Source organism: Schistocerca cancellata, chromosome 1 (genome assembly GCF_023864275.1).
Source record: "Schistocerca cancellata isolate TAMUIC-IGC-003103 chromosome 1, iqSchCanc2.1, whole genome shotgun sequence".
Classification (NCBI taxonomy): Eukaryota; Metazoa; Arthropoda; class Insecta; order Orthoptera; family Acrididae; genus Schistocerca; species Schistocerca cancellata.
Genome location: NC_064626.1, coordinates 484,940,296 through 485,084,474, shown reverse-complemented (window position 1 = coordinate 485,084,474; position 144,179 = coordinate 484,940,296). Strand labels below are relative to the sequence as shown.

Genomic DNA, 144,179 nt, shown 5'->3' with positions numbered 1-144,179 from the left:
AGTACTCCATTAGAAACACTGTCGAAATCAGATGAGCTTTTATTTCTGAGAGAATGTAGAATCCTCTTAATTTCAGAAAGAGAAGTTGGTGATACATTCATATGACTGGATTTTATGGAAGCTACAGTTTCAACATACTTCTGTGATTTTGCTCGTGAACTGTTTGTCCCTATGCTTTCTACTATTTTTAAGAAATGTTAATTAAAAGCATTTGCTCATATTGCCTGACATCTGTAGTCACAAGTACTGATTTCTGACATTATATCCATGTTATTTTATTTTTTAATAATCTCTCTTAGTTATTTTGAGTATTTTTCATAGTGTGCAACTTCTGCAGGATCCCTACTTGTTCTTGTCAAAAGATACATTTGCCTTTTCTTTTGACAAGATACTTTAATTCCTCTAGTAATCAATGGATTTTTACCTGGCTGTTTAGTGTCGTATCTGACTAGCTCATGCGGAAAGCTGTTTCCAAATAATGATATGAATTCATCATGTAATAGATTAAATTATATGTTAGCATTTGTTCATTATAAATTACATCTCATGTCATCTCCTGTAAACTATTCTTAAAAACGTTTGTCCTGGAGTCATTAATTATTCCAACTGATATCCACTGAGGTGCATCCGTACTGCAAGGTGCTATGTTACTTATCACAAACCACACAGAGGGGAAGAGCTACCACATAATATTTAATACAATAAATATTGATTAGCAAAAAAGAGATAATTAAATGGTCGTCAGCCCACTAGGGCAATGAATACCCAATACCCTAAGAAAGGTAATGGCTAAGAAAATTAAGGAAATAATCACTGGCATGGAAACAGAAGGTTGTCATGCTTTTCCACACCACAGCATTTCATGAGAAAATACTAAATTTTCAAAGCAAAGTTAAATTAAGACGCTGATTAAATAAATGATGACTGTAACAAACTTTGTTATGTAAAAAATTAGTTTCAGTAACCTCAGCGCACGTAATGCAAAATTTGAAGAAAGGCACCAATTTACTTTTAACTACTGAAAGATTAAACTGAATTTACTTTCAGTAAATGAGCAACTGATTTACTTTTAACTTAAGAACAACAAAATACATACCACGCCAGCAGAAGTCACACACTGAGCTAAATACAGAATAAATGAAATTGCGCACTCTTAGTTTGAGCTGTATCTGTAGTTATTAGTGTTTCCAGTGAAATTTTACGTTATTTTAAGTAAGTGAAGTTAATACTCAAAATTTCAAATTATTTAAGCCTCTACTATGCAGCACAAGAGTGAACAGTTACTGAGCCAGCAAAATGTAGACTGAAACTGGTCATTAGCAAAAAAACAAAACTGGCAGTACACAGTTAATGAGTTTTCAGATCTTTACAACACTCGCAGAGTGCATGGAAAGGGAAGTGACCCTGCTCGGTAATAATGTCTGAGGACAATGACAACACAGGTGCCTTACAAGTTTTAACTATTGCGGGTTATTATCAAGAAAGTTAGTCAGTAAGTTTGTTAAAGAAGTGCCACTCAGTAACGTCTGTGCAATATTAGTTATACTTTGTCAGTTAACAGTTATCTGCCATTTTATCTTAGCATCACGACCATGTAGCTGTTTTTACGGATGGATCGAAACAAGGGGATTTTGTTGGTTGCTCGTGTCCTCAAGATCCGACTGCCTCAAGCGCTCACTATCTTCGATGCAGAATTGTCTGCTATCTTGTGGGCACTGGAGCAGATGAGACGCTCTTCCCGTCCTAAATTTCTTGCCTGCTCCAATTCAATAAGTGTCATTCACTCATTGCAGCATTTGTATGCAGAAGATAAAACAGTCTGGACCATCCACGATGCCCTCCTCCAACTACCACGACTGGGGAAGGAGGTGGCTTTCTGCTGTGTTCCAGGGCACGTCGGCATTGCTGGGAACGAAAGGGCAGATCTCGCAGCCAAGGAGGCGTGTCTCGATCCGCAAGTATTTCAGTGCGCCATCCCCCTGCAGGCACTCACCTCGCTGTTAAGCTCATCAGTCATGCGTCAGTGGGAGGATGAGTGGCTGGAAATGACTGACAATAAGCTCCGTTCAGTCAAGCCCATAACACTTGTGTGGTATACTTCCTTCCAGCCACATGACGGGACGAGGTTCTCCTCACTCTGCCTCGGATAGGCCACAGTCCCATGACGCATGGCTTCCTGCTCTGGCGAAAGGACCCTCCAATGTGTGGTACCTCCATAAATAAATACACTCTTACATCCGTTACATATTAAATATCGTTTCTGTCATAAAGCTTACAGATTGAGAAATAGCAGTATATCACAAGTTATCAACATACATTAAATGGCAAAAAATTTGGGATGGTGCACAAGTTATTTTATCTGCATTTTCAACGTTACATGCTCCCCACATTCCAGAATTTTTTTCCTGAACAGGAACAGAATTAGAGAACGTCTGAAGAAATACAAACGGAAATGCAGTTGCATAAAGACTTTCACTTTTGTTTACACAAATTTTGTTACTCACTCATTAAGCTTCTCATTACTTATCAGAATCATGTGTGGGCATGTAATTACCTTAACAATGCTGTATCATTATAATTCAAAACATCATAGTGTACCATAACATACTTCAAACAAAAACATTACATCTTTCAAAATATCATTACATTGGAAATGGTTCATGTGTTAAGAAAAGCTCATGTGAGTACTGTACAAGAAAACGTAAGTAATACAGTTAAAGTTACACAAAAGAATAAGTAAAAGGATAATAAACAAGATAAAAAATCACTAGTTTTTCATAAATATCACAAACATTAGAAGACTGCATTTCTCATTATGAGAGTTCATGGGTTTCAAACATGCGTCTAGATAAAACTTAAATGTTTACATCAAAGCTGGCTGTGCTGAAGAAAAAACATCACGTTCCACACATTTACAAAGGACTCCGTAGCATTGTTAGAGTTCGCAGCGACTCAGTGAAGACGTGGATGTGTTGCGTGTGCCACAGTGGCACGCTTGTTCTCTCTATGCAGTGGCCTTCCAGGATGTCCGCCTGCCTCGCATTCTTTGAAAACATACTGCCAATTAATCTCAAAGAGTCCTTGTATTTCTATCACAGTGGATAACCCAACATTCTCCATATTCACACGCATATACAGACCAGAAGCTAACACATTGTTTGAGTGCATCGGTATTCACTTACATAATGCACAGTGCAAAAGAATTTTACAACCTATTATTTATAAAATTACAGTATGATAAATATACCAGAGACACGTTTATACATATTGGTCGTGGCTTGGGTTTTTCTTTCATTTCAGTTGCTTTCAGAACATTTACGTTGTAAGCTAAATTTCTTGTTAGACTTTTGCAAATTCGTTGGTAATCATCTGATCCAAAAAATAAATTTTGAATAAATTTTGAAAATTACAATAATTATTAAGTTTTTGCCAGAAATTCTTTCTCAGGTTAATCAATTCTTGATTGATACAATTGCAAGTCAACAACGTTACGTACACCTAACAGCTTTCCAGACATAGGAAGAGCTAAACAGTAACATTAGTGTGAGGTACGAAGACAGTTTTGAGTGGTTCATTATAAATGAATTTAAATTTTGAAATCTCATCATCAGTCTCGCTCGATTTCTCGTTCGCTTTAATGAGAGCAAGGTCATCAACTGCAAATTTACCAAACCACACTTTTACGTCATGACGCAGTATTCGCGACTCTGGTTTCTCCCGTAAATGTTCTTTCTTGACTTCAGTGTCAATACTAACTAGCGCTGGGAAATCAATTATGTCTTCCATCAAACTCTTTGACATATGATCTAGTAGGATTTTCTCCGGAGCGAATCCTGTAGATTCGTACGTCAAAGCATTCATAACCTTTTCAAAATATGCCACACGCCATGTGATTGTGGTGACAACAAGTTCGGCAAAGTCGCCCCGTCTCACGCAAGTACCATTCCGCTGGGTTTCCGGCCGGGCAATAGGCCGAGTTGTTATCACTTCAACCACATTGTTTTCCATTCCTTCATTCCATCGTTTGGAAATAAACTCTGCCCCTTTATCGAACAAAACAGCTTTTGGTTAGCCGATATGCACAAAGTAATCGTTTGCAAGTTGGTTACAAACCGCTTTAGCTGTCGCTTTTCTTACTGGATATAACTAATGAACTTCGAAAAGAATTCCAGCACTACTAATATGCAGGCGAAATTAGCTGAGGTCTTTGACCGGGGGCTACAGTGGTCCGTCAGGTCTTATGCTCCGCATAGGACCACGATTTGTGCTGTTGGTCACTTTCACCTTCTGATACTTATCGCAAGTCTTTATCTTATCTGTTATTCTCTTGAACATGTTGTTAAAATTCACAACTTCAGCGATTTTATCTATACATTTCTTTAGTCTGCAATGACTATAGGCTAAATGATAACAGTCTGATATATCGGTGGTGGACTTGGTGGACTATCACACCTGCCAAGTGTAGCTATCCTCATCTTTGCGTATATACAGGATATTGTTGTACACTTTCTCAACTTTTCTCCCTCTTTTATCTTTTCTTCGTGCTTGGTCTTCACTGTTTTCAAGCATTCGTCCTCGCTTTGATGACGACGCATATTTTTACAAATACTCTTTATCTTCTTTCGTCCTTCTACGTCTTCAAAGTAGTACAATTTCAGTACATCTGCGGATTCGTATTCCACTATTCGCTGGTCTGTTTCAAGTAAACACGACAGAGCATCCGCTATGCAGTTAGCTGTACCTTTTACTTAACATATAATTAAACTGCTGGAGACAAATAGACCATTTTGCCAGTCTTTCGTGCAGTAAACAACAGTCTTTGAGATAAGTGATCGCATTATGGTCCATGTGAATTATCACTTATTACCATGGTGATGGTTACCATTATTGCCATGGTTACTGTTATTATGGTTGATGCTGTTGTGGCAATTGTTTCTATTACCACACCTTTTAAAAATTTCGCGGTTATTCCACCAATTATCTTCATCTTCGACCTTTTCAAAAATTCCGTGATTGTTCTGTCGCTACTGACACTGATTCAGTCCGTCGATCACGCAAATATTCCAATTTGCGGATCCAGTTTTCGCAAAATTCTTTCATTGAGCCCAGCGGGTTTGCATCGTAGGATTTTGACATTACGAAATCGCGCCATACACTCTCCTACTTCTGCTCTGACTAATATTCCTTCACGAACGCATTCTTAAATTCTTGAAAGCTCAAGTTCGCAACCATCGAGGTTTAAGCCCCGTCGCTTAGTCTCGCCCGTTAGCACGTTGATTACAGCATTACTTTTCCTCTTATCCGTCCACGATTCAGTCAACACCCTTTCGCAATTTTAATGAATGTAGCGTGCAATCCACCCTGCATTTCGAGGGGATCGAAACGTTCCTCCTGCGCTAAGATTTCAGTATTATGTGCGTGGCATGAAACATAGTGCTGTTTTTCGTCTAATCTCTTTTCTAGTTCGTTTACTTTTGTAACTACTTGGCAAGTGGTCGACGCTAACGTTTCCACTTCCCTCTTATCTTTATCACACGTAATCACTCTAGTATCTATGTCTGATACTAAAGTTTGCAAGTTCGTAACCTTCGCTATCGTCTTTTCGCGCTAAATCTACGTTTTCGATTACTTTATTTGCAATAATAGGATCAACAGTCTATTGCAGTTTCTGTTCGATCCTCTTTACTACCATCTCAAAACAACTATTTCTGTTTGCTATTTTTGAATGTACCTTTGTCATAACCTGCTTAAGAATACCGATTTCGGTATTCTTTACAGCTATTACTTTCTTGATTTCAACTACTTTTGAGACAATAACTCCAACATTATTGTTAACAGTCTTGATTGCTATTCTTCTGCTCATCCATTTTACTTATTTGTGCATCAGTTTTACTGTTTATTCGCTTCGGATTGAGCTTTTATTGATACGGACTGAGCATTAATTTTACTGAATGCTCAACAAATCGCTTATATTTCGAGATATTACTGGTTTTGAAACTAACTCTGGTTCTTTCTTAATGCTTTCCTTGTATAGTTTTGAAACTAACTCTGGTTCTTTCTTAATGCTTTCGTCGTATCCATCGACAATGTATTCGGTTTTGAATTTTACTCCTAATTCCGTAGCATCTGCAAATGCCACGAATTCCATTTTTGTTAGTTCCTGTGTTTTTACGACTAACACGGGCTACTGAATGTACACAGAGAAGGGCAGCACGAACTAGGACTAACAGGGGCTACTGGACGTAAACAGAGAAGGGCAGCACGAATGGTCGTAAGGCTGTGTAATCTATGGGAAAGTGTCACAGAGGTGCTGAAGAAATTGAACTGGTAGACTCATGAACAAAGATGTAAACTATCCCGAAAAACTCTATTATCAAAGTTTCAAGAACGGGTTTTAAATGATTGCTCTAGGGATGTACTACAAACCCCTACGCATCGCTCACATAGGGATCGTGAGCATAAGATTAAGTAGTGCACGTATAGAGGCATTCAATCAATCAATCTTCCCGCGCTCCATACGTGACTGGAACAGGAAGAAACCCTAATAACTGTTACAATGGGACGTACCCTCGGCCACGTACATCACGGTAATTTGCAGAGTATAGATGTAGATGTAGTGTCTGTGATGCTAGCCGCCAGTTCCTAACAGAGGGTTCCGCTGCCAACGGTCCCTTTTGTTCAATCGAGTGTTTCCCATTAAGTACACTTAGATCAAAAGTTTCATTTATGTTCTTCATGTTTCCTGTTTTACTGATTACCACCAGTTTAGAAATTTTGTGGCTTACTTCCACCACTTACTACTGCCGTGCGTGAGTGACTTTATTCGGAATGAAATGGTTTTATTTGCTGCGAATCTGCACAGTGCAAAGTCCATGTGAAGATCAGTACCAAATTGATATTGCCCTGCCACAATAGCTCGCTTCACCTAGGACGGTGCTTCCGCGCATTGGGGCGGAGCAATAGAGAAGCGTAGAGGGGATGAGGTTTGCGCATGCGTGGCGGCAGAGAGCGGGCAAACCAAGTCCGTGTTGCCGAACTGTGTTGCTGCGGACAACAATTAGGTTCATTTGCCTTCGGTACATCATATTATACGTTCAAATGTAAGAGGGAATACTACATTTTAAAATCGATGTCGGTCATTTGCTTACATGAGGGCGAGTAGTTCTAGGCGCTACAGCCTGGAGCTGCGCGACCGCTACGGTCGCAGGTTCGAATCCTGCCTCGGGCATGGATGTGTGTGATGTCCTTCGGTTAGTTAGGTTTAAGTAGTTCTAAGTTCTAGGAAACTGATGACTTCAGAAGTTAAGTCCCATAGTGCTCAGAGCCATTTGAACCATTTTTTGTACATGAGGGAAATCTTACTTGTGAGTTGTGAGGTTTTGTTTACTGCTCCATAGCAATTGCCTGTGTGACATCGGAAGCCGAGAACAGCTGACACAGCTTTGTGAAGATATCAAGTACAATTTTTCTCAAAACCATAATATCATCAAAAATACACTCCTGGAAATGGAAAAAAGAACACATTGACATCGGTGTGTCAGACCCACCATACTTGCTCCGGACACTGCGAGAGGGCTGTACAAGCAATGATCACACGCACGGCACAGCGGACACACCAGGAACCGAGGTGTTGGCCGTCGAATGGCGCTAGCTGCGCAGCATTTGTGCACCGCCGCCGTCAGTGTCAGCCAGTTTGCCGTGGCATACGGAGCTCCATCGCAGTCTTTAACACTGGTAACATGCCGCGACAGCGTGGACGTGAACCGTATGTGCAGTTGACGCACTTTGAGCGAGGGCGTATAGTGGGCATGCGGGAGGCCGGGTGGACGTACCGCCGAATTGCTCAACACGTGGGGCGTAAGGTCTCCACAGTACATCGATGTTGTCGCCAGTGGTCGGCGGAAGGTGCATGTGCCCGTCGACCTGGGACCGGACCGCAGCGACGCACGGATGCACGCCAAGACCATAGGTTCCTACGCAGTGCCGTAGGGGACCGCACCGCCACTTCCCAGCAAATTAGGGACACTGTTGCTCCTGGGGTATCGGCGAGGACCATTCGCAACCGTCTCCATGAAGCTGGGCTACGGTCCCGCACACCGTTAGGCCGTCTTCCGCTCACGCCCAAACATCGTGCAACCCGCCTCCAGTGGTGTCGCGACAGGCGTGAATGGAGGCACGAATGGAGACGTGTCGTCTTCAGCGATGAGAGTCGCTTCTACCTTGGTGCCAATGATGGTCGTATGCGTGTTTGGCGCCGTGCAGGTGAGCGCCACAATCAGGACTGCATACGACTGAGGCACACAGGGCCAACACCCGGCATCATGGTGTGGGGAGCGATCTCCTACACTGGCCGTACACCACTGGTGATCGTCGAGGGGACACTGAATAGTGCACGGTACATCCAAACCGTCATCGAACCCATCGTTCTACCATTCCTAGACCGGCAAGGGAACTTGCTGTTCCAACAGGACAATGCACGTCCGCATGTATCCCGTGCCACCCAACGTGCTCTAGAAGGTGTAAGTCAACTACCCTGGCCAGCAAGATCTCCGGATCTGTCCCCCATTGAGCATGTTTGGGACTGGATGAAGCGTCGTCTCACGCGGTCTGCACGTCCAGCACGAACGCTGGTCCAACTGAGGCGCCAGGTGGAAATGGCATGGCAAGCCGTTCCACAGGACTACATCCAGCATCTCTACGATCGTCTCCATGGGAGAATAGCAGCCTGCATTGCTGCGAAAGGTGGATATACACTGTACTAGTGCCGACATTGTGCATGCTCTGTTGCCTGTGTCTATGTGCCTGTGGTTCTGTCAGTGTGACCATGTGATGTATCTGACCCCAGGAATGTGTCAATAAAGTTTCCCCTTCCTGGGACAATGAATTCACGGTGTTCTTATTTCAATTTCCAGGAGTGTAGTTGTAATAATGGCCATTTATTGCTATTTGGACAATATTATAAGTAAAAATGTAATACATAACAAAATAAACTTCAAACGCAAACCGAAATCATTATATTTGTTTGACAGCTGCTTCTACTCCATATAATTTTTTAAATGTGTATAATGCGCATATGTGGGTGTGTTTCACTCCAGTTCAATGTAAATCACTATGCATGAAAAAGAATTATTGGTAATAAACACTAGTGCAAAAGACTATCGTAAAAACTGTCAGTATGTTATCATATTTTTCGATGTCAAAAGGCATTGTGAGTTTAAACTAACTCTTTCGACACTTACGTACCACTGAACAAGCTGACAACCATCTACCATAAATAACTCGAAGGAATGCTGTCCGATAACGTCGAAAGCTACCGACATATCGATAGGTAGCCATTCCCTTTCATTTTAAAGCATTTTCAAATTCGTGCCATCAAAATGACGCGCATTTACGTGTCGAAATACAATATCCCCTTCCCAGGTGCTCTTACTTGGTCATTTTTCTGTAACAGCTGAATGATAACTGGCACTGTAATTACAATGACCGACTTCGAACCTGGGATGGCAAGAATCGTCCAGTGAATCACTTCTTGAAAGTAACAGCATTCATTTCCGAATGGTAGTCACTACTGTTTTTCTTACACCTAAATCAGAAGAAGAGACAGCATGCAGAATAAGTATCCAAGAACATTTTTCTAGGGGAACTTCAAAACTGCGAGTACCATCACTTATTTTCCAGCAGGTATTCATGGAATGATTCTGATTTACCCATGTTTCATGAAGGTAATACATTTAGAACTACCTCCTCTTCTTGCATCATGCATCTTAATAACGAGTGTGGTCCGTGCTGATTCTATGTCACTTCTTTCAATTAAAAACTCTCTTCTTAACATATTTTAAACTAATGTATTTTAAAATTCTTTGCATTGACGAAGAGTTACTTTTGAAGCCCATTTGCTCAGACATAACTGTAACAAGTTTTTGTGATGTTGGGTAATTTTTAGTGATGCATGGTATTCCCTTTTTACATACATGTCAAACCCATCTATTTGTGTTACAGGTTTCTTGTAATTTCGATGATTTTCAGGCGACTCGAAAATAAATTTTCCTGAGGTGTCTCCAGCTGTGACGCTTTTGTTTACTGTTCTCTATACAGTTCTCTTGTCGACACGTGCTTCTGCAGTTCGTTCTTGAGTCGTCAAAATGTCAAAAATTGAAGTATCGTTTTCAGATTCACATTTGAAGAAATTAGTAATGCGGGACCTCCCTGACCCCTTGTGAAGCATGTGCATCTACTTGTACATCTACACGACTACTCTGTAATTCACAATTAAGTGCCTGGCAGAGCGTTCATAGAACCATCTTCAATCTATTTCTCTACCGTTCCCCTCTCGGAACAGTGTACAGGAAACAAGAACCCTTTAATCTTTCCGTGTGAGGTATAATTTCTCTTATTTTATTATGATGATCATTCCTCCCTATGTAGGTGGGTGCCAATAAAGTATTTTCACACTCTGAGGAGAAAGCTGGTGACTGAAATTTCATGAGAAAATCTTGCCATAACGAAAAACTTCGTTTTTTGATGATTGCCAGCCCAGTTGCCGAATCAAATCCGTGGCAGTCTCTCCTCTGCTTCGCGAAAATATGAAATGAGCTGCCCTTCCATGAGCTTTTTCGATCAGTCCTATTTGCAGTGGATCCCACACTTGACAGCAATACTCCAGAAGAGGACAGAAAAGCGTAGTGTATGTAGTCTCTTTAGCAGACTTCATGCTAACCACAACTTAATTTGAATTAATACATAAATGTTCACAAAAAAAGGTTTCAAAGCTTAAAAATTGTTTTTCTCTGTAACGGTTTCTCCCCCATGTCTTTATATGATTACATACACATCTTTTTATTTTACATACACAAAACAAATCTCAACAGATCCAACAACAGCAGTAGCAATTGAAAATTCACCACTAGCTGAAAGTTTACCAGCAACAAGAACCCCCCATCAACATCACCTACAAGACTAAAAGTCACACCCACAACAGCAGCAACAACACCATCAACTACAACCACCCCAGCAACGGGAGTAATTCAGCAATTCTAGTGAAAAGAAAGGTGAGGCGACCTTGTCATCTGCAAGACTTTTTATTCCTGATTGGCCTGAAGACCAAATTAGGATAAATAGTGCACTTATGAACAACACCTCCAGTAGCTATCGTGCAGCAAAAGCAGACACCACATCAGCATTAACCACACAAGAAGGACGACCAAAGTGATAGAGAACTGCCGCTTTTCACTATCAGGTCATTTTCTCATAGCCAACGAAGAAAACTGACTCGTACTTCAAGATGGAAAGGAAGATTTCCCACATAATTTAAATTTAGGAGTAAAGGTAAGTGGTCAACAAAGTACAACCAGAACAAAACTAAAATCTCGCCAGGTCACTCTTATTCATTAGAATATATAGTCACTTAGTAATAAAGTAATAGAACTGGAAATCTTGCTATCAAGTAAACTCAAATATATAAATGTACTTTGCCTAACTGAACACCGGCAGAAAGAAAATGAGTTAATTACAGTGAAAATAATGAGTTATGTATCAGCTGCACAAATATGTAGCAATCAGTTTACACATTAATGAAATTGCACTTACATAAAGAAATCAAAAAGAAATCAAATCAACAATTTAAGCAATATTGAGTCCTTAAACACTGAGAAAGATTTTGAAATATCAGGCATACAGATTCCAGCATTCAAGTTCATTTAATATGTTTATGTACACCTCCAGATATCCACTTAAAAAATTCAACACTCGTCTTGATACTTCGCTAATTAAGTAGTACCAAACAGAAAAACAGTTCTTATATATGGAGAGCTAAACATAGACATTAATAAGCCAAGCAACTCAGAATCTGAGTTGATGAACATATTAACAGCCAATGATTTGGAGATTACAATCCACTGCCCTACAAATTAAAAGAATCATTCTAGTACTACTACAGATGAAATAATAATTAGCTCCAAAACATAATATAAATCAGTGGTAATTAAAGCTGGCCTGGCAGACCATCATGTACATGCTATAAGCTTTTGTGTAAACATTAACTCATCTTATAATTCTATGAGGAAGACTACATACATGGGCAGAACTGTCAGTAATGCTGCAGTACAAACATTCCAGAATTATCTCCAACAAGAATCATGGGAGCTAGTGTATAGTACAGAAAATATTTCTGATATGTTTCAGACATTTATGAATGTATTTAAATAATATTTTAATCTAGTTTTTCCACTGAAAGCCAAAACAACCCAAACCACTAAATGCACTAAGTGGATTAATAGTGATGTACGGAAAACTTGTGCTAGAAAATGGCACCTACACAACATTGCAAGAAGTTGCAACACAACTCTGGAGTTTGATAGTTACTTTGAAAAATATAAATCTATCTTAAGTAAAATAATAAAGGAGTAAAGGAATGAGGCAGTGACAAATACATAGAAAATACTTCGAACGGAACCAGAGTGATCTGGCAAGTTGTAAAGAAAGAAAACCAATCTGACAAAAATAGAGGTAATAATATTGTATTAAAGGCTGTCTTGGAAAAAATTAATAAATCAGAGGAAGCGGCTACTTTATAAATGTAACAGAGAAACTACTACAACATACCTATAATAGAAAATAGCATACAGAAACAGGGGAAAAAATCTCAAGCAAATAAATGTAATTATAAATGTAAAAGAAGCACAGCTTACAAGAAAAAGTCTTAAAACGAAACATTCTGCAGGAGTAGACGATATATCTGATTTTATTGGAAAGCAAATTGGGGACATGATTATTGAGTCACTAACTCACCTACATAACCCATCTTCCACTATAGGAAATTTTCCTTCATGTTTCAAAATAGCAAAAATAAAGCCATTGTACAAGAAAGGAAACAAAGATAATATTTCCAACTACAGACCATTGGCACTTTTGCTGTTTTCTCAAAAATGTTAGAAAGGCTCTTCAATAAGTGACTAACAGACATTTTAGAGGATAATGGCATTCTGCCAGAATCTCAACATGGATTTAGAGCAAACCGTTCAACCGAATCAGCAGTTCACTTCTTTCTATTTCAGGTGCTGTTAGCATCTGACAACAAAGAACTTATCGAGGGCAATTTTTAGATTTTTCAAAGGCATTTGGCACCATAAATCATGACAAATTGCTATACAAGTTAGAAAATCTTGGCATCAGATGAACAACTAACAACTAGCTCAGCTCTTATCTTAAGAACAGGGAACAATATGTGGAAATAGATCAAGAAAAAGGATAATGTCGTTAGAAAATGTAATTCCAAGCTACTGACAGTTAATTATGGTGTGCCACAAGGATCAGTAATTGATCCTGTTCTGTTCTTACTATATGTAAATACCATAAACATAAGCAATGACAGCAGTAAAATATTTCAATTTGCTGATGATACAAGTGTTCTAATTACAGGAACTCAGAAAAAATCCTTGTAAAAAGCTTAAGAGAAGCCACTGATGGGCTAACATGTTACTTGGGTAATGATACTTGATAATAAATACTGGAAAAACTGTAGCTATAGATACACACACAGCACAAATGAAAAGTCTGATATCACCCAACCTAGAGCTGTATGGACAGACCATTACCAAAACAAACTGCACCAAATTTCTTGGACCTCATCTACAAGACAGCTTGAAATGTAAAGTACATATTGAGCAAATGAGCAAAAAATCAAGTACTTCTTGTTTTATGTACCAGCTACAACACTCTTCAATGTGTATATTATGCAGTCATACAATCTCACCTCCAGTACAGCATTACGTTCTGGGGAAATTCATTAATTAAAACATTCAAAATTCAAAAAAAAATTATAAGAACAACAGAAAGGGTAGATAATCGAGGATGATGTAGACATCATTGTTTCAAAAAGGATGATCCTGCCCCTTCCTTATATATATATATATATATATATATATTAGTTATTCATTTACTGTGTAAAAGCAGTAATCAAGTATGACTTCAATTTAGATTTGAAATTACCACTGTTCTGTATGTGTTTAATTGTATCTGGTAATGTATTATACAGTTTGGTACTAGGATGGATAAGACTGTTTTGAAATAACTTGGTGCTGGCACTTTTAACATGTACATTCAAGTTTTATCTTGTATCATAGCTGTGTATTGTGTGATTTTGAGTGATGAGTGGTCTATCGGTGTTTAAGTTTTGTTTTAAATACATTATATTTTCAAGTGTATATATATATATATATATATATATATATATATATATATATATATATATATATATATATATATATATATATATTATCTCCTTATATACAACACAACAACAGTTATTTAAGTATTCATCATTAATTAATATATTAATATATGTTATTTTATGTACAAAGGTACAATTATATATAAAATTAATATTAACACAAGAATCCAAATATCTCTTACACATTGTGCAGCTGTAGATGAAAAATGGGTCAATAAATCGAAATCAAATGTATCAATAAATCTATTGTCTATATCAGTGTGTTCAGCAACAAATATTTCCAATTTTTGTGAGAGTTAACGTTTCTTTCATAAATCGGAACACACTGTTTCTGTACCATAGACAATTTTCAATCAGACCCTTGATTTTATGACTAATTTGCATTTCCAACTTATTCCATGAACCACAGACCATGGCGTTGGTGGGGAGGCTTGCGTGCCTCAACGGTACAGATAGCGGTACCGTAGGTGCAACCACAACAGGCAGGGGGGGGGGGGGGATCTGTTAGAGGCCAGACAAACGTGTGGTTCCTGAAGAGCGGCAGCAGCCTTTTCAGTAGTTGCAGGGGCAACAGTCTGGATGATTTACTGATCTGGCCTTGTAACACTAACCAAAATAGCCTTGCTGTTCTGGTACTGCGAACGATTGAAAGCAAGGGGAAACTACAGCCGTAATTTTTCCCGAGGGCGTGCAGCTTTACTGTATGATTAAATGATGATGGCGTCCTCTTGGGTAAAATATTCCAGAGGTAAAATAGTCCCCCACTCGGATCTCCAGGCAGGAACTACTCAGGAGGACGTTGTTATCAGGAGAAAGAAAACTGGCGTTCTACGGATCGGAGCATGGAGTGTCAGATCCCTTAATCAGGCAGTTAGGTTAGAAAATTTAAAAAGGGAAATGGATAGGTTAAAGTTAGATATAGTGGGAATTAGTGAAGTTTGGTGGCAAGAGGAACAAGACTTTTGGTCAGGTGAATACAGGGTTATAAATATAAAATCAAATAGGGGTAAATGCAGGAGTAGGTTTAATAATGAATTTAAAAAATAGGAGTATGGGTAAGCTACTATAAACAGCATAGTGAACGCATTATTGTGGCCAAGATAGACACGAAGCCCACACCTACTACAGTAGTACAAGTTTATATGCCAACTACCTCTGCAGATGACGAAGAAATTGATGAAATGTATGAGGAGATAAAAGAAATTATTCAAATAGTGAGGGGAGACGAAAATTTAATAGTCATGGGAATTCAAGCGTAGGGAAAGGGAGATAAAGAAACATGGTAGGTGAATATGGATTGGGGCTAAGAAATGAAAGAGGAAGCCGTCTGGCGGAATTTTGCGCAGAGCATAACTTAATCATAGCTAACACTTGGCTTAAGAATCATGAAAGAAGGTTGTATACATAGAAGAACCCTGGAGATACTAAAAGGTATCAGATAGATTATTTAATGGCAAGACAGAGATTTAGGAACCAGGTTTTAAATTGTAAGACATTTCCAGGGGCAGATGTGGACTCTGACCACAATCTATTGGTTATCAACTGTAGATTAAAACTGAAGAAACTGCAAAAAGGTGGGAATTTAAGGAGATGGGACCTGGATAAACTGACTAAACCAGAGGATGTACAGAGTTTCAGGGAGAGCATAAGGGAACAACTGACAGGAATGGGGGAAAGAAATACAGTAGAAGAGGAATGGGTAGCTTTGAGGGATGAAATAGTGAAGGCAGCAGAGGATCAAATAGGTAAAAAGACGAGGGCTAGTAGAAACCCTTGGGTAACAGAAGAAATATTGAATTTAATTGATGAAAGGAGAAAATATAAAAATGCAGTAAATGAAAGAGGCAAAAAGGAATACAAGCGTCTCAAAAATTAGGTCGACAGGAAGTGCAAAATGGCTAAGCAGGGATGGCTACAGGACAAATGTAAGGATGTAGAGGCTTACCTCACTAGGGGTAAGATAGATACTGCGTATAGGAAAATTAAAGAGACCTTTGGAGAAAGGAGAACCACTTGCGTGAATATCAAGAGCTTTGATGGAAATCCAGTTCTAAGCAAAGAAGGGAAAGCAGAAAGATGGAAGGAGTATATAGAGGGACTATAGAAGGGCGATGTACTTGACGACAATATTATGGAAATGGAAGAGGATGTAGATGAAGATGAAATGAGATATATGATACTGCGTGACAATATTATGGAAATGGAAGAGTAGGTAGATGAAGATGAAATGGGAGATATGATACTGCGTGAAGAGTTTGACATTGCACTGAAAGACCTGAGTCGAAACAAGGCCCCCGGAGTAGACAACATTCCATTAGAACTACTGATAGCCTTGGGAGAGCCAGTCCTGAATAAACTCCACCATCTGTTGAGCAAGATGTATGAGACAGGCGAAATAACCTCAGACTTCAAGAAGAATATAATTACTCCAATCCCAAAGAAAGCAGGTGTTGACAGATGTGAAAATTACCAAACAATCAGTTTAATAAGTCACAGCTGCAAAATGCTAACGCGAATTCCTTACAGACAAATGGAAAAACTGATAGAAGCCGACCTTGGGGAAGATCGGTTTGGATTCCGTAGAAATGTTGGAACACGTGAGGTAGTACTGACCCTACGACTTATCTTAGAAGAAAGATTAAGGAAAGGCAAACCTACGTTTCTAGCATTTGTAGACTTGGAGAAAGCTTTTGACAATGTTGACTGGAATACTCTCTTTCAAATTCTGAAGGTGGCAGGGGTAAAATACAGGGAGCGAAAGGCTATTTACAATTTGTTCAGAAAGCAGATGGCAGTTATAAGAGTCGAGGGGTATGAAAGGGAAGCAGTGGTTAGGAAGGGAGTGCGACAGGGTTGTAGCCTATCCCTGATGTTATTCAATCTGTATATTGAACAAGCAATAAAGGAAACAAAAGAAAAGTTCGGAGTAGGAATTAAAACCCATGGAGAAGAAATAAAAACTTTGAGGTTCGCCGATGACATTGTAATTATGTCAGAGACAGCAAAGGACTTGGAAGAGCAGTTGAACGGAATGGATAGTGTCTTGAAAGGAGGATATAAGATGAAGATCAACAAAAGCAAAACGAGGATAATGAAATGTAGTCGAATTAAGTTGGGTGATGCTGAGGAAATTAGATTGGGAAATGAGACACTTAAAGTAGTAAAGGAGTTTTGCTATTTGGGGAGCAAAATAACTAATGATGGTCGAAGTAGAGAGGATATAAAATGTAGACTGGCAATGGTAAGGAAAGCGTTTCTGAAGAAGAGAAATTTGTTAACATCGAGATTTAAGTGTCAGGAAGTCGTTTCTGAAAGTATTTGTATGGAGTGTAGCCATGTATGGAAGTGAAACATGGACGATAAATAGTTTGGACAAGAAGAGAATAGAAGCTTTCGAAATGTGTTGCTGCAGAAGAATGCTGAAGATTAGATGGGTAGATCACATAACTAATGAGGAGGTATTGAACATAATGGGGGAGAAGAGGAGTTTGTGGCACAACTTGACAAGACGAAGGGACCGGTTGGTAGGAAATGTTCTGAGGCATCGAGGGATCACAAATTTAGCATTGGAGGGCAGCGTGGAGGGTAAAAATTGTAGAGGGAGACCAAGAGATGAATACACTAAGCAGATTCAGAAGGAGGTAGGCTGCAGTAGGTACTGGGAGATGAAGAAGCTTGCACAGGATAGAGTAGCATGGAGAGCTGCATCAAACCAGTCTCAGGACTGAAGACCACAACAACAACAACAACTTATTCTCGCATTTCTTTATTTATTCAAAGTGAATTTGTCGCCCCCAAACATCAGCCACTCTGGGCGATGGCACAGTTTGCCCCCCCCCCCCCCCCCCTGGTACCTGCACATGTTTACTGATACAGTGCTTCAAAAACTGTCCATCCACCACTGGAAACAATAAGTTGTTTTTCGATTTATATTAGTTTTGTAAAATTATTTTCACAAGGTGGCCGCTCTGTAATACAATATTGTAATCTCACCATTACCAGAATTAACCTAAATTTGGAAAAAATAATCGATGTAGACGCTCAAAGCAGCTGAAGATAAGTCTTAGGGCTAGAAATGCATTGTGCTTTGAAGTAAAATCGTGATTGTGATTGAAGGCGGTTGTTCTTTATTACAAAAGATTCATTTGTGCCTTTGGAGATTGAATGCTACTGTAGTACCCTCCGTGTTAGCTTCCAAGCACTTGCGCAAAGTGCTTGCAGTGTTGTGGAGTGATAGTGACTTGTGGACTTTGATGTTAAAAACAATTTCACAGTAACTGTGTCGGCCTAAGTAGCAGTGAAGCTCGCATTGTGAAAAGCTCAAAATATAGATTCATGTTCTGTTGTGAAACATGTCAGCTCACACTACGGATCGAAACAACAAAAGAAGTACTGCCTACAATGGATCTAGAAGCTACACAGTGCTCAAATGGACAAGGCAAAACCAAAATTGCAGAGGTATGTGGAGATTCCAAACCATATTATAAACATGAAAATATAAATAAATCGACAATTTCACAGAAACTATCCTGCAATCCAGCCAAACAAATGCAAACACTATGTCCTATTCTTCAGGCAAAAAAATACGGAACACTGCGTAAATTTAAGTGAATCAGTAGGAGCAATATTAAAACTAGTGAACAAAGCCACAAAAGACAATGCTGAAATAAAAGAAAAACTCCATAAAATACAATATGCTAAAAATTCTAGGATAGGAAGAGACCAATCAAAATCTGCTTATAACCCAGGAATATCCAGCGAAAATAAACAGAAGAAGCAGTTAATGAGCTCAGAATAGGAACAAATTGCATAGACACTCAGAGAACCCATAACAAATGACGTAATTTCCAGTTTAGAAAAGCACAAATCACAATGAGCCTCTACTGTGAGCCATGCTGAGACTCACGTTTGTGCTGTTTGTAGGTTTCGCCCTCTGTTTGAGGCCAGACGGTATCGTTAAGTTGGCATGGTTGCAGTTGTTTGTCTTCTTCTCGTGTTGACTGGTGCCACTGGGTTTCGCAGGCGTTGCCTGCCCGCTAGTGGCAGCAGCGGCGGTTATCGATATGTAGTAACTGTTCTCCTATCTCTGGGGCAACGTCGTTGTTTTTCTGGGTCGTGTGAGTGGGCTAGTTCGGTTGGGAACTCAGGAGGAGCCAGGTGCATGCAGTGCCAGAAAACGCCGGGACTGCTGGTGGCACGCATGGACTGCCGAATGGAAGGGCTGTGGTCACGAGGGTGCACGACCTCGTCGTAAACCGAATCCAGCAAGCTTTAAGATGAGTGCATTTCAATCCAAGTAGAGAAACCTCGCGGTTCTCCAGTGACTTGGGTACGTGTTGCTGCTCGTAGTGTCACTGAGGCGAAAAGCAACGAGTGGAGTGCTTGGGGCAGACGGATCTGATTAGTTTTCCTTAACTTCTTATTACTATTTACTCCTTTAAACTTGTTACAATTTGTTAAGTTCAACCAGCGGTAATTTTTCTTGCCTGGTGGCCGCTAACGCCCCAGTTACCTGCCCTGGGAGTTAGTGTATGTAATGGCAGTGTACATTTCCTTGCCCAGCTGCTGCTGTCCGGTAAGGTGTGTAGTTTTGACAGCTTTCTTGATTGTAGGCCGGTGGGTGATTCTTCTACTCTGGTGGTAGTGGTTCCTTTCTTGTTCTGGGTGCTCTAAACACAGTATTCTGGGGGCATAATGCAGACTGCCGGCTCCAGCTTTGGCATATTGTTCCATCGTTGCATTTGGTTTATCGGGCTTCAGGTACCTTCAGCAAGATTATCATTAGTCATTCGTTAGACTGCCCTAGTCTGAGTTACCATCTTGTGAAGATCGCGGAAGTGTTTGTTGCTGGACCTTCTCAGAGGTCGATTCCTGGAACACTGTCTGTGGCCCCTTGGTTCTTGTAAGACATGTTTGTTCTAAAAGGAGGTCTGATGGCCAGCAGTTCAGTGTAACGCTCCTTCAGCTCACGCGTTCTGCGGTTGTAATCTGCCTCAGTACCCTTTAAGGGACTTATGTACTGGTCCTTGTGTTTTATTATTGTATTATTTATCACAATACCTTGTAATGCCTACATTAAAGGTTATATATGTCTAGCTAATAGTTCTGGTCGCCTTCTGCAATAAATCTAGCAGTGTAGTGTTCATTGGATGTTAAGGGTTGTGTTACCAAGTTTGCCATCATCTTATTTCATTCATTTGATCAGTTGCTTGTTTTTTATTAATTAACCTTGCTCTTGTATTTGCTGTTTTACAGCAGGTTTCTAAATTTTTTATATTATTTCCGTTCCTGGCATGTAAGGCCTTCAGCCGTGACTGTGGTCACTTGTCTTAAAATTCTAATTTGGTATTTGTATTTTAGCAGTAAGCCTTTAAAACCTGATTTACTGCCATTCCTGGCGTCTGATGCCTTCTGCTGTGTTTGTGGCGACTTGCCTTTAATATTTCAATACCTGTAATTGTAAGTTGCAGCGAGTTTTAAACAATTCTTAATTTATTGCCATTCCTGGTGTGTAAGGCCTTCTGCCCAGATCACAGTGGCTTGCTTTTAAAACATTATCTGCTGTATCTGTATTTAATGGTGATTTGCTAAATTGTAACTCACTGAATACACTATTATTTACACAGTTGTTCATTCCTTCATTAATAATGTGTGGTATTTTTATTTATTGTTGAGTCTGGAATTACTGTTTCAAATAAATTGTAACTGTAAAAGGCAACCAATAGTAACTGATTACAGCCCCATCCACAATCGTAAGTGAATCCTTCCTTCGCTTGACTACCAGGTTTCATACTGCAATACACAAGGAAAAAATACGCAACAAACAAACGCTGCCTACCGAAAATGAAGTTACTGGGGAAACACTGAGTGAGCCTAGAAACTCATGGAGCATCAGCGGAATAATGCAACATAAAACAGACAGTAAAAACGTTGTGGGAAACACAGAGAAATCTCCAGTAAACGAACATTCTTGTGATATCCAGAATGACTGGCGACAAGTTCATCACAAAAAAGGAAAGAAAGTACTCTTCTATGACTCAAACAATCCACCCATGACAACTAATCAAATAAATCCATCTACAGAGTACAAACAGCCTTATGAAACCACACCTCAGAGCTCTAGACAAAATAATCTCGAAATATCCATTCTTCAAATATCTGCTACAGCTAGAAATTTCAATGTTAGAAACAGGTAAACAGGCATAATAGGCACAGGCGAAAAACAAGAAGAACTATATGGAGAAAAAAGGCTTGATTTCACCTGAGCAATGTTAAAAACAGCACAACAACCGAAAATGCAATCAGTTTCCTATGTAAAACCTTCCCTGAGTTCAATAATTTTGAAGTAGAAAAACTAGCTACAAAAGATCTAAACAGCAGTTTCAAAATTGGTGTTGACTGTGAACTAAAGGAAAAAGTAATGAACAATTCTGTATGGCCTAAGAATGTAGTATTATGGCGTTTTTTATTCCAGAGAACATTCAAGGCAGCAGTACGATAGAGCCTACTATTGAAACTGCAGGTCAACAAAACTGGAATCAAAATAATGTACCCATAATTTCAGCTAGTGTAAATGTTCAATGTCTATGAACAAAATGTGATCTGTTATCTATGTTTATAGAAGATGCAAAGCCAGAGATGATATGTGTATGTGAGCACTGGCTCGACAAAGAAGAGGGTGAAAATTACAGATGCATTGAATACCTAGAGATGGTGAGCTCATGGTATCGAGAAACTACCATTCATGGAGGCGTGTCTGAGTATGCCAATAAAAATCTCAACATTATTGATGTGGACCTGAGAAATTACTGCTCAGACGTGGGTTTAGAACTGGCTGGATTAGGACTAGTAAATATAAATATGATTATTGTTTCAGTGTACCGTTCACCAAATGGAAATTTCGAAAACTTTATCACTAACTTGGAAAGTTGTATACATCACATACCACACCTCAAACCAAAAATTGCAATATGTGGCGATCTTAATGTGCACAGAGGTGAAAATGGTACAAAAGAGAAAGCATTCTTGAATTTAGTAAATAGTTGTGGTCTCTTTATAGCAGACTTCCAACTAGAGGTGATGCCTACCTGAACACCATTATTACAAATTTAGATACCTGGAGTTACAAAATAAATGTAGTTGATGCAATGATAGCAGACCACAGTGCATTAGTCATGAAACTACAAACGAAGACTCTGGGTAACCAACAGACAAATACATGGCAATCAAATTATGTGTTTCACAGAAGAGTCGAGCCAGAAGAAAAACGAGACACTTTCAACTGTCAGTATAAACTGGCAGCAATTAATTACAGAGCAAACCCCAATGATGCCTTAAATGTTCTTTTGCAGGCACTACAAACCAAATCTGATGAGATGTTCCCACTGATACCAAAGAAAAGACACACAGGTAAAGCACAAGGAAAACAGAAAATAATAATTGCTAAAACATGGTACACACCTGAACTAGCCAATCTAAAAAACATTGTCCTAATGTGAAATGACTGTGCCAAAGCAGCCACAGATCCAAATAGTAAACAATTGTTATACAGCAATTACTTAGAGGCCAACAGATTTTACAGAAAAAAAGTAGAAGAAGCTAAAGGGAGGGGGAATGATAGATTCATAAGAGAAGCCTATAATCCATGTAAAGCAACCTGGACTCTAGTAAATGAACATAGGAAGAAGCCTACATCCTCTTCTAATGCCTGCAGTCCTGATGACTTCAACGACTAGTTTATCAAAGTTATAGAAAACACTGTTGCTGAAATCCCAGATTCGGTTATAGATCCTGCTGTTTACTTACCAAATAAAACTCGCAGTAAATTTGAAACATGGAAAAAAGTACATGCAAATGACATAGTGAAAATAGTAAAATCTTACACAACTTTGGAGAGTCAAGATATCTACAGGATGTCCAGTACTGTCCAAAAGAAAATTATTGGGGAAGAAGCACACCCATTAGCAACAGCTATAAACAACTGCCTACCTGTGTGAGTTTTCCCAGGTTTCTTGAAACTTGCAATGACAGTATCAGTTTACAAAAAAGGAAACCCAGATAATGTGTCAAGTTTTATGCCAATATCAATCATTCCTATACTAGCAAAAGTGATTGAATCCATCATGAAAGATCAGATCCTAACTTATTTTGAAGAAAACAATATCTTCAAAGATGCACAACATGGGTTCCGGAAGGGAAAGTCCTGTACCACTGCAGCATTAGACTTATTAAGAAAAGTAATTCAGGCATTCGAGGAGAGAGAGTTTGTGGCACTCACACTGGGCGATCTAAGCAAAGCTTTCAGCTGCATTCCCCACAAGATCTTGCTCAAAAAACTAAAATGGTATGGAGTGGGAGGTACAGCCCAAGCTACAGCTTCACAGAAGCCAAAATTGTTTCAATCCAAGGAGCAACATCCCAGGAACAGAAGTTAGAACACAGTGTGCCACAAGGTTTGTCATAGTCCCACTTCTCTTACTCATTTTTGTAAATGATCTAAGTGAATTTGGTGAGACAACACAATTTGCGGACGACAAAGGATAATTCTGCCCAAGCAGTCATGAAGTCTGATGTAAATTACGATAATGCCAAAAAATGGTTCACCACCAACAAGATGAAAGTAAACAAAGAAAAAACCCAGCGTATGGTATGCAGCCTTAGAAAAAAACATGTGCTCTGACCATACAGAATCTGTGAAACTGCTAGGCTTCACAATAGACCACAAACTCTCATGGAGTGGACACATTGTGCATGTATGCAAGAAACTCTCTCGTGTAATATACCTCCTACGAAGATTTAAAAAAGTGATTGCAGACCAGTTTCTGATAACTGTCTACTATGCTTTGTTCCATAGCCCCACTTTGTATGGATTACAGTGATGGGGTCATTCAGCAGGCTGCAACGATGTGCTACTACTGGAAAAGAAGGCAATAAGAATTATTACATCGAGCAGCAGCCAGGAACACTGCAGACCGTTATTCAGAACATTGGCAATAATGACTGTTTATAGCCACTATGTATTATTATGCTTCATCCACATAAGGGAAAACCTAGACACCTACAGCAAGAGGTATAACATCCATAAACATAATACCCACAGCAAAGAAGACATAATTCTACCAACCTGCCGACTGTCCAAGACAAGAGACAGTTTTCCAGTGATCGCTGTGAGGATGTTCAACAAACTACCTGTTGAATTGCAGACCCTGCCGCTGGACAACTTCAAGAAACAAATTGCTGAAGGTCTAGAATAATGCCCACGATACCCAGCAGAATTCTTTGACTGTGAAGAAAGTGAATGGACATAGTGAACATGACATAGACTATATACATTTCATGTATTTGATGTTATTCTGTTGTTCATTATATTTTAAATCACTTGATTGTAACTTTGACGCAGTCTGTCCAGCCATGGCTGGTGAACGATGAAGACCTGGTAATAAATGGTAAATGGTAATAGTGCAGTGTCGTGTGGCACAGCAAGGAATCACGATCGGGTAGTTCCGCACTTGGCCATCGTGAGCGCTTCGATGCCCATGTGATTCGTTTCTCCATGCCCACGGTTACTCTTGGGTTAAATTTATCTCTGTTTTTGTTCTGTTCGACTACTCTCTGACTTCCTGCTACGAAGTTTTTAGCGTACTTTCTGATTAAAACTGCAATTCTGTGAAGAGGCTAACGCTTCAGTAAAGTTATCCTTGATTTACAATGTAGGAAGTAGGCTTATGTATTATAATCAATAACATCTGTCTTCCATTCCTGAGCTTATTCCTCCTAAGTGTAGAATACTTGAAGCAAGAATCGGGCAGCCTGCAAGAATCGTCACTACTCTTGACCTAATGTAAAATCTGGTTCCAACACAACAGTGTTCTTGCTGGTACGGTTTTTGAACAGTGATTGGTTCTGCAAAATGGTTAAAAGATTGCCTAAACAGATTAGTAGTTATTTATATTTACAGCACCATGATTTCTCAGAAACCTAATCATGAACAAAAACAAGTCAGAACTGTTGAGATAAGAGCTTCACTTTCCGATGTATCATCATGATATTATGAGTAGAAACCATCATTTCAGATAAAAACAAAAAATAGTACTTTTAGAACTGCAACATTTGTGATAAGAGCACCTCCAGTTGCCAGGTACCTACGCTTTACTTATAACTTCACGCGAGGTGTTATGCCATCTCGCTTACGTGACGTAACGTTTGTGTAGAATTAGAAACACAGCTCAAAACATACATACATATCAAGTGATCACAGGCCCCGCTGATAACTCTTTTATTAGCGTGATTGACGCCCATAGATGCTTTCTATGGTGACTCTATTTTTGTATCCTGTATTTGTGACATTATAAGAGGGGGTACCGTTTTCTCTTCGCTAACGTAAGTTCTTGAGCTAAAATCCGCACAGCTACTTAAACCACCCACACCAATACTTCAGTTGACGCCATCTGGAGAACCAGTACTAGTACAAATTTCTACAGCGCGTATGGAAACTCCTAGTAGCCTCAGTAGGCGGTGTTTTATAATAATCGATGTGCATTTTTTCGTTGTCCGTCGAAGCAGCAGCGAACTACATAGCATCCAGTGATCATTGATTGCGTCATATGACCATATATATGAGCATCTTTGCCAGTGTGTACATCGCGTTTGTTTGTGCAACGAAGGGTACCATGTGATATGTTTGGTTACGTTGATCGTGTGAAAGTGACACTTGCACATTTGTGGATGTGTTTACGTGGAAGACACACGAATTATGTGTGTACATTGATAAATGTCCATGCCTAAAGCAATGATTAAGATAACTGTGTTTGGAACGACAATTTGTCTCCGGCACTGTAACAGCAAAATCCATTACGAAACTGTGGAGTTACTTCGTAAAATGGCTCTGCAATCCATTAACCGTGATTATAAAACTCTTGGCAGTGTTCGTAAGTCTTTTGTGGACAATGGGCTTTATAATAGAGTGACGATAAACCATAAAAAATTGGAAGCCTATGCTGAGCAAGCAGTCCGTTTATTAATGCAAGACTGTGTGATAGCGGTACCTACTGACACAGTTTACGGTCTAGCAGGTGCTGTTCAGAGTGAAGATGCTGTTGAAAAACTGTACAAAATAAAAGGTCGGGATGCAGCAAAACCAATTGCGATCTGTGTTAGTTCTATCAGCGAAATGGAAAAGTGGGCAGACACAAGCATTCTTCCTCCTGCCCTCTTACAGTGTATTCTTCCAGGACCCTTTACAATCGTCCTCAAAAGATCAAAAACTTTAAATGCTAAATTTAATCCTGGAATCCCGAACGTCGGTATACGCATTCCACAAGACAGATTTATAGTTGAAGTTGTTAAAAAGTTCGGAGAACCTATTGCTCTTACAAGTGCAAATAGCAGTGGAGAACAGAGTGCAATTGAAGTAGAAGAATTCTCTCACTTGTGGCAATATGTAGATGCAGTTTTTGATGCTGGCAAAATTCCACAAGAAATCCGCACTGGCTCTACAGTTGTAGATTTAAGTGAACACGGTAGTTTTAAAATAATCAGAGCAGGTGTATCTTGTGATGCCCTGAGGCATAAGCTATTTCAGTTTAAATTATTGGAACGTAATTAAAACTTTTAGCCGCTGAGAGAAGCAGCTTGCAAGTGCAAAGTGCATTGCAGAAGTATTTATTGTACAAGGTGCAAAAATGGAAACTTTTGGATATTTCTGCCTTTGTGGTGACTTATTTAAGAAACCAAGTGGCATACTTCAATAATTGTGATTCTTCAATTTTTGTAATGTCGAAGTGTATGAATTAGCTTACCTTTTTGATGATAGTGTTATCTACAAATTATTGGATGTTGTATCATGAAGTACTGCAGTGATTTTTCTCCAACTGTTAAAATATCTACTGCGTTTAAAATGAAATGGTGTGAATAACATATCGGTTTCTGTTTATTTCCAGTTGTTTTACACTCCATAATGACTTGGCATTTGTGAATTTAGCAGATGATGTAATTTTAAGTTTAGTTCAATAAGAAATATACCTGTGATACAGTTTATATAAATGTGTAAACCCATTTTTCTTTGATTTCATTCATAAGCATGTAATATTTGAGACTGTAATCTGAAAGTTACTGCCTGCATTTCCATTTTTGTATTTATAGTGGCTTAAATACCAGTCACCCATCAGTTCTTTCAATAGGTGGGGCTGGCACATATTGCTTAACACCGATTATGGAGCTTCCATGATGATTCAATCTAAAGTAAAAGTGTTTCCTCATCCCTTATCTGGTTCCCCTAAAAAGAAAGGAAAACACACCAAATTTTAGAATTTTTCTCTCAATTTTCATCTTCAGGCAATTCAGATTGTAGAAATTCTGGACTAGCACAAAATGAGACTTGCTGTCGCTCTGAAAATAAATTACATTTTTTTCTTTATCATTCAGTCTATGTGAAATTTGGTTGTTATATGCTCTAAATGGTAAGGATTGTAAACAAAATGACCTCATACCTCTAAGTAAACTCACGAAGGCCATAAAAAATAAAAAGGCCTACTATCTATTCTTGTGTATCAATTTGTAAACAAACATGGCTTAGGTTGCAATTTGTGTCACCTGAATGGAAAGGGATTAACCCCATAATTCTCTTTCCAATCCCCAAGGCATGGGCTACCAATGGAAAAACTGAATATTTATATGAGGTTCAGCTGTTACGTATTTACTCCAATGAAAGTCAAAAGTGTCATCAGATCACCGACAAATGCATGTAATTATATATAGACATTCCACACTTGGTCTGCATTTTCAAATGTTCGTCTAATATATCATTCATAGATTCTAGTTTTGTTAATTCTTCCTCATCCTTAGGTCTTCTAACTGGATGCATTACGATCCTAGCCATTTTAAGATCATTTTTCATTGCAATTAATGTAAGTTTGTACAAGTATTGCACATATTTTTCTCCTGAAGGCAAACACAAAAATCATTTAGCCACTTTTGGCAGGTTTTCCTCTGGATATTCATCACTTATATCTTTTGAAAAGCTGTGGACCTGAGAGTAAACACTATTTTCCCTTTTCTTGTCTAACATCATGTAAAGCAAATTCTGCTTGATGTTGTATTTATCTCCATCAGTGAGAGAGAAAAGGTAACAAATTAACTCATCTGATGCCCTCTTATTTGGCACTGAAAACAGATTCTTTTGTAATATCCCCTGTAGCTCTGGTGGTGGAGGATGATTCATGAACAATAATTCAAGGTTCGTTAACAAGAGTTCTGAATATATACTAGGTTTCGCCATCTGTTCGAAATTAAACAAATCTGCTATTAAATACCACGCACTTCATACACCTTACTGTAGATTATAATAATTAAAATTTAATTCTCCGTAACTTCGTTAGATGTCAACTTCGCACAAATCTCAGCACGGGAGTGTGTGCATGAATCTAGCTCACTGCATGAATCTAGCTCACCTCATCCTCAAAGTTGTCCCATATTGAAAATCCCTAAGTGGAAATTCAGATGAAAAGGTTTTTCCTTCAATCTTGTGATGTGTAGTGAGCATTCATGGAGACCATCTTGAGCATGCATTTGAATGCCCAAGCATCTCAAATCATTGTATACTCATTTCCAATGCTCACAATAGCTGAAAAGTCAGTTTTGATGCATCGGTCTGCATGAATAAGGGCATACACATTATTCACTACCAGGGAGCAAAGGTTGTTCCAGAACATTCTGAATGAGGCAGATGATGGAGCTCAGTATCTGCACTTTCAGATACTTAACTCTATCCATCATCCGACAGTACTCATATCAAATGCATCATTACCATATACTGCACAAAAATGTTTATGGGCATCCACCATGGTTTCTTTTTACACAGCCAAGAACTCAATTACTGCACATTGCTTGAAATGACTGTCTTGCAGAGATGCCAATTTGATGGTTCATTGTGTTTCTTCCATCTATTGGAATTGTTTGAGGCTTTGCACACGTGCAAATGAAACATCAAATCTGAAGGTGCTAGAAGGATATTTTCCTATATACATGGGTGTAAAAATAAAAACTGGAACATTATTTGTTGAACGATCCTTGTAATTGAAATTTACAATCAAAATGCCACAGTGTGCCATATACCACTGTATTTATTAGAGAGAGAAGGGGGAGACTTAATTTTGGAACAGTACTGCTTAGAACCAGTGGAAATGTATACATAGGCATATCCTATATTATACAAGTGTTAGATGCGTGCATGGAGGTTACCATTTACAGTAGATTCATTGTAATGGTATCATATGAGCTGATGTCATAAGCCATAGAATGTTAAGTTTACCCTTCGATTAACAGAAACTGTGACCAAAATGAACTTTCTCTCTCTGTGTGTGTGTGTGTGTGTGTGTGTGTGTGTGTGTGTGTGTGTGTGTGTACTTCAAAATTACTAAATTTTGGCTTAATTGCTTCACAAACAGCTTTAATTGTTAATTCCATTACTAGATAGCCACTTGCACTCACATTCATCAGAATAACGTACATACATACACATTTCCACTGGTTCTAAGCAGTAGGTAGGATTCCATACTCAGCCATCACTACTCCTTCCTATCTTTCATAAGACTGGTGGTATATAAGAATGTAATGCACTATTTTGATTGGCTTTCATTTAGAACCCCTCCTAATAATTCTGTAAACTCTTAGATGCATTTGTTTGTTATACTTTGAGATATATATAGATATCACAAAAATAAGATTTTATAGAACGGGCAGTGCTTTATGCAAAACTCAAAGCCATTTTATTTGAATAATGTGTCACATTTTATGTATATGTACGTTCCTATACTCTCTGCTAGCCCATAAGTAGGATTTTATGCAACTGACAACTGTACACAAATCCATATCTGTACTACAAAATGGATATGATGTGGATCATCAGGTGTGTGTACTGTGTGTTGCATAGGTACCCGAAAATGCGATAACTGTCTTGAAGTTGAATGTAAATACAGGAAATAAAAAGTTTGTCTATAAGGAAATACTTTCATAGCACTAAATTGGAAATTACAGGTCAGTTTTTTTTCTGTAATATCGAAAATTCTTTAATGTTCAAATATTCGGAAAAATAATTATTTAGAACCTTTTTGTATTTTAAGTGTTATCATTGTTAATGAAAGCAATTTTGTGTGGAAACCAAAGAAATAGTGTTAACATAAGGTGTATAGTTCGAGTGAAAAACTACAAATAAGTGTATGTCAGTAGACACACACTGCGGTGACAAATGTCATGGAATAGCAATTTGCAAATATACAGGTGGCAGTAGTATTGCTTACACAAGGTATAAAAGGGCAGTGCATTGCCAGAGCTGTCCTTTGTACTCAGGTGATTCATGTGAAAAGGTTTCCAGAGTGACTATGGTCGCACAGCATGAATTAGCAGACTTTAAACTGGAATGGTAGTCGGAAGTAGACACACGGGACATTCCATTTCGGAAGTTGATAGGGAATTCAATATTCTGAGATCCACAGTGTCACGAGTGTGCAAAGAATATCACATTTCAGGCATTACCTCTCACCATAGACAATGCAGTGCCGGATGGCCTTCATTTCCCAACCAGCAGCAGCAGTATTTGTGTAGAGTTGTCAGTCTAACAGACCAGCAACAGTGCATAAATAACCGCAGAAATCAATGCGGCATGTATGACAAACGCATCTGTTAGGACAGTGCGTCAAAATTTGGTGTTCATGGGCTAAGGCAGCAGACAACCGGTGCAAGTGTCTTTGCTAACAGCATGACAATGCTGACAGCGCATCTCCTGGGCTCGTGACCATATTGGTTCGATCCTAGATGACTGGAAAACTGTGGCCTGTTCAGATGAGTCCCGATTTCAATTGATAAGAGCTGATGGTAGGGTTCGAGTGTGGTGCAGACCACACAAAGCGATGGACCCAGGTTGTCAACAAGGCACTGTGCATGGTAGTGGTGGTCCATAATGGTGTGGGCTGTGCTTAAATGGAATGTACTGGGTCCTCTGGTCTAGCTGAGCAGATAATTGAGTGGAAATAGTCATATTCAGCCATTCATGGCCTTCATGTTCCTAAATATGTCACGGGCCACAATTGAATGCAATTTGTTTCAAGAATGTTCTGGACAATTCAAGCGAACAATTTGGCCACCCAGACAACCCTAAATGAATTCTATCAAACATTTATGGGACATAATTGTGCACAAAATCCTGCACGGTGACGCTTTGGCAATTATGAACGACTGTAGAGGCAGTATGGCTTGGTACTGTGCAGGTGACTTCCAACGGCTTGTGAGTCCATGCCATACCAAGTTGCTGCACTATGCCAAGCAAAAGGTGGTGCTACAGATTAGCAGGTATCCCATGACTTGTCACCTTAATGTATTTTCTGATCTATGGACTTTATTTCAGAAGTAAACAACTTACCTTTGAAATTACAGGCACTTAATGATAACTGTTAAAAGGGATACGAAAAATTTAAACTCTGAAAATTAGGGGTAAATGTAAATGTGGAAGTGCCAGAAAATAATACGTTAGAAAATAATGTAGAAGAAAACATTGTTGATATGGACATTCTACTTGATAAGATGAGGACCAGTTTTTAAAAAAAAGTCTCACTGAAGAAACTGACTATCCCACAATAGTGAATTGGTCTCTGCAAGAAATCTGAAATACTTTCAATGTGTGGCAAGTGCTGAATCTGTTTTAAAGAATAGTGTTTGTTAGTAGAACCTAATATGAGGAGTGATGATGCTGAAACTTGAAACAACTGATTTATACTCCAATTAAAATTACATTCTGATTGACATTTCAGATAGTTGAGTGAAGGGGCCAGCCAGTCAGTTGTAGTTGTTTCTATTGTTAATGTGCTCACACTGTTGCCAGATAGATACATGCAGAGCCCTGATTACTGTGGCTGGCTGCATGCCAACAGCACTGCCTCTCCCCCCCGTCTGCCAATCATGAAGTTATTCTAGTCAAAGTATAGTAATGGATTTTTATCAGCATATTGAACAGTCGAGACTTATGCTAGGTGTAAATCATATGGTACTCACAGAGAAACAACAGAAGGAAAGAAAATAGCCTAATTGATTTTGTGCAGTTTGCTTGAAACATACATTTTAAAATTGAGTACCCTGAAGCTAAAGTAATTTTTTCTAAATTTTGTTCACTCTGTTCCAAATTGTGTATAGTAACAGGTGCTAATGGTACCAACAAAGTACAATATGTGATAAAAAGTATCAGGACACCTGGCTGAAAATGATGTACAAGTTGTTCAATCGGGTGCTGGAATGTTTCTTGGGGAATGGCAGCCCATTCTTCACGGAGTGCTGGACTGAGGAGAGGTAGCGATGTCGTTTGGTGAGGCTTGATGTGAAGTCAGAGTTCCAAACATCCAAAAGGTGTTCTATAGTATAAGTCAGGGCTCTGTGCAGGCCAGTTCATTGCAGGGATGTTATTGTTGTGTAACCACTCTGCCACAGGCTGTGATTATGAACAGGTGCTCCATTGTGTTGAAAGATACAATCGCCATCCCCGAATTGTTCAATAGTCGGAAGCAAGAAGGTGCTTTAAACATCAGTGTAGGCCTGTGCTGTGATAGTGCCACGCAAAATAACAAGGGTTTTACTGTTGGCACTACACGCACAGGCAAGTGACGTTCACCGGGCATTCGCCATACACATACCCTGCCATCGAAACACCACATTGCGTATCGTGATTCGTCACTCCACACAACGTTTTTCCACTGTTCAATTGTCCAATGTTTACACTCCTTACACCAAGCGAGGCATTGTTCGGCATTTACCTGCGTGATGTGTGGCTTATGAGCAGCCGCTCAACCATGAAATCCAAGCTTTCTCACTGCCCCCCTAATTGTCATAGTACTTGCAGCGGATCCAGATGCAGTGTGGAGTTCCTGTGTGACGGTCTGGATAGATGTCTGCCTATTACACATTACGACCCTCTTCAACTGTAGGTGGTCTTTATCAGTCAACAAGCGAGGTCAGCCTGTATGCTTTTGTACTGTACTTGTCCCTTCACTATCACATCAGAAACAGTTGACCTAGGGATGCTTAGGAGTGTGGAAATCTTGCTTACAGATGTATGACACCCAACCACCTGACCACTTTCGAAGTCCATGAGTTCTGCAGTGCACACCATTCTGCTCTCCAAGACGTCTGAACACTGAGGTTTTTGTAGGAAAGTTCTGGTAAAATGTAAATACTTTAGGAGTAAAGGAGACAACCCACTGAAAAGCAGAGGTGCCGAGTCATTGGCAGGTACATACACAAAAAGGAAGAAAACTTGCTAGCTTTCAGAGTAATCCTCCTTCAAGTTTAGCTAGAAACCTAGCAAGTTTTCTTCTTTTGTGTGTGTGCCTGTGACCACTCAGTGCTTCTGCTTTTCAGTTAATGGCCTTCTAACTCCTCAAGTATATATTGCAACATTTTAATGAATATGCTCCAAAAGAAAAGCTTATTTTGTTAGGGAGAAAGTATTTGAAAAGTGTGATGAAGATGAAACCACTGAATTTGCTCAGTGGCTTTCAATGGAGAGAACACAAATGTTTTGCACAATTGCTGACTTTATTGAGAGTCTTTCATCTAATTGGAAAAATATGTTCCACACTCTAAGTTGCAAGGTCTCAGTCAAAATATAGTAACGCACTTAAAAGGCTTACCTGATGTAAACATTGCCACAGTATCGATGGGACTCTCCTGGACGAAGTTCACATACCACTGAAAACTGCTTCTTGCACTTGCCCTCAAAAACACAGAGGGTGAAAGACTAGTTCATCTTTTTGTACCATACCGACTGACATGAGTAATGATATCTGTATGGTCTACATAATTCAAAATTTGTGACAGATTTCATGAATGAAATTAGTGTATAGCATTTGTTGCTGGGAGCCCCCTTCTGGGGAGTTTCACCATTTGGTGCAAGTTTTATCTTATGTTGCTTTGACAACCTGCATGTCCAAAAATAAAAAAAATAAAAAAAATTAAAAAAAAAAATAAAAAATGCTATTGTGATGACTGAGCAAGCCAACACAAAAATAAATTTAATATTATAAACTTGTGTCTACATCAAAAAGATTCTAAGGTTAGTGTTAGTTGTGGTTATTCTTTGCAACTAACAGTGGAGAAACAGTGTGGTGGCGTGGGAGAGACAGTTGAAAAAGAGGTTCAAATGGCTCTGAGCACTATGGGGCTTAACGTCTGAGGTCATCAGTCCCCTAGAACTTATAACTACTTAAACCTAACTAACCTAAGGACATCACACACATCCATGCCCGAGGCAGGATTCGAACCTGCAACCGTAGCGGTCACGCGGTTCCAGACTGAAGCGCCTAGAACCGCTCGGCCACACCGAAAAGAGTTTTACAAAGACCTCTACAAAGTCAAATATCATCTGCATCAGACTTGTTTCAGTTTTGTAAAGTTATCATCATCAAAGTTAATTTCTATCTTAATTTTGCAAAATCTATACGACAGACACATTCAGACCTTGCGGAAAATTTTGCAGTACTTCAAACACTGCTAGGTTCCAGTAGTTTCCCGAAGTGTAAGCCATTAATTGATTAGGAAAGTTAGTAGCAAGTAATATGAGTAGTAATGTGGAAATCAACTGTAAATACAATTTAAGAACTAAATTGAAATTCTTTGTGAAAGTTGAATCCCAACTAGATATGTAGCTTGTAAAGACTCCAAGTTGTGGAACATCATTAATATCGCTGAAGTACGTACAACAAAAAATTGTGTTAATGTTCAGTGTATGCAGACTTCAGGATCATTACCGTCTTTCAATTGGCCCAAACAAGAGGATATTTGCCTAGTGACAGTTCTTCACGTGGTTGCCATTATTCAAGCTTAGTCGTAAAACACGCCTGTTGCAATTCATTCCTTGATTTTTAAACACACTACTATTTGTTGAAAGGATAACAATACTGATTATTAAAAAATCTCAAAAGTTAATTTTACATTTATTTGAACACTATTAGACCTTGTAAAATGACCGAGTCAAAACTGATCAAAGATTCTCATAACTAGATAAACTCGCTAATTTTATTTTCTCAAGTGATAGCCCATGGTTAAAGGATTATTTTGGAAACAAATTTGGGGGATATCTTTCCCTATAAATGACATGCAATGTAATGTTGAGTGACATTTTCTACAAAATGAAACAAGAAAAATTTAAACTCAGAATATTTCTCTCTTGGTGAGTTTATTTATGTAATTTTTGTACAATCCTTGCATTTAAGAATACGTAACCCTCGAATTCATATAGTCATTCACACACAGTGTTTCAAATATCCTATCATGAAGGAAACCAGGATGTAGAATGAGTCACATAATACCATGCTGAAGTAACTACTCCAGGCTGCTTCTGTGAAGTATGTTAACAACAAATCATGACTGGTACTAACCTATTCACACATATAATTGAGGGATTACTTTGAGAGTGCTGTATTTCAGAACTGTCCTGTAAAGCCTTGCATCTGCTTTGCATTTAAAACAATGCAAAAACACATCTGCACTGAAAGAAAGGGTATAATTTTCCATGAACATTATGACAATCAAACAAATTTATGTTTTACAGCAATTGCTAAAGCTGTAGTATTTTTCCCCTGTCACCAGCCACATAATGCTGCAATTGGTTTAACAAGTGATTTCTGGAAAAAAAACACTGCAATTATTACCCACCCACTTTACTCCCAAATTAAAATTAAGTTGAAGGGACAAAGATTTGACACAACAGAGGAAATTCATGTGGAATTGCAAGTGATGCTTAACACACCAAATTTAAGAATTTCAGAACGCATTCAGTTCATGGCAGACATGCTTGGTTTGGTGTATGAGACACTACTTTGAAGCTGATGAAGATGAATAAAAATCTTGTATGATTTAATTGTATTTAGTGTTAAGACGACACAAAGTTTTTAGTAGCACCTTGTACATATTTTTAACACATTCCTCAAAGTATTATTGCACTTCACATTACAGCTGTTGTAAAGTACACAATAAATATTTGGATATCCCATCATGAATGTCAATTTGTGCACTCTTGGGAGAACATGTTGTGTTGCTTGTCCAAGTTCCTGTGCACGTTCCCTAATGAGGGTAACACAGCGTCTATGATGTGTCCAACTAGTTCATCCCATATGTTCAACCTTTCATTTGTGCACCTTAGACCTCATCCAAACCCAGAATCAAAAATCTAATACCATGAGGTCTGCCAATCTTGGTGGGCAGTTAATTATACTACCACAACCAAACTCCAGCAATTAGAGTAAGTGTGGTTGAGATGTATGTTTCCTGACTTGTGTGATAAAAAGTGGATAGACCACATCGCACTGGAAGTACATTGCAGACTGTAGAGTCAAAGGAGTGTCCTCAAGGTGTTCAACAAATGAATTTTCCAAAAAATGCCAGTAATTCTGTCTCGCTATTCGCTCTTATAAAATGACCTAACCTATCAATATGTTACCAATCATGCCACATCCAAACACTGATCAAAAAATTAACTTGGAAACTGGTTTCCACTGTAACATGTAGATTTTCCTGCAACAATCGATTATTATTACATGTGTTGTTGATTCCATTCCATGTAAACATAGCACCATCAGTAAAAAGTGTTAATGGAAGCAAATGATGTCTATTATTTAACCAATGACAAAAGTCCTGTGACACTTTTGCCACTGTTAGATTGTGGGCACATCTTGTGACATGGGTACATGTTTTCCACATGTGATGTTTATACTTGTGTTCGTGGGACAGTGATACCCACAGAAAGTAGCCGTGTTTTGGCAGTAGAACAATGCTGCACCATTTCAACAATGTGTTGCTGTTCCTGCACAGATTGTGAACTACATTTTCAGGAGTAAAGTGGGAACTTGGAAGCATACCTGTTCTTCTTGGGAAGGCTACTTGCCCAACCACAAGTACAATGTGCTGAAAACTCTGGTAAACTCTCTTATGATCAGGAATTCAACATGTTGGAAACTGCCAACAGTGTCAAAAAGTGCCAGTGGTAGTCTTCGATATCAGCAGGATAACTACCACCGTAGAAACCGTATCTGCGTATTAATTAGTGTTGATGTGTGGCATTTTAGCCTGTACATGTACAAAGACCGTTAACCAATGCTTCTCTCTAATACATTCTCAATACCTCATACTAATTCACTAACAACACAGCATGGACAACTGCACACTGAACGGACTAAATTAATGACAGGAAGACATCTTGAGCAAACAGCTGAAAGCAATGAGGTATGTTGGGCTAAAATAAAACATCAGAGGCTGGGTGGGTAACACATATCTGGCACACCACTAGCCCAAAGATAAATGTACATTACGTGTGTTTCTGAAACCATTCAGAATAGGCCACATGCCCATATGAATGTTTTTGCTGCATTTGAATGAAGTCCCTGAGTATTCACCATTTCTCCTGGAACACCCTGTATACAATACAAACAGCAAGGGTCTCAACAAACTTCCCTACGGCACTCCTGAAGTTATTTCTACACCTGTTGCCAACATAACCATGTCCTCTACCATGTGGAATACATAATTTATGATATAACGTATATAAAGAATCCTGTTGGTTTCTATAAAACTTGGTGAATATGCTCTTGAACAATTTTTCCTTTTTGAAAAAACTGATAAATTTATGGCAGTATACATTACTTCAAGTACCATGAGGGTTGTTCAAAATGTATATGATTTTTATTTATAAACTCAGTCTTTATTCAGATACAACTGTTTGCCTCTAGCCACCTTCAAAGCAGTTCCCTTCAGCTTCTATACATTTCTCTCTCACTGCAGCTCCTGCTGAAAGCATCCCTGGAAAGCCTCTGTTTAGTATGGTGCACATCTGTTCCATCAAATTTTCCATAAAGTCTTCTCTATTCTGAAATCTGGTCCTTTTCAGAGAGTCTTTTTCAGTACAAGGAAAAGCCGGAAACCACACAGTGCTAGGTCAGGGGAATAGGGAGACTGACAAACCATAGCGATGTTGTGTTTGGCCAAAAATTTCTGAATTAACTGAGAATGATGAGCGGGTGTATTGTAATGAGGAAGGTACCAACTGACTGCTGCCCCCATGTCTGGCCATTTGTGACTCAATGCTTCAAGAAAGCAATGCAGAACCTCTTGATGGTACTTCTTAGTGACATTAGTATCTTCTGGGGTGTACCCATAAATCTAGGACTCATCACTGGTGATAACTGTGTTAAAAAGCTGGGATTATTGTTCACAGTATCCAGCTTGCCCTGTGCGATCTCCGAGCAAAGTTGCTTCTGCTCACTTGTCAGCAGCTGTGGCACAAATTTTGCTGAAATCCTCCTGAGGTGCAACTGTTCCTTTAAAATGGAATGAATGGATCCACTACTAATTTTAACCTCATCTGCAAGTTCTCTGGTTATAATTTGTCCATCCTGCATCACCAGGGTCCTTACACGATCAACAACCACTTCACTTGTGGTTGATGAGAACCTACCTGAAAGTGCCTCACTCTTCACTCATGAGTGGCGATCTCTGAAGCAGTTGCGCCACTCCTTTATCTGTAGCTTAATACAAAATTTGATGCAATAACGTTGTTCCACTCATTTTTTCCACAATACAATGCACACTCTCCAATCCCCTTGTTCGTAAAAAAAAAAAGGCAGATACTTTTTGAACAGCTCTCGTACATACCACTTTGAATTAAAATGTCTACCATGTAAATGCGACTACTATACTACAAACTTTATAAAGACTTACTATACTTTGGAACATTATGGAGGCGGGGAAGAGAAAAGCTGCCAGGCTGCCTAGGTAACATTCCAGAACTCAAAACTGTTAAGTATGTTTTCAAAATTAGATATCCTCTTTGAACAGCATAAGCGAAAAATTTTTTCTTCAGCAAAATGAGCACTTTTCTGAGTCAAAATTAGTTTCACTACAGGGTAAATGTCACTTATTTACACTTGGTATTGTAACCACAAACATTATCATTGTTCATTAATTCCAATAGATCAATGTGACTGTGTAGCAATAGCTAAAATGAATAGCTCTCTAAACGTGTAAATGAGAGCCACAGTTTTGTTTAAATTTCTAACAGAGAAACTACCATAAATTATTATTTAATTAATTATTAGAGGAAACAAATTAGCAAGGTAATTTTTCCCCCGTCACTAAATCGTGCATTCACACCGAGTTAGTGAACCTAGTTCTTTCAGAGTTGCCAGCACAGCTCTGCTGTCAGCGCACCTAAGAGCAATGCAGAGCACCTAGGTTTGATTCCCAATACTGCCAGGAATCTTGCATAGATAACTGAAACATAGTGCAATCACCCTTGTCAGTCCAATTGAGGAGTTATTTGAATGAGTAGCAGTTCCCATGTCATCAGCAATGGCTTGGAAAGCAGTATATTGATCACATATTCCTCCATGCCACATCCAATGATTACCACATGCCAGGCCTCGCCAAACAGTGATCTGTTAGCTCTCTGCCTGTGCTACTGCCTAGTGCTCCAAGTGCAGCGGCTGGTGAGGCTGAAGAGCAAGGAGTGACAGGAAAACGAAGGCTAGAGCCAAACGCCAGTCAGTTCGCCAACAGTACTACTTGCATTAAATTAGATTTATGTTCTGCTTTAGGAGTACTACGGCACCCATGCACTTGACCAAAAAAGAAAAGGGGAATAAGCCACTCATTCAATGCCGAAAGGGAATTGCCTTACTTTTCATATTGTTTATAAAGGCCAAGCAAAGAGATTAACATGCCATCACACTATTATGAGATAGAATGTCGTAACACCAACCCCAAAGATGATATGATGCACTTGTTTTCTGACAAACGACAGTGAATGGAGGCTGTAGTAAGGAAAGTGACCATTAAGGAATAAAACTTAGTTAATTGTATGTAGAGTCATGAAATATCTTTTACTGTTGACATCACAAATTATTTGAATTCTCTAAGTGTCTTCAAGCAAGGGAAGAATCATTTGGTAAGAAGATGTGGAGGAGAAGACTGATACTATCAAACAAAAATTAATCCTGAGGAAAAATCATCTCAAGTTCATGACATGAAACATTCACCATAACTCAAGGCAGTCTTTTGGGGATCAGACATGATTGAATACATTTCAGTAATTGAAACATTTCATCAAAAGTTCTCAAAGAATCTGCATGACAGGATGAATTTCGATGTGTGTGTCAGATCATTTTCACTTTTTACTGTTAATATACCTCATTACTTTCGACTTGATGTGAAAGACAAACTCAGCTCAACGACCTGTTTGTCCAATCCAGGAATTTACAAGACTTTATAAAATGTTGCCACAAGAGCAATATCCCCAACTGCACAGCCAAGCCACTTAAGTTAGTTCAATGTTTGGTCCAACAATGTGTGTTAACTTCTTTTTCTTTTTGTCTTTCTTCCTTGCGAAAAAGACAAAGTCCCACTAATGTTTGGGTTTAACAGATTACAATATCTGTAACTCCACGTGTCTGACTATATCACAAATCATAGTTCCAGAATTATTACAAATTCTAAAATTAAAATGTGTAGTACAAGTTCATAAACATCACACCATAATGTTAAATGCCTGTATGTAATGCTTTTTGTTAATTCTGCTCACAGTATTACCACCATATAATGTATTTATTTATATCAAGTAATAAAAATAACTGCTTTGGCAGCTAAATTAGACATGAGATAAACGCCTGCTTGTAAAAGTACACCGCAATATTCATATCAGCTGCACTGTGTTGTAAAATGCCTTCCTAAGATTCCACCTGTGTAGCCTTCGGCATGTAGCCGTCTTACTCACACTGCTCACAATAGTGCAGTGGTGGGGGAAGGCGAAGAGCTCAGCAGATTCAACTGCACTGATCTGATTGCCAGCCTGCTCCAGGAGTGCATATGCTGGCCAGGCCTACCATAGTCAGAGAACGACACTGCAGACAACCACAGCACATCGCCTTCAGAGCCTTATCATGGGGTTACCTTTTTTTAGTTATTTCACAAGCTGGTGATGTTCTACGTAAGTTAAAAAGTGTAATCACCACTCACGAGTTATGCCTTAAGCCTGTTCTTACTGCTGCCCATTAGGCAGTGCGAAGAGCAACCTGATGGTGGAACATATGATCAGTATGTCCCCATACCCTTCAGTCATTATTGCCCATAAATGAATGGTAATGGTGCTTGTCTACACAACATTAAATAAATGTGATTCAGAATGACATACTGTGAATGGTTTTTGTAAATGGGTAATGTACCATGTTCATTCCCCCCCCATCCACCCCACCCCCATTGAGTTTTTCACTTTCTTCACTCCTAAATGAAGGGCGCAGCTTATATTTGGACCAATGATGTGTTATCCCCTTCTCCCAAGAAACTAAAACCACTGTTTTTTCATGTGGAAACATACAGATTCTTGTTCCTGGGGAAGAAATATACGACAGCCTGTGTGCAGTAATAAAAAAGTGACTGGTGGTTTCTGGCAATCAAATCTTCAACACAGGGAATTTGATCACTTGTATCATTCACCGATAAGTCAACATATGTTTTGAATTAAAAAGTGGAATTGATGTTTAAAAAAAGAATCTCAGCATGTTGGTAAATATGACAGGAGAAAGTCTATAGCATAAGTCTACAGATTATATGGAACTTCTCTTCTGTTTAAACATATTAAGTGCAATTAATTACTAACACCAGATTAATGCAATGTGGAAACTAACAATTCTGACACAGTGCTTTCTCAAACATCAATAATATATCAGAAGCGAAAAATAATATGATGGGTGTGCTCAACATAACTTCTTAATTATCTTTGTGGGACATAGTGCTGAATGTCACGTCTCCCGAATTCTGGTGAATATATTACACAATATCAAAACATAAAAATATGCAATATATTATTTTCAAATGGTCAGGTATAAGACAAATTGAAATAGTATTTTAATATATTCATTTTTTGCAGTAACATTCACTGAATATTTACAAAATATAATCAATTTATTTATTAAAGAAAACAGTCAATATCACAATGAGAGCAAACCTGTAATGACAAGATTAAGATGAAGTCTTAACTGCACAACAGTGCTTTGGGCTCACTGCTCTTTAATTGTGCAGTTGTCATCAAGAATCAAACACTTGTACTTGTCTAAGTGCCCACAACAATCAATAATACAAACACAGGGAACCACAGTGGTGAACATCCACAAAAGGAATGTGAAGTTTACTTGGTAAACAATTGTATACCCGCTGTTGCTGCCAATATATAATTGTATATATACATATACGTTTGTACGTACACACACACACACACACACACACACACACACACACACACACACACACACAGCTCCACTCGCCTTGAACATAACTTCATTTCATTTCTTCTGTTTATAATAAATAAACAAAACATTTCAATCAATAACATTACTAAATTAAAACAAGAACTGATCAAGTAACTTTTTTTTATATTGGGACACTAATGAACACAATGGCCAATAAGCTATCAACAATTGATAAAATGTGTCTGACATCAATTCAACTCATTCCACCTAGAACTGAACATCTTGGCCTGAAGAAACGTGTGAAGAAACCATTTCATTCCACATGACTTCCACCATCTCCACTGTCCCATCATCTGCAACAGTCAGAACCTGCTTTGGCATATTTGATGTGTCATGCACTTCATCACCCTTCCCCACTTCCACTACCTGCACATATACAGCATTATTATCGTCATTCATATTCTGCACTAGCAATGTCTGTTCAACGGCAGAATTTTGTTCGGACATGTTCATAACACATATGGCTGTTGGAGCTGAATTTCCACCATTTCCATTTTGCATATGTTCCCCAGGCACAGAAATTCCATGATTCTGTGTTAAACTTGCAGTGTCCATTCGTAAACTATCACCACCATTCATTGCCACAGTGTTGAGAGTTGTCTCAATTCTTTGCATCTCTGAGACATTACCAACAGAGATCTGTGATGAACCATCTGGCACATGAGGAATATCTTGCAATGTTTGCTGTACAGAATCCAGTTTATGGGCTGACAGCTGGGGTGTACCAGAGGCAGCAGAAGTGACAACTGCTTCTGCTGCTGCTGCAGCAGCAGCACTTCTAGCAGTTATATATTCATTTATTTCAGCAGCTATCATTTGAACTGTTTCTGCATCTGAATCTGATGGACGATTCATATTGTCAGAAAATGGCTTTGTTGCCTGTCTGGAAAAGTTGCTGCTACTTGCTGATACAGGCCTAGAATTCTGTACAACAACTGATGTACCAGAAGTGCTGCTTTGTGGCATTTCCGTCCTTTTCTTGAGAGAACAATTATTTGAACACGACCCTGCTTTGATTTCACCGCCACAGAACTCGCAAAGATCTGGCTGCTTCTTCTTCACATGTTGTCGAATGTGATTTATCATAAAAGAATTTAAGTTTGTGGTATATTTGCACTTGTCACACTGCATCCAAATATCTTTTTTAGGGTCATTCTTCATTCTTTTGCCTGTTAAAGCATCTATAGAATTCTCACGTTCACTTTCTAGTTCAGCTAGAGCCGCTTTTCTTTTACGTGACTGAAAAACAAAAAAAAAAAAACATTGTTAGCACACAATCATAACATCTACAGCTTTCAAACAAATGCCTGCATTTCTTCAGACTAGGAAAAGACACACATCCTCTCCACTAATTTTGACTGGAACTGGAGACAAATGCTATAGTATTAATGTCTCAGCTACATTCTATGTACTAGATGTTCTTGGCACATTAATATTAGTTCAAAAGTAAACACAACTTACATCAAAGAAATGTCCATACGTTACTGGACCATTAAAATAAAAGGAGGAAGACAACTAAAAAACACTGAACACTGGAAACTGTGAGAGGGATGTTTGGTGATCTTAATCAAAATGAGAAATCTGCACTTACCACAAATAGGGAGTATAACAGCTAGAGCCTTAACCATTCCTTTTATGAATATGTATAGACTTTTTACAAATAATTTTGCAGGAATTTGTGGCTGCAAATTGTACTCTTCACTATTTTTAAAAATTGTTACCGAATGCAACAATTTTATTAATGGTATATGATTTGAGAGCAACCCAGAAATGTGCCAATTCATAGCCATGTACCGAGTGAGAAGAGGACAGTGTTAAAAGAGCTAACAGGTTTTTGGTATACTGCTGGTGTTGTACAAAGAGAAGTCGCAACAGCAGAAAATTTTAGTGAAATGCAGGAAAGACTGCTGAGGATCATACGATTACAAAATGAAAGTACACTCACTGGAAACAGGTACTTCCATAAAATACCTAAGAGCATGAGTATTAAGCAATTTGAAGTTGAGTAACCACATAAAATTAATCATGAGTATGGCAGATGCCAGACAGTTTCACTGGAAAAATCCAAAGAAATTTAATTCATCAGCAAAGAAACTAGCTTACAAAACACTTGTTTGGCCAATACAATAATACTGCTTGTCAGTATGAGATCCATACCAAACAGGACTGATAGAGGAAATAGAGGAGATACACAGGAGGACAGTCTGTCCAGGAACCCTTGTAGTGAAACCCATTGTTCCTGTCTGACAAAATGGCTGCTGAAGAGCGGCTACCACTCACTCTGATCGGGGGCTCACCTAACGGGCACTACCCAGCCGAGGCAAGGGCTGCCAGGCAAGGCGGTTTTGCTGAGAGTTCTGATGTGCCAAAAACACGACCAACCACTCCCAGGCATACATGAGGTGATGACAGCTTAGGTACCAGAAGTGTATTGCCTCTGTTGTCAGGGTACTCAGCCAGATCAATACTGGCTTCACTTGCTGGTGACCCAAGTTGGGAGGGAATAGAGGGTTGGGGGCAGAGAAACCCATGCCAGGGGCGCTAGGAGGGGACTTCTTTCCCTAATAGCTCACACTACACAAGCAATTTAGGAAGGGAGGTCAAACCCCAAGGTGGATAAAAAAGGGAGAGTGGAAACATGAGACTCAAGACCGAAGAGGAATGTATTTCGCCTTTTTCTTGCTCTAAGGTATCATCAGTGGGATCTGTAAAGATACAGTTATGTTATTTTTAGATTCTCAAACAGTTCACATCACAACTTTTTATGTAAATAAGTAATTACTTATGGTTTGCTGTGATCTGCATTTCCTCTCATCTAGCTTGGAGGTCACACTACCAAACTTTTTCACACTGTTCACCATGTTTCTCCTCCTTTTTTGTGGTGGACTATAATTCTTTTGCCACTCGATATAGCTATTTCTTCGGACACTGTGCTTTTAACAACATAAATATTGTAACTTCATTACACGTTTCATCCTCTTTGGTTTGTTTACCTACATCTTGCCAACCTCATGAAAGTATAGGTTCAAAACCAACTTCTATTCATGATGTTTGTATCGCTATCGCGCACGCACGCGTTTGTGTGTGTGTGTGTGTGTGTGTGTGTGTGTGTGTGTGTGTGTGTGGGAGAGAGAGAGAGAGAGAGAGAGAGAGAGCGCTGACAAGTGTGAGCGTGGGCAAGGGGTTTGAGTGCAGTGTGTCAAATATAAATGTACTAGCTGTTAATGACTGACAAAGCTTTGGTGACGGCTGATTTGACCTTTCGTTTCAATGCTCTGTGGAGGGGTTCATGGATAAGTGAGTGTAAAGATGTTTGTGGCAAAACAAGCTGGGACATTTTTTACTTCCCCCCTTTTTGTGCCATCTGCCTCCTTAAAATTCATTTTTTCGTGTCTGACTAATTACCATTAACATATGTGAGTATAATCCGTATTTTCATAAAAGAGAAAGGTTGGCCCTCGGGTTTAAAGAATATAACGCCAGATCTAATTTTGTGCTTAGTTTTATGTATGTGATTGATTTTCTAATTTATATCGACTATTCCTAGTTAGTATCTTTTGTTATTGGGTGAAATCAGTAATTGTTTCGTAACTTACTGTTGACTTATATACAAATATAAATTCTGTACTAATTATAAACATTTGGAAGTACAACTAATAGTATTCTTAAAAGAATCTATTTGGCTCTTTTCGAAAACATGTTAGCAAAGCCAGCCCTTAATTAACAACAAAATAATTAACAGTTTTGTCAAAAGTATTGTTTGAGTAACGATATCTGTTAATTTCATCGTTTGAACAAATAATTTGGCCTAACCCTTGTAGTAGAAGAAACTGTTAAAAAGAACAAATTTTTCTATGTATTCAGTTGATTTAATGAGTTAAGTTTTAAACGTAATTTCTGTAAATTAAAACATCAAACAACGTGTAATTTCAGTACCTATTATTGTAAAGATATATAAGGGCCTGGTTCTTGGTCACAAGACAGTCAGTCCACGGCCAAGTTTCAGACAGAAACCTATGTTGGTTAGAACAACAGCAATGCATCAAATTAACTGTGAAATAAGTGTGTAACACAATTAGGCCATGTGTTAAAACATTGGCATTGTGTGTTCCGTACATACCTTTCTGTTCTTGAAGAACTGTGAACTTTGTGGTTAGGTTTTTACTACTCGTAGATGTTCAATAGTAAACTATTGTAGCAGTATGTGGAGGTTTGTCTGCAAACTATTAATGAGACTTATGGAAAGTTAAAACAATAGTGCACTGGGCATATATAACTGTGTAGTATTGCGGGGTTGTGAACAGTGAAAGTAAACTACTGTGGAACGCAACTCTACATCTGTCGGCTACATTATTTAAAGTAGTCAGTGTTGTACTTCCATGCCCCATTTTTCAGCCAGTATCACAACACAGTATGTCAACACTGAGGACAACAAACGAAGAAATAAATTAGGGTGAACCGCCACATGTTGAGCGACATTATGATCATATTAAAACAAAACTGTATTGTTATAGATCCCACTGATAATGTCTTAGAGCAAGGAAAAGGCGAAACGCGTCTGGGAAAAATAAATTAGGTTGCAGCTTCAGAAGGTGGTTTTATTTGCAAAACAAGTATTTCTGTGCTTGTTGCGGAGGATCACCACACAAACAAACTTGTTATTCCCGCCACGCCAGGCATTTCCATGTGGTCTATACCAGAAATTCAGAAGCCTTCATCTGAACATCCATAAAACCATACAACACATAAAATTAAACACATGCAAATGTAACGATCTTGTACCTAAATAAATCAATGTAAAAATTAAACACAGTTCACCCAGTATCTAAAAAGCAGTGTCAGGGTGTATACATGGACAAGGAAAAAAATTTCCCGGATTTATCCCAGATTTCCTAATTGAAAATACACTTTCTCCCGGGTGAAAATACAATTTTTTCCGTGTTAAGTGCCAGTATACTTTTCCTTGGCACTGAAAAACTTATCATTGTTTTGAATGTTTATGGTTTTATACGTTGACGTAGAATTTCACTGCACTTTATAAAACAATACTCGGGGGTGGGGGTGGGGGGGGGGGGGGGTGGAACACGTTTTGGAAAGATCTTTGATGTGCGCTGTACGCTGCATATTTTCATGTTACGAAGATATAAATTCGAATTCCACCAAACACCGCATGTTACTTTCCAAGGCATTGAAATCGAGATTGCGACGCGCTTTTGTAAGCCAGTCATAGCTCATGTCACGTGATCTCGCCAGCTGATGACAGCACAGGACACGTGATGTAGTCAGTCAATAGCAAGATCACTCTTAAGTAGCGCCAACACACAAATTAGAAAATTTGATAGTTTAAATTAATATTCATAGTGTTGCTACAAGAAAAACAGAGGTTTCACATATAATTGTAGTCTCTAATACTATAGTTCAATTCTTTTATCTTGGCGGCTCGCGCATGCCCGCCCAGACGCGGGAGATTGCTGCGTTGCCAGTTGCACACGACGCACGCGCCAATAGAAGCAGCGCCATAGTATAGCATAGTTCGCAAGCTTACGTTTAGGGGGGAGCGCGCAGTTCATGAAGTAAACTGTAAAGCCACCACGGCCGCATTAACCCTTTCACTGCAACAAAGACGTGCTCCCTGCATTCCGCGCTGTGCGCGATTTTGTCACTGCACTGCTCACCTGTGCAGACACATCGTGTTCCGACTGCTTTGACACTTATCAATCAATTCCACAGAAACTATTTGGCCCAAAAATTTGATTTTTACACATCTTCTTGACTGATACCTTCCCCCCCATAAATGACTTAATTTTGTTTCGATGTTCAACGCAGTTATTATGCAGCATTAAATATAGTAAACCATTGCACGAAATTTTGAAGAGTTTGCAGAGGTAAGAGTCCATAGAGTATACTTTCCGTATGGTCGATTTTAGTTGCCACAATGTTGAGAATGAAATGTGGACAAGATACCTAAATTTCATATAAAATTTACTGTATAATAATAGCTCATTTAAGTACCACATAGGTGTCGTATGTAATATTGAGAAATATTCCGTCTTTCGTGACTGTAACAAAAGTTTTATTTACACTGAGCACGTTTGGCTTTATTTTAAAGCATTTCAATCAATCAAAAGGAAGTAGACAAAATACATTAAACAAAACTGTGGACTTACAAAAACATTAGGACTTGAATATACCGTCTATCAGTGAAGTGCTCTGAGCTATGTCAAATATAATTTTTGTGTGTGGCACACACAAACATCATTTATTTGCTAAAACACTGATCTGCCAACACAAACGTTGAATATTGTGTTACCGCAGCACAAAACTACGAAAGGTGACTTGGCAATGGAGGAGACAAAATACTGTCCACTGAAGATGCTTCAAAAGAGAGAAACGCGTCTGGTCTAAATAAGTCCCTTATTACAGTTGCAGAAGAGGAATATATTTCAGTACCATTGGTAAAACTGCGACAGTGGAACAAAAACAAGAAAGAGATCATGAGTACCATTGTGTATGTACCATACCTTTCCTTGATTGAAGTGCTGTAAAATAAAGCCAAACGCGTCCAGTGTAAATAATACTTTTATTACAGTCGCGAAAGACGGAATATTTCTCAATATTACATACGACACCTATGTCGTACTTAAATTAAATGAGATATTGTTATACAGTAAATTTTATATGAAATGGGTATCTTGTCCACATTTCATTCTCAACATTGTGGCAACAAAAATCGACCATACGGAAAGTATACGCTATGGACTTCTACCTCTGCAAACTCTTCAAAATTTCGTGCAATGGTTTACTACATTTAATGCTGCATAATAACTGCGTTGAACATCGAAACAAAATTAAGTCATTTATGGGGGGAAGGTATCAGTCAAGAAGACGTGTAAAAATCAAATTTTTGGGCCAAATAGTTTTTGTGAAATCGAATGATAAGTGTGTCAAAGCAGTGGGAACACCATGTGTCTGCACTGTGATGACAAAATCGCGCACAGCGCGGAATGCGGCGAGCACGTGTCTGCAGCAGTGAAAGGGTTAATGAAGAGACAAAGCACTAGAAATTTCAAAAAATTGCATTCAAACGAATATAATTCATGAAGTAAGGCACTTCGATATTGTTTTTAAATAATGAAAATATTAAGCACTGCACAAGGTCTGAACTCTAACCTTTCGGAACTCTAACCTTTCGCGTAGCATCGCAACACCTTAACCGATATGCTAACGCACCTCGACTCACTACACAACTTCATGAGTGACTACATAACGCTATGATGACTATAACACGTCACGCAAAATACTGACAAACACTGTTGGTATAACTATGAATTACTCACGCTTCGTCAAAGTACAATAGGAAATAAACAATTACCGCTGTTCTTTATTGCGAAAAAGCGGTTCGTGAGAGTGATACGAACACCTTTCCTTGCTATCGCCTGAATTAGAAGTCTTATTGCTTGTTCGTTTAATTAATTAATAGAATATGAAGCAATTGGTATAAAGAATGCATTTTCCAAACTTTCTATAAAAGAATGTCTGCTATCAAGACATTGCTTTTGTTATATTACTTTATTTATGACTGAACGTTTCTAAAACTGAAGACACTCATCCATGCTCTGCACTGCAGTCAAGATGTGGCAACGACGTTCTCTGTTCATTGGCTGACTGTGTTTTGTGACGTCAGATGCGCAGAACGAACCTAAACTCGGCCGCCAACATAAATGACGCGCACTTTAATAAGCTGCAAGAGAAGCTAAGCTTCCACATATAATGTTGATCTTTTTTGCGCGTCTTACACTTTAAGATATATCACACAAATGTGCCAGTAAAATTTTTAATAACGACGTAAGTGTCTGATCTTCTGGGCTCGAAATTCTTCTAGATGGTCGTCCTCAAAGAGTTGAGAGTCAAACGCTCTGTGATTTAAGAAATTCATCATACATTCTCGCATATAGTTCATCTTGTGTAAAAGGAAATTTACTTTGAAAGTAACACTTTTCAAACCGCCATCCGCAATGTTTTCCGTGACCTGTCAGAAACTGATTCGTTTCAGCAGTTGCCAGAGAGTGCCAGATAACAGGCGCCACCGCTCTTGCGCTGCTACGATGACACAGGGAGCCTGTATGTTCATACATGTAAAATATTAAAAGATCTTGCACTATGTCACAAAAGAAACAAGACATCAGAGGACACTTCAAGTTCATCGGAATTTTGTGAACCATACTAAAATGCATAATTGGGCGTAAAGTGCACATTTGTACGCCCAGATTCGGATGTAAATTTTCTTGAGTACCAGTACTACATTATCTCATGTTTGGTTCTTTATTGTGGCATAATGCCATGCGAGCTAGAAGATGGAAAATGTGCACTTGAAATGCAGCAAACAGTTGAATCTAGCCAACAGTGTGAAATTAAACACTCCGTTTCAAATAAATTGACTGCCTCAGCGCAAAAGATTTAACAAAGCGACAAAAATAACTTCATTGTTCTGCAAGGTGATTAATGCTTCACTGTCAGAAAGGTGGAAATAAAACCTGAAAATAGCATATTTTAGCCTACCGTAATTATGCGAACGTATTTTCATTCATTTAATAGCTTCCGGACACAGAAATCCATTTTGTTTTCATCTGATGTGAGAGTAATAAATGAAGAGGAAACAGCAAAATCACTAAATGTATACACAGGTCACGTGGAGACGACCCACCTCCCCACCTGCTCTGTGCATCAGCCCCGGATCTACGACATTTCCGAACCGGAGCAATGCTAGATAGTGGCACCCAGCCACACATCCGTAGCCAGAAGCGGGAGAAGGTACTACCCATACGCTACTCGACGGCGCATGCACAAGAGTCCGCCCACAACTGCTCAAACAAATCTAATGTCAACAGCTGTCACGTCACGCTCATTTGTCGTTATATGAATCATTGTATAGTCTTTCTAAAGCCTTTGACACACTTTGCTGTTGGCAGACGCTTGTATGAGCACCATGTTTTGTTGTTGTATGTGGCGGATTTCCTTTGCGACTTAAGTTGTATTTTCATTTTTTCTTCCTCCTGTTAATGTTTTGTGGCTGCAGTATTATCCTGCAGACGCGGGATACAAAAAATGGCTCAAATGGCTCTGAGCACTATGGGACTTAACTTCTGAAGTCATCAGTCCCCTAGAACTCAGAACTACTTAAACCTAACTAACCTAAGGACATCACACATCCATGCCCGAGGCAGGATTCGAACCCGCGAGATACAGTAATATCCTTTGTTGGAGTATTGGTTCTTACCACTCAAAATCACAAAAATTTAACTGAAAATTAGAACAATGGAACATTCCTGGAATTCTAAAAAATGCCCGGGTTTTTCCCAGTTTTCTCCCGGATGAAAAATTCCCGGGTTTTTCCCGGATATCCCGGTTGTCCCGGGTCGTGTACACCCTGAGTGTATGCTGCTCAGAAAATATGGTTAAAGTATGAAATCAGACCCCTATACTCTAAAAAACAAGCACTAAATTATGAGTTACATAAGACACATTTAAAACTTGCATACACCATTAATAATACGATAGTTTTCTCTCATCTGGTCAATAAGGTCAAAAAGCATACAAAAACTGCTGTACAAAGAATTAAAGCAGTTCATAGAAAAAAGATCAATCAACTCAAAAAAAAAAACTCCGTCACAACACAATACCTTTATAAGCAACCAAGAAAAAAACACACAAAAATTCTACCCAAGATTAGTGAACCTTACAGACATGCAACTGAACAGTAAAGAAAGACAGCTGTTGGAGAAAGGATTAAAATACAATGTAAATTCAGAAATAGATGAATGTTGCATAGAAAATCTAGTTATAGAAGCAGAAAGTGTTTTGACTAGGGAAGATAGGCACAAAAACTACAAAAAACACAGAATCTGCAACACTCCGAAAACTTTGGAGGAAACTTCAAAATGGAAATGTTATCATTCCAAAAGCAGAGAAAGGGAACACAGTTGTACTGACAGACAAAAAAAAAATTATTGGAAAAAAAACATTCATCTCACAAAATAACATTACAAAATTAAAATCAGACCCAATAAACAGATTCCAGACAAAAGTAAAACACACTCTGAAAAATATAGACATTGTACTGAATAACATGAAGAAAAGGAAGTCGAAACAGATTAATCACACTGCACCTGTCCTCTGAAGCCAACCAAAAATCCACAAACCGAATACTGGATTTCAGGAAACCCCACTTACAAGCTGTCAGGATACATATTAAAACTGCTGTATGAAAAATTCAAAGTACAGGAAGACAGAACCATTAAAAACACTACACAGCTCATACAACAAATAAAAGGTATAAAAATCCCAGACACAACAACAATCCTCTCATTTGATATAGAAAACATTTATTCCAACATAAAAGACGTACAATAGCGACCATAGATAAGAACCTGAAAACTTGCAGTCAACTCCTGGATGAACAGACTAAAAAAATACTCACACAAATAAAGCTCATAACAAAACAAAATTACTTCCAATTCAATAATGAATTTTATTTACAAGAAGATGAATTACCAATGGGGTCCCCCGTTTCAGGAGCTTAGCAAATATTTTTGTAAACCACAATGAACAAGTCATTTTCACAAAAATAGTAGCAAAAGAGTACAATAAATTATATTGGTTCAGGTATATGGATTACATCCTTTGCTTAATAGACAAACCACAAACAAAGACTGAAAAACTACATGCTGGCATCAACAAGGTACATAAAAATGTAAAATTTACAGTTGAAAGTGAACAGAATAATCAAATTAACTCTCCGGATATAACAATCAAAAAACAAAATAATAAGCATATGTTTGAAATTTACTATATTCTCACAGCAATGGACATTATCATTTCCAAATCTTCGACCCACCCATACTCACAACAGCAAGCAGGACTTCGACACATGCTCCATAGACTCAACACAGTGCCACTCACCAAAGAAAACTATCAAAAGGAACTAGACATAATGATGCAGATAGCACAAAACAATGGTTACAATAGTAACATTCTCACAAAGCTAAACAACAAAACTAAAAGTAAAATAAAAGCAGAAAGCAACAAACCACAGACAACACCACAACAGAACCAAACACAAACTTGTTGTCCCACAGCAACTACACAGAACAATCAGCAAAATATGAAAGAAAACACAAGATGGTAGACAATGACATACAAACACAAACTCACACATAAAATCACCAACATTTTCAAAAGACAGGGAATAAATATAGCATACACAGCAGATAATTCTATACGAAAATACACCCCAAAGCTGACAAAAAACAGACATACAGCAGAAAGCAGGTATATATCAACTACAGTGTAACACTTACGAAGGCTGATACACATGACAAACATGTATAACTTTTGAAGTCAGATACACATGAGAGCCTGGAAATATGGGACAAACCACTCCACATTTGCAGAACATATAACAGAACATTACCACAAGCCAACCATTAGAGAAAAATACATGAAAATAATTAGAATCAACACCATCTAACCCTGCAAGAAAATTACCACATACAGAAAACCAAAGCAGAAAGGAAAACCCTGTTCAATGATCAAGTATACATGCCAAACAATTCATTGTTTACATTAATAGATAAAATAATAAAATGATGCTCCTGAAGAGGATTAATATCATAATATCACCCAACAGCTTTACACTCACTTCTCCATGAACTCCTCCACAGAGCATTGAAACGAAAGGTCAAATCAGCCGTCACCAAGGCTTTCAATCAGTCATTAACAGCTAGTACATTCATATTTGACACACTGCACTCAAACCCCTTGCCCACGCACACACTCTTCAGCCCTCTCTCTCTCTCTCTCTCTCTCTCTCTCTCTCTCTCTCTCACACACACACACACACACACACACACACACACACACACACACACACACAAACATCAAAAATAGAAGCTGGTCTTGAACATATACTTTGTTATGGTGGCAACATGTAGGTAAACAAACCAAAAAGAAGGAAACACATAATGAAGTTACAATATTTACGTTGTTAAAATCACAGTGTCCGAATAAGTAGCTAAATCAAATGGCAAAAGAATAATAGTACACCACAAAAAAAGGATGAGAAACCTGGGGAACTGTGGGAAAAAATTCAGAATACAAAATTTTGTTCATGTATTGGTGATAAAGTGGTAGTGTAACCTCAAGGTCAGAGGAAAGGAAACAGATCACAGCAAACTGTTCAGTAATTACTTATTTACATAAAAACTCAGAGTGTGAACTGTTTGATAATTAAAAATAACGAAACTGTATCATTATCGATCCCACTGATGAGGCCTTAGAGCTAGGAAAGGGCGAAACGCGTCTGGGAAAAATAAGTCAAGTTGCAGCAAGAAAAGGCGGTTTTATTTACAAAACGAGTTATTTCTGTACTTGCTGCAGAGGTGGTCACATAGACAAACTTGTTACTTTTTGTCTTATATAGGTGTTGCCAACCCCAGCACCATATTCTGCCTGTTTACACATCTCTGTATTTCAATACGCATGCCTATACCAGTTTCTTTGGTGCTTCAGGGTATTACGACATCAGAGAATAACTTCCATGGTACTATATGATGCCGAAAAGGGCGAAAACTGTAGGGAATACTGAGACTAGAATAAATTTCAAAAATAACTTGAGGCTGTAAGATGCAAGTGTTATTCTTAGATGAACAGTTTGACACAAGTGAGAAATTGAGAAATTAATGGTGGGCCACAAACCATTCAGAAGACTGAGGATTGCCTCCCACCAACCACCCCCACCGCCCAAAGAAAGCGAGGGGGGGGGAGGGGGGGGTAGTACACTTCAGAAATTGGAAAGCATGACTGGCTCCACAGTTAACACACCATTGTAGTTCCTCATATGGTGTGTTTTCATGAAGTGGGTGACCACAGTCTCCGCAAACTGGGTTGTCTGTACAAAGGGAAGGCGTGACCAAACTGTTGGCATTTAAAACACATAAGAGGGTAGGAAATAACAACAGTAGACCAAGATTTTAACATTACCATGAAATGAATTCCCCTCAAAACTGATGATTTAAGTTCCATTGTCAACCCTATTGTCTGGCAAGCCTTGACATACACAGTGTACAAAGTGGACCTCTTCTTTCTCCATGTTTTTGTATAATCCCTCACCTATTTGCTGTAGTAAGTGATGATCAAAAATTGAACCTGTGAAATGTTCACAATCTTGTGAACCAGGTACATCACAAAGTATCTCACAAGACAGTAATGCTTGGGGCTGGGTAGGGCTGATGTTTTAATTAAGACAAAACCACTTCGTAATTTACTGAGGGGACATATCTAACCAAATACATTTTTAATATTAACTAAAAAGAAAGCTCAGTAGATAGAGTGTACCCTCCATCAGTTTGGGCACAAACCAGGGACTGAGAGGGACACACCTGTGCAGTTGGTTTGATTTTATTTCCTCCCATGGCACAGTCAAGCAGAAAATGTTCTTGAGGTTATAATGATTTGCACTGAAGGGTTGAGGTCCATTTGAAGAGTTTGCCAGAACCTCTGTGTTTATTTTAGCTGTGCAAGGTATCCACTATGATATCGCCTACTCCGGTTGGGGACTCTCCCCATGGGACTATTGAGCAAGAGCACTCATCATCTTCACCGCTACACCCAACTCAGTAATGTGGAAATTTGTCATTTACAGAAGAAAAATAGCCCATGCAGATTTGTCCCTGACTATGCACAGAAAACATTTACTTTCGGCATATCTCATTCATGCACCAGAATTTCACGAAGATTTACAGTGCCTCACACTTACAATGTGGCGATTAACCTTTCCAGATATAGAAGGTTGCTTTGTAACTGAATACCAGCTTGGAGGTGAAGTGTTCATCCTCAAGTGCTTCCTGCACTGTGAGGCAAAACTTCAGGCACCAGCCATAATTTTTCAGTTTTAATTGCTGTACGAGCTGTAGATAGTACCGTATGATGTGTAACCGCTGTCGCAAGGTCTTTGCTGTAATATTCCAAGCTCGTAGCTTGCATGAGCCCCTGATTTTCTTTTCTCTCTCACTCTCTCTTTTTGACTGCATATGAAACTTGCTCTTACATTCTTCACAGTTGCATCTAACATTCTTGGTAGACAAGTCCTTTTTGTTTACAGGTACAACTAATGTCCATAAACTGTCGATACCAATGCATAGTGCTATGTTTACAAGGCCGCTTTTTTCCATAATTCCTTCTAAATACACATTGCACTGTTGCAACAGATAAACGTCTCACATATTCAATCACACAAAAGCTGTTTTCTTGTTTTGTTGCCATTTTATCTATGCACTACACTCTTAATGCCAACTGGTGGGAATAATGCAAACACTGGTAGTTTACAGTTGTATTCAGGCATGAATCATATTTGTACATGTAATACTTTGGAAAATTTAGAACTGCGAAAATGAATATCATTGATAGTAGCCCTGTAGTCAGAGATGAACTTTAAGTGACAGGAAAGAAAGAAGTACTGCAATGTCTTGGGAGCCCCATGCTTGCCACGCATGTACTCGCAAAGGAGTTGTGAGCCTCTAGGGAGGAAGAGTAAATGACAAATTTCCACATTAATGAGTTGGGTGTAGGGGTGAAGATGATGAGTGCTCTTGCTCAATAGTCCCATGGGGAGAGTCCCCAACCGGAGTAGGCGATATCATAGTGGATACCTTGCACAGCAAAAAGAAAGTAGACAGAAGCTAACTGCAGCCCTGAAGCTCAAATTTATTCCTATTTCCAACCCCAACAAAACAAGCAGATTTCCATCCCAATACACTCAGATAAAATTTCTGAACCAAATTTGATTTGTAAGGGGTAGTTTATAATATTATTTCTAACATACTTGTTCATTTCTTGTTCTGATACATATATTTTGAACTAAAAAATAACCTCTAATTACAGGCAAATACACAACACACATGCCAGGATTCTATTATAGAATCAGATCCCAGAAACAAAACAAAATACAGAAAATATTCTTGATGTGAAGTGCCAGTTTTACAAAAGAAGATTGCAGTATGTCTAGCATGAATGTGAAATAGAAGTACACTACATGCCTGCAGAACATGAAATAAGAATGACAATGCTGAAAACGCCAACAGCCTTGCCACAGTAGTAGCACCATTTCCCGTCAGATCACTCAAGTTAAGCACTGTCAGGCTTGGCTAGCACTTGGATGGGTCACCATCCAGTCTGCTGAGCACTGTCGACAAGCGGGGTACACTCAACCCTTGTGAGGCAAATTTAGGAGCTACTTGGTTGAGAAGTAACAACTCTAGCCACAAAAACTGACAACAGCTGGGAAACCGGTGTGCTAACCACAAACCCATTCAGATCAGCATCCAGTGACACATAAAGGCTGAGGATGACACTGCTGTTGGTCAGAAAGGTTAGGGTCTTCCGAGTCCTGTTCAGATGGAGTTCAGTTCAGTTTAATACTGAAAACAGGTAGAGAACTTTACCAAAAAGAAATGAAAAGAAAACCAGGCTTTCAAACTGAGACTTTTGTTAATTTATCCCAATTATGTGTATGTTTTATGTAAATATATTCAGTAAAGCCACCTTCATTACACTGTGGCTCCTGTTAACTGTATTTTCTGACTGTACTGAAATTTCTTTGTAGACTCTTCTAACAAACACAGTACCATCTGCTTTTAAATTCCTCATCCAATGCACTGACGCCTATGTCGTATTGAACAAGTCAAATGTTGCAGCTATAATAATGTGTGGTATAACTTAAATCCTAAACTCAAACGTCTTAGCATTTTGCATATCAACAAACATTACCAGATGCAAATAAAGTGGAAAGTGGGAAAATTCCCAGATCTGACCTGAGACCGAATCTGATATCCTCTGGACTGTATTGCAGGATGCAACTACTGAGCCACCACCCGATACTGACAGATTTACATATGATTTGCTACCACATTTCATCAATGTGCATGCAATTACCACAGCACTTTTATTATAGTTAAAAATTTAATACACACTGTGTAGTTATTGCTACTCAAGGCTAGAGAACATTTTTGTAACTGGTGTTCAGTTGTTATTGGCTGCTGTCAAACTCAATGTTCTTACCCCTCCATTGCAGAGCTTGTTTTTAGGAAACCAATTTGATGGAGAAAATATCTAAGGTAGTGTCCGACACACATAATACTATATAGCACGTTAAACATAGACTTTTTAATTTAACTTGTATGTACTCAGTATTTGATGTTTGTTGCCATATGGCAACATCATGCTTATATCACAGAATACTTGCAATATTTTTATTTACTTACATGAATAAACTGATTGAAGAAAGATACAAAGATTGAATCACCAAAAACATGCACCACAAATATTTCGATAACAGAAGCCACAGATTGGAATGGGAGGCACGAACCCGCCCATGCAACCCCTAAACAGTTTCAAATTTATATTTATTTTAAGAAGGTACAAATATTTTAATGGGTATATGCCTATTAACAGTACCACAATAAAAGTAGACTAAATTAGAATGTCAGTGGTGTTTTTTATAGGAACCTAGTGCACATAGTTTCTGAGATATCTTAATTTGTTCCATGTTTTCGTACAAATGAATGTGAATTTCACGTAATGTGTATATGCAGCTAATTTTAGGATTTTACTGTCAATAGGCATCATCCCATTTAAAAAATTTGTAGCATTTGTATAAAACTAACCTTTTGACAATGTCTCGAAAATCTTTGTATTGGCTGCAAATACGCACACCCTTGCCTACAATTCAACTGTGTAAAAGCTACACACACACACACACACACACACACACACACACACACACACACATTATATATATTCATGAAATCCTCCCCACTCCACCAAGAGTGTCTTTCCGCCGTCCACCTAACCTTCGTAACCTCTTAGTTCATCCCCATGAAATCCCCAAACCACCTTCCCTACCCTCTGGCTCCTACCCCTGTAACCGCCCCCGGTGTAAAACCTGTCCCATGCACCCTCCCACCACCACCTATTCCAGTCCTGTAACCCGGAAGGTGTACACGATCAAAGGCAGAGCCACGTGTGAAAGCACCCACGTGATTTACCAACTGACCTGCCTACACTGTGAAGTGTTCTATGTGGGAATGACCAGCAACAAACTGTCCATTCGCACGAATGGACACAGGCAGACAGTGTTTGTTGATAATGAGGATCACCCTGTGGCTAAACATGCCTTGGTGCACGGCCAGCACATCTTGGCACAGTGTTACACCGTCCGGGTTATCTGGATACTTCCCACTAACACCAACCTGTCTGAACTCCGGAGATGGGAACTTGCCCTTCAGCATATCCTCTCTTCTCGCTATCCGCCAGGCCTCAATCTCCGCTAATTTCTAATTTCAATCTGCCGCCGCTCATATCTCACCTGTCTTTCAACATCATCTTTGCCTCTGTACTTCCGTCCCGACTGACATCTCTGCCCAAACTCTTTGCCTTTACAAATGTCTGCTTGTGTCTGTGTATATGTGGATGGATATGTGTGTGTGTGCGCGAGTGTATACCTGTCCTTTTTTCCCCCTAAGGTAAGTCTTTCCGCTCCCGGGATTGGAATGACTCCTTACCCTCTCCCTTAAAACCTATATCCTTTTGTCTTTCCTTCTCCTTCCCTCTTTCCTGACGAGGCAACCGTTGGTTGCGAAAGCTAGATTTTTGTGTGTATGTTTGTGGTTGTTTGTGTGTCTATCGACCTGCCAGCGCTTTTGTTTGGTAAGTCTCATCATCTTTCTTTTTAAATATATATATATATATATATACCTAAAAACAAAGATGATGTGACTTACCAAATGAAAGTGCTGGCAGGTCGACAGACACACAAACGAACACAAACATACACACAAAATTCAAGCTTTCGCAACAAACTGTTGCCTCATCAGGAAAGAGGGAAGGAGAGGGAAAGACGAAAGGATGTGGGTTTTAAGGGAGAGGGTAAGGAGTCATTCCAGTCCCGGGAGTGGAAAGACTTACCTTATGGGGAAAAAAGGACGGGTATACACTCGCACACACACACACACACACACACACACACACACACACACACACACACACACACACACACACACATATATATATATATATATATATATATATATATATATATATATATATATATATATCCTTTCACGTCTGAAATATTTGCAGTGTACGTGTTAGGGCGATTCATCCCGTATAAACATGCTCCTAAACAAAATCTTGAATATTTTAATGTGAAAGAACAGTTTATTATTTTTCAAGCATTTCTGTTGTATTCTTGAACAATTTGATACCTCATGTCATCACTGAGAGTGGAATTTCAAGAAATAGTTCTTATTTACAATGAAACATAAATGCACCTTGCATTTCACATTCTTCACTCTCATTATTCCCTTTCTTAATGGAAGTTACTTCCATATCCTTAACAGGCAAGTGTCTTTTGTCATCCAGTCACATGAGTTTTTCAGGCAATACTGCAGTCGGTCCCTCCTTTTACTCTGCAGTACAGGAGCTCTCAATTGAATTACTTCTAGGTCTTCTTTGCTTTCTTGTCTCGTTTTTCCACCGGAACAACAACTTGTATTGAACTCAAGCTATTTGTAGGTGTGCTTTTCCAATGCATTCCAGTTGATAGAGCAAGTCAGCTAATACAAGTCTGCTTTTCCATGGAATTCCACTTGATAGCACATCTCTTGTGTAAAGAAAGCAAGCATTCACTACCATCAGATCAAGCATATGAAAAAATATTCTGAGGTCCCATTTCTTGGAACGCATCTACATCCTGTACAATGTCACACAATCCACAAGATCTACACCTCCAATGAACTGGTTATATTCCACTACCACCCTGGGGAAAGCCACCTTGACTGATTTCCTCAACTTCTTGTAAAATTTTTCTAGTTCAGTTATTGAGTTTGCTCAACAACAAAAAAATCTACTGTACCCCTTCCAGATTTCTTGTCACAGTCAAACATTGCTTCAGACAGTTGGATCGAACAGTACCTACTTAGACTGTAGATTACTGTTTCTGTTAGTTCCATTTGCAGATCAGAATTACAGACTCAGCTGTCAAAGAATATTTTACAATTTCTGTGCTCTGGCATTACACTGGTCAGTCTTATACCAATATTTCCAGTGGTTCCTGCTAGAAATATGTTTGTTTTGGTAACTCCTGACAGTATACAGTTCAAAGTTGTAGACTAAGCCATTAACATCATGCAGTACAATCATTTTGTAGCTCATCTTGGCTATTTTGGACGTACCATTTCACTGAATGATGCCCTTTGAATAATATAATCTTTTCATCTGGAGTGATTTTTTCTGGCTTCAGAAGAACTTTAATACTTAGCGTAACCAATAAGGTTTCTAATTTTCTACATCATTTCATATCCTGTCTCACCTTTGGGCATTATTCTTGTATTGCCAGCAAAATGTATGTTACATTTTATTTGTTGAATGTGATTTACACTCTTTACATCAGCTACAATGGAAACTCTAGTTTCAGAATAGGGTATTTGACTGCTTTCTGCAAATTGTCTTCAATGATTTATGCTCTAACATGCCTTCTCTCCTCTTGAATTTCAGTATTCTTGTATTAAAAAGGAAATGGAATTCAAATATTTTGAACACCCAATAAACCGCTCTGTTCGAGTCGTGTGATGCTTGTGATGTTACTGGGCAGCTTGCTGCTCCTACTGTCATAATACTAATTCTCTCAGTGATATCTTGTTTTGGAATTTACGTTTCGGAAAATGAGTTACAAATGGTGTGTAGCACCATACTGTACAAATACATCTACAAAAACTCCTGAAAAGTTGTTTTCAAGTGTTCCAGAGAATGAGAAGATACATAAAATGTTGTTGCACTATACTGGCAAATTGCCACCACATAAATGCTCAAGTGATAACTTAATTAAAAATATGTTGTATTGTGAAGCTAATGTTAACAGATTCCTGAGATATTCGAGATATGCTTTCCCACTGTTCAACGAAGGATAGTGCCATTCAGCAAAAGTAAACTCCAAGTGAAAATTGTCTTTTTACATAACTACATCTCAATTATTCGGTAGCTCAGTTGTTAGAGCAGTAAACTGTGAAATTTTATTAAGACGGTGTACATAGGTCACTGGTTCAAATCTAACCCAATGGAACACTGTAAATTATTTGTGAAACGACTTGACTACTCTCTCATATGAAAACCAAATGACAATTACAAAACTTCACGTCAACCGGAAACAGAACATTATTGTGTTTTCCTTGCCGTTTACATGCACTACACTTACAATTGCTGCTCACACACGTCACACTTAAAAAATATTTTCTATTTAATACGACCACACACTTTTTACTTCATTTGAAACAATGTTTTTATCTTCATACTGTCTAGGTAGGGTCCTTATTGTTTAAACTTTAGCAGTTTCATCATCTTACATAAACATGAAGTAAGTCTGCTTCAGACACTAAATAATGTTTTTCCTACCATGGATTTATGTCTCAGCACAGCACAAAAGCATTGTAGGCGGAAGTATCAATAACATTATAGAAGGTGGTCATTGGGCAGCAGTTGGTTTTTCTCTTGCATGTCTAGATGCCAATAAGCTGATCCAATGTGTCTACTGCTCCCTTATTTGCATTGTAGTCCAATATAATTTTTGGTTTCTTGTCTTCTCTATTGCTTATTTCCTCACTGCAGTGCACTGTGCTTATCAGGACAAAATTTTTGTTCTCCCTTGGAATGTAAGATACAACCAAGGTATCCTTAGTAAAAAAAAAGAACTTTGAAATGTGAACATATCTTTGGTTCTTGAAAATTTCTTGGGCATTCAGCCAGGTGGCAGTATCCAACAGGTGCAATATTTGGGCAAGCCACTTGCTGCCATCTTCAGCCATTCCTGAAGTCTGATTGATCTCTGATGGATTCTGACTTCATTATACCTTTCCTGCAGCATCTGAACTCACTGCACCAGAATATAAAGTTCACAATGGAGGTAGAAGAAAACAATCAGCTTCCATTTCTAGATGTGCTCGTCAAACGAAGACCAGATGGCACACTGGGACACAGTGTCGACTGTACGCCGACACATACAGATGTGTACCTGCATGCCTACAGTTGTCATGCTCCTTCACAGCGAAAGGGTGTCCTGAGCACAGACCACATGAAATCTTGGACGACAGCCTAAAAGCTGAGTTGTAGCACCTATAGAGCGTATTCTGCATGAACAGTTACAACAACCGCCAGATAAAATGTGCCTTAAGACAGAAGAAGCCAAGCCCGCAGCCTTCCAAGGACAAATCGGTTGACATGGACTTTATACCGTACGCTGGGAACACATCGGCAAATACTCCTAAAATACGATGTCAAGTGCATGTTTTGGCCTACATCCAAAATGAAGACATTATTAGGGTCAGTCAAGGATGACTTAGGACTCCAGACACTGGGAGTTTAGTGCATCCCTTGCCAGTGCGGGAAAGTGTATGTAGGCCAGACAATCCGGACAGACAGGGGAGATGCAATGAACATAAACGCCACACAGACAATGCAAAGCCGACTAAGTTCGCTGTGGCACAGCACTGCATCTCACATGGACATGACATGAACTACAATGGCACAAACGTGTTACAGCTATCAAACATCTTCTAGGGCTACATCCTGAAAGAGGCAGTGGAGAACCAGCTGCATGACGAGCTAATAAATAAAGACAGTGGTTTCCCATTAAGCAAAGCCTGGTATCCAGCCTTGAGTATGATTAAAACGCAATGACAGTCTACAAGGAAATCCACCCCCTACAGGACACCTGAAGAAGAAGATGCATTGTCACCAGGTGGCAGAGTTCCACACACGGCCATGGCCGAGGAAGGCCTGTGGTCCATGATCTGTCTTGAGAGCCCATGCTTCCCCCACCACCAGACACTTCCCCCACCACCAGCTGCAAACCACACAGAAGTGCCCAAGATGGAGGCTGCAGGAAGGGGTGTAAAGAATATATGAAGTTGTCATCCATCAGAGATCAATCAGACTCCAGGAATACCTGAAGATGGCAAGAAGTCGGCTTGTTGAAATATCGCGCCTGTTGGATGACACCACTCAACTGAATGCCCAAGACATTTTCAAGATTTTCGTAGACCGGGAAAACCTCAGATCATACGTATCTTTGGTTGATATATGATTAGGGAGTTGAGGCTTATTTCTTCTCATCATCCCCAGCATGGTACGATATCTTCTGAAAAGTCCTTAGCCTAATGCATATGATGCGAAAAAACTGTCACATGTGACACTTTGTCTTTTTCGCTCATGTGTCTGATCCATGACAACCCTCATACCTTGATTTTTCTTAGGTGCTTGTCCAAGTAATTTTCCTGTGTAATTTTGTCTCTTCAAAACATAAGAAGCAGCACTACCACACAATGCCCATTTTTTACCCATGTTCTGAGGAGCTGCTAAATATATCTTGTCAGAATGGACAATGTCCTCAGAAAGCCGCCAGTCGTTCATCTGCAGATACATTTGTGCCAGAATTGTAAACTTTTGAAAATATTTCCACTCATTTATCCCACAGAACTCTTACAGGTATCAACCTGTCATTTACTCTTCCTGCTCTATGATCAGACTTGTCATCTAAATGTGTTAGATGCAACAGAACAGTTTCAGTGGCATTACAAGAGGAAAGATGGTTCTACCTGTTTCTGGATCCCACAGATTCTTTGTTGATTCACCATATTATTCGTACACACCAGCCAGCAATAACAGGCCAATATTGGCTTCAAGTGTAATTTCATCTAACGCTTCCCAGCTATCCCCATAAACTCTACCCATAATATTAGCTACTTCCACCACAATACTCTGAAAATTATCATTCATCATTACACAAAAAGACAATTTTATATCACTCACTCTGGCGATAGTGCATCTTGTCGGACCCAGAGAGAGTTTTATGATGTTTGCATTAGATGCTCTTCCAGTCTGCAAAAACGGTTCTAAGCTTCATGTCTCTTTTTGTCTTTAGTCTGAATCAGTTGAACAGCTTGCACATTGTCATTTGAGGTATCAATATCTGAAATGTCTTGAGAATCATGTGAAGAATGTGTGTTGTCCATCACTGGTGCGATTTTCTTCTTCAGAAATATTCTGATTGTTGTCAGATACTTTTACTAATGCTACCAATTGCTCATCAGAAAGAATTCGTTTCACCATCATAGCCACACAGAAATTACTATGATAGATACACGAACTGTCTCTGTACACAACAGCTGATAAAATGTAAAGTGCTACAATGATCTGAAAGTCATCAGAGACTTGTATTGTTGCATAACTTCGGACGTTTCGACAATGAAGAATCTGATATTTACTTTGTCATAAAAAATTGTTATGCATATACCTCAGGCATTTTGAAACAAAACTTGACTGACATTTATCCATTCTGTGAGTTATTAAGCCCTTGAGTCATACTGACCCGAGGAACACCAGTGTAACACATTACGTTTTAGCAAGGGGGATAAATATGTATATTTTTTCTGACCCAAAGATATCAGCAGAGATCTGACAGAAAAGTGGGGAACTAGCTGCCGCAATCACCACTCCGTCTCCCCTATGAAAAATTCTGGCATGGGAACATAGAGGGACAGTGACAGTGGAAGAGAGAGGACATAGTGCTGGTGTTTGGAGGGGGGGGGGGGGGGAGGGGGTTAAATGCTAAATATGAAGCTTAACCAAGAAGAGAGACTGGGTAAAAGGATTTAGAAAGTTTTGAGTTAAAAGAGCATAAATACATTCACAGGGCAAAACTTTTGAGGCAGAAGACAGAATGAGGATTAAGGCAGCTGGTTCCCCACTTTCCTGTCAGATTCTTTTAAAGAGGAACATATTCACACATTTTGTGCTCCGACACATGCATTTTGCCCCCGACTAAAATATCCTTTCGCACTACGTGCATGAGAAAGTTTGTCAATGTACCACTCCATATCACTCTTTCCAGCATTTCTTCCTACTGTACCCAAGTTTAGATTTTCCTCAGGCTTTCCTGCCATATGGCAACAAACTGAAAATAGTGATTCTTGATCTATCATTCATTTAAAAGGACGGAGAAACATGATTTTTGCTACCATTAAGCATCATTTTACATACCTTAAAAACTTAATTTCTTCAGGTATGATCCAAGTTGCTGAAATAATTTACTCTTAAAGAGCCTCCCCCCACCCCTTTTCCGCAAATGAACATTGTATCACACTAATCTATTGTACAAACATGCAATCACTTTGATGCATGAGTGTGGGCAAACCACTACAATTGGTCACTGATCACATGGCAATCCACTTGATCGGATTTGATACGTAGCAATACAGTTGGCTTGCTGTGACTCGTGTATTTAATTATTAAGGGTGGTTGTGTAGCTTAGTTGTGTTTCATTTTATCCAGGTTGAGTAAGAACTCTGCGTTATGATGTATAGTTATTCAGGGATCATGAACCAGTGTCTTAAGTGAAAAGTTTAGGCTGGAGTTGCCATTTACAATAAGAAGTAATATGAAATACACCCTCTGATCTTTTAGTAATTAGCATTTTGAAGCTTTTTCGGTAGAATTAGAATTGACGGGAAATTCACAGTAATCAACACAAAACATTTGCAGCATCTGACAATTTTGTACAGTTATTTATGAAACAACTATGTGCATTATTAAAGATTTAACTTCTAAACAGAATGACGTACTGTAATATTACGTGGACATTTTAATTTTATTGTTCAGAACAAATTTGTTATATAGCTATACTCAAGCCCCTTGTAATTTCATATATAACTCTTCCTCATACAATCTATCACAAGTGTTATGGCAATCAGCAGTGCAGTTATTGGAAACATTTCTATACACACACAAAGAGTGCAAAACAAGCTGTGCAAATACTTGCAATCCAACTATAAGGTTAATGACTAAAAAATGAATTCAGGGCTAATAAATGAGAAATGAATTGTATTAGTGCTCTGGGAAGCTGTACGAAAGTCACTTGGCACCAACGAAAATTTTAATGTATTCTGTAAAGTGACACAGACTTCTAAAAATAAAAAAATAAATAAAAAGGTTTAAAATATTACAATTCCTATTCTATCTATTTTTTGCAAAAGCTCATGGGGCTACACACAGTAGTTCATTTTCCACAGCAAAATTTCTCGACGTAGTGCCACTTGTAATACTAGTAGAAATTGCTTGAAAAATCAATTGTGTGTGGTGGTGTCAAAGCAAGTAACCGTTCACTGCATCTACTGCTTACGCATGCATTTACATACAATCGAGCTTCAGCAAAGATTATTGATTAACTACAGTTTCTTACAACATTCTGAAAGTAAACACAGTCCAGCTTGTGCAGCCAGACTGTGTGTTGCGAAATGGCAACAACATGCAATGGAGGGTTAACTTTTCACTGCAAATGTTTTGGATTTACCTTTCATACCCTGTCATTAAGTGCTTATAAAATGCCCTAAAATATTCACATTAATACAAGCAATCCCCAAGGGTTGTAAGATCAATTATTACCTGTACACATTACTTAAATCGTCAATCATTTCCTTAATCCAGCTTTACAGACCAGGAGGGGGAGGAAGAGGAGGATTGAGCTACAGCAGTGGAAGAGTGGAATATTAACATGTTTACCCAACATTTTTTGTTTTAGTAAGAACTTCTTTATTGTTTATTTCCCTTTAACTCATATTTGCGACAACAAAAGAATTGCTTTGTAATATCACTATGTTCTGAACTGAGGTGCGTAGATTAACTTGGCTTGTTTTTAAAATTTAGTCACCAATCAAAGGCCCTCCTTCATGGCAATATAACTAAGACTGACATTTATAGAACACACATGTTTAAGTTCAGCCGGATCTGAAGTAATTTTCTGTATTAGTCGAAAGTCAAGTGCCTTATACAATCGGCCCTAAGTCATTTAGCCTCTCAGAGACACCAAGTTACCATGTGCCATCTGAACTACAGTGAGTGGGACTTTGGCAGAGTGTGCCAAAGAATGGCCGCAGGAAATGGATGATCCTTGCATTTAAGTGCACAGCCTTGCTTGAAAGGGGACCTACTCTCAATATTCCAAGAGTCCACATTCCAACATAATATTAGAAACATACAATACCATCCAATTTGTTTAACAAATAAAGACACCAGGGGCAAAATTAGATAAACCTGATTCCTGGTTGCATCCAGGGCAACATTGGCAATCTTTATTCCCACATTATTCAAGACTGGAACAGGGAAGATGAAAATTATATTTGTGGAATATTTATACTGCTGGGCATTATTATTGCAGTATTATGAATGCAGTATGCAACAAACATCAAATTGGCATGATGTGTACTACACAGTTGGAAGTTTAACTGATCCAAAACAACTGCACAAAGTACTGATGTTACATTTCAAAAAGATAACATAATATCAAGTGTTGCCTGTGCTGTATGATCTACTTCAATGCAGTTCGTGTTCGACTGTTGCCTGGCCAGTTCTGAGAACATCTGGTCATGAGTTGCCAAGAGACTGGCAAGCCACCACTTGCAAGCTATTACAATTGGCATAGAACTGATACAGCACATAATGAAATACTCCACAAAAAGTCATCATCATCATCATCATCATCATCTACAAATTCTACTATACTGTATATGAACAAAAAGTAAAGCTTTGTTACTAAACAAAACACTTTATTGCCATGTTACAAACCTTTTATTTCCGTACAACCTAGGTTTCACACTGCAAGGCCATTTTTCAGTGCACAAATCTAGTGCTTAAGATGCCACCTTTGGAATCTATTGTGTACTGAAAATGGAGTTACAGCCTGAAACCTAGGTCGCACAGAAGTAATTTTGTGAAACATGCAAAAAGCCTGGGGGATGTTTCTAGAATGAAATTTTCACTCTACCGCAGAGTGTGCGCTGATATGAAACTTCCTGGCAGATAAAAACTGTGTGCCGGACCGAGACGCGAACTCGGGACCATTCTAGAAACATCCCCCAGGCTGTGGCTAAGCCATGTCTCCGCAATATCCTTTCCTCCAGGAATGCTAGTTCTGCAAGGTTCGCAGGAGAGGTTCTGTGAAGTTTGGAAGGTAGGAGACGAGGTACTGGCGGAATTAAAGTTGTGAGGACAGGGTGTGAGTCATGCTTGGGTAGCGAAGTTGGTAGAGCACTTGTCCGCGAAAGGCAAAGGTCCCGAGTTCGAGTCTCGGTCCGGCACACAGTTTTAATCTGCCAGGAAGTTTCATATCAGTGCACACTCCACTGTAGAGTGAAAATTTCATTCAAGAATGATAATGTTTTACAGTCATCTTCTGGGGAGGAACATTAAGATATAACACCACCACCCTGCAATGAAGCTGCAGCTGCAATTGCTGTTCCCGAGAGATATGCGCCACTTCTGATGTCTCCACAGCATTTCAGGCTGCTCTGGATATGGTATTCCTCAGAAAGTAATAGACCAACAGTCCAACAAACAACAACTAATTTATCAATGAAAACAATCAATTTCTGAAGAAAAAAATCTACACCAAGTGACAGCAGGAGATAATATACACACACACACACACACACACACACACACACACACACACACACACACACACACACACACACAGAGAGAGAGAGAGAGAGAGAGAGAGAGAGAGAGAGGAGATAATAGACAGACACACACACACACACACACACACACACACACACACACACACACACACACACACACACACGAGTTAAGAAAATTTGCACGTTTTTGGAGCCAGTGGCTCTTTCTTCTGGCACATGAGCTGAAGAGTAACAAAGAGGGATGAAGAAAAAGGACTGGCTAAGTTTAAGAAATGGAGGGTTTTGAAGGGTAGCACAGAACACTGGGTCATGACAGACTTGCCAGATGGGATGAGAAGGAAAGACTGATTAATGATTATTTTTTAATCCTTTAACTTAGAACACAGAGTTATCTCATTATTTTGACAGAAACTTAAAATCCGAGTGCAGTCAGGGCAACTTAAGAGCATGCTTTTGAAAAAATAAAACCCTGCTTATATCCGTTTCAGCACTGATAGTTAAAAGTTGGCTGCTTGGGAGCACCCAGAATTATTTTTGTTGACTGGCTGTCATGTATTGGTTGGGCTGGTTGCCATTAGATGTCATCTTTACTGTGTGCAACTCTGGATGTGCACTTTCAGAATCTCTCCTGGATTATTGTTTAGGCAACACTTTCTGAAAAGGATGGTATAGAGATCCTAAGCTTGACTTTGAAATTAACAACTCAGAAAATGAAGAAGACTGTGAAGTTACTTCATTAGAGACTAAACATAATGACAGTACGTAAGATGAGCAATGTGGTCGTCAAGATAAACGCATCCACAGTTCTCCAGCCAGGCTCCTCCAAGATGTTCATAGGAAACCATTGTGAAATACTTGGTTAGACTACACAGCTGGACAGAAACTAGAAAGTGACTCCAAGTTTCGGGATATTTTAGTCAAAAGCCCACTACACGAGAATACTCAAGTTTTTATTACTGGCAATCTTCAAAATTTTGTAACTCATTATTTTTGACTTAAAAGCTATCTATATGTAATGACATTCATTATATGTTTTTCATTAATAACAAAAAAACATTATTTTTTGGAACATAATTTGGAGGGAGAAAAATCATTAACCCATTAACACCTCACATTTCCATACGGCAACGGTACACTTTTTTTTTAACATATTATGTGCTGGTGCCACATAAGATCTTACAGTATTTAGTAATCTGAGTAAATAATGACCAGTACATCTTAGTTTGAACAATGCTTAAAAGATGAGGATTCAGCAGGTGAGAACTAGCGTGCGTAAGTATGTTATTTCCCATACACGTCACAATTTTGCAATTAATATTTTATATCACTTACCAGTGTTAAATGTATCATTAGAGGCTACTTGCTAATTTATCATCTAGGCTTTTAAGGACTAGTGTAGAAGTCGAACTTCCCAATAACGAAAGAACGGGTACTGATTATGACACAGCCATTTCATTGTCAGGATCTTCACACTTTTGTCAGATCCAGCTTCACATTCTATTCTACTTTCAACCAATGATAGTACTATACCAATCCCTTCATTGTCAAAGAAAGCAAAATGGAGCAATGAAAGAGAAGGAGATCCTTCACAGGGGGAACACAGAGCAGATTTCGACACTGAACACTATACTTCATTTCCTGAAGCTGATTATTCTAACTACAAAAGTATGTCTGTTTTCGAGATTTTGAAAGGTTTACAGCAAAGAGATAATTTAGCATTTAGCTGATGAAACACGACATTATGCATTATCTATTAACTGTTCACATCCAGATATAACAGCTGACAGGATTAAATGCTTCATTAGGATTTTGTTTGTTAATGTACACAATATTCTGCAATCTGAAAGAGATTACTGGGATAGTGATGATGATACCATTAAGGACTGAGTTCGCCCATTTAGGATCAGACAGACATAACTGCATTTTAGCCACTTTTGAGTTGTTAGTACCACAAAGTTCACGGAAACAAGACCTACATTACAGTCAGAGAAGCATAACTATCTTATGTAATTTCCGTTTTAGTTGTCAACATATCTACATTTTACGAGAAATGGTAAGGACCAGACACATGGAATAGCTGATCCGTTTTTAGACCACAGGACACAGCGTTAATTTGTGAAACGGAACAACTATTAAGTTTCTCTGATCCTAACAGAACTGTTAGAAGTTGCTTTTTCCCCCTACTTCTCTTTAGACTCATTGTTGCCGTCTCTCTGTGACTATAATAATAATAATAACAATAATAATAATAATAATAAACCCCGTGGAGGCCCGGGAAAAGAATAGGCCTCCGGTATGTTCTGCCAGTCGTAAAAGGCGACGAAAAGAACAAACCACTAATAGGGCTAACCCCCCTTTTAGTGTGATTACTTGGTTCAGGACAGAACTAAAGAAGCCTCGGACAAGCGCCGTCATGGTCGGGGACGATGCTTGAACCCTATGCCTGCCCACAATGGTAACGACACTGCTAGCCAACTGGAAAATGATTTAAATCCAAATAGAGGTGTTGTGCAGGATATGCTTCCTGCAACCACCCTAGAAGGAAAACAAAGACAGAGGATGAGATGGTCAGATGAAGTTAATCGACACCTCATGTTCTGTTATTACCAAGCAACAAACCTAGGAACCGACACAACTGGATACAGATCACAAGTATACGCAACATTTATTACGAGATACCCAGAATTAAAATTTTTAACAGAACAGCGACTAGCTGATGAGATCCGTGTAATAATAAAAAATAACAGGATACTCCAGTCAGAATTAGAAAACATCAAACAACAAGTACAACAAATACTGGAACAAAATAATGTGCAATCAGAAGAAGAAGAAAATACAGTAATGGACTCAAACATCCCAGACCAAACAAACAAAGACCAACACGCATCAATTAAACAATCAGAGGAAAACGAATTCTTAAGACAGCCACCAGAACAAGCACAAATAGAACACGAAGTGACACACATGTTAGATATAGAAGAGAAATTTCAGCTGACATATATAGAATACAAAGACACAAATACAGACATTAGACCATTCTTGCATAGACCGCCAAATAACCCACAAGACGAAACAACAATAAAAACTATCAACACAATCATAAACAACAAAATAAATGAAAACACAACTATGGAAGAGTTACAACTACTGGTTTATATAGGAGCACTCACTACACTAAATATACACACTTGGCAGAGATCAGAACCAACCAACACACAGAAGAAACCCACAAAACCAGCATGGCAACACAGGCTACAGATCAGAATAGAAAAACTGAGAAGAGACGTCGGACAGCTAACACAATTTATAAGAAATGAAATGTCAGAAAAAAAAACAAACGAAAAAGGTTAGGTAAAATCTCACAACAAGAAGCGATAGAGCAATTAGATGAAAAGAAGCAGAAATTACAAGCATTGGCCAAACGACTTAGAAAAAAGTGAAAATAGAAGGAAACAAAACCAAACATTCAACACAAACCAAAAGAAATTTTACCAGACAATAGGTAACACACACGTTAAAATAGACAATCCACCAAGCATAACAGACATGGAACACTTCTGTAGCAACATATGGTCAACCCCAGTACAACATAACAGACATGCACAGTGGATACAAGCAGAAACAGACACATACTAGATAACACCACAAATGCCTGAAGTGATAATTTTGCAACATGAAGTCACCCAAGCAATTAATTCTACTCACAATTGGAAAGCCCCTGGAAAAGATAAAATAGCAAATTTCTGGCTAAAGAAGTTCACCTCAACACATTCACATCTAACTAAATTATTTAATTATTTAACGGTTACATTGCAGACCCATACACATTCCCTGATACACTTACACATGGAATAACTTATCTGAAACCTAAAGATCAAGCAGACACAGCAAACCCAGCAAAATATCGCCCCATAACATGCCTACCAACAATATACAAAATATTAACTTCAGTCATTACACAGAAATTAATGACACATACAACACAGAACAAAATTATAAATGAAGAACAAAAAGGCTGTTGCGAAAGAGCACGAGGATGTAAAGAGCATCTGATAATAGATGCAGAGGTGACATATCAAGCTAAAACTAAACAAAGGTTGCTACACTACGCATACATTGATTACCAAACAGCTTTTGATAGTGTACCCCACTCATGGTTACTACAAATATTGGAAATATACAAAGTAGATCCTAAATTGATACAGTTCCTAAACATAGTAATGAAAAACTGGAAAACCACACTTAATAAACAAACAAATTCAAATAATATCACATCACAGTCAACACAGATGAAGCGTGGAATATACCAAGGAGACTCATTAAGTCCTTTTTGGCTCTGCCTTGCTCTGAACCCACTATCCAACATGCTAAATAATATAAATTATGGATACAATACTACTGGAACATACCAACACAAAATCACACATTTGCTATACATGGATGATCTAAAACTACTGGCAGCAACAAATCAACAACTCAACCAATTACTAAAGATAACAGAAGTATTCAGCAATGATATAAATATGGCTTTTGGAACAGACAAATGTAAGAAAAATAGCATAGTCAAGGGAAAACACACTAAACAAGAAGATTACATATTGGATAACGACAGCAACTGCATAGAAGCAATGGAAAAAACAGATGCCTATAAATATCTTGGATACAGGCAAAAAATAGGAATAGATAATACAAATATTAAAGAAGAACTAAAAGAAAAATATAGACAAAGACTAACAAAAATACTGAAAACAGAATCGACAGCAAGAAACACGACAAAACCTTTAAATACTTATGCTATACCAATATTGACCTACTCATTTGGAGTAGTGAAATGGAGTAACACAGACCTAGAAGCACTCAATACACTTACACGATCACAATGGCACAAATATAGAATGCATCACATACATTCAGCAACAGAAAGATTCACATTAAGCAGAAAGGAAGGAGGAAGGGGATTTATCAACATAAAAAACCTACATTATGGACAGGTAGACAATTTAAGAAAATTCTTTATAGAACGAGAAGAAACTAGAAAAATACACAAAGCAATCACTCATATAAATACATCGGCTACACCACTGCAATTTCATAACCACTTCTACAACCCTCTAGATCACATAACCTCAACAGATACGAAGAAAGTAAATTGGAAAAAGGAAACACTACATGGCAAGCACCCGTATCATCTAACACAGCCACACATCAATCAAGACGCATCCAACACATGGCTAAGAAAAGGCAATATATACAGTGAGATGGAAGGAATCATGATTGCAATACAGGATCAAACAATAAACACCAGATATTACAGCAAGCATATTATTAAAGATCCCAATACCACTACAGATAAATGCAGACTTTGCAAACAACAAATAGAAACAGTAGATCACATCACAAGCGGATGTACAATACTAGCAAATACAGAATACACCAGAAGACATGACAATGTAGCAAAAATAATACATCAACAACTTGCCATACAACATAAACTAATAAAACAACATGTTCCCACATACAAGTATGCACCACAAAATGTACTGGAGAATGATGAATATAAATTATGCTGGAACAGAACCATTATAACAGATAAAACAACACCACATAACAAACCTGACATCATACTCACCAATAAAAAGAAGAAATTAACACAACTAATCGAAATATCCATACCCAATACAACAAATATACAAAAGAAAACAGGAGAAAAAAATTGAAAAATACATCCAACTGGCTGAGGAAGTCAAGGACATGTGGCATCAGGATAAAGTTGACATTATACAAATTATACTATCAACTACAGGAGTCATCCCACACAATATCCACCAGTACATCAATGCAATACAGCTACATCCAAACTTATATATACAACTACAGAAATCCGTAATTATTGATACATGTTCAATCACCCGAAAGTTCCTAAATGCAATATAACATATACCATACAGTTAAAAGGTAGTCACGCTTGATCAAGGTCCGTGTCACTTTCCATTTTTGACCAGACATAACGTCTGAGAAAAAGAAGGAATAATAATAATATTGCTATTGCTGCTGTTGTCATTATTATTATATTTATAATTATTGCTGTTACTGCTGTTATCATCATCATCATCATCATCATCATTACAGATGATGATCCTTCCTCTTATGAATCGGACAACACTACAGATATTGGTGAGTAGCCAACCAATTACCAGACACTATAGCAATTCCAGTAAATTTTCTTTCCCCTTCTTCTGAAAACCTGTCATGTTATTGTTACAGACAGCGGTGTTGGACATGGAACGTCCATTGTAAAGAATATCACAAAAACTGCTGAGGATGCAACTACTGCACAAGAAAATCATCACAATCAGGATGGGGAAATTGCAGATGACAATGCTGGTACTGAGAATAACAAAAAAACACGAAAACGAAAGAGTACCAGTTAAAGAGAAATGGAAAAGAAATCAAAGAAAAATCAATCGACAGCATGGTAGCGCACATATTTCTACGAATTCTGAAGTTCCTGCAACAAAATATGAAGCCAAAAGATTGCTCTAAATGTCAACAACAGTCTACTGAGCAAGACAGACAAAATATCCATAGAGCCTACTGGGATCTTGGATCAGTTGAGCTACGAAGGCAGTATCTAAATAAGCTAGTGGAAGAAGAAGAAGACAAAGAGGGAGGACAAAATCAGGTAACTCACCAAGGAAGAGAACCAAGGAATTCTTTCTAATAAAGGGATATGATAATATTCAAATGTGTAAGCAATTTTTTCTCAAGACATCTGACATTTCCAAAACCTTTGTAAGAAATACTATTAAAAAAGAGATGCGCCTCCTGTAATTAAGAAAGGGCGAAGAGGATGTCATGAGCCGGGTATAAAGAGACCAGAAGAAAGTAAAGTAAAGATGCTGTAGTTTTCCTACCCTTCTTTCTCATTACAAGAGGAAAGAATGTACAGTAGATTATTTACCTGCCGATATGAGTATGAAGATAATGTGTGAGTTACATCAAGAACAATGCTATGAGGAAGGAAAGACAGTCCAGAAATTATGCCTGTACAGGAAGATATTCACAAAGTAGTTTAATCTGAAATTCCACAGGCCACGAATATATATGTGTGATAAAAGTGTTTAAAGTTTTCACACATTTCGGCTGAGGAAACGGAAGACAGAGATTTTAAAAGGGAACAGGAAGAGCATTTGAAAAAGAACGAAATTACAAGGGAATTTAAGAACATTAAGAAAGTGCTAGCTGAATTTGGCTTACAAGCTGTGCTTTACTGCTTAAAGTGAATGCAAAGGCAGTAGTCTATAAAAGAATGACCTCTGTCTACAATCTATAGTTCTTAATGTAGGAGAAAACAAAACAGTTTGCCACATGTGGGATGAGACAACAGAAAAAAGGGGATCCATACGGGTGGCTTCATGTCAGTGGGATTTTTTTGAAAATTCATGCAACAGGAAAACCGATAACCTTGTTTTCTTATACATGTGGGGGCCAGAACAGGAATGTCAATACACTGGACATTCCAACTATCGAGTAATGCTTTTTTGAGCCTGGACATTCACAAATGGAAGTAGACTCAGTGCATGCGAGCATCGAAAGAAAAGGTAAACATGTGGATGTTTTTGATCCCATTGGCTGGTACACAATTGTAAGAATGACCAACAGGTACAGAGTAAAAGAAATGGATAACGCTCAAATTTTAGATTTCAACCAGCTTCGGAAGAAAATAATCCGGAATAGGAAAACAGCTGAGAATGGAGACACTGTGAAATGGCTTAAGATTGTTTGGATGCAATATAGGAAAGATCAGCCTGACATGATGTTTTTCAAGTATTCGTACAATGATCATGACTTTCAAGGCTTGCACATCAAGAAAAGACCCGCCCTACAAAATTCTTTGAATTCAGGACCTGAAGACAATATTCTGCACCCACTACGTGACAGTCCTGTCTGCGTAAGTAAAGAAAAGAAAAAAGATATTATAGATTTATTTAATAAGTGTATTATACCTCCTAGGCATCACACATTGTATCAAGGACTCAATGCAGCTAACGATTCAGAAAATGAGGAAAACATGGAAGAATCATGGGAATAGATTTCATGTTTGTTTGTTTGTTTGTTTTTTGTGTCCTTTATTATTGTTGCTAGTTCATCACCTTAGCTATTTCATGTAAACCACCAATTTTGGCTCATTTAAATGTCTGTGTTGTATTATTTTTGAAACAATACTCCACAAACAGAAAAACAGGTGTTAGGAAGCAATGTGTTTCGTTAAAATGATTTTTCCTATGTTTGTTATGTGAAGATTTAAAAACAAGAATATTATTTCTGTTACCTGTAAATTATTTCAATGTTACTGCATACAAATAATGCAAAGTGAAAATAATAATGACTTTTATTCTCTTGCTTGTAGTACTCATTGAATAGCACTGACACAATGCTAAAGAACCTGTGTACAGATAATTCTGTACCTGAAGAGCATTTGGAATATGACGAATTCATGGTTGAATAGTTTGGCCACCATGGTTGCAAGCAATATATTTGGGGTAAACCAATACAATTTGTGTACAAATTATGGAGCCTTAACACCAAGAATGGCTGTTTAGTACCTTGTCATCCCTCCCCCTCCCTGCCTCAGACTCCTCCTTGCCCCCACAACCCAAATTGCTTCGCTCATCATGCGCTACTGCTCACAGTCTAGCCCTGGCAGCCAGAGACTAGTCATCTGTGTGTGAGCTGCATCTGCGAGTGTGTGCATGTATATTTTTTAATTCCGATGACTGCCCCTTTGCCCGGAAGCTTACTTGTCTGACAGTCTTTTTCTTGTGCCTATCTGCGACTCATAACCTCCACTTTATGGCGAGTAGCGATCTGTTCTTTTCATAATACTGTCAAGAATACATTAATAAGGGCAGGCTCCTGTTTCACTGCAGTATTTACTAAACGTTTTTGACATGGTTTTGCAGCCCTAATACATTGTTTAAGAAGTCATTGTCCACTTCTGGTTATAAAAGCTTTATTGCAATGTGCTATCTGCCACTTTCAGGTGTTATATCGAGTGAGTACCTTGTGATGCATTGCTCATACGCTTGCCAGACAGCATTGTCTAACTGCATAGTCTACCATTAGGCTTGACACATGCTGGCTGAAGGTTTTCAGCTTGTGGCAATTGAAGTGTCCTATGAGTACAAAAGTGTGGGAAGCACAACAAAAAGGTGAAGTGTGTGCCTTCTACACTTGCCTCTCCAGCTGCCACTTTTTGAGTCATTAGTCTTCTGACTGGTTGATGTGGCCCGCCATTAATTCCTCTCTAGCGCAATCCCTTCAACGCAGGGTATCATTTGCATCGTACAGCCTCAATTATTTGTTGGCTGTAGCTTTTACACTCTGCTTCCTTCTTTACAACCCTGGAGGTTATTCCCTGGTGTCTTTAAGACAGATGTCTGATCATCTTTTCCTTCTCCTTGTCAGTCTTTACCTTGTGTGTCTTCCTTCACCTATTCTGAATAGAATTCATTCCTTACTTTTATCAGTCCACCTAATTTTCATCATTCTTCTGCAGAAATACATCTAAAATGGTTTTAGATTCTCTTCTGTTATAGTTTTCCTACTGACCATGGTTCACTACTATACAAAGCTGTGCGCCAAACAGACATTCTCAGAAATTTCTTCCTCACATTAAGGCCTATGTTTGATACCAGTGGACTTCTCTTGGCCAGCAAAGGCATCTTTGTGTGTGCTAATGTGTTTTTATGTTCTCCTTGCTTGATCTGTTGTGGGTTATTTTGCTTCCAAGGTTACAGAATTCTTTAACTTCATCTACTTTGTGATCACCAATTTTAATGTTTAAGTTTCTTCCTCATCTCATTTCTGTTAAGTTCTCATTACCTTTTTATTTTTCTGGTTTACTCACAAACCATATTCTATACTCATTAGAATGTATATTCCATTCAACTGTCCTGCAATTCTTCTTCACTTTCCCTGAGGATAGTAATTTCATAAGTGAATCTTATCACTGATATCCTTTCACCTATTTTGAACCTTTATTTTATTTCCTTTATTGCTTCTTCGGTGTAAAGATTGGCCAGTAGGGGCAGAGGACTGCATCCCTGTGTTACACTCTTTTTAATCTGAGCAATTCATTCTTGGTCTTCCACTCTTATTGTTCCCTCTTGGTTCTTGCACATATTGTATATCACCTGTCTTTCCCTGTAACTTACTTCTATTTTTCTCAGCATTTTGAACATCTTACACCATTTTAAATTACCAATCATTTTTTCCACGTTGACAAATCCTATGAATGTGTCTTGATTTTTCTTCAATGTTGCTTCCATTATCAAGCACACTGTCAGAACTGCATCTCTGGTGTCTTCACCCTTCCTAAAGCCAAAATGATCTGAACCTCTAAAAAATCCTCATGTTCTTTTCTATTCTTATGTATATTATTTTTGTCAGCAACATGGGATGCATGAATTGTTAAGTTGATATGGCAATAGTTCTCACACTTATCTGCCCTTCCTATCTTCGGAATTGTGTGGATGGTACAGTGTCAGTCTCATAGATTCTACACACCAACTTGAATAGTAATTTGGTTGCAATTTTCCCCAATGATTTTAGGATGGAATGTTATTTATTCCTGCTGTCTTATTTCATCTTAATTCTTCCAAGGCACTGTTAAATTCTGACTAATAGGGGATTTCCTGTATCTTCCACATCAACTACAATTCTTCCTTCTATCACATCATCAGACAAATCCTCCCCCTCTTTCCACTTGTCTTCCCCCTCTACTGTGTTCAACAGTGGAATTCCTATTGCACTCTTAATGTTACACCCTAGCTTTTCATTTTACCAAAGGTTGTTCTGATTTTTCTATGTGCCGAGGCAGTCCTCCCGACGACCATTTCTTTTTCAATTTCTTCACATCTTTCTTGTAGCCATTCCATCTTGGCTTAATTCCCAACAGATTTATGCTCGTGATTATTTTTGTATCTCCTCCTTTCATTGTTCAACTGAGGTATTTGTTTGGTTACCCAAGGTGTCTTCTTCACTGTTACCTTCTTTGTGCTTATGTTTGTCTGTTCACCATCTGTAGTTTCCCTCTTTAGAGATGTCCTCTTCTCTTCAACTGCCTACTCTGGTATGTGTGCTTTCATGAATGTTTCATCAATTTTCTGTGTTAGTATGTTGCTGACTGCAACAGCTACTTCCATCATCATCATCATCATCGTCATCATCATGTAGAATAATTCTTGAACAAATGAATACATTGATGAACAACACTTTCTCTCAGTGTATCTGTTTATTTACAATACAAATTTTGTGATGAATGTTAATCTCTTTGAGATTCTTTGACAATAAAATCACATTTTCTGTGATTTCCAATTGCAGTGCTCAAATTTATGATCCACTACTAAATATTTAGTTTTAACAAAATTGCTAATTTAATTCCCTTCTCTACAGATGGATATTGTAAACGGTGCTTAACTAGTGAGTTTTGTCCCTTCTTTCACATTCAGCAAATCGTTCCACATTGTCAGTTAACTTCAAACAAGTATCATCATTCCTCAGTACTTCAGTATCCCACTTGCATCCACACTGACGCGTCTGGACGATTCTCTTTAATTTCAGTCTACTCTTCATCATTGTTAAATTGTGATGTGAATCTATATCAGAGCATGGGCAAGCAATGTTAGAGTTGCTTTACTATTGAATCGGATGAGAACAACCAAATCACTGAACAGTTCACTGTAGCTCACATGCCCTATTTTTGTATTCATAACGAATGCTACTCCTCTATACCATTTTCTGCTGCTGTTGATATTACCCTACATTCATTTGAGCAGAAATCCTTATATTCTTTCCATTTCACTTCACTGAGTCCCACTACATCAAGATCGAGCCTTTGCGTTTCCTTTTTCAGATTTTCTAGCTTTCCTACTACTTTCAAACTTCTGACATTCCATACTCCGATTCATAGAATCCTTTGTTATTCTACCTTTTTCTAATGGTCACTTCTCCTTTGGAAGTCCCCTCCTGGAGACCCGAATGAGGGACTAAGCTGGAATCTTTTGTCTATGGAAAGATCATCTTGTCACTTTTTCAATAACAGACTCCATGTCCCATGGATACCCATCATTATGTGCCTCTAATGCAATGGTTTCTATTTCCTTCTGCATCCTCATGCCACAGATCATTGCTCATTCTTCCACCTTTTAATGACGGATTCCCACTCAAAGAGCAACGCAGTCCCTGAACCTCTGTCCTCTCCTCTGTCCTTTTTATCAAGGCTGTTGGAAGAACAAGGGTGACTTCTTATACTGTAAGTCTTTGGCTGCTGAAGAATTTTATTCAATATTTAAGCAGTTGGGGGGTTAACTCAGGACCCTGGATGTTCTGATTGCTAGTCCAAGAGCTTTCCCTAGACCATGTGTTAAATCCTAGACGTATCAAACAGAACGTTCTGCGTGGGTAACAATAGGCAACAGTATGATTTTGGCTGAAAAATAAAGTGCCAATAATACACCCAGATATTCTCGATAATACTTGTTCAATAAAAGTGAAGAGAACTTGGAGAAAACACGAAAGTTAGTGTGTAACTTCTTTATTGGCACTGTGTGAAGAGGCCAAAACAGTAACTGCAAAATGATAAATTGCCATACAATACAGCAAGTTTTTGGAAATTACCCAAGATACAGTGTCCACCCGCACGTTAGCCAAAAATGCGTCAGACCCAACATCATTTATTTCAGTTTGCAAAAACATCAAAACTCACCACATGTATTGTCTAAAATCACAAGAAGCAGATGTGTGTACCTCTGAAGAAATCCTTGCCATTTTCACTAAGTGGCTTCAGATGACAAATTGCTGCATGCTAATTGATGGATGGTATTATCAAAAGGCTGAAAGGTGGGCTTTTTGAAAATCCTAGATTTTCATCGTTTTACTGAAACTTTATGGTGACTAATAACACAGAGCTTGGATAATATCAGGTATCACTGTTAGCAACTCATATGCTTCAAAGGACTGTAGCTGGTGGGGTGCAGAAACTATTAGAACTGATTCGCTGAATGTGCAAGAAGGGAGCTTATAGGTTAATTACTTATTAATTAAGCACTCTTAACAATATCCACATGGAAGAGAATTAATAGTTTTGTTAAAATAAATATTTATTATTGGACTACAGATTTGAGCATTGCAATTGAAAGTCCCACCAAATGTGAAATATACTCAGTAATTTGATGTCATTGGCAAAAAATCTCAAAGCTATTAACACTAATCACAAAATTTGTGCCGTAAACAAGCAGATATGATCAGTAAAAGTGTTGTACATCAATGCTGTCATTTGTTTACAAATTATTCTACATGATGATGACAGACATGGATGAACACTGGCAGTCAGCAACATACTAACACAGGAAATTGACACAAAATTCACGAAAACAGACATTTAACAATGTTTCAATTGCAAACAACTTTTCATAGATTATCAGAATGTTTCGCACAAGAATGTTACTAAATACAAGAAAGGGCACCCATTCCACCAAAGCCCTCCTCCTGCACCCCTAGCTCTCAACAGCTACATAAAAGTGACCATTTGTCTTCCAACATACTCCCAAGTCCACCCCCCCCCCTCCCCCACCCCCCAATGCAAGCTATCACATGCGTGCCCTTAACCACAAGCTGTGTGTTCACTGCATTCCAAAACACTATTCTGAGGACCTCAAAAGTCAACAGGTTTTTTTTTTTTTAATGCAAAAAATTAAGTCCAAACTTAATCATGACTGTTGTCAAAGTATTGGTTCCTATGCAAAAGCAGAGCCAAGACAGCAGTCACCCGTCCAATAACAAAAAGCAGATCAAATCCTGACAACTAGGAAAGTTATGGATAAGTAAAATTGGAACCTAGTTTGTGGACTGCATGGAATGCAGGATAATTATTCTGAAGTCAAATGTGGAACATAAGCAAATCTGAGAAGGGCCATTCAAAATAATCAATGTAGTCTCTTACCTATGAGTTTCTTATTTTAGCACAACAAATGCTTAATCACAAACACAAGAATTAATGCATCAGTTCAAACAGGAAATTTTAGGACAAATGTTCCACAGTCCCGACTGGACGCCAAGTGATTTTCATTTCAAAACGCACTCAAAGAAGTGGCTTTGATTCCAACTTTTTGACTCTGACAAAGAACTTCAAGATAATGTCACAGGCTTGCTGCAATCTCAGAGGGAATTTGTACACTCATTGTGAAATAATTATAAACACTTTTAAATGTGAATGGTGATTATGTAGAGAAATAATATAATACAGCAGTTTTAAGATTTTTCTAATAAATCTGCTTTAACCATTTCATTTCATGATTTTATTTATAGGCTAATAGAGCTTACCTTCAGGAAAATCGTTTAACCATGGTTTTTCCCCCAAATTCGTCATTCGAAAAATACAGGATCATCTTATATTTGCAGACCAAAACTATCACAGCTGAGGTTAACATTTTTATGTTGTTTAATACAGTATATAGAGGTTGTCTTTACATTTACAGACAAAGCTTTGCCTGTTCAGATCACACGCAGACTTATTATGAAGAACTCCGAACGGTTGGGCTACGCAAACGATAATCGTTTTGGAAAAGGATCACGATTTCCTGATACATCAAAATGCTTGATACAATACCAATGTTGCTTGAACAATCGCATCACAATTGAGTCGCACAGCGCTAGTGCAAGACATACGCAACAAACCATCAACTAACCACTACAACAATCTATTTCTCTGGTTAAAATTTGACAATTCTGTGAAACACAGGAGGAAATAGCAATAAATTCTAAAATCTTACAAATTATTGTTGTATTTGAACAGATTTGCAACGAAAGTTCTCAAACATGTATGGGTCCATGTACAAACATTACAGTAATTCTGCTTTTTAAGTAAAGGTGGAAAATTAATCCAGTATGCAATGCCTAACGAAATAAATCATATTAAACTGTAGTAGTTGTTGCAAGAATAAATTACAGCAGCAAGAGCCGTCATGAAGATAGTACCAACAGATGTCAGTAGATGGCAGGACAAGCAAAGTTCGAGAATTGGACCGAATCGTGGTTGCGATCTTTTATTCATGTGTTAGTTGCTGTTGTTACAAATGACTTGCGCACTAGAAGATATTGCAGTTCGTATCTCACAGTTGCTCCAGCACAGCACTATGGAAATGTTGGAGGGGGAACAATGGTACTATCTTGGCTGAGAACTAGAAGAATGCAGGGACGGGAATAGTGAGAGGGCAGCAAATAATGTCATATCACCAACCATGGAAAGCTATAATGAATACTTCAGCTTTTTTGGGACATCTGCCAAGTTTAAACTGCAGTTTGCCTGAATCCGTTTGTAGTTGCAATTGAAATAACTTCAAACTGGACAAATACTTAAGGAGAAGTCTGGATACAGGCCAGTGGTGTACTTATTTATTTTGTGCTGCAATGTTGTTGATGCTCACTGGCACATGATGGGAACAAAAGGGGGTATGTCAGTTGCTGGTCCTACAAAGCCAATTAGAGAGCTGCGGCCAGACAATATATTTGGAAGCAAGAGACATTGTAACATTCTCACGTCAGTATAGAAGTGGAGCCCGAAATGTTTTCAGATAAAAACAGCTGTGTTCTCAGGTCCCATGGTAACCACAGTCTCAGAAATCTCAATACATTCTGAAAAAACAGTCAAATATTTATGACAACAAAGATAAAAAATTTCACTGTTCTGCTATTAGGATGATGATAGTGAAACCTTAGACGACAGGGTTAGTAAGCAAAAAATGTAGAAAATAAAATGGTCTGCAAATTAATGTAATCCACTTCTTTTCATTTATTTTATTTCTCCAAGTATTATCAAAATGTAGACAATCAATAAATTGCATAAATTTAGAATAGTTATAATGTTAACTTATCAGGAAGTTTGTAATTTTGACAAGTCAAAATATGTTAAAAATAAATTTTTCTCAGAAAGCTTCTTGAAAACAAGGGGGTAGTCTCATAATCAGTGGTGCCTTATACTTGGGTAAACATGGTAATTTCCAAAAAGAAACAAGGGGAGATGAGGGAGCTGAAAAGGAAGAGGAACATCACAAGAGTCCTGCAAGCGATACTGAAATAAAGTAATATTGTTTAACACTTTCAACACTGGCATGTGCTGCTGGTGGCTCACACTAGATCCTCCCATAGGGCAGTGTGTACCACCAGTGGCTCAAGCTTCCGATCATACGGTGTGTACCATTGGTGGCTGGCACTCAACTACCAATTCTGCTACAGACCATGCAGGATATGGTGGCTTCCATGCAGTGACAAACTTTCATTTGAAGCACTGGGCAAGCTCATTTGTTTGTGCAGAAGGGAATATCAATATTGTTTGCCTGCTTTTGGCTGGGTGGCGTCTCACTGCGATGACAGAATCGAGGCACACACCCTGCAAACTTTCTCAAAAGATTTTACAGAAACTATTCAGTAAAAAAGAAATCTTTTTGCCTTAATTACAGCTGTATTATGTCAGTTCTATGGCGATGTGCCCGTTATTTCATTAATGGTCATAGTTATTGTGATATTTGCAAGTAAGACAGACAGAGCACAAAATTCAAAAAGGTTCGCAATGAAAAATAGGGGTCACTTTGATTTTTAATTTGGTGCATATTACATAATATGTTGCTGCATATGAAATGTAGGTAACAAACAGATTTTTTTTTAGACTGGGTGGAGATCTCTGTCAGTCACCAGTTTCAAGAAATTTGAACTCACATAGCACACTGATTTGCAATTGTGCGCACCAGCAATAAAGCCAGAATGAAATATCCATAACATTCCTCATATTCCATAAACTGTTTGAGATACTGAAACAAGATTTTGGCAAATGGCGGCCTGCAAAGAGGATAGTATTTTTTTCCATATGGTTATTATGCAAAACTTCATTATCTACATCATTAACTACATACCTTTTGATGAACAAACTTAATTTTTAAGAGTGAAATACGAAATAGTGTGGGTTTTGGAACAACATAAGTGAAGAAATTACATGTTTATTTTTGTACAGATGATGCACTTTTTCATAAGTTACTGACCATACTTGTCTTCAGTTCCTCAATTAACAAAATACTGTTTCAGAATTCTTTCACAATTGTGTCTGCACTCTGTGTCAGTGAGGTGACATTGTGTAAACTCTGCTGTGTACTGACAGAAAGAAGCAAATTTTTATATGGCAACAAAGCAATGTAGGTTTTAATCCAAATTGGCCCCTCATGATGCTTCTCTGAAAGTTATAAGTTGTTAACAAGTCTCGCAAAACTGAATTGCTGCTTTCGTTGCATCTTCTGCAGAATTCTTTTTACATAGTAACCAATATAGAGGTGACAGCTAGTTTTGTTTCAATGGTCACCACGCATGTGTGTGTATGGAGGGGCTCCACTTAATATTTACAAAAAAAATGTGGAGCACAGGCTTCAGTTTAGAACTTCCCCTCCAGTGCTTGGCATTTCCCCTACAGTGTGTTGACCACCTGCCCACCACCCCCAGTCCTATCACTCTCCCTATGGTTGCTCTGCCGAATGCACATCTACCAGTCATGATATTCTGCACATACTCTACCAGTAATACACCAATGTTTGATGTATTATTCATTAGATAGGTGCAAAAAAACAGCTGTTAATACAATTCTGTGTGAGAGAACTTTATGAAAAAAATGAGAAAGAACAATTTGTTATCAATCTAGCATAACATTATTTTATGTAATCTATTGCCTTTAAAAAAATGGGCATACACCACTTTCAAAACACAAAAGTCAACATATTACAAAGTAGCCTAGGGCATTTGAATGAATACGACCACCGTCCAATAGCAAGAAACTGGAAAAGCAGTGCCGGCAGATGAGGGGAACCAAGAATACAGCTAGAAATCCAATTCTCAGTGCTGGAGTGAGCAATTTTCTAGAACACTGCACTGTGCCAACGACATGATTCTTAAAAACAAACCCTTCAAAAAACAAACCCTTCAAAACACACACACACACACACACACACACACACACACACACACACACACACTCTTGCCAATTATGCTCAAGAAAAATGAAGTACTAGCAGGACAATACTGCAAGTAAAAATCACACAAAATTTATCTGTTAATAATTCAATGACCCTACATGTTTTGCAAATTTGGTTACTGATGTACATACCATAAAATTTTCTGTAGTTGGGGCTGTTTTCCTCGAAGATGAGGCTGTATGGAAAACAAAATTAAAGATTGTTAGTAAATTTGTTTGCTTATGATACTTGATAATTAAACAACTCAAAGAAATATAACTGCATAGGCTTCCGTGGCCCGAATCAGTTGACACAAACCTTTTTTTGAGAATCGTACCATGTCATAATCAAATCAGTAGACCCAGAAGGCCACTGTAACCATGGCCAAAATGTGCATTCTCCAATATATTTTATTATATTATGACACAGTATAATATTCAGAAAACGTTTATGTCAACTCAATGACAATTAGTAAATTCTTAACCTAACTGAAGAAGTATTTTTAATTATACTGTCAGTCCATGTTTTCTGTTCTAGTTTCATTAAGCCTGACTACCAAGATGGCAGGGGTGGGAAGGTACCTTATACTTTTTAATTATATCTTCTACCAGATTCAATAACTGTTTTAATTTCATCCAGTTAAACTTAATCTAACTATTTCAGTGATAGTAGTAAGTATGAGTTTTCACAACAAATACAACAGTCTATATTTCCAGATACTGGATCCTACTTACTTACCTTTAAAACTTTAAAAGGTTTGTTGTTATCAAAGGTTAAAAAAATTAACTTAATTTTATTTATTTAAATTCTTTTGTGGTGGTCATAAAATAACAAACCCTACACTGAACAGTAAAAGATAATCAGTGGGCTTAATTTAAAGTTATTTGTTCACTGTCTTGAAATACATTGCACCAGCCAAAATGAGGCTCCACAGTGCTCTTCTCAAACACCAGATGAGTTGATTAACGTTCATAAACAGCTGGAATCGCCCTGACTACTGTCAAACAATTGGCAGCTGTTGTGAGTTGGTGTGTTGGAAGAGCTCTCCAGAGGTCGTTCTTGGGTCATTCTGGTAACTGGCAGTAAAGATTCAGAAGGCCAGTCTTGCAAGTGGAGTTTCAACAAACGTCACGATTTGCAGCATTGTCCCCACAACAGATCATGGTGCTTCGTTCTGAGTCAAGTAGAAAGACTGGATCAGAGACTTCCAAAGTTCTGTGACAAGCTAGGCTGTGACTTCCTGGACTTGCACCATTGGGGGTTGAGAACTGTATAGTTCCCCTACATAGGCCAGTTGTCCACTACACATCAGAGGCTGCTACTTAGGTAGCTGACTGTGTGAGGTTTTTTAGATTAGGTGACTCTCCATCCAATCCAAATAAAGATAGCTATAGGAAACAAAGAAGTATCAGTGTAAGATTGAAAGAGATACCTCCCACAAAGAGTATTAAAATCCTGATGGTGAACTGCCAAAGCAAACGCAACAAAATGTCAAAGAGTTTGAAGCACTGATGAAAAGCAGTGGAGCTCATATAATACTACGTATAGAAAGCTGATTGAAAGCTGAAATTTATCGCAGTTTTTTGGGGAAAATTTAAGCGTACATCGAGAGGATACGCAAATGGGGGGGGGGGGGGGGGGGGTGTCAACAGAAGTGTCAGATTCCACCCGTCTCCATGACGTATGGGTGTTGTGGTGTGTGACACCATCACAGTGCAGAGTTTATGAGTTGGTTGTGTTTGCAGATGTCGTCTTGTTGTGTTTGATGGCAACCCCCCCCCCCCCCCGCCCCTTCCTCTCTCTCTCTCTCTCTCTCTCTCTCTCTCTCTCTCTCTCTCTCTCTCTCTGTGTGTGTGTGTGTGTGTGTGTGTGTGTGTTTGGGATTTGTTGGTTGTAAGTTATTGTTTTTTTTTTTTTTCTATTTTTCTCAAGTTGTAATGTTTCGTTTATTTATTGTGTATTATTTACGTACCAATGTTTGACTTTTGACTTTTTGATGTGTTGTGGTTTTGGTTTCGATTTTCGTAGTTGTAGTTGTTGGATTTTTTCATATCAACAGTTATGGTTGACCAAGGGAAGTGTCCAATTCTTCTAAATTCTTGTAATTATTGTTTTTGGTTCATCGTTTTGTGTGTATTTGGACTGTATGTTTTAATATTTAGCTTGGCCCCTCCCTAAAACCCGCAATTTCCCGTGGTTGGAGGGAGATGTTATTGTCTTATACGTATTTTCGTGTTTGTTGCCATGTGTATGTAGTGATATCATAGGCACCATATTGGACACACTTAGAATAGCCATTTCTGCCATATTGATGACGTAATGGGTCAAAGCAGATGGGTGGAATCTGACACTTCCATAATCCCCAAATGGGAAATGTAGGTGGTGTATTTGTTGCAGTAGACAAGAAACTCAAATCCAACAAGATAGAAATTGAAGCTGAATGTGAGATTGGGCAAGACTCAGTACAGAGTGGGGAGGGGCATAAAAATCCTCCTATCGCCTACCAGACTCATCTGACGTAACTGAAAACTGTAGAGAAAACCTCAGTTCACTTGTGGGTAAGTTCCCCAATCATACTGTAATCATACTTTAATCATCCAACAATTAATTAGGAAAATTATAATTTTTTTAGTGGTGGGCATGATAAGACATCCTGTGAAATTTTACTAAATGCTTTCTCAGGAAACTACCAAGAACAGATAGTTAGGAACCCCACTCATGAAGGACCTTTGACCCATCAGAGGATGGGCACATCGAAACTAGTATCAGTGACCATGACGCAGTTATGGCAACAATGATAACTAAAATACAGAAGGCCAACTAAACGAAGCAGCAAGCTATATATATGTTCAGTAAATTGTATGAAAAATTAGTAGTGTCATATCTCAATGAGGAACTTGAAACTTTCCGCACAGGGCAGGGGCATGTAGAGGATATCTGGCTATAATTTAAAGTAATAGTTGACCATGCACTGGATGTATATTACCCTGTGGAACAGTTCTTAATGGAAGGGAACCTCTGTGGTAAACAGCCACTGTAAAGGGACTTCAAAAGAAACAGAGATTACTGAATAATAGGTGTAAAACAAAGCGTTGGGCTGTAGATAGAGGGATGTTGAATGAAACATGTTTGGCTGACAAGAAAACAATGAGTAGGAACAGGAAAAATTCTTTTAAACGATAACACGACAAATAACGCAAATCTGGTGGTTTTTAAGGAAATATCGCGAATACAGATGTTTTTACAGAGGTAACACGAATTCTGTGATTTTTAAGGAAGTAACGCAAAATTGGAGTTTTTCAACAAAATTTCTCTGTGTCCTCGTAAGAAGTGTCGTAAATCTAGTGACGTTTCATTTTGAAATGTTCTATGTCACACTACCTTTTGCAGTCGTGACGTAACTAGTGGCCTTTCAACTATCGACTTTTGCGTAAAAAAATTTGCAAATTTGTTGTAAGATCTTATGGGACCAAACTGCTTAGGTCATTGGTCCATAACCTTACACACTATTTAATCTAAATTAAACTAACTTTTGCTATGGACAACATACACACCCATGCCTGAGGGAGAACTCGAACCTCAGACAGGGGGAGCCGCGCAGACCGTGACAAGATGCCTCATACCGCGTGGCTCGACTTTTGCGAGCGTGTACGAATGATCACTGTGTGATTTTTTATTTTTTATTTCTTTTGCAGTGCATGTGCCGCAGTGTGCCGTTTCAAAGCAATGGCGCAATGAAAATTTATCACAAACACATCTCCAATGTTTATCAAATGTGGTTAATAAGGCAGCAACGATATAAAGCTTGAAGAAATGTGATCATTGAGACGAGACAGTAGCCGAATGAGTAAGCCATGACGTTACGGGTAGTTTCGTGGTTTACAATATGAATGGATTTAAGTTTGTGTTCCACTGCATGCAAATATATATATTTTTTCCACTGTAGCATTGTTGACAGAGTCTGGGTCTTTTATTATGAATGTAATGCAAGTATATGGAAGGAGGGTGAGTGCGAACACTATCAACACCATCATAATCATTGAGGTTACAACTCTACCACTTTTCACAGTAAAAGTACAAGAAAAAATCCGAAAGTGTAATACAACCATGTTCTGCAATAAATGATTCATTTCCATCTGATTAGAGATCGAAGAATGAAATAAATATTTGGGTGTTTATTTCCGAATATGTGATGAGTTCCGAATGGCTGGTGAGGCAGGTACCTTACAGGACAGCATTCATTTCTAGGACGGAAACGAGCAGCTATAAAATTCATCTTTTTGGATTTCCAGCATGATGGATTAATAACAGGACAACAACTTGAGTTAATCAGTTTCATCTTTTTGGATTTCCAGCACGCTGGATTAATAACAGGACAGCAACTTGAGTTAATCAGTTTGATGCAGAAAACAGCCAAAGTTGCAAAATTCAGTTACTTTTGTTTAATTGATTATCAGTTTCACATATCAGAACCCTTTCTCAAATCATCCAAACAAAGAAAAAGGTGTACTCCGTGACAGTACGCAAACCACGTTAATATTGTGCATGATTGTGCTTAAGCCATTAGTCAAGTTTTCAGAGACCATCCATTGGCAGGACAACTGTTTTGCGCATGCTCGCTGCTAACCCTTATGGATGAGTGCGTATTTTTCTGCGTGTATTAACTTACAAAAATTTTAATAAATATCCATCCAATCGTTTTCAAATTTTATTGAAATAAGGTTCGTTGAAGCAGCTTGCTGCGCATGCGCAGAGCTGAAATCACATATAAGCAGCGCCTACTCCTGCTTCTGGCTACTTGGGAGTGTGGGTGTTTGGTGTATAAACAGTGTGAGAAAGCAGCCAGCACCTACCCGGAAAAATTTTTCTGAAGCTGCCAAGCTGCCAGATTCGTGGATGCGCATAGCTGTTTTGAGTTAGAGTGGGGGTACACTTCACTTGACTCGTGTTTTGTTTGTGGCACGTTTTTCAATCGTTTCGAAGCTATTGCAGTTCCCACGTTCGGATATTTCCGTTTACACTTCATTGTTAATAGTAAGGTAAGCATATCAGATGTTTCGTCTGTTTTCACCCCTTTGTCCAGATCTAAAAACAGCTGAAAATGCAATAAGTCTTCCTACCAGTTGTAAGTGTGTGTGTGTGTGTGGGGGGGGGGGGGGGAGACCTATGTTAAAAGAAAGTATTTTTCTATTGAAGACTGATGCAAAATGGAATTTAAAACTCAAAACTTGTACTGAAACATATTATAAACTTTGTTTCCAAGCTACATCTGAGTGAACATTAAAAAAAATTAAGAAAATTAATTTTTTCTTATTTTTAACCGAAGTTAAATACCTTTTGCAAACATTTATAAGAATTTTGTTATTTAAGAATACTTAAAAAAATAACCTTCAAGCTTTCTTGGTGATATTCGTACAGAAAAATCTCCTAGGTATGCAGCCAAGACATTTTATTTATTAAGAATAGCATTGCAAAGGCAGAGATTTTTCCTTAAATTAAAAGATTTTCTTCCAAGTTTCATTATTGCTATTCCATAAGAAATTTCAACCATTTAACATGAATATTTAAGTCGATGAGAAAAATTATCAAGTGTTGACTGCAAACCTGAAAAAAGGGAAGTTCTATATATTTTTTAATCTGCTGGATACACCATCGATAAATAATTTTTTCCCAGTATTTAAAATACATGTATCACTCCACACCATTGCAGCCAAGCGCAGCAAAAGTATATACAAATTTTACAAATTTAAATAATAGTCTCTGTTGCACATACTTTAATGGTGACACATTTCACGCTCCTAGCAGATCTTCATTTCATTCTTGAGCCACAGAGACCGGCTTCTGTGGTCTCCATGGCTCAAGAACAATATGAAGAAGTGGGAAACATGTCATCAATAAAATATCTGCATCATACTGTTATTTTCATTCTTACCTTTGGTGTTTCTTTTTAAATAATTATTTGTGTCAAAAATTTTTGTTAAAATAATTTATCTCTACACGTCTCGTGTTTGGCCGACCCTATCTTAGGAATAGTTCCATTTTCAACATAGCATTGAAAAATGGTTAAATATGACAAAAATAGATAAGTGCTAATAGAAAAAGCTTATCAGAAAATAACACCGACAAATAACACCGAAAAGTGCAAAAAATAACTCCGATTTTGGCCATAAAATAACACCAATTTTTTCCTGTCCCTAGCAATGAGATATGCTTTCAACAACTACTGTAGTAGAATATTGTCAAGCTATCTTTCACAGACCCCAAAGACATTCTGGCCATGTGTAAAGGCTGTTAATGACACCAAAGTTAGTATCCAATCTCTACTAAATGAGACAGCAACTGAAATTGAGGGTAGCAAAGCAAAAGCTGAAATGCTTAACTCCGTTTTCAAATGTTCCTTTACAAAAGAAAACCCAGGAGACATGCCCAACGTCATTCTCGTACCACTGAAAAGATGAATGAAATAAGTATTAGTGTTAGTGGTGCTGAGAAACAGCTGAGATCATTAAAATTGAACAAGCTACAAGTCCCAATGGAATCACTGTCAGATTCTATAATGAATTTGCACCTAGGTTAGTCCCTCTTGAAACTATAATCTATTGTCGAGCCTCCGAACAAAAAGCCATGCCCTGTTCTTGCAAAAAGGCACAGGTCACAATCTTAGAACATAGTCTGAGCTCAAACATAATGAGCTATCTTGAACAGAATGACCCCCTCAATGCCAACCAGAGCGGATTTCGAAAATATCATTCATGTGAAACCCAACTCACACTTTTCTCGCATGACATAGTGAAAGCTTCGGATCATGGCAACCAGTTAGATGCAGTATTTCTTGACTTCCGAAAAGCTTTTGACTCAGTACCACACCTACACTTACTGTCAGAAGTACAATCATATGGGGTATCAAGTGAAATTTGTGACTGGATTGAGTACTTGTTGGTAGGGAGGACAAAGCATGTTATCTTGGGTGGAGAGACATCGTCAGATGTAGAAGTAACTTTTGGGACTCTTTCCATTCAGGTTGTATATTAATGGCCTTGCAGACAATATTAATAGTAAAATCTGGCATTTCCAATCAGATCTTGATAACATTTTAGTGTGGTGCAGGATTGGCAACTTGCTCTAAATGTTCAGAAAAGTAAAATTGTGCACTTCACACACTGAAAAAACATAGTACCCTGTGACTATAATATCAATGAGACTGTTGGAATTGGCCAACTCGTGCAAACAGCTGTATTTAACACTTTATAACCATATAGTTTCAGTCGAGGGTAAAGCAGGTGGTAGACTTCGGTTTATTGGTAGAATAGTGGGGAAGAGCAATCAGTCTTTTCTAGAGATTTCTTACAAATCACTCTTGCAGCCAGTTCTAGAATATTGCTCAAGTGTGTGGGACCCATACCAGATAGGATACTGGGGATACTTAATGTATAAGGGAAGGGTAAGCAAGATTTGTCAGAGGTTTGTTTAATCCGTGAGAGAGTGTAATAGAGATACTGAAGTAACTGTATAGGCAGACTCTTGAAGACAGGTGTACACTACCCCGAGAAAATCTGTAAACAAATTTTCAAACACCAGCTTTAAATGATTATTCTAAGGATATACTACAACCACCTGCGTATCCTCACATAAGGATTGTGAGGATAAGATTAGAATAATTACTGCATGCACAGAGGCATTCAAACATCATCCTTCCCACAGTCCATACATGAATGGAACAGGAAGAAGCCCTAATAAATGGGGCAATGGGAAATACCTTCTGCCACACACCTCACAGTGCTTTGCAGAACGTAGATGTAGACGTGGATCAACACATGAATGTGGCTCCAGCACATGATGGGTGCCAAAATTGGACCACTTCTTCATAACAAAACAAACAAAAAGACAGCAAATGTGAAAGTGGGATGAAGACAGCGACGTTGTTAGTCACTGTACCGCATTGACATTAGTTAATACTCTCGTTATGTGGGCCAGAGGGGGTTTCAGTATGGTGACATTACTGCTTCAAGAAAAATTCTAAACGCAGTGCGAAAGAAGTCAGCTCCTCTCAGAAGCATATAAACATCACAGACTATTTTAAGAAATAAACAGCCTACACTACTTCTGCACAGAATATGGATAGACTTTCAAACAAAGAATACAAGGTTGAAAATATCTCTAATTATTTGTGCCTCTTCTCTCCTGCATTACCCCAAAGAATCAGGAGTACAGCATGCACAGGATAGAGTAACATGAAAAGCTGCATAAAACCAGTCTCAGGACTGAAGACCACAACAACAACAACAACAACAACTACTACTACTGAGAATATGTATATAGCTTGATTATCTCATTGTCAATCTTGATCACATTCAGGCCAACTGCATTCAGATTAAATTATTTGACTTATTTAGCTGCACAGTTTATAGGCGTATTTGCATGTCCATGCTGTGGAATTTACATTAACAAGGCATGTGAGTTACTGAATTTGTTTGTACTATGTAAACTTCATCCTAGGTATTTATCGAATTCATAAATCATAATGCGAGCTAGAAAAAAAGACACTTATGTCTTGCTACTTCATAGAACTGCCAATTCTGTAACGATGGGGGTAAAGAGAAGGAAGAGTAGGGTTTAATATCCCATCAAAAGCGAGGTCTTCAGAAACTGAGTGAAAGTGCAGGGGTAGGGAGCATAGTGGGTAGTACACTGTCATCATCGTCTTCTTCTTCTTCTTCTTCTTCTTCTTCAGTCTGAAAACCGATTTGATGCAGCACTCAACACGAGTCTATCCTGTGCAAGCCTCTTCACCTCTGAATAAATACTCCAACCTATCTCCATTTGAATCTGCTTATTATACTGTTCTCTTGGTCTCCCTCTACAACTTTTAGCACTCACACTTCCCGCCAAAAAAAAAACTGATGATTCTTTGATGTCTCAAAATGTGTCCTGTCACCTGATCTCTTTTCTATTTAAATCGTGCCATAAATTTCTTTTTTCCACCATCATATTCAGTACTTCATCCTTAATTACGTGCCCTGCCTATCTAATCTTAAACATTCCTCTGAAGCAACAGATTTCAAAAGCTTCTATTTTCTTCTTCTCTCATTTCATTTCCACACAAGGCTACACTCCAAACTACTACTTTCATAAAAGACTTCATAACACTTAAATTTATGTGGATGTTAACAAATTCCTCTCATTCGGATATGTTTTCCTTGCTACCAAAATGGCTCTGAGCACTATGGGACGTAACATCTGAGGTCATCAGTCCCCTAGAACTTAGAACTACTTAAACCTAACTAACCTAAGTACATCACACACATCAATGCCCGAGGCAGGATTCGAACCTGTGACCATAGCGGTCGCGCAGTTCCAGACTGAAGCACCTAGAACCGCTCGGCCACAGCGGCTGGCTTTCCTTGCTACAACTAGTATTCATTTTATATCCTCTCTCCTTTGACTATCATCAGTCATTTTACTCCCTGAGCAGCAAAACTTACCTACTACTTTCAGTGTTCCATTTCCTTATATAATTCCCTCTGCACTGTCTGTTTGATTCAATCCCATTTCATTACCCTTCTTTTGGTTTTGTTGTTGTTCATCTTACATGCTCCTTTCAAGCCACCCCAAGCCACTGTTCATTCCATTTAACTGTTCTTCCACATCATTTGCTGTCTCTAAAAACTACTATGTCACTGGCAAACCTCTAAGTTTTTATTTCTTCTTCCTGAATTTCAATTCCTTCCCCAAATTTCTCTTTGGTTTCTTCTCTCACTCACAGACACTGGTTGATTTAAGAAAATAATAATAATAATAATAATAATAATAATAATAATAATAATAATAAATCCTGTGGGAGGTCCTAGTTTTATACATATTGATGGAAATTTTGGAACCATCATTAACAACAACAAAAAAATCACAGAATCTCTTCAATTCATGAGGTTACTCATCATATTATAGAAAAGTTCTGTACCAGGAAAGAAGCTGCAACCAGACATATTCTGGATTTCAAAATCTGATGAAAACTGCACTACAAAAGGTTTGCCATCTCTGAAGAGACATAAAGCAAACCCAGATTCAAAATAATTAAAATTTCAGTCTGTAATGTTTACCAGTTCGTCTACCCCCACGAAAGAAAGGATTATGTAAAAGGGTATTCGACAATAAATGGTCTCGTCTGCCACAACTCCTTCATGGGTCTTACTTCAAAGACACCTGCACTGCCATTATAACCATCATACCCTTCTGGAAATAAGCCCACTAAAAGAGCAAAAACTGAAGACCTGATGAAAATCTAAACATACATTCCTCAAGAGTTCAAGAGTTCAAGGATTTAAGATTTCCACTTGGGCAACTGAGCGTGAAAATAACACTGAATAAAAACATTGAAAACATTTAATGTAATTGTTAACATACTGATGTATTATTTATTAATTATTGCAATTTGAAACAAACTATGGCTGTTAAAATTTTTTGTATGCATTACCAAAAGCATTGAATTAAAAAAAATAAAATAAAATAAAAAAGCAAAGTTCAGCTAATTCTGATCTTAACTCTTTGATTTAGGTTGTACTTAAAAAAAAAAAAGTTTATAGTTCAATAAAATATAGCATTATTACTTAAGGTAAATATCTGTTTTATATAAAATTCTAACTTACCAAACACACAAAACCATCAAAATGCATATTTACCAGGTGGTTATAATTAAAGTGCAGCTACTCACGGAAGTCCAGTGTGGGCCGTAATTATTGTATAGCAGTGAAATTTGGTACATATGGTAAGTGTTAATGGGAAACCAATTTACGCTGGGAAAAAATTAGTTCCAGCTTTGGCACTATGAATGCAAAAGAGACATATAGAAAACATTTTTCCATATGCAAGTGATTGAACAAGGGACGTCACAGAAAAGGTCAAACAAGTGAGAAAATCATAGTATTGATTTTATTATTACCTGCCACTTGCACTATTTGTTCAATATGAACACCAGAGACAATGACCAATGCTGCATCTCTGAAATGATGTGATCAACAGTTGATCACAGCAGTTCCAGCAGAATCTGAGCAATGTGTTGTTGTATACTGGCCTTCAGATCAGTCAGAGACCGAATATGTCCCTGGTAAATATGTTCTTTTAGATATCCCCAAAGCCAAAAGTCACATGGATTCATGTCAGGTGATCCTGCCGGTCAAGCATCAGCAACACGTCTGGAGACAACATGTTCGTGGAAGGTTACATCAAGCAGATCTTTCACTGAGTGAGCAACATGGGGTGTCACCCAGCATGAAAACAGTGGTTTTCACACAGTTGTGCTCTTCCAAAACATGCTATACAGACATCACAATCGGCCTGACAAGCCATCTGAGTGTACTGTCTTAAAAGAAGAATGGACTGGAAATAAAGATGCTCGTTATTCCGCACCACACAGTCACACAGGGCATGTGTGTGGCACTTCTTGCACAACATGTGATTTAACAGTAGCCCAAATTCATCAGTTTTGTGTATTCACTATAACCTGTCATGTAAAATGGGCCTCGTCATCCCATAGAATATTGCCTGCCCATGTCATCAACTTTGATCCATGCCAGAGACTGAACAGCATGTTCAGAAAGTTGTTGTGGATCATGAGGTTTCAGTTGCTGCAGCATCTGGATCTTGTACTTTTTTCTAATTACCAGTCTTCTGACTGGTGATGCCCCCCCCCCCTCCCACAAAGTTCTCCTGTGCCAAATGTTCATCTCAGAGTAGCGTCTGCATGCGATGTCCTTCGCAATTATTTGCAGGATGTATTCCAATATCGGTCTTCTTCTATCTTTTCAAGCTCTACAGCTCCCTCTAGTACCATGGAAGTCATTCCCTGATGCCGTAACAGAGGTCCCACCATCATGCCCCTTCTTCTTGTCACTGTTTTCCATACATTCCTTTCCTAGCAGATTCTGCAGAGAAGCTCCTCATTCTCTACCTTATCAGTCCGCCCCAATAGCTGAGTGGTCAGCGTGACGGATTGCCGTCCTACGGGCCCGGGTTCGATTCCCAGTTGGGTCGAGGATTTTCTCCGCTCAGGGACTGGGTGTTGTGATGTCTTCATCATCATTTCATCCCCATCTGGAGCGCAGGTCACCCAATGTGGCGTCAAATGTAATAAAACCTGCACTAAGACGGCCGGACCTGCCCCGCAAGGGGCCTCCTGGCCAATGACTCCAAATGCTCATTTCCATTTTTCCCTACCTTATCCGTCCAGATAATTTTCAACATTCTTCTGTAGCACCACATCTCAAATGCTTAAATGCTTCAATTCTATTCTTTCCCAGTCTTCCTACAGTTCGTTTTAACACCATACAACGCTGTGCTCCACATGTGCATTCTCAGAAGTTTCTTCCTGGAATTAAGGTCTATGTTTGATACCAGTAGACTCCTCTTGGCCAGGAATGCCTTTTTGCCATTGCTAGTTTGTCTGCTTTTTATGTCATCTTTGCTCTGTCCGTCATGGGTTATTTTGCTGCCTAGATAGTGGAATTCCTTAACTTTTTCTATTTCGTGATCACTAATACTAAAGTTAAAGTTTCTTGCTGTTCTCATTTCTACTACTTTTTGTTACTTTCATCTTTCTTTAATTTAATCTCAATCAACATTCTATACCCATTAAACTGTTCATTCCATTCAACATAGCCTGTAATTTTTCTTCACTTGCACTGAGGATAGCAATGTCGTCAGTGAATCTTACCACTAATACCCTTCACCCTGAATTTTAATCCCTCTCTTGTCTCTCTCTGTTCTTTCCATCGTTGCTTCTTTGTTGTATAAACTGAACAATAGGGGCGAAAGACTACATAGCTGTCTTACACTCTTTTTAATATGAGTACTTGTTCTTGGTCTTGCACTCCTATTGTCCTCTTAGTTCTTGCACATATTGTATATTACCTGTTTTTCCCTATAGCTTACCCCTACTTTTCCTCCGAATTTCAAACACATCTTGCACCATTTGACACTGTCGAACACTTTGTCCTGCTCGACAAATCCTATGAATGTGTCTTGATTTCTCTTTAGACTTGTTTCCATCATCAAACACAACATCATCAGAATTGCCTCTCTGGTGCTTTACCTTTCCTAATGCCAAACTGATTGTCATCTACCCAATCCTCAGTTTTTTTCCCATTCTTCTGTATATTATTCTTGTCAGCAACTCGGGTGAATGAGCTGTTAAGCTGATTGTGCAAAAATTCTCACACTTGTTGGCACTGAAATCTTCAGAACTGGTGGTACATTGCCAGTCTCATACATTCTACATAAACGTGAATAGTCGTTTCGTTGTCACTTCCTCCAGTAATTTTAAGAGTTCTAGTGAAATGTTATTTATCCCTTCTGCCTTATTTCATTTTATGTCTTCCTATGCTCTTTTAAATTCTGATTCTAATCCTGGATCCCGTTTCTTCTCCTATTGTCATCAGAGAAGACCACCTCTTCATAGAGGCCTTCAATGTAGTTTTTCCACCTATCTGCTCTCTCCTCTGCATTTGACAGTGGAATTAACATTACACCCTTGCTTTTAATTTCACTGAAGGTTGTTTTGATTTTTCTACACACTGAGTCAGTCCTTTCGACAATTATTTCTTTGTCAATTTCTTCACACTTTCCATGTAGCCATTTCGCCTTAAGCTTCCCTGCACTTCCAATTTATTTCGTTCCAAAGTTACTTGTATTTATCGATCCTGGCTTTCCCTGGACATTTCTGTACTTCCTCCTTCCATCGATTGAAGTATTTCTTCTATTACCATTCTTTTTTTTTTTTTCAGTTACGTTCTTTGTAGCTATGTTTTCTCTCTCCAACTTCTGTGATTGCCTTTTTTATTTTAGAGATGTCCATTCCTCTTCAGCTGAACTGCCTACAGAAGTATTAATTATGACTGTATCTATAGCCTCACAGAATTTCAAGTGCACCTCTTCATTCCTCAGTACTTCCATATCCCACTTCTTTGCACACTGATTATTTCTGACCAGTCTCTTAAATCACTACTAAATTGTGTATCTGCTTCTGGATACACCTTCCAATCCAATAACTGATTTCAGAATCTCTTTCCCGTATCACACGGTCTTTTCCAAGTATACCACCACCTCTTGTGATTTTTGAACAGAGTACTCACTATTACTAGCTGAAATTTATTACAGTACTCAATTAACCTTTCTCCTATCTCATTCCTATGCCACGCCCACATTCTCCCGTAACCCTTCCTTCTACTTCTTCCTCCCAATCACCCACGACTATTAGATTTTCATCTACCTTTACAAACTGAATTACCCATTCGGTATCCTCATATACCTTCTCTCTCTTCATCCGCTGCTTGTGACATCAGCTTGTATATCTGAACTATTGTTGTCGGAGTCCGTTTGTTATCAACTCTGATGAAAAGAACCATGTCACTGAATTTTCTTACATTAACTCATTCTGTGCCCTACTTTTCATTTCATAATGAATCCTACTCCCACTATACCATTTTCTGCTGCTGTTGATATTACTCTATACACCTCATATCAGAAATCCTTGTCTTCATTTCATTTCATTTCACTTCATTGCTCCCAGCTATACTTAGATTAAACCTTAGCATTTCCCTTTTCAGATTTTCTAGCTCTCCTACCATGTTCAAGCTACTGACATTCCATGCTCCGACCCTTAGAATGTTATCCTTTTGTTGGTTATTTAATCTTTTACTCATGGTCACCTCCCCCTTGGCAGTCCCCTCACAGTGATAACTCATTGTGTGTCTTTAATGCAGTGGTTCCCATTGCCTTTCCGATCATTATGCCACTGATCAATGCTGATTCTTCCGCCTTTTAGGGGCAGTTTCCCACCCCAAGGGCAATAGAGGGCACTGTACCACTGTCCACTCCTCCACCCTCTTTGACAAGGTCATTGGCTGAATGAGGGTGACTTCTTATGCTGGAAGTCTTCAGCCCCCTGATCAAATACCCATTCAAAATAGACCACAAAACTTTTCATATTATTGGCCGTGGGATAGACAATTCTCAGGAGTGCACAGACACTAGTTCTACCCACGGCATGTGCTGCAGTGTTAGTTACAGTAACAGCAACCTCTTCGATAACTTCCACCAGGATAGGAAGCCTTCCTCTTCCAGGTGCCACACCAGGCTTACCCATGTTTTCGAATTTCATTATCATTTTCTTTAATCCATTTTATGACATTAGGCCTCTCCTCAGACCTTTCAATTGATGATACTCTTTCAACGCAGTGCTGTAATTGTTACCATTCACATAAAACAGTTTCACTAACAGGACGCTGTCCATCTTCTAAATAGCCACATTGTTCAATCGCATTACAGGTTATCAAATGACAGGGCAGGTGTCATATCATACAAACAGTGTACAGCACCAGATTTGCACCCAGTGGCTAAAATTAAAGAGCTAATTTCTTTTTTTTTCTTTTTTTTTCTCCAGTAAATATTGGTTCCATGTTAACACATTAGAATGTCCACAAGTTTTACTGTCATATGATAATTATGGCCCAAGTGGATTTCTGTGAGTAGTTGCACTTCAGTAATAACTACCCGGAATTTCTTATCTTAGTTGTGGCACTGTTTTTAGTGTTCCCCGAAAAATTAAATCAGTATGACATATGCCCCTTCAAAAAAGTCAATTAATACACAAAAAAATATAAGAAAGAGAGGACGAAAATGTTAACCCTTTAGTGACCAGTGGGAACTATAGTTCCCACTTATTTGTTTTCACTGTAAGTTCAGTGGTAACCCGAGTTCCCACTTCTAACTTGTGCTGTCAGCTCTGTTAGAGTTTGCTAACTACATGTAAATTGTCAACGGGTGTGCGAAAGTGGTTGTATTGTTAGTCAATTAATGCAGAAGCGCAGTTTCCGCGTGAAAACGAGCCACTGTTTCGACCACTACAGCGTTTTTTGTGTAGTGTGTTTTCCTTTTGCGTGTGAAGTGACTTGTGTCGTGTTTATCTACTTTTACATTTACTAGGGAGATAGTGTTCGTGTATATTTGCTGGATTTGACTGAAAATTACGTAAATATTACAAGGTAAATTGGTGGGGATTATTTTTCCCACTGAACTTGGGAGAAGTGCAATGCATATGGCTGAGTAATCAGCATCGTAGTTATTGTTTGTTTCTTATTGTTTAGTATGCCTGGACTGACGCCAGAAGAGGTTTTCAGAATTTTGTATGTTTTACCAGAAGATGTAGAAGATTCAGATATCAATGCTAATTCTGATGATTATTTTGAGTCACCAAATACTTCACAGATATGCTGAAAAAGAATTCTAGACTTAGCAGGGGAGAATTCGAATTTGCTGTCAGGTCATGTGTTGCAGCAGTGAAGTGGCAGGATAGCAAACCTGTTTGTATACTACCAAATTACCACAATCCAAATACATTACAAGTGTTTTGAGAAGGAACAAAGATTGAAGCGGAAGTGAAGTATTCTGATCATTGGCTGTGGCAGAGTACAAAAAAATACTGGGAGGAGTGGATGGATTTGATCACCTGTGTGAACGGTATTCTGTAGGCCATCGTTCATGGAAGTGGTGGCACAGACTGATTTTCTTTCTTGTAGATTTGGCAGTTGTCAATCCCTGCATTATGTGGAAGCTACAGAAGACAGAAGCAGACCAGCTAACATTTAGATTGCACTTGGCAAAGGACAATATGATCAAATACAAATATAAATGTAATGTTTAACATGCTTTTTGTACTAAAAAAAAAAAAAAAAAAAAAAAAGGATATACATTATTTTTTAAATTAGCAAGAGAAGTTACTCCAGAGTTCAGTGGGAACAATAGTTCCCACTAATTTTTTTATACTCGTAGGCTAAACTCTCACTTTCGAGATTTAAACTATGATTTTATGAATGGTTCCTTAGCCCAATAAAGTGTTCATGAAAAGTCTACAACTTCTGGAAATAATTTGGTCACTAAAGGATTAACAAAGTTTAAGTCTATGAGGGTGTCTAGAAATACAGATGTATTAGAGAGCAAGTTCCCATATCTGAAATTTGGGAAACTAGTTTCAGGTGGGCCCCTGCAGTGTGGCAGAAATTCAGGTCCCTTAAATCATGCTGTAGACAATACTCCAGAAATGTAAAGCTTGCCCATAACTGGTCATTTGCTCTACGCCCATTCAAGCACTCAGATAGTTTAGTGGTGACTGTTCCTACATAAAATGCTGTGTACTGGGCACAAGTTAGTTGACAAATTAAATGTGTGGTTTTTTTTACAAGTTGTTCTTCCTTTTGATACCTCAATACTTACCTGTGGTGCAGTTGGAGCCTGGCGCAGACTGTAGTGATTGATTAAATGGGGCAGATTTTACTTTTGACAATGATTATACGGGTTGGAACTCTGAGGTACGGAAAATGATTTGGATTTGTCATATGGTTAGACTACAATGTTATGGAGGTTAGGAGGGCAATGGAAATGGATGGGTGATATGGGGAGGATATGAGGAGGTGAGGATCTTACTTCAGAGCTTAACGTGAGAAAGTAAGCCTTGTCAGAGTATTGCATTGAGGCATTCAATACCTGGGTGGTGCTGGGTGCTTCTGAGCTTTCTGGAAATGCTGCAAATAAGATCTGTAGGGTAACTGTAGGAAAGGAAAGCCTGGGAAGGGTTGTTGGAGTAGGTGTTTGAGGGATTCAATGGTGGAACAGATATGTTTGCTGAGGATGCCAACAATGTAGAGAACGGAGTGTTTGATGTGGAAGGTATGGCAGCTGTTGTTGTTTATTGGTCAGTTTAATAAGACTGAGGTTAGGAGGTGGCCTTCACCAATGTCAAAGTCAATGAAGGTCACTTTGGATTTGGACAAGGACTAAGTAAACTTGAGTTGCAAAAAGGATTTAAGTTGACTTAGAAAGTGGAATTGTTCTTCTACATCTGAATATAAACAGTGACTTAGCAATTCCTATTTTGGCAGATTGCGCACAAAAACCATTACTGAAGATTTCTGTGTGTCTCTAAATAAATAGAAACTAACATTTCTCTACAGTTTCACTCTCAAATAACATGTGAACAAAATGAACACCTAAATCATCTGCAATGTTTCCTGGAAACTTTTTCTGCCAGTGGCTGTTTGATATATCTGTCACACTAGTTCTGACAGCGTGAATTTTATCCTAATCTGCAAAACAAACAAGGACTTCCCGAATGCCAGTGCAATTAGAATAAATATGTTTACTGCATCATCACAGACCAGCTTTCCCAGACCAGGCTCCTGCAAAATTCAAATGCATAAGAAGAGGCATTGGTCATAAACAAAGCCTCTAACAGATAGTCGCTGATGCAACTGATTACTCAAGCCTCTCCACATAAGTCTACACAAATACTGTGTTTTTTTCTTAAAATTTTGTAATCCTAAAGCCTTGAGCAACAACAAGAAAATGACAGGACAGTTCATTATCATGTTTTCTAAAGCTGCAGTTTTACAGTTTGTTATTTGAATAGGAGGACCATATTTAGATTATGCTTTCAAATGACCACCATATTTATTGATTAAGTACATACCTGACGATACTTGAGGTAACGGTACCCCTGATGTCTTATTGTTCAGCAATTCTCCCTCTTCTAAAGCATATTTCTTCTCCAAAAATCGAAGTACAACATTACGAACAGATCCCATCTCAGTTTCCAAACGATCCAGAGTATTCATGAGGTTTGCGCAACTACGGCAGATGACATCATCCTCAGATATTACTACCATGTACCTGTAAAAACAGACTGTAAACATTTCACATTTGGGAGATTCTGTAGCAGTATTCTAGGTTTCGATCAAGAGGTCAGCTTTGTCTTTGTATGACATGTTTCACTCTTACATTCACTACAAAATTTGGACACCAACAATCTGTGCAGATGATGGGGAGGAAGGGAAGGGGTAGGGGGGAGGGGGGGAGAGAGAAAGGGGGGGGGGGAGGCAGGGGGTATCAAGACAACAACTCACTTCAACAAAAGCTATATTGTTAGCTCTCAACTTGGCTGATTGAAACAGAGAAACTACACAATGCAACAATCATTCAATGGATTAAATAAGTTGAAATAAGCCCAACAGCTCAAATAAGGCACGATGTATGATTTCTTTCTGGTTATCAACTGCTTGCCTATACAAGACACAATTATGAGAATAGAACAATACTGCTGACCATATATAACACCTGTCATTTTTTCCCATCCTCCCAACTGTGCAACACAGTCAACAATTAACAAAGAAAACTCACTATTCTATCAAAATCAAATGCCTTGTGAAAATTCATATTAATAAAACTATTTCAAAACTATTCTATATTCTACAATACTAACTGCATTTTTTTCTATCTGCACGAAAACTGCTGAACATATCCCAAACATTGCAATGTCAGTTAGATTTCCAACTGGACTTCACTATACTGCAACAACATAGTTAGTGCTACTACTGGAGAAATCAATACTCTAAAACAATTGAACATATTTCTGACACACCACAATAAAACGATGAAAAACAAGCTTCACATTCATAACAACTACAGAAGTTTTTTTAAAAAAGCAACTGTAATAAAGGGTACTTCCCGCTGACAGAGAATCATGAAATTTTGCAAGAAACAATGTTTTGCAAGAAACAAGGTTCCACAGTACAAGTCATAGAAAATAATTTGAAAATTGTTAATTTGTAAATACGTGGTATGAAAAATATATTTCTTTTGTTGTTTATCTGACACCAAACTTTAAATTAAAACAATAAGTAGTTCTGCATTCAGGCTGACTGAATCGCAATGGTAAAAGACAAACATAGGAGTGATTACTGCACATAAATATGGTGTTTCAAATTGTATGTGAAATAAACATTCACAAACTACTCTGTGAATGTCTGTTTCACATACAACATGAAAGGTCTTATCTATGTGCAGTAATCACTCCGAGTCTGCAAATGTTTGCTTCACATACAACTTGAAATGCCATAGCTATGTGCAGTAATCACTCCTAGATATCTAATGATGGATAATTTCTTAAACACATCATATGAGCAATAAGATCATTCCTTGCCCGATATTCAACTTTTAGCACTGCAATCCAGTCAGCATGAATGGAGAACTGCTGATATACATAATTAAGTTTGTACAGAACTCTTAAGTGTGCAAGTCCTACTCACACCTACCCCCCCCCCCCTTTTTTTAATAGTGAGTGGCACAAAGTACTTTAGGTAACACCACACTTTCACACTTTCCTTTTCCATTTTGTGTAAGTCAGGTGCCAGTCTCTGCACCAAGTCACCTGCATGGTTCCCTGCATTTCAGCAGAATTTTTCAAAATTCCACTTTCCTATAGATAACAGTGCAGCTAACTCCCTCAATGATCTTCAAATGTTATCCACTGGACGATTTACATGTATTGTCACTCGTAATATTCCGGCAACATACCCTTGGGGTATGTACAAATTTACTTTTAAACATTGCTCCATTAAGAATGTCATGTTGAGTTCTAAGTGTTAGGAACTACTGAATCCAATTACAAAGCTCATTACATTTCTTCTAAGCTAATGTCTTGTGCACTAAAAGACTGTGTGGAGTTGTATTAACCAACTTTTTCCAGAAGTCAAGGAATGAAGCATCAACACGGTTGCTACAATCTATTGACTTTGTATATCATACTCAACAAATTAAAATTCTGTTCAAGATATCTTGTTGTGTTAGAACATGTTCCAAGATTCTACAACAAATCAACATCAAGGATATTGGACGGTAGCTTTATAGATCACTTCTACTACCCTTGCTGTAGATGGGTGTGAACTGTGCCCTTTTCCAAGAACTGGGCATGGTTTTTTGTTCACGAGATCTACGGTACATTACAGTTGGAAGACGGGCTAATTCTGCCACAAATTTAGTATAGAATCTGACAGGATTCCATCGTGGCCTGGAGCTTTTAACGATTTCAGCTGTTTCCCAACGCCACTGACACTAATACTTATTTCATTCATCTTTTCAGTGGCACAGGAATTAAATTGGGGCACTTCTCCTGGGTTTCCCTTCGCAAAGAAACATTTGAAAATGGAGTTAAGCATTTCAGCTTTTGCTTTAGCTACCCTCAATTTAAGTTCCTGTCTCATTTAGTAGAGATTGGATACTAACTTTGGTGTCATTTACAGCCTTTACATATGGCCAGAATTTTTTGGGGGTCTGTGAAAGATCACTTGACAATACTCTGCTGTAGCCATAGAAGGGCTCTCTTTGTCAGACAAATGTATTGCATTCATCATCTTTTTATCTATATACTTTGCTTTACACCTATTATTCAGTAATCTCTGTTTCTTTATAAGTTTCTTTACAGTGACTGTATACCATAGAGGTTTCCTCCCATTATGAATTGATCTATGGGGTACATATATATCCAGGGCATGGTCAACTACTCTTTTAAACTAGAGCCAAGAGTCACTCTACATGCTCCTGCCTGTGCTGAAAGTTTCTAGTCCCTCACTGAGATATGACACTACTGATATTTTTATCTGGTTTACTGAACATATACACCTTTCTGCTTGATTTAGTTGTCCTTTGTAGTTCGGTAATCACAGTTGCCACAATCGCATCTTGGTCACTAATACCAGTTTCGATGTGGACACCTTCAAAAAGGTCAGGTCTATTTGTTACCATTAGAGCCGATATACAGGGTGATCAAAAAGTCAGTATAAATTTGAAAACTTAATAAACCACGGTATAATGTAGATAGAGAGGTAAAAATTGACGCACATGCTTGGAATGACATGGGGTTTTATTAGAACCAAAAAGAAACAAAGTTCACAAAATGTCCGACAGGTGGCACTGGACAGCAAAACTGCTACCGTGACAGGTGAGAGGTAAGCCGATATGTTACAGAATCGCATCATCCCCAGCCTGGCTGATAAACACCTGCTGAAACGTACCATGTTTATGCAGGACGGCGCTGCACCCCATATTGGTAGACACGTGAAAGATCTCTTGCGCGCATCGTTTGTTGATGATCGTGAGCTCAGCCACCACTTTCGCCATACTTGGCCTCCCAGGTCTCCAGGCCTCAGTCCGTGCGATTATTGGCTTTGGGATTACCTGAAGTCGTAAGTGTATCGTGATCGACTGACATCTCTAGGGATGCTGAAAGACAACATCCGACACCAATGCCTCACCATAACTCCGGACGTGCTTTTCAGTGCTGTTCGATGGTGGGCATATTGAGCATTTCCTGTAAAGGTCATCATCTTTGCTTTGTCTTACTTTGTTATGCTAATTATTGCTATTCTGATCAGATGAAGCTCCATCTGTCGGACATTTTTTGAACATTTGTATTTTTTTGGTTCTAATAAAACCCCATGTCATTCCAAGCATGTGTGTCAATTTGTACCTCTCTATCTACAGTATTCCGTGATTTATTCAGTTTTCAAATTTATACTGACTTTTTGATCACCCGGTATTTCCTTCATGAGGGGGGTTTTTAACTGTCTGTTCTAGGTACTTTTCAGAGAAGGCATTTAGTAATTTTCCACAGGCTGTCTTACCGCACCCACACTAACAAAACTTTAATTTTCCCAATTAGTTGTTGGATGATTCCTGTCTCCACTGATGACTGAAGTATGATGGGGGAACTTATATAAAGTGAACTGAGGTTTCATCAAAAGTTTTCGGTTACATCAGGAGACAAGTCTGGCAGGCTATGGAAGGGTCCAGAAATCATTTTATGCCCACCTTCCCCCCCCCCCCCCCCCCCACCCCCCCTTCCATACTGAGTGTTGCCCAAATAATCTAGCATGCAGCTTCAGTTTCTACGTCAGTGGATCAGAGTTTCTTGTCTGCGACAATTTCCATTTGCCTATCCTTTTGATATACACTTAAATTTTCCCCAAATATCTCACTGCTATCAATTTCAGTTTTAACAGCTTCCTGTACCTACTATTATATGAGCCTCCTGCTTTTCATGAGTGCTTCAAATTCTGGCATTTTGTTGTGAATGCTTTGGCTGTTTACCATTAGGAATTTAATACTCTTCACCCGTGAGAGGCACCTCTTTCGATCTTACACTGATACTTCTTGATTTTCAACAGCTGTCTTTATCTGGATTGGATGGAAAGTCGCCTCATCTAAAAAACACCTTGTCTGCACCCCACATACAAGTCAGCTACCTAAGTAGCAGCCTCTGGTATGTAGTGCATAGCCGACCTATTCAGGGGAACTCTACAATTCTCAACCCTATGGCGCAAGTCCAGGAAGTCAAAGCCTAGCTTCTCACAAAACTTTGGAAGCCTCTGTTGCACTCCTTCCACTTGACTCAGAACCAAAGGGCCACGATCAGTTCTGGGAACTATGCTGCAAATTGTGAGCTTCACTGAAACTCCACGTGCAAGGCCGGCCTTCTGAACCTTCTCTGCCAGTTGCCAGAATGATCCACCAAAGGGCCACGATCAGTTCTGGGAACTATGCTGCAAATTGTGAGCTTCGTTGAAACTCCACGTGCAAGGCCGGCCTTCTGAACCTTCTCTGCCAGTTGCCAGAATGATCCACGAATGACTTCGAAGCCCAGACAACAGGCATCATTTGTTTCAATGTGTGCCACAATCCGCAGTTGGTTGCACCTTGTTCCCTCAATAGCTGCCAGAATAGCCTCTTCAATGCGCTGAAAGAGGGTCCCAAGCATACACACTGAGTGCACCTGGCGTCCTTGCCAGTCTCTTGTTGCCATTTCCCTAAGGGGTGCCATCACTCGCCATAAGTTTGAACTGCCAACGATTGTTAGAGCCCTACCATTTTGTGATTGCTTCCTCCTGACACTGGACAAAACAGGTTTCCCCAAAACATGTGAAAAGTCCCACTGGCTCAATTTCTAATTTAGTGAAAGACAGCACCTCAAACTTGTTGTTTAGGGGGATTGGTACAACACCCTGAGTCCTCCCTGGTCCCCATCCACCCTGTGCAGGATGCCTAGTTCTACCACTGACATGCAACTTGCAGTGAAGTTGATGGTTAATGACATATCCTGTACTTTCTGCAGATGAGACAGGACCAAAGGAGGAGTTAGTACTAGAGGTACCTCTGGTACGGATATCATACGCACACAACTCTTGGGAGCTCTTCCAACACACTGATTTGTAACAGCTGCCAATTGTTAACAGTAGTCAGGGCAATTTCCATCTGCTTACGAACGTCAACCAAACCATCCTGTGTTTGAGAACAGCATTCACCTATTTTCATTTTGGTGTAATTTCAATTAGCTTAAATTTTAGGATTTTATGAATACATTCAACCTGATTCTTTTATATGCATTGAGCATTGTTGCCTTACAGATTAACTGTTTTACTGAATCATTCTACACAGAGTTCAGAATTCCAAGACAAGTTAAAGCCCTGCATTAGGGGAACTTGAATGAATTAATGGCCCTTGTCATACAACACGATTAATCTGTGATATGGAGATAAAAGAAGACCAATGAAAATCTTTCAGCTTTGCACGTGTTAACTATTTTGCAAGCCACTGAATTATGCACAAAATCTAAATGCTTTACAAGAGCAGAAGCAGCAGCAGCCAAATCAACCTAAGCCCAGGTGCACTTTCACCACAAAGCACTATTCTTTCACTACTACGAATTTTTGCAAAGATCATGTTATATCTCTTTTTCAGAAGAGAAACATACAATACACAAACCAACTGATTTGGAAATAGCAGATCTGCTAAAATTTATGATTAAGTCTGACACAAAACTAGGGAAAAACCTGTACCCTTTACACAAACGATAATGATACTTAAGGCTTGCGCTATGTTAGCATTTCAGACAGCTGACTGTCCTGCTTGGTCGTTGCACCATGTGACTTTGTTTGTTGCCACTGTTACTGTTGCATGACGTATCACTGTATTGGTTGTTACTGTTATTTCTTGTGTGGTCTTAACAATGTCAGAAAGAAGTTTGCTGAATGGAAACATTCCACATCGTTCTCCTGGCCAGAGGATTGGCATATGAGGTCAGTCGAAATGCTTGGTTTGTGAGTTACGTGCCTATTTTCAGACTGAAAAAGTTAATGGTGGCCTACTGCTCTCCATTAACAATGTAATCGATAGAACTGCTGCAGCTCTAAACATAAACAAAAAGATTATTGTGAGGTTTGGTAAGGAAATGTTCGAGATATAAAAAGGAAGCTGGCTTAAAACTCTTGGCAGAAGACTTATGTCTAAATGGATTAATATAAAAAGGAAGCTGGCTTAAAACTCTTGGCGGAAGACTTATGTCTAAATGGATTAACACAACAGATTGATTTGCCGAGGAAGCAATCTGTCGTCATGTTTAAGAGTATCCTCACGAAAAGGAGAATCAAACTCAGCAAGGTATTGCAGGTCTTTTTTAATACAGCTCACACAGTGTTGCAAGATATAGGATTTTACTATGAGCATTTCTGTGGCCTTAAGCTGTTGATGGAGAGGGAAAGTGTAGCAGAGCTAATTTTTTAAGGCAGAACCGCAGTATGAATATCCAAGTCGTGTGGCCTAGTAATAAGTGTGTCAATGCTGGGCATGTTGAAGAGCAGGGCTGGATAGGTGAAATAGTAAAGAAACACTGGCAACACCTTCCAGCAAGGGAGATAGACTTATTTTTTGTCATGCAGGCACCTCACAAGATTCTCTCTCAAAAGGTCTCGTGTTATTTAAATCAAAGGAGACAAGAGATTATCATCAAGAAATTAAGAACATTATGTTTACAAACTGGTTCACAGAATCAGTAATTCAGAATCTGGGAAAATCCTCAAAAATTGTTCTAGTTAATGCTTCTTACTGTCAGTTGTTGACAAGACATCTATTACGGCAAAGAGAAAGAAGGAATGATTAATAGGCATTATAACACTGATGTAAGCGGTAACCTTAGAAAGCTAGAGTTTATGGAACTAATCTCTCTCCATAAAACACAGTTCCTCATAAACAAAATCTACGAGCTGACGAAAACATATGGAGACAAAATCTTCAAGCTAGCACTTCAACCAAACAGAATTAATACAGACCAAAATTAAAAGCTTACGTTGCCAGGAATAGTAATAATAATAATAATAATAATAATAATAATAATAATAACAACAACAATAACAATTAAATGCACATTCTGCCATCTTAAGCACTCACAAAAGAAAATGTTAGGAACATAATGTCTGAAGACTGAAAGAAGGCCAACAAACATAAACAGAGCATCAGTGAAGGAGACGATTATTTCATTACATAATAATGGAGACAGTTACCGTGATATTTCAAGCACCATCGAAATGATGAGTGATGTCAGTGGATTTTTCCACAGTCACAATAGAAATCAAATATAGGCAGATTCAGCTGCACATTTGAAGTGTGCAATTTGCAATGGAAAGTAGTTACATAAAAAAACTATAATTTCATAAATTTTTACATTTTAATAAGAAGGCCTCATCAGCTACTAACATCAAACACACTCCATTTCAGGAATTAAGTTCATACCACATGCAATAAACATTACTGTTTCAAAGTACTGAAGTAATGTTTTTTGTATTTCTTTTGATCTTTCTCCCAATACTGATTGGCCTATTTAAGATTAGTCAAAAATTTGGTAACATTGTCAGAAATTGTATTTTCTTAATAATTTGTTGGTGCAAGTAAAACTGAAATGAAAACAGTGCAGTTCTTCCAGAACACATTGACGCAAGTTCCATAGTTATAAAGTGAGTAGATTGCGAGTTTTAGCAAGTCAAATGAAATTTAAGATTATGCTGAATTCCATACGGGATGTGCTAAATATGCCCCACACACCCATGTGTTCCTGCACAACTGTGAATTATAAAGTAATTTTGCACAGACTATGGTTTAATTTTGGCCTTGTCATGTCTACAGGATCAATACGTATGGGGGTGTAGTATATTTCTAGATTCGTCACTTGTAAGGTGATTCTTGAAATTTTGTCAGTTAGGCATTCACAGAATAGTTAGCATCTATCTTCAAACGAATATCAGTTCAGTTTTTCCACCATCTCCGTGACAATTTCTCATGGGCTAAAAAAACTTGTGACCATTTGCAATGCCCTTTGTTCAGTATCCTGTTAATCCTACATGGTACAGGTCCCACATATCTGCATAATATTCTAGGATGGGCTGAACTGTTGAGCATTATTTAATATACACGTGAAAGCTTTCCGAAACAATGTTTTATTAATTAATCAGTACATGCACAACAACAACTATACACTCCAGAACACATAATGAAACCGGGTAATTACAACATGACAGAGTAAACAAAGAAACTATCAATATCAATTTACATATCTTAACATGTCTCTTTAAATTGGCATTGACACACAGTATGAATGTACAGTCACTCCTTCACTTATTTTACAAGGCCACAGTTTCTTACAAGTTTCACGTCTGGCATTGCTAAGTGGTTTTGTGAAAGCATCGTCTAACATTTCTTCAAAAGGCAGATGTTCAACATTAATAACACCAGACTCAAAATGCCTTCTCATAAAATGATACTTTATATCTTGATCCAGAGTTGGTCACTAGATGATGTCACAAATATAGCGAAAACAACCATCCACTACGACTCCAATATGGCACCTATGACATCATTACATAAAGGTGACAACAAACACGAAAATACATCGAAAAACCAAAAAACACACACACACACAAACACACACACACACACACACACACACACACACACACACACACACACACACCTTCCACAAAAAAACCTAATCAAACTAACGGGACAAGCGTGGGAAATTGAGGGTTTTTGGATGGGGACAAACTATATCACACAATATACTGTAAGTGACTTCACGAGACTGCTTGGATCTACCTCAGACATAAGTTGTCCCAACCACAGTAAATCTTGAACAGTTGATGCCAAGGCCATATATTCAGCATCACAAGTAGAAGGTTTTTGTTTTCTACTAGATCATGAAATTAAAAGAGTTTTGCAATTTTATGCATGAACCAGAAACAGGATGTCTGTCACTGATTTTATTTCCCCAATCTGCGACACTGAAGGCCATTATTTCTGTTACCATCTCTGGAAAAGTCTAGCCTGTAGTCCATGGTTCCTTTTAAATATCTAAGCAATCTTTTTACAACCAATGAATCTTTTTAAAGCAGTGGTTATATCTGTTAAGGAGATTTACAGTGAGATTTGGGATAGATATAGACTTCTTATTGCTTCTTCATATGGTACTTTGGTATCACGACTGCTTCAAAGTGCAAACCAAGTTCAAATGGTGTTGACACCGGCTTGGCTTCACTCGTTCCAAATTTCTCCAGTGAAATGCGGAAGCGTCTGATTCCACCCGTCTGCTTTGACCCATGATGTCACAAATATAGCGGAAACAACCATCCACTACGACTCCAATATGGCACCTATGACATCATTACATAAAGGTGACAACAAACACGAAAATACATCGAAAAACCAAAACACACACACACACACACACACACACACACACACACACACACACACACACACACACACCTTCCACAAAAAAACCTAATCAAACTAACGGGAAAAGCGTGGGAAATTGAGGGTTTTTGGATGGGGACAAACTAAAGGTTAACACTCGCCACGACACCAAACGACAAAAAACACTAAAATAACAAGACACCACAACCTTCCCGAATTCCACTACACACAAAATCCACTGGAATCGAACACTTCCCTTGACCTATATAGGTCAACAGAAACAACCAATACCACACTATAAATATCAAAACTTTCACCACCAGCACCAAACTTAATCCTACCACAAAAAAACACCAAGAAAATCAAAATTGCAATCGAACACTTCCCTTGACCTGTTATGGAGGTTTTAATGTGTTGCAGATGGCTGGCTTTCCCTTTTTATTCTCGTGGTTGGCCAGCCACTGTAATCTGCTTTCATGCTTTACTCTCTTCTGTTTCTAGTGTCTCTGTTGTTTTCTTGTCCTCTTTTGTTCCTTTTAGTGTTCATTGCCTTCCCTTCATTCTTGTGGCTTTTCCTTTATTTCCGTTTTGAGTTATATGTTTCGTCCATTTTATTCTCACACTGGTGGCATTGTTTTATTAGGAACAAGGGACCGATGACCTCGTAGTACTGTCAGGAAATTAGGGGATCATGATAAAGGAAAAATTTGGATCTCCCAGAAATCCTATGTAATAAAGTTCTGGAGAAGGGTCGAGGGAAGCATCCGATTGCACCTGTTGGCGTTGACCCGTGACGTAAAACTGTTGTGGTGTGCGACGTCTCGATGGCACGGAGTTTACTTTGTGAGAGTGGCGTGTTTGTAGAAGTCGTTTTGATGTGATCGGTGGTGCTCTCTGGTGGTGTGTTTGGTGATGTTTTTTGTTTATTTTGCGTGTGTGGCATGTTTAAAGGTGGCGTATTGTTGCGGTCGGTGGTATGTTTATGGGTAGCTTGTTGTGTGGCGTATGGGGTTCACTTGCATGGTAGCATTGCAAGTGTGTGGTATCGGTGGTGACAGTGCTTTCAGCGGAATATTTTTCAGTGAGTTAATGATTTTGGTTTTGTTATGTCGACATTATTGTAGTTTTTCGGTTCACAGTGTGTGAATTTTGGTAAATTGCTTTGTTTATGTCTTTGGTACATAAGGATATGACTGACAAGGTCAACAGTTTTTGGTTGTCAGCGATGTTAGGGGACAGTGCGTTGTCTCTAATAAAATTTCTTCAGCTATTTGGCCTGTTGGGGGCGTAAGTCGTAAAGTGTTCATTCTGTTGTGAAGAAATGAGGCTTACTAAATTTCCGACATCTCTGACCAGGCCAATGCGGAGCCGGCAGAAAACAACCGATTCCCTGCGAGAGGACCTTATGGAAGACTTCCACACATTAGTAGTCTCCTTAATGACACGCAGTTTGTTGTGCATGATGTTATGCCATTCCGTCTCCCACAGCCAGAAAACCCTGTGGTGTAAGACAGAAGGCAGGTCAGCTTCGGAGATGCATATCTCCAGAAGCAGTTTCCGCATCGCCTGTTTGGCCAGCCCATCGGCAAGTTCGTTGCCGGGGATTCCAACGTGTCCAGAGGTCCACACAAACACCACGGAACGGCAGGACTGTTCCAGGGCATAGATGGACTCCTGAATTGACGCTACCAGAGGGTGGCGAGCGTAGCACTGGTTGATAGCTTGTAGGCTGCTCAATGAGTCAGTACACATGAGAAACGACTCGCCAGGGGATAAGCGGATGTACTAAAGAGCACGAGATATGGCCGCTAGCTCTGCAGTGAAAACACTGCCGCCGACTGGCAAGGAGTGCTGCTCAATATGTCCTCCATGAACATATGCGAAGCCTACGTGACCATCAGCCATTGAGCCGTCGGTGTAAACCACTTCAGAGCCCTGGAACACGTCAAGAATCGAGAGGAAGTGACAGCGGAGAGTGGCAGGGTTAATGGAGTCCTTAGAGCCGTGCAAAAGGTCCAGACGAAGCTGTGGCCGAGGCGTAGACCATGGAGGCGTACGTGAATGGACCACAAGTAGAGGTGGTAAAGGGAAGGACTCCAGTTCGAAGAGAAGGGACCACACACGAATTGCAATCGTTAGCCCCGATCTGGGCTGCCATTGCGGGAGACGGACTGCCGGGGGCAGAAAAAGCCGCGGCAAAAGGAGACGGTAATTCGGATGCTCAGGGGACCTATGAATGTGTGCTGCGTACCTGGCGAGCAGTTGCGCACATCTCATCTGCAGTGGAGGGACACCAGCCTCCACCAGTACGCTGGACATCGGACTCATCCTAAAAGCTCCCGTTGCTAATCGAACCCCACAGTGGTGCACAGGGTCGAGTAACTGCAATGCTGATGGCGCTGCCGAACCATAAACCACACTCCCATAGTCAATTCGGGATTGGACAAGGGCTCTGTAGAGCTGCAGCAGCGTACAGCAATCTGCACCCCAATTGGTGCTGCCAGCACTTCTGCTTAAGCGGACGAAGATGAGGGAGCCAAGTCAATCGAGCATTGAACACCAGTCCTAGGAATTGATATGTCTCCACTACAGAGAGTGGATCTTCATTAAGGTAAAGTGCGGGTTCCGGATAAACGGTACGATACTGACACGGTCCATGACACACGACTTTGCTGCTGAAAAATGGAAGCCGTGGACTAGAGCCCAACACTGCACCTTGTGGATGGCTCCCTGGAGGCGTCACTCACCAACAACAGTATTGGAGCAGCAGTACGAAATGCAGAAGTAGTCTGCATACAGAGAAGGTGAGACGGAGGGCCCAACAGCTGCTGCTAGACCGTTAATGGCCACTAAAATAGAGACACTCAATGCAGAGCCCTGCAGGACTCCATTCTCCTGAATATGGATGTAACTATGGGAGTCACCAACTTGGACATGGAAAGTACGGAGCTACAGGAAGTTTTGGATAAAAATCGGGAGTGGTCCCCGGAGACCCCACTCATACAATGCGGCAAGGATATGATGTCGTTAAGTCGTGTCGTATGCTTTACGTAAGTCAATAAAGAAGGCAATCAGATGTTGCCGTCTGGAAAAGGCTGTTCGGATGGCACGACTCGATGGGCACAAGATTATCAGTCATAGAGCGACCCTGGCAGAAGCCACCCTGACATGGAGCCAGCAAGCCACGCGACTCCAGGACCCAACCCAACCGCCGACATACCATACATTCCAGAAGCTTACAAAGAACGTTGGTGAGGTTGATGGGCCGATAGCTATCCACATCAAGCGGGTTTTTACCAGGTTTGAGTACCGGAACGATGGTGCTCTCCCGCCATTGCAATGGAAGGACGCCACTGCACCAGAGCCGGTTGAAGATGATGATGAGAAGATGTCGCCTGTAGTCAGATGAGAGATGTTTGATCATCTGGATGTAAATGCGATCAGGCCCAGGAGCTGTGTCAGGGCAATGTGCAAGGGCAATGAGGAGCTCCCACTCTGTAAATGGGGCGTTATAGGATTAACTGCAATGTGTAGTGAATGAGAGGACGTTCCCTTCCAGTCGCCATCTGAGTGTGCGAAAGGCTGGGGGGTAATTCTCCGACGCAGAGGCTCAAGCAAAGTGCTCGGCAATCGCGTTTGCGTTGGTACATAACTCGCCATTTATGGTAACACTGAGGACAGCTGTTGGGGCCTGGTACCCGAAAAGACATTTGATCATTGCCCAGACTTGGGAAGGTGACATATGTCACCCAATGGTGGAGACGTGTCTCTCCCATCACTCCTCCTTCCATTGTTTGATAAGGTAGTGAACACGGGCACGGAGCCGTTTATAGGCTATGAGGTGCTCCAGGGAAGGGTGCCGCTTATGCCACTGTAGAGCTCACCGACGCACCTTAATTGCTTCAGCAACTTCCGGCGACCACCAAGGGACTGCCTTAAGCCTCAGGCACCATAAAGAGCGAGGGATCGCGTTTTCTGCCGCAGAAACAATTGTGCTAGTCACCTGCTCAACCACCACATCGATGTTACCTTGTGGGAGAGATTCAGCGGTGACAGAAGAGGTGAAAGTTCCCCAGTCTGCCTAGTTCAAAGTCCATCTGAGCAGGCGTCCGTGTGCCTGACGCTGGGGCGGTGACAGGAAGATGGGGAAGTGGTCATTACCACACAGTACGTCATGTGGATAGATGGGAGAAGTCCTGGGCTGAAAACTGATAAATCAATGGCCAAGTAACTACCATGAGCCACACTGAAATGTGTGGTGGCCGCAATATTTAAGAGGCAGAGGTCAAATTGCGACAGGAAAGTTTCCACATCTCTGCCTCGGCATTAAAATCTCCCAAAAGTAGGAAAGGTTCTGGGAGTTGATCAATCAGTGCAGCTAATACATTCAGGCATACTGCACCATCTGGAGGAAGATATACATAGCAGACAGTTATTTCCTGTGTCATCCGTCAGACAGCCACAGCTTCGAGAGGGGTTTGAAGGGGTACAGTTTCACTACAGACTGATTTTAGGACATAAACGCAAACTCCACCTGACACTAGATTACAGTTGCTACGGTTCCTGTAATATCCCTTATAGCCGTGAAGGGCGGAGGTCCACATTGCTGGGAACCAGGTTTCTTTGAGGGCGATGCAGATAGCAAGTGTAAAGCTTAACAGTTGCCGTAGCTCAGCTAGGCGGTGGAAAAAACTGCCGCAATTCCACTGGAGGATGACATCGTGAGACTGGGAAGATATGGAACATTCAATGAGGTAGTTTATGCCTCAGAGTCAACTACTGCCACCGATTTATTGCCTGAGCAATCTATATCCATTGTGTCTGATGGTCTGGCAAGATCTAGGTCCTCTGTGGATGCCAAAATCTCCACCCCATCCTCAGCCACAGAGCTTGTAGGTAGTGGTGGTGTGGGTGCCACCGCAATTTCCTCGGTCTTAGGGGTTTTCTTTTTGGATTTCTCTCGCTTCTCCTTGGGTTTCCCTGGCTGGGAGGACTTCACTGGCTCAGTCTCCAGGACTGAGGATGAGTGTGAAGCCCTACAACCAGCTACTTTTGGGCTCTTCAACCAATGGTGGGTGTCGTCATTCCCACTAGAAGAAACATGGGAAGTGAGCGACCCAACGGACCCCTTCCTAGTGAGGAAAGCCGAAAAAGACTTACACTTCTCTGGCTTCGAAGTAGGGACAGATGTTCCCGATGGTTGGGGGGGGGGGGGGGGGTGTTCCTCACGAAGTAGGTGCTGCAGGAGCAACAGGAAGGGAAATGATCCCATCATCAAGGGTGCAGGTGTAGTCTTCTGACTCTGAGATGTGACCTGTGTTGGCGGAGCCGATGGTGCCAGAACTGTTGTAGAGGCGGCGTAAGACAATGTCATACACACAGGACGCAAGCGTTCAAATTTTCTCTTAGCCTCAGTCTGTCCAGGGTCTTGTACCCCATGATTTTTCCTTTTCTTCTGGAGAATCCTGCAGTCACGCGAGCAAGGCGAATGGTGCTCTCCGCAGTTGACCAGATGGGAAGCAGGGCACATGGAGTATTGGGACGTGATGGGCGTCCACAATCTCGGCATGTGACGATGGAAGTACAGCGGGAAGACATATGACCAGACTTCCAGCACTTAAAGCACCACATCGGGGGAGGGATATAAGGCTTTACATCACACCGGTAGACCATCACCTAGACCTTCTCGGGCAATGTATCACCCTCAAAGGCCAAGACGAAGGCACCAGTGTCAACCTGATTATCCTTTGGACCCCGGTGGACACGCCAGATGAAACGTACACCTCGCCACTCTAAACTGGCGTGCAGCTCATCATAGGACTGCAAAAGAAGGTCTTCATGAAATATGATACCCTGGACCATATTTAAGCTCTTATAGGGTGTGATGGTTACAGAAACATCCCCCAGCTTGTCACAAGCGATTAACTCCCGTGACTGGGCAGAGGATGCTGTTTTGATTAAGACTGACCCAAATCTTATTATGGACAAGCCCTCCACCTCCCAACACTTGTTCTCTAAATGCTCAACAAAAAACTGAGGCTTCATTGTCATGAAAGATTCCCCATCAGCTCTCGAACATACAAGGTACCTGGGCGAATAAGATTCGCTGCCATCCTTAGCCTGACGTTCCTACCATGGTGTGGCCAGGGAGGGGAATGATTTGGGGTCGTACTTCTGTGCGTTGAATTGAGCTTGTGATTGCTTAGAGATTGCTGGTGTTTCACCGATTTGTCGCATGTCATCCGCTCTGATGCCACCCACTCCGACCAGGGACCCTTCCCACGGGTGCCATCCAGCCGCAGCAAAGGCCACCTGGCAGGATGGCCATTGCCGGGAATCCCGATGCCCCAGTGGGGTGGGCATCTTAGATTAGATTAATTATTCATTCCATAGACCTATAAAAGAGGGAATCCTCCTGGGTGTGGAACGTGTCAGATAAACACCCCTTGGTGATGCAGAAATCGATACTGCATAGTGCATGGTAGAAAATGCACCCAGGAAGGTGTCCTCGCCCAAAAGATGGAGAATGGGCAGTGTGGTTGACGGTGAACGTTTTGATAGGTTTCCAGCTGTAGACACAGCTTCAGCCAATACTCCTTTGGTAGTTAGCATTGAATATCATAGTACGAGCCTTTTTGACCAAAGTTCTATTAGCTCTCTCGACACCACCATGATGATGATAATATGATGGATGATACTCTCAAAAGCCAGAAATCCTTTTCGATCATCACTGACATACTCCTCTCCACTGTCAGACCACAACTTCTTGATATTTCTGCCTGTCAGCTTTTCCACCATGGCTTTGAAGTTTTCAAATATCCTTATTACCTCAGATTTTTTCCTTCAAGAAATGAACAAATTTGAATCTCGAAAAATCATCAATAAATGTGAGGAAATAATGACTTCCACCAATAGATTCTGTCTCCATTTGCACACACAAATCAGAATGTACTAAGTCTAAGATGTGTTTAGAATACCTTTTGCTAAGTTTGAATGAAAGACGTGACTGTTTTCTCACGATGCACAACTCACAGGGATCCTTGGCCACAATATCTTCATTTAGTCCCGTTGAAACCTTTGACAACTTCACCATACTTCTGCAATTCTTATGTCCTAGCCTGCAATGCCATAAGAATCCACTATCTTTTGTACAGTAGCACTCTATCATCTCATTTTTATTTAAACAATAGATGCCATTATTGGCAATGTTCTGGCAATTAGTTCACCTTCTGCATCTTAGATGAGTCCACCTCAAGTCACTTTATGGCCAGTCCACCTCAAGTCACTTTATGTCCTTTGCTTACAATTTTACTAACTGAGAGCAAATTTACAGCTGAGTTTGGGATATGAATAACGCTGGATGCTTCTACTGTTTTATCACCAGTATAGAAGGTCAGATCAACACTTCCACTAGCCTGTGCTACTAACCCATTATCCCTCATGCTAGTCACCGAACTATTACATGGCTTGACATTATGAAGCTTCTTTTCATCATTAGTAATGTGAGTCAAGGCACAGGACCACATATCCTTTTCGTGAGATTGTTTAACAGCAACAGCAAGAAAAGCTTTGTTTTGCTGTGTCTGTTTCCTAAATATATATCCGCCATCGTAATTTTTTGACAAGCTTCCTCCATTTTCATCCTTGCTAGAACAATATTTAACAATATGATTAGGTTTATTGCACTTGTAGCATTTAATAATATGTTTTTATAGGCCTCTTCTTATCTGTATATAGAACAGGTTCTTTATTTCCATTTGCACTTTCGCGTTTGACACCTTGTAGAAGTTTAACTGTAATAGAAAACAGTGGCACACACGTCATGGGAGATTCAAGTGTCATGATCATAGGCTGATAATGATCAGGTAATCCCGCCAAAAGCGAAGTTCCTATCCACTCTGAAGTCACGGCAAACCTCATTTCATTTAACTCAAACACGGTTGTTATTCTTCGATCACAGTAGTCGTCTACTGACTTGCTTTTATCTAATTTGGTAGTGATTAATGATCTAAAGCCCACTCTATGTGAGTCCTGAGTCTTCAAATGCCTCTTCCAAGGCCGGCCAGGCTTCTGCTGCCGTTTGTGTGTCCCTTATATGGGAATAATTAATGTTGTCAACGAAAAGTATAACCCACAAATGTGTCTTTTTGTCTCTCTTCTTCCAAGAATCGTCCCATTTCATCAGATCTCAAGGAGTGTTTTCAACAACATCCCACAGTTCGTCATGAACCAAATACACCTTCATGGCAAATTTCCATGTTGAGTAAATTCCACGCCCGATCAACTTTTCAACCACTGGCAGTCCAGTTGAGGCTGTTCCACTCATTTGTAGCAATATGAATGATTGGCACAAGCATGTGTACCTGGGCCCATAACCTTTTGTTCAGTATTTTTTACTACACACATGAAAGCTTTCCAAAACAACATTTTATTAATTAATCAGTACATGCATAACAACTACACACCCCCAGAACAGAACGAGTAATTATAACACAATGGAGTAAACAAAACAACTGTCGATATAAATTTACTTATCTTAACATAAACGAGACTTACATAAGCCATCTCCTTTATAGACAGACTGCATTTCTCTAGTATTCTAACAATGAATTGAAGTTTGCCACCTCCTTTACTTATGGATGAATTTCACGTCCCTACAAATAACAACCAGGCATATATATTAGCTGCCAATTGAGGAATTATTTGTATGAGACGTAGCAGCTGCACAGTTGCAAAGTCATTAACGGCTGGTAGTCTAATGTGCTAACACTACACCCCTCCATACCATAGCCTAATGACATCATTGGCTTAGGGCGATAGGTGGTCAGTCGGTCCCAATTACCCCCTATGTGACCTGCATGGCAGAGCATTTGTATAAGCTGACTGACTCCACTTGTGATTTATTGATACCATAGGCATACAATACTTTTTGTTCTGTTTAATACATTATTCTACAGTTCTGAACATTTAAATCAAGTTGCCAATCTTTCCATCAGTCTGAGATCTTATCAAGATATGATGATATCTGTGCAGATGGCATAATCTGTATCACTTCAGGCTGGGTGGTTACCTTCATAGTCTCAGATGTTATTGGATGTAGCATATGTTAAAATTCAGGAGGAAGTTAAGAAACACGTATTTTTTTGTTTTCCCCAAAAAAATTCCTGTTCCGAGATACAGGCCTCCAAAGATGACACAGCAAACATCATTTTGAAGATGAAAATTTTGGAATTTTTTTAAAAACTATATCTCTATAACAGTTCTAGATATATTGTTAGAGTTTTTTATATTTGAAAAATAATTGTTTTATGGTTACACTGGTATCCTTCGTTTGGACATATCTGTCAAAAGTTCTTTTACTGTCACCTTTTGACTTTTTTATAATTTACAGAAAAAAAAAAATTTTTTTTCAAAAATGCCAATCCATCAAAGTTAAATTTTTCCCCTCTGTTGATTAGTACCACGTAGTACCATATTCTCTGTAAAGGAGGACTTCCACTTTTAAGTTGGACAGGTTTTATTTTAAAAAATCATTTTTTTAACTTTCAAGGGTAATGATGTCTTCACTGAAGTTGTTTCTTACTAATTTCCTTGTTACAATGTTTATTTCTATTGTCTTTGTTGCAGTTATTTCTTATCACACTCTTTCTTGCAGTTATTTCTTTCCATTTTCATTGTTGCCGATCTTTCTTACACCTCGTTGTTGTTTCTTGTCAGTTTCTTCGTCATGATTGTTTACTGCAGGTTTCTGTATTGTAGTTGTTCAGTGCTAAGCCTTTTACTGAAGAGACTTCTAAGAAATCTGAGAGCATCCAGTGAGTTCTGTGTTTTCGTGAAGAATTTGCCAGTTGACACAGTCGCAGAACGTTTTGTGAAAAAGACTGCTTGAAATGTCTTCTGACTGGGGCCACAGGGAGTGAAGTGTGTTGGCTATTTGCATATCCATAAAAGAGTATATATATAACAGACTTTGTTCAGGTTGGGAATAAGTGTTCTCATTTGAAGACTCTGTATCAAAGTGAAGATGTTTCCAGTGACGACTTTTTGTGTTCTAAATGTTTTGCCAGAATAACAACAATGATAGTACCTGAACAAGGTGAAGCCTCCCATGGTGCAGATGATGCTGATTCTGCATCACTAGAGGAAGAATTAAATACCCTGAATCAGTGAACTACAGAGGTAAGTGTTAGTCCTCTTAAGAAGCCGTGGTCAGTGAAGTTGAGTCATAATCTCTATGCATCATGAAAGCACAGAGAAATTACTGAAGCTATGGATGAATACACTACAGCAAAACTGATCACACTCTTCAAAGTAGAAATTTCATCTTCGGAAGAAATGAACCAAAGCACTCTTGCATATCTCGCCAGGAATTTTTTTTTACAGCTGTTGAATATTGTGTATCCCACAGTGAAAAGGTGCAAGTTTTAACTATTATTCCAGAGACATTTTCAAAGAAACCAATTTTGAAGCACATTCCACTGGTATCAAAGTACCGTAGGAGTTAGAGAAATCAAAGAAGGTGAGTTCTGTAAAAGGAGTCTTTGGGAAGCTGGATCCTTATTATGGTCATCCTGTAGAAGCAGCCAAAATTCAAATAGTGCAGTCATTTTAGCTGGAAGATTAACGGAACTGTTCCAAAGTGCCACCAAAAAAAGACACTATAACTCTAACAGTTGAAGGTCAAAATGTTGTGAAAGTGAAGAGGTATATGACTCACAGTATTAAAGAAATTTTTGCAATTTATAAGAGCAACTATACAACTTCACATATAGGAAGATCAAATTTTTATGCAATACGGCCTAAGAGTGTAGTTCCACACCCACCTAGAGATGTCTGTTTATGCGTGTACTGTGTGAATTTTGAACTGTGTGTGGTAACTTTGAAGAACTTACTGGAGCATGACATATGACACCTTAGTTGAGCGTGTGAAGTCATTAGTAGTGTGTGACATAAAGCGAGAGACTTGTTTGTTTGAAGAATGTAGTGACTGCCCTGTACAGGGAGGACTGTCTTTACACACACTTGGCCCGGAATATGTAGCAGATAACTCTGCAGAAATTACATTGTGACATTGGAGGAAAATAAACTAATTAAGAAAAATGTTGCCTTTGACAGTTTCACTGATGAACTTGGTAAACGGTCTGTGAAAGCAGTAACACACCCCAGCATCTGAAGAAATTGCAACAAAAACACATTACAGAAGTGAAAGGGTGTTGTACAGGCTGAAGAACTATGTTTAACGCTTCACTGTGACTTTGCTGGGAACTGGTCTGTAATTCTCCCACAAGAAGTACAAGGGTATCATTGGAGTAATGACCAGGTTTCAATTTTTACAGGAGTGACACATTTTCAAAACAAGACCACAAGTGTTGCAGTTATAAGTGATGGCACAGGACATGACTCAGCACATGCTTTGCTAGCAATGTGCAAAATTCTTCAACTGCAAACAGGGGCAGAGAAGATCATAATTATTTCTGATGGTGCTCCTCGTCATTTTAAAAATCGTTACCAGCTGTTTGAATCTAGTAAAGTTGCCTGTGCCAACTGAATGGGTCTACAGTGCTACTGGTCATGGGAAGGGTCCTTGTGATGGTGTAGGCAGCCTGCTAAAGCACCATGCTACAAAACAATCTTTCCAGGCCAAATACAGCTGTGATTCAGAATAATGAGGATTTTACAAGAGTCGCGAAATCCACAGCCCTCATTCTTTTGTCCTAAGGGGAAATCGAAGAATTCCGTGAGGAGAAAAAAGAATGGTCCACACAAACTACTCCTGTGAAAGGAATTCAGAAGACACATTTTTGGACTCAAATTGAGAGGCGAACTCATATTGCATACACTTTAAAAGAGCAAGAAAGAAGAAATTTCTTTCGTTCGGCCAACACCTCAGAAACAGCAGTGTAATATTGAGATTCACAGCATCAGAAAAAATATATATATATATATATATATATATATATATATATAAAAAGAAAGATGATGAGACTTACCAAATAAAAGCGCTGGCAGGTCGACAGACACACAAACATACACACAAAAATCTAGCTTTCGCAACCAACGGTTGCCTCGTCAGGAAAGAGGGAAGGAGAAGGAAAGACAAAAGGATATGGGTTTTAAGGGAGAGGGTAAGGAGTCATTCCAATCCCGGGAGCGGAAAGACTTACCTTAGGGTGAAAAAAGGACAGGTATACACTCGCACACACACACATATCCATCCGCATATACACAGACACAAGCAGACATTTGTAAAGGCCTAGATTTTTGTGTGTATGTTTGTGGTTTTTTTTTTTGTGTCTGTCGACCTTCCAGCGCTTTTGTTTGGTAAGTCTCATCATCTTTCTTTTTAAATATATTTTTCCCACGTGGAATGTTTCCCTCTATTATATTCATATATATATATATATATATATATATATATATATATTTAAAAAGAAAGATGATGAGACTTACCAAACAAAAGCACTGGCAGGTCGATAGACACACAAATAAACACAAACATACACACAAAATTCTAGCTTTCGCAACCAACGGTTGCCTCGTCAGGAAAGAGGGAAGGAGAAGGAAAGACAAAAGGATATGGGTTTTAAGGGAGAGGGTAAGGAGTCATTCCAATCCCGGGAGCGGAAAGACTTACCTTAGGGGGAAAAAAGGACAGGTATACACTCGCACACACACACATATCCATCCACACATACACAGACACAAGCAGACATTTGTAAAGGCCCACGTGGAATGTTTCCCTCTATTATATATATATTTTTTTTTTTCCCACGTGGAATGTTTCCCTCTATTATCTATGAATATAATAGAGGGAAACATTCCACGTAGGAAAAATATATCTAAAAAGAAAGATGATGAGACTTACCAAACAAAAGCGCTGGCAAGTCGATAGACACACAAACAAACACAAACATACACACAAAATTCAAGCTTTCGCAACAAACTGATGCCTCATCAGGAAAGAGGGAAGGAGAGGGAAAGACAAAAGGATGTGGGTTTTAAGGGAGACATCTCTGCCCAAACTCTTTGTCTTTCAATATGTCTGCTTGTGTCTGTATATGTGTGGATGGATATGTGTGTGTGTGCGCGCGAGTGTATACCCGTCCTTTTTTCCCCCCTAAGGTAAGTCTTTCTGCTTCCGGGACTGGAATGACTCCTTACCCTCTCCCTTAAAACCCACATCCTTTCGTCTTTCCCTCTCCTTCCCTCTTTCCTGATGAGGCAACAGTTTGTTGCGAAAGCTTGAATTTTGTGTGTATGTTTGTGTTCGTTTGTGTGTCTGTCGATCTGCCAGCACTTTCATTTGGTAAGTCACATCATCTTTGTTTTTAGGTATATATATATGTGTGTGTGTGTGTGTGTGTGTGTGTGTGTGTGTGTGTGTGTGTGTGTGTGTGTCTGGTGGATTGGAAAGATTATAGACACCAGTTATGAGTTAAACGAAATTTTAGTGAACTTTATGCTCCCACATGGACCAGCTGCTGGATACAGCAGTTGCTGAAGGACAGCAACAATGCCATCAGTGCTCACTTCCTGTTCATGATGTTTTGAAGATTGTAGTGCTCCAGTTCCTATTGGTTCAACAGGAAGGCATCACTCTATATCAGAGGGAGGTACTGAAGCAATGGAACACATTTTTACTTCACAGACTGGCTAATTTCAGTACAAAACAGAGTGCACAGAAGTTGTATAAATTGAAACCTTAAAGTCTCTGAACCTTTCACGTTCATTTTGGAACCATTTAAAATGCTTGAAAAATGAGTATCTTACTCATCTTTCAAAACTAAAATTATGTCAAATAAGCATAGGTTCTGATTTTTATGGCCTGTTATGTGATAATGTGGTAATAAAACAGGTTTTATGTATGGCAAAAACTTCAATTGTTTATAAAACATGTTCAATCTAAAAGTGGAAGTTCTCCTTTTCAGAAGATGTAGAACTTTATGGTACTAAAAAAAATCCATAATTTTGTGGATTGGCATTTTTGGGGAAAAAAAAAATCGTAAATTATAAAAAAGTTGAAAATGAACTTTGACAGATTAAGTCCAAATGGAAGATTTCTTTATTATCATAAAGCAATGATCTTTGTTCCAGAGATACAGCAATTTAAAATTTTTTCCAAAGTTTGCATCTTCAAAATGGTATGCGCAGTGTCATCTTTGGTGGGCTGTATCTCAGAGCAGAATTTTTTTAGGGGAAAACAAAAAAAAAAAAGTGTGTTCCTCACTTGTCCATTTTAACAAATGCTAAATTCAGTAACATCCAAGACTATGAAAGTAAGATTTTTTCCTAGCCTTAGCTAACTGCATCACCTGCAAAAAGTCTGAAATTATTTTCTGTGATGTCATCAATATACCGCAAGAACAGCAAGAGCCCACTTGAAGTGATTTCTAAATCTTTCTAAATCTGTCGATCACACTCGATTTAACATAACAAGCTGTACTCTCCCTACCAGGAAATCCTCAACCCAGTCACAAATTTTGCACGATATCCCATAGGATAATACTTTCATTAATAAATATTGTCATAATACTGTGTCAAATGCTCTTCATATGTCAAGGAATACAGCATCTACCTGCCTCCCTTGTTCCATGGCTTGCAGGATGTCATTTGAGAGTTGGTTGTCACATGATCTATGTTTTCTGAATCCATGTTGGTTGGTTGATTTATTTGGGGAGGGGACCAAACAGTGAGGTCATCGGTCCCATCAAATTAAGGTAGGAAGTCGGCTGTGCCCTTTCAAAGGAACCATCCCGGCATTTATGGGATATTCCATGTAAAGTATGGCATACTTATCATTTTAAAAGTTTAAAATTTGATACTTTTTATATATTGCTTGAAAAGGCTGGACTTTTTACTGCATGATAACAATGTCTATTGCCTATTATTGCTTTCCCTCCATCATTTGTAGCCCTTTTCATAAGGCCATACATTTTTCATGTGATGACAGTGTGAATTATTGGATATTTTGGACCTAGATTTCCACTAATCGGTAGATAAGAATTAGTCTTTCATAGTTTATATTACAGTTACATACCCTAATGTATTGCATAAACAGTATAAAATTGAAGTAGGTAAATTACAAGTTATGATAAATAACATATAACAATAGCATTGACTTTTACGCAACACGAGCCACTTTCATGTAATTAAGGTTTTATATTAAGAGGAATGTTAGGGCTAACTTCATGTTGTTCAGCAATTTACTTCTTTGTGTGCATGTGTAACTAATGTCACTATTGAAAATTTCCCAATTTCAACCAATACTATAAAAATAGAAAATTAAATGTGCATTATATTTTTCTAAGGTTAAAAGAATGGGATGCCCTTAATAGCAGCAGAACGACAGAAATTAATAGCAGCAGAAAGAAAGAAAAGGAGGTAAGAATAGTTAAAGAGTGAAGAAAAATAAGAAGAAATTAAGAAGCAGCATCAGGAAGAAGCTAGAAAAAGTCAACAGAAGCAGAAACAAAAGTTTCTGCATTTGGGTCCACATAAACAACGACTTATTAGAAGAAAGAAGAGCTAGAACTAGGGACAGAGTTAGAACACACAGTGTAATGTAAGATGCAACCTAGTAAAGCTGGTTTATCACAATATAAGTCATATAGTGCTCTAGGTAAAGCCACAGCTCGAGTTGAAGTTGTAGATGTTCATGAGTGTGGAAATTCATCAGATGGAAAGTCTGAAAGACACAGTCATTGTAGAAGTCCACAAAATACAGGCCTTGGTTCTGAAACTAGAGACATGGTAACTGGTTTCTAGTGTAGTGTCGTCAGTTGCCAGCCACCAAGAAGGGAGGACAGAATATGATTAGAGAAAATAATGAGAAAACGACAGTTTACATTCATAACTTAGTCACGTCCAATTCATGGAAACATACGAGGTTTTCAAATAGGAGCACCCTGAAATTAAAATTGGGACATCCGAGTTTACAGAAGAATGCCCACATGTTCAATTAAGTGGCAAACTACCTCATAACATATGTTTGTGCACATATCACAAAAATTTCATAAATGCTATCAGCAGGCTTCATAGGAAACATTGTAATATTCCAGTTTTTACAGCAACAAATTTGCTTAAACCATGATATGCCAGCCACCCAGTGAGCTTTGTTGATGGAATGAATGTAAAACGTCAAAATGGTAGAGGTTTCAAAGAAGCCGATAAAGCTGATGAACCGGAAATTTTGAATTTATTGTGATATGTTTGGAAGATGGAAAAAAAAACTCTAAAATTATTAAAGTCAAAGAAGAAAGCTCTATAGCTGATACAGTGAAATACAGAATTTCCGTAATTCCTCAGTTTCTTGTTCACTGTTGTACAAAGAGAGCTCAGTCTGCATCTTAATATCAGCAAAAGGAAATGGTTCTGAGCGAAGATTCTACAGAGTTTGCAATGCTGCATATTGGTTTTGCTGAAAATTATGTTTCTGTTTATGAACATGAGGTGCAAAGTGTGTATTGAGCACAAGCACATGTTAGTATTTTCACAGTGTCATTCTGGTTCTCATCACACAATTGTTGATGTTTCAGAAGCTTAACACATTCCATGGATACTGGGATTGTGTACATTGGCAAGGTACTGTCAACTATACCTGAAAATTTGGAAGGTAGTTTCAGTCTAGTCAGACCTGCCTCACAATTTAAAAACAAATTTATTACTGCCACTGTATCTCAGCTTCAATATTTTCCTTTTCTGTTATACATGAACAAATGTTCACACGGATTTTATTATTAAAAACAAACGAAGTGTTGGATAATATACAGAGGAACATAATAAAGTAGTCAACACAAAGTATAGCCATAGCACACACTGACCCATGCACAATTACAAGTGGTAAATCAGTTCAACATAATTCGTGGTCTGCTAACAAGTTGTTACAAAAGCCGTTTGGACATGAACTGCACGAGTTATCCTATGTTATAAGCAGTTCTTTCACGCTTACGGAATATGTGCTTTAATATTTTTCACTCGTTATTAAACCAACAATACTACGTCAACCAGGACTGATATAACATCACAACAATTTGCAATTAGTTACAACATACCTTTCACCGACAAGCTGACCCAACTTTTCAATTAATCTTATCCTGGATGTCTGTGTTCTGCAAGTAGCAAGAATATAGTATCTTCCAGTCGCTGCTCCATCGCAAACAAAACATCTCATCCTGTCTTCGTGCCCTGCGATACTCGATTTTTCCGTTGATGCAGCCATTACGCCTACCAAAAGCAAGTTTCATAAGAAGGATGACATCCATGAGTCAGTACATAAGCTAACATCACTTCTTCTACAGAGATACGAGAATGATAAAAAAATTTGTAACTACGGTGAAACTGAACAACCATGGCCAAACAATTACCGAAGACCCACACACTTATTGCCAGAACGAACAATAACAAGGTTGATTCCTGAAAGTTACTTGGCTTAATTCATGCACGTGCCCCCCTCTTCGATGGTTAACTGTAGCGGTATTTACAGGGATAATTTTGTGTATTGCATTTACAGTCCGCGTATACCAAATTGTGTACGTTGACAACACGCTATTAAAATTAACTTCTTCTGATATTCATTGTAATAAAGGGTCACACACAAGATAACGTACACATTCTATATTAATATTCCCACAATTACTCAAATATTTTAACACTTTAGCTAGACATTGTCACATTAGGTTTTCCAGCAATTTCAACATTCGCGGTATGACGCACTGGTTGCCCTTCCCATGATTTCCCTGTAAATAAAGAAGGCTGTAGGATTGAAATATTCCAAATTAATACACTACTACGAAAATTCAATATCTGTTCAATATTTACCTTTAGCAAACAGAAATAGAATAACAACGGACACTATCAATAATCACTTATTATAATTTCAAATCCACACAAACTTGCAACAAATACAAGTTGATCATCCAAGATGGCAGCACCTGCTAAACAATATGAAATACTAAAATCAACTATCTTTGATTTAAAAAAGAAATGTCCATCACTGGAAACGTCAGAAGTGTGACTGGTTGTAGGAAGTGTTTACTGAGTGCGTGTACGTGTGTTATATTTATCAATGTGATTGTTTATGCGGAGGATTTTCGTCTTCACTTGGTGTAAAAGTATTAAAACTCTATCCAGTTGATTGTGAGAAATAAATAAGATCTTTTTACGAGACCTCATTCCGAATTGACTTTAATGTTCCTTACAACTGTCAATGAAAGTACTTAAAACAAGTAGCATTCGTTAGTATCCTCTAAACGATGCATTCCTTCCATTTGTTACATTGCTAAAGTGTCTTCGATGGTGCTATATGTAAGCCTACGCATAGGAAATGAACAAGTTTACAACACAATAATAATTCGCATGTATAGAACATAGTGAAATAAAAAGTTTCAAAATTTGTCTGTTACTTAAGGTTTCGGGGCCCAATGGAAGGAAGTCGACTCTAGAACTTAGGTTGTGGCTTTACACAGTGTCAGTATGTTCCAACGTATTACATGTTATTTTGTAAGTTAAGATCAAAACCGTAACTTTCGTCATTACCTACTGTTCTAAACAGCGCTGAACAGTGAATACAAAAACTATGGGGGTTTATAAAATGCAAGTTACTTCAAAGTTCGATAAAATTCTGGCTGGTGTCACTAACTCCGTATTAAATACCCTTAGTCCTTTAATTCCCACAAACCAACCATGTACTTGAAAGGCAGTGAGGGAACTGGGGAGACTTAATAGTCCACATATGAATATACATGTTACTGTATCACAGATTGAGAAATATGTTTCAGCGTTTTGTAAACGATAGTGCAAGATTTGCTAAAACACGTTTTGATTCAGTCAGATAGTTTCTGCATTTTAATGAAGCTTTCGTGTAACAAATCAGCTAATGACATTAACGGGACAAGCGCGGGAAATGAGGTGTTTTTGGGTGGGGGGCAAACTAAATATAAACAAATTTAGACACCCACCCCCATACAAAACCACGAAAAAAACCGACATCACAAAACTCCCCAAATACCACTAAACACAATTATCATCTGGAATCGGACACTTCCCTGGATCTATATAGCTCAACAGCAGCTCCCGATCCCATAAATTAGGGTCAAACACTTCCTTTGGCCTATATAGCTCCCGATACCAATATCAATATACCCAGCCACACATTGGGAACACTTCGCTTGACCTGCGCACTGTTAATTTTATCAGTCATATCCATTCCTGAACAAAAACAACAACCAATTAATGTTACTTAAATTACCACATGACGTACAGTGAACAACACTAAATTAACCTTCACACAAAATAGTTAACTCACTGAAATGAATTCCACTACAAACACAGCCGACACTAACAATTCTGGATAATGAGCAAAAGCAAACTGAGCCCATTACACCACACAAACGAAAACCCTGAACATACCACCAGAGAGCACAACAAACCACAACATGACGACATCTACAAACATGCCACACTCACAAACCAAACTCCGCGCCGTCATGATGTCACCCGACATCACCCTCACGTCACGGGTCAAAGCCGACACGTGGGATCGAACGCTTCTGTTGGCCCGCATCCCAGACCATGCAGCAGTACTCTAATGAGGACAGACAAGTGTAATGTAGGCAGTCTCGTCAGTAGATCTGTTGCATTTTGTAAGTGTTCTGCCAGTAAAACACAGCCATTGGTTTGCCTGCCCCACAACATTTTGAGTGTGTTCTTTTGAATTTAAGTTGCTTGTAATCATAATTCCTAGGTATTTAGTTGAATTTACAAGCTTTAGAGTAGACTGACTTATCATGTAACTGAAGTTTAACAGATGGGTCATTCCACGTGTAGTGTCCTAGGGCTCCCAGCTCAGCCATCCTTAACTTTGATAAATTTTGTACAGTATGTAGTTGAGGACCCTACATGAACTTATGCAAAGTTCCACGCTCCTGTAACTTGGTTCAGGCACTAGAGCCACTTCTGTGAACACCAATTTTACCAAGACCGAAAAGTTGCAAAGACATCTTAAAGCTTGGCATTCCACTGTTCCTAATGCTTCTGGGTATAGTGGTACAACTTTTTGTGTTCTACACACAAATAATGGAAGAAGAGTTCAGAAAGCAATGGATTTGGCATAATCTTAGTTCAAAGTGGGCAACAATCATGTTGCGAGAAATTTGTCGCATACTTTAATGAGGCATAAGTAGCGGAGAAAGTGCGCTATTGACCTGGTATTTTGCCAAACTACTGTCTGTCTGGGTTTTTAGTATATCACAAATTTCAGCCTGGCTTGTGTGTTTAATTACTGTGCTACCATCCCATAACTTTGCTAAAAACACGAATGCATCAAAATATACCCATTTTCAAAGTTGAGATCTCAAAATGGGCATTTACCACATTACATTCATTAACACTGTTCAACAGAGCACATTTCATTTTATTAGAAAAACTTATTTTCATTTTGGTGTCTTTTTGGGTAAGGTGCAAAAATTGCACCTAAGCTATTGAATTTTTTTGTAATTGGAGAAAAATCCCTCATTGGTCCATGGTGGCTGTGCCCCTACCATCTCAGTGACTGGTAGCCGCATCGCCAAGGGGCCACACCCGATAGCCATGCAAGGTCAGCCATGGGTGGGTTTCTTTACTGCAGGTTCCCAAACCACAATGTGAGTATCTAACAGGTTCCCTAGCCTGAATGTGAGCATGCTTTAAATTTATTGTTGATGTCCAAAACTATTGCTTCCGGCAAACTGTATTGCCGCCCCATCATTGAAGCAGCTGGAACTAGTATAACTGCAATTATCTGTTGTTCTGGAATCTAGTGTATGTCTCTTCTAGCTGACCAGTGAAATGATTGTGCATCTCCATGGGGATGCATGAAATTAATCAAGGCATCTTTTTCTTCACATGAAAGTTCACAGATATTTCCTATCCACCATTTTCCATCATAAACGCAAGCGACATACTGGCCAGGCTGTAGTTCAGTAATGGCAACATGTTTAGTAGCAACTTTAGCGTATCGATTAACACTTGCTGTAAAGGACAGCGTATCATTTGATACTTTATGAATGTGAAGTCACTTTTCATCAATTGGCACAAAATGGTGATGGTCTCTTGTACCAGACACTGTACATCATCCTCAAAATGTTTTTTTTGATCAATTTTTGCATCTTCAATAATTTCTTTTTTAATATAGATAAATTCAGTGCCATGCACATGTTTTTGGCAATATTTAAACAGATCAGTTGGTGTTAAGATTTGGTTGTCAATTGGGTACTGCTGCTCTTGCTGCTAAACCCTTAACTGTGCCCCCAATTCCGTCACATGATTGCCCATGGCTCATTCCATTATGCAGTAATGCCAAAATCTTTTTTGTGATGGCAAAGATTTCAGAAGCTCGTAAAATTTTGGTACTGTGCAACAGAACAATCACTAAAATAATAAATATGCTTATTTTCTTTAAAAATGCACTTCAGGGATTTGATAAAGTGTGTTAAAAACACATGCACTGCAACTGTGTCATGTCGGAAGCAATCACTGATTATGCAGTAGTTGATGCTTTTTAGGTCTTCATTGTCTTTGTAGTAAATGACAAATGGATGTATTCTAGTGTGACTATTTTCCCAATGCAATCCTTGAACTGCATCTTGGACAATAAAGGAGTTATTTTCAGCGAAATCCATTAATATAATCAGTTCTCCTAGTTTGAGACCACCTTTAGTGAACTGGAGATGCTTGCTCTGCTGCTTTGCAATGTAATGGTGAGTAAAAAGGGTCAAAAATTTTGTAACTAATAGTTCAGTGAATTCTTCAGCTGTCATTTCTCTGGTTTCAAATGTATCTCTGTCAGTGTAAGTCCATTGTTTAACTGAATTGTATCCTCACGATCAGTATCTGCGAAAGTGCTTTCCAAATATTCCCGTAGAGTTGCTGTTCTTGGACATACTTCACAGCGATGAAGCATGCAATCCTTTGTTTCCAAATTACAGACAATTTTGCTCAGTAATATTTTGTAATCTTCTTTTAGTGGGCTATATGCCAACATTAGTTTCACATGTTGATGTATTGTGCAGACACAAACTGAATGTGAACCAGCTGTGCCTACAGTCACACACCACTTTGGCCTTAATTCACAAAATTTGGAAAATCCAATTTCCGGTCCATTTTTATTGCGGTACGCAACATAGTTTAAGTTTCTCATTCAATCCAAACAGTCATACAGTCTTTTTTTCCTGTACAAATCCGACTAAACTCTTCATCATAAAAATGTTCTATGACCCTTGCCTTCATAGCCCCAGAAAGCTTTTTCCCATATTTAACTTTGGGCTGCGCCAATATTCCCTGTTCAGCTTTTAACTTTCTCGCCTTCCTTATCATTCTTTCTGAAATACAAAATTCTTCTATAGTCTTTTTGATAGACCAGCTTTGGGGAAGTAAGGTCAAAATTTGAATTTTCTCATTATGATTTGATATATGTAATTTGTCTTGCTTGTGGATGGTTGCTCCAGTTACTGGGATCAAGTCCTCCCTCTTCTGCAATTTGCTTAATAATTGCACCTTCAACTTGATATATTTTGTGCTTTGCATGTCCTTCTGTATCCCTTGCACCAATTCGTTGAAATTTTAATGGTGATATTGCAATAGCTGTTAAGCTTGTATTCAAATTCTGAGCAACATTAGTCTCATCATCTTCATCTGACTGAGATGTAACTTCTATTTGTGAATATTTCAGTGTATCAAATTCTTTTCTACATGAAGGGCACATTTTTGGCCTGGTTTAATATCAGACACAGTTATCCTTTTTAATAGGTCAGCAGTTTCTAAGTTGATAGAGCGCAAACTTTTTTGTGCAATATGTTTTTTCTTACCAAATGGGTTGCAGTATGATCTTTGCAAAAATTCAAATCTTTGTAGGAGTAAAGCTTCATGGTGGAAACATAGTTGAGCATTTTCGCTAGAGTGAAAACCACTCCGTCTAATAAGTAATTCTTGAATTCTAAGGAAAGTTACTTTACAGGGTTTAGTCCTTTTGAGGCACTGTATGTCGTTCAATAGCATGGGGAATCAGTATTTCCAAAACTGCATACTTTAACTTGATCATGTTTTTCCATTTTAGCAACAACTTGATGTGCTTCAGGCACTAAAATCAAATTGTCAAGTTCTAAATGAAGAAAAGAAATAAAATTAATAAGCATTCAGCTTCACAATAATTATGTAGCAATCTCTAGTACTGTTAAATGGTTAGATTTAATAATGAACCTGTCACAAACAGGTTTAAAATCACCAAATAAACAGGAAAATGAATATTTAAACACTGCAGACATAATCAACAAAATTTCAAATTTAAGGTGCAATTTTTTGCACCTTACCCAAAGAGACACCAAAATTAAAAGTTTTTGTAATAAAATGAAATGTGATCTGTTGAATAGTGTTAATGAATGTAATGTGGTAGGTGTCCAATTTGAGATCTCAACTTTGAACATGGGTATATTTTGATGCATTCGTGTTTTTTAGCAAATTTACAGGATGGTAGCACAGTAAATAAGCACACAAGCCAGGCCCAAATTTGTGATATGCTAAACACCCAGACAGACAGTAGTTTGGCAAAAGACCAAGTCCATGGCGCACTTTCTCCACTACTTATGCCCGTTGTGTAGGACAAATTTCTTGTGACATGATTTGTTGCCCACTTTGAATGCATTGCTTTCTCAACTCTACATCCATCATTTGTGTGTAGAGCACAAAAAGTTTTACCACTGTACCCAGAAGCAAGAGTCTTGCTCTTTTACATCATGAACAGTGGAATGCCAAACTTGAAGATTTCTTCCTGACTTTTCGGTCTCAGTAAAGGTAGTCTTCACGAAAGTGGTTCTAGCGCTTCAACCAAGTTACAGGTGAGCATGAAACTTTGTATAGTTCAGATACACACTGTACAAAATTCATAAAAATGGGCGAGTTAGGAGCATCTTCTAAATTGGGACACTTGACATGGAATGACTCAGATTGCTTTTAGCACTCTTATAGATGACCTCACACTTTTCATTATTTAGGCTCAATTGCCAATTTTTGCTCCATACTGATCTTTTCTAGATCGTTTTGGAATTTATTTTGATCTTTTTGATAACTTGACAATAAATGACAGCGTTATCTGCAAACAGCCTAAAATGGCTGCTCAGAATGTCTCCTAAATTGTTGTTTAGTTTCACTCAATGACTTTCCGTCAAAAGGAGGATCTAGTGCAACACTGATCGATCATTTATTTTTGGTTCCAGCTGTCTTTTGTTCAACCGGTGTAGGCAACATAATAATATATTTTTTTTTAAACCATGATGAGAAAATGTCAGCAATAAAGCACCCTCAGTAATCAGATTTGGCAAAGAAGGAGAAGTACACTTTCACAGAATCATTATTTTAAGTATGTGGTTTCTGTTGTTTCGGACATGTCCAAAAGAACAGACGCCTTTTTGATCCTGCAGCCACTATGAATCACGACTCTCTCTCTCTCTCTCTCTCTCTCTCTCTCTCTCTCTCTCTGTGTGTGTGTGTGTGTGTGTGTGTGTGTGTGTGTGTGTGTGTGTTTATTCCATTGCTTATGGGAATGGTGGGCTCATTATCAAACAAATGGGTTCATTGGAACCAAAGGTAAATGTTTGTTGTGGGGTGACACTGTATTTGTTCAATTTGGTGGTGGTGGTGGTGGTGGTGGTGGTGGTGAGTTCCTATGGGACCAAACTCCTGAGGTCATCAGTCCCGAGGCTTACACACTCTTTAATCTAACTTAACGCTAAGGACAAAACACACACACACACACACACACACACACACACACACACACACACACACACACACGCGCGCGCGCCTGAGGGAGTACTCAAATTCACAATGCGAAAGCCGTGCAAACCATGACAAGGCCCCTCAGACCACGCGCCTGTTTAATTTGCAACTTGGGCTGTTTTACTTATTATTCATAATATTCCACCATGGCTGGAAGGTGAAGTGATTAAAACTTTAAATTTTCTCTCTTACTGAGGTACAAAACCTCCCCGAATATCCTTAGTAGACTTAAATTGCATCCTTTATATATTTATTACTCTTCTTGTTAATTTTGATCTTGCAGATCCTGCAATATATTTTATTCTTGCTGAATTTCCTGTAAATTGTGCTGCAATCCTGGATTAGTATTTCTATCACTCTCGCGATAACACTTGGAGGATACGGTATTTGCATCTTGGAAAATCTAGATGTATTTGTGGTTGTCAGAAAAGTTATGTTGTTTTAGTTTCTGGAGCAATTCTTGACAATCCACAATTAGCTGTTAATTGTATTAATCTGTATTCTATTGACTGAATATTGGCTAAATGGTATAGATCACTCCTACTGGTGCTAAGGCTTGTTCTTACAGCTATCCCTAGTATTCTTCTTTCAGTACTACAAAGTTTTGGCGTATGTGTTCTTGACATATGCCATATTAGTGCCGCATAATCAGGTGTTGGTCGTATGAAACTATAATATGCATCAGTTAATGCATGACATAGCTCCACTGAATTTCCCTTTTATTAATTTGAGTAGTCCTAGTCCTTTCCTTGCCTTCAATATAAGTTCGTTTATAGCTTGTCTATAGGTCAAAGTAGAATCCAAAGTTAATCCAAGATACTCACCTTTTCCCTTGTTAATTCAATACATAGATCTTCTGTTTTTTGTAATTTATATTGATTTAGATTTTTGTGGTGGAAGACTATAAGCTGACTTTTCTCTGCATTTGTTCTAATTCTCTTTCTGGATAACCAGGGTTCCAGGATGCTAACACAGTTAGAAGTAAGTCAATGTAGGCCTTTGGCTTTGGGTGAATGCACCAATAGGCAGTATCATCTGCGTATAAAGCAATTTGCTCATTCCACTTTCCAGGGAGTGGGATATCCACAGTGTACAAAGAATACAATATTGATGAAAGTATAGCATCATGTGGTACTCCCACTTTCAGAAAAAAGGTGTTGATTTACTATATTTATATGTACAACAGTTGGCTGATCATCCAGACAATTTGATAACAATCTTATTAATTTATATGGAAATCTCATCTTTATTAATTTGTAGTGTAGCCCAGTGTGACACACTTTATCAAAGGCTCACTCTATATCCAGCATTAGCGCTAAAGCACAATCCCCAAACCTTAGGGCCTGCATAACGTTACTAGTTTTTCTAAATATTGGGTCCATTGTTGAGTGCCCTTGACAGAAACTTTCTTGTATTGATGGTATTAGTTGTTTTTTGTCAATGAACTTTTGCATTCTGGATCTTAGAACTGCATAGAATGTTTTGCCAATAACTGACAATAAAGTTATTGGCAATATGACTTGGGGTTGTTTGATGGCTTTCCTGGCTTCAAAATCAATAAGACTTCAGCTGTCTCCCATAGTAAAGGGATTTTCTGTTGTCTTATAACTTCGTTGAATAGATATGTAAGGATTGTATTACTTGAACTGTTGGTGTTTTCTTAGTATATTTCTGGTTATTCCATCGGTACCTGGTGCATTATTTGTTCCATTGTTAATGGCAGTCGTAATTTCTTGCTCAGTCGGCTAAAAATTATTTGATCTTCATCTAGTTTAGTGTCCTCGTGCATTAGGGGCCTGCATCTCTTCTTTGACTTGTTTCTCGAAATTTGATTCGAAACTTTCATCTTCTGGATGTTGATGGATTTTCTATAACACATTTTTAAAAATTTCAGCTTTTTTGCTACAATGTTTCCCTCATGCAATAATGGCGGGACTCTCTTTCATTGTATTGCCAGTTTTTTTTTTTTTTTTTTTTCCCAAAAGAGAGATGAATTTTTGTGGTCCAGTTTACGTGTGATCTCAATCCACTTATGCGACCGAAATTGCCTGAGCTGGTTTCTGATCAATGTGTTCACTCTATTCCACTCAGTCCTATAAACTGGGTTAGCTGTTTGTTTATAAAGATTATACATTTTCCATTTGATTTTTTTTTATATTATTCAAAATATATCTGGGAATTCGTTGTCTTCCAGGAATAATGTTCATCTGTGGAGAACAGTGATGCATTGCACTGTTTACATCATTCACAATTCTGTCATTGTATTCATTTATATCTTCTTTGCTTATCGACTGTTCAACCTCCTGAAGAGACATTACTAATGTTTGTTTAAATCTTAACGAGTCCAGCCTATTGAAGTCATAAGTAGTTTTTGGAACTTGCTTTAATTCTTCATGTTAGGTGTTGACTTTGACCAGGGAAGTATTAAAAAAGATTTGGAAATGATCATTACCTATACCATCTCCTAACCACATTTCACTACATTGCTTTCTAATTTCATTTGACCATATAACATGGTCATGTATGGAACTACCCATTGGTCCAATAAAAGTAAGTTTATTGTTGTGAAATCTGAAGAGGACATTTTACATTTGTTGAGTGGTGATTTCCCTGGCAATTGGCACATACAAATTGCTTTATTTCTGAATTGCATCTACAAGAAAAATTGTCTCCAGAGCATTTACTACATCGGACATTATTTTTACAGATTTCCATTAGGTGATAAATTCATAACATCTAGTACATCAGTGCAGGATCTGTGTTGTGGAAAGAGGAAGTGGGTTGGTTC

The 144,179-nt window shown here is 38.8% G+C and overlaps 2 protein-coding genes across 4 annotated transcripts; one reads left to right on the top strand and one right to left on the bottom strand.

The window, feature by feature from the left end:
* Window positions 1-25,832: 25,832 nt before the first annotated feature.
* LOC126177778 (threonylcarbamoyl-AMP synthase-like) lies at window positions 25,833-27,280 on the top strand. The gene has a single exon (XM_049924481.1). It carries the CDS (start codon window positions 25,998-26,000, stop codon window positions 26,829-26,831), a length of 834 nt encoding a protein of 277 aa, XP_049780438.1. The 5' UTR covers window positions 25,833-25,997; the 3' UTR covers window positions 26,832-27,280.
* A 15,047-nt stretch (window positions 27,281-42,327) lies between these two features.
* Window positions 42,328-134,963, bottom strand: LOC126177742 (uncharacterized). Of its 3 annotated transcripts, none has more exons than XM_049924479.1 (5): window positions 134,402-134,963; window positions 133,636-133,807; window positions 106,704-106,903; window positions 88,342-88,385; window positions 42,328-43,797 (listed from the first exon to the last, which is right to left on the bottom strand). In XM_049924479.1, exons 2-5 carry the CDS (start codon window positions 133,800-133,802, stop codon window positions 42,766-42,768), a joined length of 1,443 nt encoding a protein of 480 aa, XP_049780436.1. In that variant the 5' UTR covers window positions 133,803-133,807; window positions 134,402-134,963; the 3' UTR covers window positions 42,328-42,765. The 3 variants fall into 3 exon arrangements, with proteins under 3 accessions (XP_049780436.1, XP_049780437.1, XP_049780435.1); XM_049924480.1 differs by lacking the exon at window positions 134,402-134,963 and adding an exon at window positions 133,948-134,315; XM_049924478.1 differs by lacking the exon at window positions 134,402-134,963 and adding an exon at window positions 134,191-134,312.
* Between the last annotated feature and the right edge of the window lie 9,216 nt (window positions 134,964-144,179).

Bases quoted from the DNA above. Each gene is read 5' to 3' on its own strand.
- LOC126177778 (XM_049924481.1), top strand. From the start codon at position 25,998: ATGTCCATGCCTAAAGCAATGATTAAGATAACTGTGTTTGGAACGACA.
- LOC126177742 (XM_049924478.1), bottom strand. The intron at 106,904-133,635 runs GTATGTTGTAAC...CTGTTTTTACAG, and splicing joins GGTCAGCTTGTCGGTGAAAG to GTACATGGTAGTAATATCTG. The intron at 43,798-88,341 runs GTATGTACATCA...TTTGTTTTTCAG, and splicing joins CAACTACAGAAAATTTTATG to TCACGTAAAAGAAAAGCGGC.